Source organism: Phaethon aethereus (genome assembly GCF_964289735.1).
Source record: "Phaethon aethereus genome assembly, chromosome: 2".
NCBI lineage: Eukaryota > Metazoa > Chordata > Aves > Phaethontiformes > Phaethontidae > Phaethon > Phaethon aethereus.
The window spans coordinates 92,679,789-92,801,684 of record NC_138582.1 but is presented as its reverse complement, the minus strand read 5'-3'; the positions used below and the strand labels follow the sequence as shown (position 1 = coordinate 92,801,684).

General features: G+C 41.3%; 1 protein-coding gene across 1 annotated transcript; it reads left to right on the top strand.

Moving 5' to 3' along the window:
* Positions 1-2,809: 2,809 nt before the first annotated feature.
* PIGN (phosphatidylinositol glycan anchor biosynthesis class N) lies at positions 2,810-90,616 on the top strand (the record flags this gene model as incomplete). The annotated part of the gene is made up of 29 exons (XM_081996650.1): positions 2,810-3,036; positions 7,242-7,363; positions 8,478-8,576; positions 11,751-11,857; positions 18,097-18,221; positions 19,465-19,595; positions 21,227-21,343; positions 26,861-26,901; positions 28,839-28,898; positions 29,965-30,057; positions 31,906-31,961; positions 44,297-44,329; positions 46,479-46,557; positions 47,638-47,820; positions 51,100-51,236; positions 52,256-52,355; positions 52,480-52,572; positions 53,987-54,078; positions 58,902-59,013; positions 64,802-64,910; positions 68,612-68,714; positions 71,189-71,291; positions 73,449-73,535; positions 76,214-76,269; positions 76,756-76,831; positions 78,186-78,259; positions 81,119-81,161; positions 82,895-82,947; positions 90,493-90,616. 29 exons carry the CDS (start codon positions 2,810-2,812, stop codon positions 90,614-90,616), a joined length of 2,835 nt encoding a protein of 944 aa, XP_081852776.1.
* Between the last annotated feature and the right edge of the window lie 31,280 nt (positions 90,617-121,896).

The following is a 121,896-nucleotide window of genomic DNA, read 5'->3' as shown; positions in this document are numbered from 1 at the left end:
TGCTTTGATGGTTTGGAAGTCCTAGAGATACCCAGGCAGTGACAGAGGACTTCCCTTTTCCATTGAAAACCTGTTAATGGAAATGTTGGTTGTTCTTCCATGATACTTCAGATGTTTGAAGAGGATATATTTCAGAAATCAGCTGTCTAAGGCACTTTGGGCTGGCGATGACCAAGTTTGGTTGTAACTTAATCAAGATGAAAAGGTGTAGGAGGTCACTGGTGCCTCTCTAGAATTGCTGTTGACTGTATTTAAACTTTGTTCTTTGAGCTGGAGCCTTCTCTAACCACAGCCAAGTGCTTGTTTGCAACACTTCACCCAATGGCTTAGTAGTTAAAAAGTAAGACTGCCTGGAAAGGGCACCAGGTGCCATTTTGGTATTCATCTGAGATGCAGTTAGGTATTTGCTTAGGAACTTTCCAAACACTTTATACCTGTGGGAAAGTATTTGTAAGCCTGAGGATAGGATGCTTTTCACTATGTTGTGTCACAGTGATGGCACACAGGGTCGTGCCTTAAAGGAGCCAGGTAAGCTAAGCTAGAGACAGAAGGAGAGGCTATGACACAGCAGAAACAGGTGGATTGGGAGTTGCCTGTACTGAAATCATCTGATGGTGATGAGCTGTTGAATACATTGTGCCCAGAAGAATAGCCTAGTGTAACGTAGTCAAACTGTGGTTGCAAAAGAAAGTTTCCTTTATTTTTAATTATTAATTCTGTAGATCGCTATAGCCTTAAAACAACATTAAATTTGAATTGTGTTGATTGCACTTTCTTGCTGCAAGCAAGAGCTCAGGCCTGAGGAGAGTTAAAGCAAAGAGAAATAGCTAGTGCTAAAACCAGATTAGGTTACTAATACTTTAATTAGAAAAATTTAGAATATGTTAAGCTATAGAATTGTAGCACTTGGAGTATAGTATACAACAGCAAGTATCTGATTGCAGTAACTGCTTTTTTAGTAGGGTGTTTAGTCTCATCAGTTTAAGGCATGAATAGTTTGGATTCTCTTATCAAACACAGCTGTATCAAAAGAAAAAGCCCTATGGAAAATAAAACTGATTGAATAAAATTAGGTCCAGCGTTCAACTTAGTGGTGTTTCTGTGACTGTGATTTGATGTATTCAAATTCATACAGGAACCCTGAGTACTTAAAATAAAAAAATAAACAAACTGGTATTTACAAATATTCCAAGTCTCTCTTGGAATCTCACTTGTAAAGATAGAAGTGTGTAAGTACCTGAATAATGAAAAGTTTTTGTTTGATCACTTAAGCATGACTACTACGTGTGTCTTTGAAATGTTGTATTTAGTTATCTTGATCTTGTTACTTGGTTTTCTCTCCAAATCTCTAAAATGAGAAATTAACTATGTTAATGTTTCTAATTAGGATTGAAGTTGTTGCATCTGTTTCAGTAGGGAAAATGAGTGGAATTAGAAGTTATGGTTAAGTTGCATACAGATATGAATTTTCTTTGAATTAGTAAGTAATAATATATATTAACTTTCAAATCTTTTTTTCTTAATGTGTGTGTTTTTTTCCTCTGGTTTTCCTGACCCTTTGTATTTTATTTTTTTTTCTTATAACCATCTTTCAGAGTTTTGATCAGTTAAGGTTCTGTGGTAGTGAGGCCTTTTTTCTTTATTTGATAAGAATAATAGTCTTACCCTGTGATGGCTGTCTGTGTCTGTCCAGCTACTGGAATTCTGTAAGTAACAAGATAAACTTACATATTGTCATTTAGAAGCACTATCTAGATTCTGAAACAAAGAGTTTCTTTTAGAGAAGTCTGTATTTGCATAGGTAACTGAATATCTGAACCTTCCAGGCTGCTGGGAAGATCTATTTCTAAATTGGTGAGTGGAGGTGTTGTTTTGTTAGGGTTGATAATTAGCTAACACTTAAATACGTAAGTTAGCAGCGTGGACAGCACTAATGGTACTTTGTCAGAACTGAGCCTCATTCAGGCTCAGATCCCACACCTACTTGAGTCAATATACATATTTGCGTGGCCTTCAGTAGGCATCATGTGAACCCCTCAGTACATGGGCGGCCACGTACATTTCCAGTGTACCTGTTGTTAAGCATATTTGTATCCCTCACTTGACTTCAGAGGATGACAGGGTAGGGAAAACTTCAAAAAGGGAATATTGTTATCCATGCACATAATCCTTCAGCTGTTGTGCTTTTGTTACCTGTTTTAGAAGAGGAATAGTGTTCTGCACTCAGCAGATTGTCTTTGTTCCTTTAAAAGAAGTTTTCTGTTTTTAGGCGGAATATGATGAGCCCAGAATTGATAGTAAACTTAAAAAAAAAAAAAAAAAAGCAACTTTGGATGGATGTTTGTAACAGAATGGCTTTTCCCAGCTGTCTTTGGCTTGCGTTTGCCTGAACAGACCTCAACGCTGTCATGCAGTCAGCCGGCAGAGGGTAGTGTGCTCATGGAGACGTTGCATTGTTGGCGTCTCCTGTCACTGATGTAGGTAACAAAAAAACGGCTGGGTATCAGACAAACTGTCTTGATTCAATGGTCTTTTGAAGCCATCTGATACCCTATTAAACACTAGAGATGAGTTGCTGAGACGTAATGCCTATCTGAAAGTCTGAATTAGCCATGTGGTGACTTTTGACCAAAACTTCTGGGGAAAAAGGTTGTTGGAAGCAGAGACTGATTATGGATGACTGTGATTATGGTACTCCCATTCTATAACAGATGAAATATATACTGATTCTGATAAGTCTCATCTACCTAACTTTATTTTTCTCCTTCTCCCTCAGTGTTGGACTTTGCCTTGCCAGTCTGCTGTTGCCATGGGTATACCAGTCTTCATACTCGCTGGTCTCCTTGTGCACTGTGTGTTCTTGGTCTCCATTTTTGACATCTACTTCAGCTCTCCCCTTGTTCACGGGATGACTCCTCAGCAGACTCCACTGCCACCTCCAGCAAAACGTCTTGTACTCTTTGTTGCTGATGGTCTGCGGGCCGATTCACTGTATGAATTGAACAGCAACGGCACATCCCAAGCACCTTACCTGCGGTAAGTCCATCTGAAAACACTACTGATCCAGAAGACTTTACTTCTGGAGGCAGCTCTGTGTAACGGTTAAAAAAGAGCAAGCGGAACAACGGCAACTGTGGTGGCTCAGGTACTGCCTTCCCTCTGCTTTTGAAGTGGCAAACTTTGCAGAGCTACACTCTGCAAAACTGCATGATTTTCAGTTGGTGTCCCCTGTTGTCAGTAAAGCTGATAAACCATGAACAGAATAAGTTGAGTCAATATTGTCCTCCAAACAAAAACCGCAGCTAGCCAGTAACTGAGAGGAGTGTGAACTTTCTCCGTTCCCATCAGTATGGTATCAATTCTGAAGCCTAACAGAGTCGTTAATTTAAACTGCTTCCTGGATGTTCAGTTCAGGAGTAGCAGTTCATTACCATGCTTGTCTTCTAATTCTAAGGTAGTGATGAAGCTTTTTAAGCAGTCATTAAAAAAGATGGCCTGAATGGATCTAACAGCAGGCTGCCACTTCCTATTTGTTCTGCCCTTCCTGCTTGTGTGACCCAGCTGCCTCCCTTGTGCTCTCCAGTGTGTGTCTGATTGCTTAATGGCATGATTTGGTTTAAGATTGTGAAAAACTAATACTGCCAAAAAAGAGTGTTAAAAGTGAGTGTTAAAGAGTGTTAAATCCTTGAGTTCTTAAAACTAATTTTCACCAATCTTCGTTTCTTAGAATCATTTAGGTGGGAAAAACACTTTAAGATCATAGAGTCCAACCGTTAGCCTAGCACTGCCAAGTGCACCACTAAACCATGTCCCTAAGTGCCACATATAAATTTCCTTATCAAGATAATTATTTATTCATAAGGCAAATAGTTTCTTAGACTAAAAAAAGTAGACAGTATTAAATAAGACTACTTTTGTGTAATAGCACTGATTTGGCTTGAGTATCAGAGCAAACCTGAATAATCAATGATCTGTAGCTGTTAAGGTGTTTGCAGTCTGCTGCAGAAATCTGAGGAACCCTTGCTATAGCACTTGCCAGTTTATATGGGATTACTTGCACCTGCTTCTCCTGTTGTTAGTGTTTTTGAAAGGTGCTGTCTGCCAGTGGCAGATGTCTGCCACATCAGTGTGAGTTTTCCATGTTGTCTTGTGGACTTCACACTTCCTCCAGAGCAGTCTCTCTTCTCTTAGCAGTAGAACTGTTGGTCTTTTGCACCATTAACAAGGTGTGAATGCCATAATGGCCCCATCACTAGAAGCAGTTGTGGGTAGTAGCTAGGAAAGGATACTTCTGCCATTAAGTGGTTTGAGGTTTTTCTGTTTCAGCCATTCAGAATTATCACACCTATCTAGAAATAAAAAGTTAAACTGTGTCCAGTTTGGTAAACTAGCTTGTCCAGTGTGGCGAAGTTGCACTTTTTCCATCTCTGCTTTACCTTGTTTGTGGAGTTATGGACCTTCTATTTAAAAATCTGTAGAAGTAAAACACTGTCACCTGTGCTGAAAGTACATGCATGAATGGAGGGGAAGAGCTGCCTTGTAACAAGCAAAGATCACTGTAGGTCACTGAGTGGAATAAAATGCCAGTAGAGATTTGAAGTGTTACCTGTATTTGTCTCATTGTCTCTCATTCTGCATATAAATACATATGTGTGTGAGCATGTGTATGTGAGAGACGATGAAAAGAAAAAAGCATGTGGCATGTTGTGCCTTCTGAAAGGTAGAGGGTCAGGCAATCCAGGGTGTAACTGGCTCTATGACATATACTGCTACAATTTTGAAGCAGGAGGCTCAGTGTTTTGTACGAAACATTTGAGCTACACGATTTCCATAAGTTAACTTTGTTAACAGGTTGACCAGATCAGACGTTGGTTGCTGGAAGTGTTTCCTTTTTTATTCTGCCAAGTTATTTCTGTCTGAGTTTTCCTTTTTCAATAATATTAACCCAAAATATACGCAATTTAATATAAAGTTCACTTTTTTGCACATTCATTCCTAGGTGCCAAGGGTTCAGTCCCTTATCCATGCTTTGTAGTAGGGGGCAATGTAACAGCCAGATTACTTGTCTCATCCAGGTGGAGCACTTTGGGAACTACTGTGCTGTTCATGAGGAAAGATTATCTTTAAATGAGCAAGTACCTTTCTTGTAGCAGTGTGCTATAAATAGAAACAAAGTTTTAGTAGGTACATAAAACTAATAATAAATATCCATTAGGCTTGGAGCAGATTGCTGGCTGATATATGCCAAGTACCTAGTCTTTTCTCTCACAAATATTCTTGAAAGATATGTTTTTCAGCAGTGTTGTGATAGCTGTGAGGGACGGTAGGTGGTCTCTGAATTGCTGTGGTGGTGGGGGGGATTTCGGGGAAGTTGTTTTCATCCTGTCATGTTTCAGCCATGTTACTATACTTATTCGTATTCATCATTGTTATTATGGGTAGCTAATGCTTATACTGTCAAGGAAATTAATTGTTTTTAAATGGTTCTTCTGAGTAAAAGGCTTTGAAATAATTTGAAGTAGCTAAATGAATTTTGGACAGGTAAATGACAATATCTGGCTGTATTTTCTTTCTGCCTGGTATGTGTTATTGTTGACTTCAGATCCTGTGATACAACCCCACAAAAGCAAAGGTAAAGGATTACTTTCCAAATCAGTAGAAATCATATCATAATTAAAACAATTTCCTACCTGTTGTGAAAACAAAGTGTGAGGAGAGCCAAAAGTGTTTCTGTTTTTGTCTTTGTCTTAATCTTCAGCTGATGCTAGTGCAATGCATTTTGATCAGACTCACCAGTGAGAATAAATTAGAAACCACTTTAATACTTAAATCCTTCTTCAAATTAGTACCTTATTTCAATACAACTTGTCTTAAAACCTAGCTGAGATGAGAGCCAGGAATAACATGTCAGAGTGTTATATCATCTTCTACATTTTTAACTGTAATATTTGGGCTATTCCAAACAGTCCTGTGAACTTTCAAGTAGGCTGGAGAATGTGAGGTGTAAGATGAGTTAAAAAAACAAACAAGCAAACTGTGAATCCCGCAAGCTTAGAGTGGAGCCTGGAATTTTAGGTTGTGGTTTGATTCTTACTTCATCAGTGAGAAATATATTTAGAGCTGAGTGTACAGATCTTGTAATTAGCAGTTGTGTAAAATCTCTGTTAAAAATGAAGTTACAAGCATGAACTTAGAATCTACTTTTGCTAAAACACATCCAATAAAAGTATATCATATTTTGTAGCTCATATCGTGAACAACAAAAACAGTTTCCCAGTACATTTGACTCTTAAAAACTACTTCGAATTCGTTCAGAAGATTCTGCTGCTTTTTTCCTAAACATTAGTATAAGGTCTGTCCTGGTATGTTTTGTTTTCTTTCTTTCTGCCCTTGCTCTGACAGTGGGCAGTGAATCTTTCTCTTCTTCCAGAAGATGGAGACAAGAAAACAGCATATGGTAATAATGCCTACTGCTTGCTCTAGGACAGGCTCCAGCTGTTCATATCTTCAGCAGACAAGAGTAATTTATGAGGCTCTTTCTTACCCTTGGGCTTTGCCCTCCATTTTCTTTGCCTTTTATCTGTTATAACTCTTGTATGTGCATAATCCCTAGACAATTTATGTATTTCTGTATATGTGATGAGAAGGTATTCTCCTTCACTTCAGTGTAATTGCAAAATATACAAGGTTTACTTACATTTTCTCCACGTTGCTGAAATGATTTGCATCTTAGGTTTACGTGTTTTTTTAATTTTGTTGATGCTGGCTTTCAGTATTCAGCACAGATAAAGGCAGATGTGGTCACAAAAACTAATTATATTTGAGCATATTTAATGAGTAAGAAAAGATGGAACTAGACACTTTCAAGCTAGATGGAAAGAACAAAGAGAACTAACACTAGGCAGGAACAATTTGTTTTGGGAGGAAAAAAAGTAAGCTATAGCAGAAAGCAGCAGAAAAAAATGTTAATTCTAAGTGTATTAGAACACCAGCTAAACTCATCTGTTTGCAATGCTGATGGGCCACAATAGTAATGTTCTCTGTGGGGTGCTATAATATAGAACTACTTGCAGGTTAATGTTCTGCTTGTTTTGCTGCACAGCAGGCAGTAGTGAAAATCTGGTTTAGTCTGGGTTGTTTTTGCATTTCCTGCCTCACATCTACCTGTCACTCTTTTTATCTGCACTTCATTGTACTTTCAAGAAGTCATAAGCATTAACTGCCTTGTATCCTGTTTTCAGGGGTATTCTAGAGAATAATGGCAGCTGGGGAGTCTCTCACACCCGAGTCCCAACAGAATCCAGGCCAGGGCATGTTGCACTTATAGCTGGATTTTATGAAGATGTCAGTGCAGTTGCTAAAGGTATGCCAATCCTAAAGCTTTGAACACTGTCCTCTAAAATAAGGTGTTTCATTGATGTGCTGGGCGTCTAGATGACTACTGATAAATACCTGCATAGTGGTTTGTATGCCAAGATTATATGGAAAAGAATCCTTTTGGATGGATTTCCCACTCAATATTGATAGCTATGAAAACAGCTTACATAATAGTTTGTAACACGATAAAATTTAGCACCCTGAGTCTAAAAGCAGAAGTATCTTATGGAGTGACCTGTTCATGTAACAGTGTTTTTAATTATCATTTGGGATGTAATGGGAGATGGCTAAGTAGATCTCGCAAACAAGAAGTGAACTGGAGCATCTTAGCTGAACCATTGCTAGGCTGAGTTGGAGAATCAGTAGCAAAATAAAGCGGAAAACCCCAACTATGCGTTTTGTCCAGAGCTAGCTGTTACTGCATGCTTAGTGGTTAATAATGTTGAACAAGCCTTCACATTACTGACTTGGTCTTTTGTGTGGTCCTCTGCCTTGCCCCAGGCTTCCAGGCCTGAAACACTTGTAATGTTGTGTGTTGTTTTAGGAAAGGGGAGGTAAAAGGAATTACTTGGTCTTGTCCATGTTCCTAATAAAAAAGTTCTTCCTTCTGACATCTGCTACAAATGCAGGATTGGCAGGAATTGCTGTTAAGAGCATCCCTTTATATTTTTGTCAGCTGCCTTGTCGTGGAAACAGATCTTGAAGGTTTTATTGTGATGAGTTGGAACGTGACTGCTGCAAATACAATATATGAGTGTGTAATTTATTGCCTAAAATGTCAAAAGCTGAGTTCACAGGGGATTTAGAATTCAGGAGAATTTTAGCTGTTTAGAAGGTAAACCAGCTGTGTTTTTGTCTCTTTGAATACCTGCATAATGAGATTGGCTTAGGTTTTCAGATCACTTCTTAATGAATGAGGGACTAATTGCAAATATAAGTTGAAATGGAGGTAAAAGCAAGACTTGCAAAGTGGAGTTCATTGTGAAATAATATAAGGGAAACTTTTTAAAAAAACCAACATTTTTCATGGACTATCAGTCTTAGCAGTCAATGACATCTTCTGACAACCCCATCTAAATCCAGGTACGTTTGTTTAACAGGATGGAAGGAGAATCCAGTGGAATTTGACTCTGTTTTCAATGAAAGTAAATATACTTGGAGCTGGGGAAGCCCAGATATTTTGCCCATGTTTGCAAAAGGTAAGGTTAAATTTTGTGAATCTTTAACACATAGTTACCAGGCAGTAAAATAGAGACGCTTGCAATTTTTGAGTTAAAGAATTTGGATGAAGTATTTCCAGTTTGTATATTTGTGTATACCTGATTTCTAGTTTGTGATTTCAAGACTGGGTGAAGAAAAAGAAGCAAGCTTTTAAAGAGGATATCCCTATTGACTCCTCATCCTTTTAAATAGGCCTTGCCTAATTGTATCAGCATACTAAAGGAAACACACCCTTAGTTAAAAGGACCTAATATTTTTTTTCTTTGATTGCGATTTAAAACTCTTGTTTGCAAGCCTGCAGCTGGAGTTTTTCTTCCTCTGCATGCAACTCCCAGTGAGTCGGGTGATAGAACTGCAGCCATGCTTTTTGAGTGTCTGAGCTAGAGAAGTAGCTTATTGTGGGTTACCCTGCTTCTACTCCAGAACAATAATGTGTAAAGGGAAGAACTACATGCAAGTGGGAACTGCCTGGTACTGTTCCTGAAGCTGAGGTCTTTTCCCCATGATGTACAGTGTGTTAAAGTCTTGTCAGCCCAGTGCAATTGGTCTTTGAGCATGCAGAGATTGCTGAGCAACACTGCAAGCATTTGAAGGATCTCCAAGTTTAGTTTCAGTTTGTTCTTGGAAGAATGAGGGCAGATACACCCTTTCCCATAGTCTGAGAATAAAGCAGACTGACTAGGGGCATATGCTGCTGTTTTGTTCTAAGTATTGGCATTGACAATCCACAGGATTAAATGCCACGCTGAAAAAGGAGCTGAGGATGTTGCTTCTAAGGGAAGTAGATATTAGTCCTTTGCACCCAGGTTGCCATTCGTTCCACAGGTTCCCTTTCTCTTGGAAACTAGCAGCAAGGCTAGGGTCATTTTTTTTACCTTGAGTATGAAGAAGGGTATAATCAAGACCATGGGGACAACGAGGACAAACCTTTATCAAGGTTATTCTGGACAGACAGACCGCTCTGTCTCCTCTTCTAGTTCTTTGTTCCTACAGTGCACCAAGAAAAATCCAGAATTTCTCACATTCCTCACCTGGCTGTGTTTGACAGCTCTCTGATGCCCACACTCTGTCAGCTCAGTGTCTGACTGTCCTTGTGCCTTCATTGTTTCTTCCCCTCTTTTGTGCCTGCAAAATTTGCTAGCAAAAGTCTCCTGCTGGTCTGGGCTCTGACCCATGAAAGGCTTGGCAGACACAGGACCTTCCCCACTAGTGAAGCGAGAGCTTTGCTTTCCACAGGATGTAAAAGTTACTGTAAGATGGTGATAACTTGATCCCTGATCCTCATATTTGAATATTGATGCTGAGGGCGAGATGATGTGCCAGACAAGTCTGCAATAGGAATAGGTGGTATCTGGGGTGGGAGTTAATGGCACCTCCAGTTAGTTCTATTAGTGTAATGGCAGCACCAGACTCAGTAGAGCTCTATGCTTACTTCTAAAGAATGTTTTCATCCCCAGCTTCCTTCTATTTCTCTATCCCATCTTTGCTTCCTCATCCCCAGATTTAAAGAAAGTATTGGGCACACTATTGCCTGCCACCTCTCAAACAACAGAAATAAAATAACATTTTGTAACATTTTGCATAGTAGGGTTCTTATTTAAAAAAGAAATCAATTATTTTATAAGCTATGCAGGCACTCCAAAACTTTCCTAGTATGGCTTAATTTTGTCACTGTTTCTCTTTATAGCAATGCAGGGTTGGGTGGGTTGTGGGGGTTTTTTCCCCTCTGGTAGAAATTAAAAATGGGTAAGTAGTAGATGTGTTCCTTTGCCTGGTCTGCAAACTGCATGCTTTCATTTGGCTTCTTTGGTGTGGCAATTCTCAAAGACAGGTCTTCTCAGGTTTGCTGTGATGCTGTGGAAAAACAGTACAGCACTCTACCCTCTTAGACCATCAGTCATCCTGACAGTGATGGCCAGGGTTTATTTCTTCTTTTGAACTCCTTTATCCACCAGCTGGAACTCCTTAAATCACTTTTTAAATGCCTGGGAGTGTTTTCTTCCTTTTCCTTCAGACTGTGAGAACTGCAGTGGGTGTTCTGGGTTATAAATAGTAGTAATGTTTCCTGGGGGGCAGGGGGGAGCTGCACCAGAAAATCTGTGCCAGCTTTCATCTTCCTGGCCTGAAATACCTGCATCCTTTGTGTGGGTTTGGACATAATCTTGGTTAAACAGCTCCCTTATACGGGGATATTAGTTCATCCACAAGCCCGGAAGCTTACAAAACTGCATTATATAATTGTGACATCCAGCAAATCGGTTATATTCTCTCTGGCCATCAACTGATAGAAGAACATTTTCTATCTGGGAGTTTATGTAGTCACAGTAGAAATAGCATCCCTGAGCTGTAACAACTCGGCCATTGACTGAATTATTTCATTAAACCCCACCTAACTTCAGATCTTTCTAGGACTTCAAAAGTTTACTTTCTTCTGGTTTTCATCTTCTTCTATCTGGCCTTTCTCTGCTTTGCTCTCTTGACAGTGAGTACAGAACGAAATTGCCTTGTCCAGATGCTGTGTTTTCGCATCAGTGGCCCTCGTGTTGTACTTTATGCCTGAATGTAGTCCAGTAGTTCTCCCTTTTATATTTTGAATCCATGTTTTAAAGACGCAGACTTTGAATATTGTATTTCTGAAGTTGTCCACTTGGTTTTCAATACTGTGTTGCCTCCTAGAATTGATGTACAGTAACTAAGTTACATCCCTTTTGTTGCCTTACTTACATGTGATATATGATGTTTTCCTGTGTAAAAGGCCTCATTGATAAGGCATTGCCTTGTATGGTTTAGTTTCACAACCAAAAGCGAAGTACATTTTCTTAAACAAACCCCCGCAAAACATGTGTGTTCAAACAAGGCTCTTAATGTGTAGCTTTCTCTGTTAGAAGTTTCTCAGTGAAATTCCTTGAACTAAATTCTGTTTAATTTGCTTTAACTGGGATTTGTTCTACTCCTGTCTGGTTTTCCATACTTTACTTCCTCACCTGGAATACTGGGTAGCATTGCTCCTCATTCCTCTGAGGTGCTAATAAGCTAATGTGCTAAAATGGTATCTAGGCTTTAAAAAAACGTAAATGATGGGAAAGTTTAAACTATGAGAAAAGGAAGAAAACTTTTCTCTGTCTCCTATTCCATCTATATTGTTTTTTCAGGTGCTACTGGAGATCACGTTTATACGTTTTGTTACACAGCAGAAAGTGAAGACTTTGGAGCACAAGATGCAGCCAATCTTGACATGTGGGTTTTTGATCATGTTAAGGTGAGCAGAGAATCTTTTTATGCTACCGGTGTATAAAAAGCACAGCTGGATGTTAACTTTATCATAGAAGCAGTAAGAAAGAAATTTTTGAAAGACCTATCAGTTGGGATGTCCTGGTTTCAGCCAGGATAGAGTTGGTTTTCTTCACAAAAGCCAGTGTGAGGCTGTGTTATGGACTTGGGATGAGAAAATGTTGATAACGTGCTGATGTTTTGAGCTGTTGCTAAGCAGTCAAGGACAGTCCAGCTTCTTGTGCTGGCCTGCCAGCGAGCAGGCTGGGGGTGCCCAGGGACCTGGGAGGGGACACAGCCAGGACAGCTGACCCAGGCTGGCCAAAGGGATATTCCCTATCATACGATATCATGCCCAGTACATAAACTGGAGTTGGCTGGGGGGCAGAAATCACTGCTCAGAGATGGGCTGTTGATTGCCGGGTGGTGAGCAATTGCTATATTGGGCATCACTTGTTCTTGTACATTCCTTTGTCGGTAGTATTATTGTTGTTTCCTTCTCTCTTGCTGTCCTATTAAACTGTTTTTATCTCAACTCACAAGTTTTTTTTTTCCCCAATTCTCTCCCCATCCCGCTGGGGGAGGGGGGAGTGAGTGAACGGCTGTGTGGTGCTTAGTTGCCAGCTGGGGCTAAACCACAACATGGAGTCATAAGTAAAAATTGCTTGAATCAATTATCATGACTAGTGTAATGGAAGCTTAGAGCAAGTATTTGTCATTCAATGCTAATAAAAAACCTAACACTAATAAAAGTACCCTTTAAAAACATTCTTGGCTTTTCTTTGTCTTAAATTTGCATGTAATCTGAAACCCAGTACTACAGACCCTTTTAAATCTTGAACATGATTAGTTAAGGATTTTATAACAAGTATTATAGCATGGCAGAAACGGTAAAGTCTTCATTATAAGGAAGAAATGGGGAATATTATTGACTTAATTTTTGTCAGGCTTGTACCGACTGTAATTGCAGAGTGTGGCTTCTGATGCACATAACTGGCTCCTGATTATCTACTGAGGTTCATGCTATGCTGTGGCTGCTAGGGGAGTCATGGTTAGTTTTGGGGGGAAAAGAGGGTGGAGGCAGATTAGGCCCTGAGGCAGCTTGTTCGCATGGTGCTCTGCTCAGCTGACTTGCGTCAGTGCTTGTTCATGACTCTTGTTTTCTGTGATGCTGTCATTATAAATATTAATAGTCCAAGGCACATAGGAATTAATGAATAGCCAGAAACTATATTCAGGTTATGCCATGCTACCTCACTTGTCCTGGCTTAAGAAATGCTGATAGTGCGTATTGGTGTATAAGTATCTGTATAAGTGGAGCAACTAGGTGAGCTACTTTCTGGATCTCATAACAATGTTAATCGAGTTTAAGACTTAATAAAACTACTTCCACGAGATCTCTGGGCTCTGTGCCTTAACGTTAGCTAACCAGCATAAACCAAACCAAAAATAAAACCAAATAGATCAATAAACTAAATCTGCATCTATATTAGGAAGCCAAGGGTGGGTGTGCTTTAAACAGTGATGTAGGGTGGAAAAGTTCATTATAGTTTGCTAATTTTCAAAGGAAGTGACTTTTTGAGTTTGCAGGTGAAAAGATGTTTTATCTAGCTGCCATCCTCTCCCTGAATGTGCACTTGTGCCAGGTTGCGTGTTGTAATGTGGATGAATAATACAAATCAAATTAGGCTGTCAATTATGCTTGAATAGCTGTTGTCTTAATGTTGCACCCTGCTGGCAATTGGAGCTGCACAGGTATGTGAGGGTGGTACTACCTTTCTTTTGGTTCAAAACACCTAATGGCATTTCTTCTTTCAAACTATAATGATACGTCTAAATGATACTATATGTCATTACTGATGACTTTTTCCTTGGAATCAGCACCATTATTTTAAAGGCTTATTTTGCCCATCTAAATTACATACTGTGAATGGATAGGACTTGATTGACTGGTGTGAAACACTCCTTCCATTGATCATCTCTTCAATTACACATCAGTGATTGTGTCAGAAGCATGAAACTTGAGGCTTTCTGAAACTGAGGTCACTGCTATTATAACTTGAACAACTCTCAGCTATGCTGGTAAGATTATATATAAGTAACAGTGACAATTTGCTGAAATCTAAATTCTGCTTTGCCTACTTTTTTTTTTCCTCCTTTGAGTTTTATCTCAACTATTAAATGACATGTTGTTAAACTCTATGTTGGGCAAGGTGGTCCCTGGATTTCTGCCTCTTCAGGAAGTGAAAGACGCTAATGTGTACTCCCTCTCTTCTGTGTAGTCAGCAGGTTCCAAGCCTGCCACAAGGGCCACTTGTGGCTTCCTCTGTCCCAAAAAAGATGGGATAAGATGGAGAATGGCTAACTAATGTTTGGGCTACTAGTGCTGGCACCCTGAAATTGTTTGTGCTCTTAAAAAGTGCTAACTAATGATAACTCAGTCGGTCAGGAGATGTGAAACTCTGACTAGCTTTTATTTGTATGGATCAGAAGCAGATTGCTTAAATCATGAGTGGGGGAAAAAAAATGTGTGATACTTGGTAGTCATGTCTGGCAGTCTGTCATGTCTGTTCGTGGTACAAGGTGATCCTAGCCCTTTGTTGGGACACAGGAAATTGAGTATAGACTAGACTGGGTGGGTTTTTTATCTATAACTGGGTTAAAACTCAGTAATTTTAATGTGTGATAATAGTTTGGGAGTGGCTTGGAGCTCCATATGGGTATGGAGTTTATTGACTGGGTTTTTTTTGTGGGTTTTCTTTTTTTTTTTAGAAGCCTTCAAAATAATCAAAGGACTGAGTGTAATTTAGTGTGATGTGACCCAATGATTCTCAGATAACTAACCTTTGCCTAAATCATATTTTGAGTCCGTGCTTAAGAAAAATTAGGGAGCAAAATACTGGAAGTCTAGGTTAACTAACAGGGAAAAAAATGTTCTTTTTAACACATTTCTGTTTGGTTTTTAAAGTATTTTGTGAAAAACAGTTTTGTAGGATTGAACTCTTTTGTTTTAGGATAAAATGATTAAAATTCCAGGAACTCAAACAGTCTTGGAGATGAGTCCCAATAATGGTCTAACCATAATTTATTACGACCACAGGGTGGGATATGCTCAAGGTATTCAGTTGATGTCTTCTGACTTAAATGTAGGTGCAGATGGCAAACATATCTTTTTTTTTTTTTTCCTTTTCTCATTTTGAACAAAGTACTTCATTCTTCCATTGGCCCCCTTCTGATGGAAGAAGGTGAGACCAAACCTTCAGACTGTCACTTGGTCTCTTTTTCTCCCTGTACCTCCATCCAGTCAGCAACAGTTTATCAGCTCTATTAAAGGATCGTGCTTCCATGAAGAGCTCTGTTTGGGTTCCCAAACAATTTATATTAAACATCTATCGAGTCCATATTGTGTTCAGATATCAGTAAATCATGTATTTGCTAGACCTTCCAGGTAGTCTTTTTTTTTTCGTTTTTCCTTTCTCCCATCCAAGCAGGGAGATGACTTCACATAGTTGTAACCAAACTTCTCTTGTAACATTTTAATTAGTATTACATTATAATTAACTTTACAGTTTACTGTGAATATTTTAATGGAAAACTTATCGCTGATACTACTAAATTGCGTATCAGTTGTAGCCAGGGCATTATTTGTTGTTAGTTGCCAGAAAATCTTAGAAAAGTTGTCAGAATGATAGAAAAAGAAGGTTAGAAGAAAGCTGTAGTGGTCATCGAGTCCAACTCCCTGCATGAAGGAGGTCCAGTTAGAGCAGGCTACTCAGACCTTGCCCAGTCAAGTTTTGAGCATCTTCAAGGGCAGAAATTCAACAACCTCTTGAGCACCTGTTCCAATATCTGGCTACAGTTATGGTTTAAAAAAATAATTTTTAAAAGTCTTTTTATCATAATTCAATTTCCCATATTTCAAATTGTGAGTTTCCCCTTGTCCTATCACCAAGGCCCTCTGAACAGTCTGGCTGAATCTTCTCTTCACCCTCCAAATAGATGGGTGTAGACACCAGTGAGATCTCTCCTTAGCTGCCTTTTCTTGAGACTGGAGAACCTGAGTTCTCTCAGCCTCTTTGTTGTTTGCTCCCAAAGAAGCTCCTTGGTGGTATTTGGCTTAAGTATACAACGGAGGTAATATCACTGAATAGAGGAGATAAAAGGGAAACAAAAAAAAAATTGAGACAGAAAGATATAATTGACATATAATGGTGGCTTGGAAACTAGTGTTGAGTGGTAGTAGGTGTCTCAAGTTTTGTGAATACCGAGTACCAAAAAGAAGAGGCCTTTAGTAGGCTACAAAGAGATACAAGGATAGTGCTGGGCAAACAGTTCAGCAACCTCCAGAGCAAGGTGAAGTGGTTTTTGCCCCTACTGTTTTGTGTTCTGCTTACTAACTCACCACCTTTATCAGCTGAAGATAACTCCGTGTGGTGAACTTCCTATTTGCGTGTTTGTTTTTTTTTTTTCAGGTGGACAGACTCCTGTGGGAAATGGAAATCTCCACAGAAATAATTATATTGCTATTGGATGTGATGGGATCCTTTTCTTGTATCTTTATTTAAAATCTCTCTGGACTTTGGTCATGATTTTGTTTGGACAAGAGCTGAAGTTGAGAGCGTGCAAAAATTAGTCCATGCAGTTTGTGTTTATTTAGGGGGGAAAAAAAGTTGGAATTGTGTACTGCCATGGTTTCCTGACACGGCTTACTATGATGCTCTTGCTGCCAGTTTGGTCTTCCTCTGGGTACAATGACTTCTGTTTACGCAGGGTGTGAGCTTTAGTTTTTAAGAGCTCCACCACTACCACAGGTGTGTGGTGGACTGCTCTGCCCTTTGGTGGCAGAAATGGTTCACTGGCTCTACCAGCATTTTCCCTGGGCTCATGTGAAATTCAAAGACGCTTTTCTTTATATTAGTGTACTGAAAAGTTCTCTGGATGCTCTTTGAACTAAAACCCTACCCAACTTTGTTTCCTTGGGCACTGCTGGTTATTAAGATCATCGTGCTGGAATAGCTGTCTGCCTGTATCTTTCATTGGTGTAATATGGCTGGTCTAACACAGAATAGCCATGTAAAGACTCATGCAATCTGAGGGGAAATCTCCCTGGCACCTGCCTCAGGGATGCCTAAGTAGGACATGAGCAAGGCAGATGTATGTTCTCTAGTTTATGTATTTGCCAAGTGTGTCTTGTTTTGTTCTGTTTTAATTTGGTTTCTGTAAATGAGTTGTGGCTTGGTGTCTCAGTCCTGCAGAACCTGCTTCCAAAGCAAGAGTATTTGAGACCTTTGCTTCTAGCTTGAAATCGATACACAATTCAACAATGTCCTGGCCTGTATCAGAAATAGTGTGGCCAGCAGGAGCAGGGAAGTGGTCATGCCCCTGTACTCAGCACTGGTGAGGCTGCGCCTTGAATACTGTGTTCAGTTTTGGGCGCTTCACTGCAAGAAGGATGTTGAGGTGCTGGAGCGTGTCCAAAGAAGGGCAACAAAGCTGGTGAGGGGTCTGGAGCACAAGTTTTATGAGGAGCGGCTGAGGGAACTGGGGTTGTTTAGTCTGGAGAAGAGGAGGCTGAGGGGAGACCTTATCGCTCTCTACAACTACCTGAAAGGGGGTTGTGGCGACGTGGGTGTTGGTCTCTTCTCCCAAGTAACTAATGAGAGGACGAGAGGAAATGGCCTCAAGTTGCGCCAGGGGAGGTTTAGATTGGATATTAGGAAAAATTTCTTCATCGAAGTTGGTCAAGCATTGGAACAGGCTGCCCAGGGAGATGATGGAGTCGCCATCCCTGGAAGTGTTCAAAAAACGTGTGGATGTGGTGCTTCAGGACATGGTTTAGGGGACATGGTGGTGCTGGATTAATGGTTGGACTTGATGATCTTGAAGGTCCTTTCCAACCTTAGTGATTCTGTGAATGGAAATGTGAAGCCATAAGTGGATCTCAGGAATGGTGCATAGTTGTGATTACATAGGAGGCAAAAAAGGGGTGATACACAGTTATCTGGTATTTCTGCCTAAAAAACTCAAATAATATTAAAAGAAAAACCCAAAAACTCTCAACTTGGGGAGGGTTGCCTGTCTTAGGCTGAAACTGTGGACTGACTATATTGATGGAATTAATTTTTCTCTTTCATAACTATAAAACAGCTGCAATTTAGTTTTAATAGGCTGCCTATGATCTTTTTCCATTGTCCTCAGATTAATATCTTGATGGCTTATTCTATACAGCACTTCTTTAATTCTTCCAGAAGTAATCAAACGTTGTTCTCTGCACTGAATGAAGAGAAAGTGGTTCTGTTCCTGCATTTGCTAGGCATAGACACAAATGGGCATGCTCATCGGCCAAACTCAAGGTAACTGAGAGATTAAGCATATCTTATTAGTTTTAAATGCATACAATGACTTTTTTACCAGTGCTATTTTTCAAGCCTGAAACAAGGCTTGTAGTCTTGAGGGTTTCTACAATAGGACATGTATGTCACCATGATTACATATGTTCTGAATTTTCTGGGTTTTTTTTGTTTTTAAGGACTCTGTAGAAGTGACAGATTTTTGCTATATATAGTATGCCTGGTTATACTCTTCTACTCAAGTCTGATTTTTAGCAGATCGTCTTATTTATAGTCAACGCATAATCTAGAGCATATGTAGGAAACTGCATTTTTAAATACAAAATGGAAACAGTTCTTGGATTCCTTGTGGCTGAAAATAGTATGGTTGAATTTATATAGACAACAGTAAGCTTAGGAATAATGGCTGCAAATTACAGCAGTATGTTTTGGCTTTTCCTTAGGACACTTGAACAAAGAGTTTAGATTAACAGTACTAATCACCAATTCATCTTGAAGTGCATTGTTTGAGAACGTTCTTTTCTTTTCCTCACATGCTTTGAATGTAGGACATAGTCTTTTTCTTGATCCTTGCATATTTTCAAAATCCTTGTTCTGATTTCCTACATCATTCCAAAATTTATACTTGCTGTATGTCTCTTTTTTTTTATGATTTTTTTGAATCCAGTGTTAAAACTGACTTTAGCAACAAATAGAAAATTAGTTGGCTGAAATGTAATCATGGTCACTTTTTCCAAAAATATACAGATTTTTGGTTTAGCTTCTATTCCACAAAACTCTGGGATCTGTGCTGATCATCTCAAATCATCTCAAAACAGTCCCTGCATGGTGAGATCATTCTTTGTGATTTAGTTACAGGCTTAAAGTAATTTTTGAAACTTACAGTTTAAGGTATTTGAATTTTCCAGAATTCCTTAGTTTTGGAATTGTGCTTAACTTGCCTGATAACTGTGAGTGATTAAATTACAGTCTTCAATCAAGGACAGGTCAGATTTGAAATGAAAACAAACATCCATTTGAGACTGTAGTTTCAGGAACCTTCAGACTGTGCCATGACAATTTAGTATCTCATATAAGATTTAGAGGAGGAGAGATTTTTACATCTAGGATGCCTTTTGTTAGGTTGAGGTTCAGTGGAAGATAAAGCCGTCTATAATCAAAGGAGTGGGCATTATGACCATGGATAACTTTATACCAAGTGTGAAAGCCACCTTGAATCTAACAACTTTTTTTCTTATTTGTCTAGGGAATACAGGGAGAATATTAAAAAAGTTGATGAGGGTGTAAAAGAAATTGCTTCGATGATTGACAATTTCTATGGAAACGATGGAAAAACTGCATTTATTTTAACTTCTGACCATGGAATGACAGATTGGGGTGAGTGTCTTTAACTGTTGAGTCAGCTGAATTTATGGGTGCATATCTAGAGTGCAATTAGAGCTTTGTCCCCTTAGAAGCTTTGGAGCTCCTGCTTTGATTTGATATCCTAAGCGTTGCTTGTATATAAAACCCATGAAAATTAGGAGATGGTTAATTGGCTGCAGGGACCCTTGTCAGCCCTGTAACAGCATATCTGGACAGAAGAAAAAAATCAGTAGGGTAAAGCTTAACTCCCTTAGTGGCTGCTAATAGGGATAAAAAGACCTGAATACTACCTCTGTCAGAGCCTTCCTGCAGAAAAACTAGCCCAAGCAAGAGGAGATTGTGTTATATAGCTGCCAACAGCAAAATTGGTCTTGTTCCAGCCCACGTACGAGATAGTTATCACTCTGGTGCTCCAAAGCACCTGGAAAAGGTGGCAAATCTGTCCAGGAGCTGGTGAAAAACTCTGGCAGGGAAGATGGGATCTTTTTGAAGAAGAGCAGTTGTTGCCTTTGAGCCCAGAGAGTGTCTTCCAAGGGATTTCTGAAATTGGAAATCTTATTCCCAGTCCTGTGTGTTCTTAAGCTTAGGGCTGTTTAAAGAAAGCTGAGGTGGCTCTTCAGCTCTGCCATAGTGATTGTTGTACAGCCTCAATGCTATTCCCAATCTCATACCCAATTCCAGTTTCTTGTTTTGTTTTGTTGTTTTTTTTTTTAAAATATGTCCTTAAAACAGTGTGTTATTCTCGGTCCTTTGTAATTATTAAAATATATATATACACACACACAGAAGGAAGAGTGTGTATCTGTGCAAATACAAGGAAAATGTATAATCTTGTAGACCATGCAGTGACTGGCATAGAGTTCGTATCACAATGTCATTCCCTTTGAGGCTGGGTTGTCTCACTGCTGTGGTACCTCACCCGCTGAGTTCAGTGACCAGTGTTTCTTTCAAGCTTGTATGGCTTCTGCTTCAATGCAGCTGCTGTTGAGATGTCATAGTTTTAAAGCTTCCTCCTTTTGGCGGCTGATGCGTTAATCTGGAGAGAATTCATTTCCCTGGGGAAGGAAGTCATGTTTTATCAAATTTTAAGGAGTGTGCTACCAGGCTTTAAAACTGTAAAAATGACCTTCTATCACTGAGGAAGGGATGACAATTGCAATGCATATTGTCTCCCATTTTTAAAATGGAGGTTTAATCCTTATTTGGGGACCAGAGATTAGTTCTATATGATTTTTGGGCATACGCCTAATTTTACTCAAATCAACCATCCCTGGTTTCCATGGGCTGCTCAGGATAGGCACATGCATGTGTTTTGAGCAGGTAACTCCTCTAAACCTTAAGACTTTCAAATACTTTGGCTTTAATTTCTGTATGTTAACAGTTTGGGGCTTTTAATATACAAAGTTGTATCTGTTGTGACTTGACTTAAGTGGTACCAATTTCCCAACTTGCAACTTGAATTTAGCCTTTATTGTTAGTGGCATAAAAATAAGCTCTGAAGCTGGAATAGGATTTTAGTATGTATACTGTAACAAGAACTTAGTACATGTGTGCATATATATAGAGAGAGAGAGGGTTTTTTTGGTTTTATACCATGTGTCTTAAAGTTCACACTCTTTTTTTGTTTGTTTGGTGTATCTTAGGATCCCATGGAGCTGGTCATCCCTCAGAAACTTTAACACCACTGATTGTTTGGGGTGCTGGGGTGAATTATCCTCAGAAAGTCACATCCCAGTTCTTTGAAGACAATTTTCTGAAAGGTAGGTGAAATATAAAACTTAAGTGCAAGGATTTGGTGGAAAGGGAAGTGTTAAACCATTATACCTGTTGTCAACTGTATGAGGCTTAATAAGGGTCCTGCACTTCAGCCACAACAACCCCATGCAACGCTACAGGCTTGAGGAGGAGTGGCTGGAGAGCTGCCTGGCAGAAAGGGACCTGGGGGTGCTGGTTGACAGCCGGCTGAACATGAGCCGGCAGTGTGCCCAGGTGGCCAAGGCGGCCAACAGCGTCCTGGCCTGTATCAGAAATAGTGTGGCCAGCAGGAGTAGGGAAGTGATTGTGCCCCTGTACTCGGCACTGGTGAGGCCGCACCTTGAATACTGTGTTCACTTTTAGGCCCCTCACTACAAGAAGGATGCTGAGGTGCTGGAGCGTGTCCAAAGAAGGACAACAAAGCTGGTGAGGGGTCTGGAGCACAAGTCTTATGGGGAGCGGCTGAGGGAACTGGGGTTGTTTAGTCTGGAGAAGAGGAGGCTGAGGGGAGACCTTATCGCTCTCTACAACTACCTGAAAGGGGATTGTGGCGACATGGGTGTTGGTCTCTTCTCCCAAGTAACCAGCGAAATGGCCTCAAGTTGCACCAGGGGAGGTTTAGATTGGATATGAGGAAAAATTTCTTCACCAAGAGGGTGGTCAAGCATTGGAACAGGCTGCCCAGGGAGGTGGTGGAGTCACCATCTCTGGAAGTGTTCAAAAAATGTGTGGACGTGGCACTTCAAGACATGGTTTAGGGGACATGGTGGTGCTGGATTAATGGTTGGACTTGATGATCTTGAAGGTCCTTTCCAACCTTAGTGATTCTGTGATCTTTACTGACTTCTGTTCCATCATAGTAAATATGACTTGCTTTGTGTGGTGTGGAAAGAAAAGTTAACAGGGCATGCCTATCGAGGATATTGCAAAATTGGGTAGATAATATCAGAGTCTGTTTTCTTTTCTAATCATGAAATTGAAGACTTTCTCTCTTTGGGTACAGGCGGCTATTCATACTCCTAAAACTTACTTCCAGAGGAGCCTTAATTCTTAGGAAGACTCACAGAGGTTAAAAGCTATTTGTACAGAAACATGATAAGTTGACATGTCCTAAGATTCATTTCTAGCTTCACAGTACAACCCTGGGGACTTTCCAAGGGCTGTCTTGTCTCACTTGCATCCTTGTGGCTGTTGTGGAAATGTAAACAGTCTTTCTCAATGAAAAACTGTGACTCTTTACTGTTATTTTTCCCCTTTGTAATTTATTTAAGACGAGTAAACTTTTTTAAATAAAACATGTTTAGTATTTCACATAGATAATCTAATAAATACTGGTGTACTGAAATATCAATGGATTTCTAGAACCATGTGTGAATAAACTGTCCAAGCTCTTCCTCTTTCATGTGTCCCATTCTTATAGCCTGCTGTGTTTCTTAAGATGCCTTGAATCCCTCAGATTGTTACTTGGGATCAATGAGGTAATAACTTTCTATTTTATTGGGTTGTGTGTCAAGCTATGTTAGAGAAGAGAAAACAGGCAAAAATTACTTCAGCCCTGAGGTTTTAACCCCGCCCTGCTCTTGAGAATGTATTTAGTAACAGGTTAAACAAACAGCGCTTCCCAGATATAGACCATTCTAACATTTCACTCTGTGATTAACTGCTGCTATAAAACTATGACATCTCTGATAAAATTGAAAATGAGTTGTAGAATTAAAAAATAGAAAACAGAGTAAACCCAAGTGATTTTGGTGTCTGTGAGGGCTGATCTGCTAGACTTCTAAGGACACTTGATGTCTCTAAGGGCTGATCTGTAGTAGTTTGATTTTTACAGCTGTCAGTTTCCATGATTCTCAGCAGTTTTAGTACAAACCTCAGTACTTTGAGTACATTTGACTTCAAGTAATGATAAAAAAGATGAGTATTGAGCTGACTTCCAGGTACACAATATAGAAAGCTTTTTGGCTGTCATCTATTAGGAAATGTGTATTTTCTTTGAGGGAAAGTGTCTGCACCCTGCTGTGCCTGCTTCATATTGTCCTGATGGTTTAAAAAGAAAAACAAATGAACAACCAGACAAAAATGCAAACACCCCAAAGCAAACATCATAAACTCCTCCCTTCATTCTGGATTTGCTCTGCAGCCTTCCAGCTGTCCAGCATGTTCTTGGTCTTTTTAGACATTATCTTTACAGGTTCTTAATTGCCAGGGATATTCTGTATTGGAGATTTGAGTCTTATCTTGGCAGTCTGAATCTCTATCTGAGTAGTATGTATCTTCTTAAAAAGTGACTGTTTTCTCTATGGTAGTACATTATAGCTTCTAGTAGGCTATGTAGCTTAAAAGTAAAGAAAAAATTGTTGTTGAAATGGAATTTGGCACTTTCACAGATCAAAACAGTTCAGCTACTCCATTAAGTAACAATTCCAGATATCACAGAGCTAACATATGAAAGAAAAGGTGCTTAAAAGAGGTCTCTTGAAAAGTTCTTTGAATTTGCCTTTCCTGCTCCATACAAATGCATCTGTGACTGCAGGAGAGGAGAGCATTTTCAAGACTGCTGTGTCACTGATGTATGCTGGTGTCCGACATATATTTGTGATTGTGTGCACCAGTGTTCAAGTTCTTGTGTCTATTGACAGTCCTTCCTTATTTCTCTGAGAGTTCATGGAAACAGCAGAATATTTCTAATGCTACAAACTTCTTATGATCTGTTCAATGCAAGCAGGCTGTAGGCAGCTCAGTGACTTGTCTGTCTTCTCATCATTGCCGTCGAGGATTGATAACCCCAAAGGCTGTGCCGACTGGCAGGACTTAGTCTGTCCAATTTGTCGTGGAAGGATTAATGTGCTCCTTGGTTGGCCGGAAGGGCACAGTGTCTGGTCTGGGATGACAACCTTCTCATCAGTCCCTTCACCTGTGTTCGGCCTTCCCTTAGGCCTGGCCATGCAATTGTCTTAGAACGGTTTGTGATGGCAGCTCTGCATCCTGTGGGCAATGTGTCTTATTACCCATTTGGCCATTGACTTGATCCTTCTTCAGAAAGAAAGAGAATACAGAGCTACTTTCTGGCTCCTCAGCGCAGGCCCTCCTGGGTGGCCTTGGGGTCCAAGTACAGGGAAGCTTGGAAGTGAAGCCACATCCTTCTGCAGCAGAAGGTCATGGTGTGGTTGTTTTCACCTATACACATCCCTGTTTTAGAGGGGACTCGGCCTGCTTCGCCGCAGCTGAGGGAGCTCAGTGTACCCCTTCACTGTTTTTGCTTCTGTGAGGTTTTATGTGAGATTTTCTTTGGTTCATGTAGCCTCAGCTTCTTCTTGAACCAGCATTTCTCTGCTGTTTCCCCTGGACTGCTTGCATCCGACTGCCCAGCAGGCTGCAGTAAAAGCAGGGCAGGATAAAGAAAAAAATTACACTATTAAGTGGGTGGAAAACTGTGCTGAGCACTGTACAGGAAGCCTAGAGAGTGAGCTGGAATCGTAAACCAGTGTGGGCAGCACATACACCCAAGGCGTCCCGCTCCCGGGAGTACAGCCCAAACTGGCCAGTCTGTAGATGTGTCCCGGTCCTCGGGAGCCTGAGCTCTCAGTGCCTTACGGCTCCTGGTCCAAGGCAGATGTCGTCAATCTGTGCCTTTTGGGAATAGCTGAGTAGGGGAAGCGGAGACGTAAAAGCTTCTGACAAAGCTAGATGTTTCTCTAGCAGAGCTACAGTTTCTTCCTACCTTAAGCACATTGTGTGTGTGTGTAGGCAGTTTTCCAACATTTTTCACTGGAAAATGTTATTTAAAGGAAAACAAACAATGCATTTATATAATAGAAATATGGGTGAGAGTCTATATGTCTAGAAATGTGAACTTATTCCCTTTTCTGGGGAGCAGAAGGAAGCAAACTTGTTCATTTTGGTGTGAGTATAACACAATTCATGATTAATGCTGATAATACTTTCCCTGCATTGCCATGGGAACTTGCTGTAACTGTATATCTTGCTGCTGTTGAGGTTACATGGCTGCTCTTCAGGGTGCTTTTGGGACCAAATAACAGTGGACCTGTACTCAGACCCCTGAAGCTGGTAGTGGTGTGAACTAATTGCTGAAAATACGTTTGGTTCAAAATATGTTTTGCAATACTGCAAATGTGGATGTTTCCTGTCTTGTCTTCAGCTGAAACAAGTATGGATCTGGCACAGATGGGGTGCATTGAAAGATGGAGAAAAGGTGGTAGGGTCTAGGACTTGAACGTCTGTTTGGAGAAAATAAATGAAGTTCAGTCAGACCTTTGAGCGATGGTTTACCAGTATTTTTCATGAAACCTGTTTCTGGTGCATTTGAGCTTCTACTTCACATAAACCCAAAGGATAATTTTGGGCAACGTGGCTACACCATCAATGGTCTGAGGTGCCAGGCGGACTCCTGCTTCCATCTGTGCTGTTTCTGTGGTGTCATTTCAGCAAGTGGCATTAGCAGGGCGGTGACTGGCCTGTTTAGCTTTCTGTGTGTATCCCTGGTTGCTAACATTAAGTTTGGTTCCCAATGGTGCTCCCAATGTCTTTACTGCTGTACTTCAGATCTGCTATAAGGTAGGTCATTGACAAGACTTTAAGTACTGTATCAGTAAGTCTGTTTCAGCCCCTATCATGTTTTCCTGTGTATCTGATTTTTTTTTTTAGCTTGAATACAAAAAAAAAAAGCTGTGTGTTGTCTTTTTTGGTGTTTTGGGGTTTCTTTGGTTGTTTTTCTCCTGCTCATATTATTGCTGTGCATAGCGAGGCAGTGAATTTAAACATTAGGAAAATAAGAAATGGAAAAAACCCCCCACAACTCAAACCCTGCTAAACTCTGTTTCTAAATAACTCTCCACCCCCAAAGAAAACAGGCAATTTCCTCTTTATTTCCTTAGACGCTAATGGAAAGCAGGAAAATACAGTTTTGAACCAGCTTTTTGTATGATGCACCACAGCTTTAGGGGCTTTTACATTTGGCTTTGTCTCTGCCTTCATTGTAGCTGTTTTGATTGCTAAACTGTTGAACTTTTCCCTTGAGCTTGCTCTTGGCGGGTACTGCTTATGGCAGGCATGAAGCGTGTTTGTACCACTCTGTACCAGTATATTTGGGACCTTAAGTTAACCTTTTTTAAAAACTATTGAAGGGATTTAAAGAGCCCATCTCCTAAATGTGAGTTTGAATCTTTTAGTTGGCACAGGAGGTGATACATCACTTTCTATACTGTGCTGAAAAAAATAAAAACCTTCAACTTTCTTCAACTGATCTGGGTCATAATTGCAGGCAGCAATTTATCCTGGTGGGTAAAAGAAAATGTGGACTGAAATGAATGCATTTTATTGTTTCTGCTTGTTGAGTTCCATCTGTAACAGCTCTTGAACTAGCATCCTAGAGCCAAATTATAATTTTCTTTAGTAACAACTCTTTACAGAAAATGGCAACAAAATGTTAAATGTCAACTGAATTATCCTTTTCAAACCTGTGTAGATTAGCTGTTCATGTGCTCTGTTACTTTTTTCAGAATGGAAACTGGAGGACTTGAAGAGACTGGATGTCAACCAGGTATCAAACACACCAAATTTAATAGCTCGTAAATTTTCACCTTAAATTACAAGTTTTGTGTGGTTTAAACTGATTGATGGAATTTGAATGAATGATCACGCTGATGTAGCATTTCCCTGGAATGTGTTACTTAAATGTTAGAGTTGCAGGAACTGCAGCCATACTGTACATAATATGAAAAAATTTAAATTGCTTGTTAACACATGTGGCAGCTACATACAACTTCTTTTCCTGAAGATGCATTATCACACCATTTTTAGTTATGTGATCATATGCCGTTGTAGAAAGAGTGCAGTACAATATGCCAGGTACTCCTTGAAAACTCAGTGTGTTATCTGAAAGTAACTTGAATAGCATCTAACGTGTTTTCGGAGTGGGATTTGTTTTTGCAAACCTTTAGGAGTAACTGGTGATGCTTTCCCTCTATTTTCTACTTTGAAAACATTCTGGAGCTGAGCTTACACCTCCTCGGTGTCTCCTATGAAGGTGGCTAGCTAAACACAAAAGCAGCATGGTCTGATGACCCTGTTTCCCAAGTTTGTGAGCATCTGCTGTATGCTTTTTGCTATGCTTAAGTTAGCCATGTGTATGTTCGGTTTAGTTTTTCAGAGCTATCTATTTCAATGTCTGTATTTTGTAACTTTTTTGTTGCTATCATTATTGAATCAAAACCAATTCTTGCTATACTGCTAAACTGTGGTGTTTTTTTCAACAGGGTCTGTGATTATGGCCCAGCCACTTAGCAACTTAGACAATTTGTACTGTAAAGGAAGAAAAAAAGGTTGATTACTTAACTCTTGCTACTAAATCAGCCGAGCTTTTTTAAATCATGATGATAATGCATGTACATGTGTGCACCTGGAGCTCGTTTGCTTTTTACCTCCTATCATCCTATGAAATCCAATATATAAATAACAGATTCCAAACCTGCTTAAACAAGGGAAATGAATTTATGGTAGAAGGTTAACATTGGGAATGTTCTGGATCAGCTGCTTTCAGCAAAGTCCTGGTACAAAATTAGAGATTAATTTTCCTCTCAAGTTTGGTATGAGTTATGGAAATGTTATTTTGAGACCATATAGAAGTCTTGAGTGTCATTTTGTTCTGGGTAATGGAGTCCCCAAAGACAGCTTTTGTCCTGCAGTATGTGTGGGACTCTGGGTAAAAACAGCAAACTAGACTTCTGCCTACTATTACACTACATGTATATTGTCCTCTACAAAAAAAGGTTTGGAGTCTCCTTCTGCACGGTAGATCTGAGGCTGTAGCAGTGCCTGTGGTTTCAGTATAGTTTCTTCAGATTTATGCTGGAAAACCAAAGAATTTTGGTGCATAGTTTTGTATTAAAGGAAAAGAAAAACCTGGTGAGAGCCAGTGTTTATCATCACAAGTGGAAGGTAATAGTAACATTTTATGAGAAGCCTTGGTGTAGATTGAGGGGCCTTGCTGAGGGCTGTCTGGGACATGAGTAAAAGTGCAGAATCCCCCTCTGAAGGGGAGAAGGTGGGTAAATGACACTGTGGAAACACAGGATAAGGAGAGCTGTGAAAAGCAGTGCATTCAGTGTACTGCTTAAAACTGTAAATATGAAATTAGTTTTTCCTGTGATATAAATTGTCATAAAAAGCGGTATGCCTCTGAGTGCAGTGAAGGAGGTACTGAATTCCTGTGAATAAATACTGCGTGTTTTTATATTTGCTTTTTAAACTAAATGCATTTTTGAAGCTTTATCAATAGTGGAGCCTCACGTTTTTGAATCAATTCATGCTATGACGACTACTGGAAACTAAAATATTATGAAGGAGTTTTGTGTGTGTCATAACTTCACAGTATCATGCCATTTACTCTTGAAAATGCAGATATGTTAAAATTAAACTGAATTTATTAGCTCTAGAAGCTGGAACTATCTTAAAAAGGGGATGCTTCTGTTTGCACAGGCTGATATTGCACCGCTGATGGCTTCCCTTATTGGTGTGCCTTTCCCCCTGAATTCTGTGGTAAGAAGTACAAACATTTTTCCATATTATAGAAATCTGCTCCCAAAGAGGTGTTGGGGACAAGACTTGAAGCATGTGAGGGGAAAAGTTTTAAATTTGGAAAACTGCTATAGGTTATGGAGACCGCTTGTAGTTTTAGCTTTATATGTAAGTCTTCAGTTTGGAGCATAAACTCAATCCTTTTATATATTGTATAGTGCTTTCAATTGGAAAGGCAGCTGATCCTTTTATAATCTGCAACTTCATACTCTTGAGCAACATAAAAGCTTTTTGTTACTTTCGTTTTTAGGGATGGTTAAAATGCATTATGGTTTGAATAACACTTGATTTTGATCATGAAAGCTGAGCCTGTAAACAAGCTGGTTCCTGCAATTTAATGTTTAATTATTTCTTGTTTAAACTAGTGTACTTTCCTTAGATGGTATCTTGTGCCTGTAGTGAACAGTGAGTGCCCTCACTGTGAGATGGCTTTTTCTTTGAATGTCCTTTGTATATTTTTACATAGTCCAGAGGTTGTCTCATAAATATCTAATTGACAATTAGCATTACATTAGTGTGCTTTCATGCTGCTGCTTTAATTTTTAAAACACCTATTTACAGCACGGTTTTTGAAATATTTCTTTTGGAGAGTCTGCTCCAAATTCTGTCCTGCACTCACTGCTGGACATGCAAAGCAAGCTGCCCAACATAGGGTGGCATGGGAACCACTCGCTTTTCCATCACAAGTACTGGGTGAGTCAGGCCCAGGCAAGTCTTTTGATGGAAGACTTTTAGGTATTTCAAAAATGGTTTCTGATTAAAAGCTGAGGTTGTATTACTCTATAGTATATACTTTAATAATAACTTCCATTATTTACCTTTTTTGTGTTTCTGTAGGAGCTGGGATATTACAAACAATCCCTGTAATGTTGAGAAATTACGCGAGAAGAATATTTTCAAAGGAGTTACACTAGTTATTTCACCCGTAATTTGAACTATTCTTACTGCTCATTTGGCCTGCCACTCAGAGAAATTCCTGTTTCTTCATTTAAATTTTTTTATGTATATATGTATTTTTCTTCCCCAGGGAACTCTGCCTCTTGAATATCTGAACAATAGTGCTCATTTCAAAGCGGAGAGCTTATTTACCAATGCTGTTCAGATTCTCGAGCAATTTAAGGTAAATAATATGGTAAAGAAAAATATTTCTTTGAGTAATAGTTGTTGCTGTGCGTAAAATAATTGTACGAGGACAAACGCTGTATACAGCATGCTGTAATTCAAAAGACTAAAATTGAATGCGCATACTGAGTGATGTTGATTGACTAGCTGTGAGCTAGAGCCGAAGAAGTTTGAAAGACTTTAATAAACACCTTTTTTGTAAAGTAAAAGTAATTTTTTCTTGAGTCTTAACATAAATGCTGATATTTATTAATGTTAGTGTAAACCTACTTGCAGTAAGTAGGTAGAATCTGAGTGCTGATACCTGAAAAGGGAAATACTGCCTTTGCAACAGGGGCTGGGAGACAAGGCTCTAAGTCAGGATCAGTATGCAAACAGATCAAAAAGGTAACAGGCACCTGTCCATTAAAGAAATGAAATTAGTGGCCTAATTCACTTTTAGCTAATGCTGTTGTATCTGTTGTTTTGCTTTGCAAGTGTTCGTCTCCACCTTCTCTGTCATGATTAATCTATTATCATATTATGAGAACACATATGTGGTCCAAACAATAAAAGGTTCTATGTCACTAGATGGTGGAATAAGAAACAGTCCCAAATCCCAAAATCATAGTTTTGGCAAGACATAGAAATGCTCTGAGGGAAAACCAATCTCTCCACAGGCAGGAAGCTGAGCCACACAAGAACTGTTGCCCTGTCAGGAAATCTGTGTGATGATGGTGGGACGAGGAACTAGCATGAGATCACCTCCAAGAGATTAGCACCATCAGCACCTTCTGTCCCTTGAACGCCAGGTTCCCAAGTGTAGTTTTTGTGGATACAAGCTTGGCAGTGTCAACAGCAGAGTCTGTTCCAATGATGTGGTGAAAAGCTGGCCTGTAGCAGGGGAAGTGACTGATGGGCTGCACATGAAGCTGCTGATAGACCTCTGTTCTAAGAATTAAGGATGTGACTCAGGTCTTTTTCTTTTTTTAAATAACCCCTGGGACACCAATTTAACTGAAAAAGTTCTGCTCCTCCTTTTGTTTATTTTTGTTCTGTCATTTTGTAGTGCTAAATCATCTATTGTTGGCTGCCTTGTTTCTAGCATTGCTTTGGAAGGATCGTGTGTGAATTTCCTTTGTGTTTCTCTGCTGAAGCAGATGTAGCGCACTGGCTTAGACATGCCAAGTGGCTTTGTACTTTTCCTGTGATGGACTGACCTGACCACAGTTTGTACTCCCTGGAGAGGATGTTGCCTTGGATGGATGGGATGAGATGTACAGGTTACTACTTCAAGCTGTCAGGTTTTGGGAGCACTGCTCTTAGAAAGTTCTTGTTTGTGCCTTATGCCAGCAGTCAGACTCGAGTCAAGCTGCTGCAGGAGGCTATAAAGATGTTTTGAAGGGCCCTAGGGGAAGTGGCTCCGACGGCATCAAAACCTTCTATTTTTATCCTTGTGCAGGTTAATCGATCTAAAAGCACTGCCGAAGCAGTGCTGCTACAGTGTACAAGTTCCCATCTGGCATAAATAATACCCGTTTCATAGAGGAAGGTTGTCACTGAAGTCTGGTAGCACTTCTAGTCATATCTTCCCTTTATCCTACAAATTGTAGAAGTCCTGTGAAAATCACTGGCTGCGGGGTGGTTTATTTTACCTTCTTTAGAGCAGGTCTGGGTTTCCAGGTATGCTAATTCCACACTTGGAGGAGTTGAGTATAACACCCAGTTTCCTAGACAATATATCAACAGTATGATCTAATTCTTTTTCCAAAGTTGTAGAACTCTTCTGTGATTTTTAGTTTAATTCCTGATACAATTTTTAGTCTTGTTGCAACTTGCATATAATGATTTAATGCTTTTTATGCAGGTTAAGATGAGTCAGAAAAAAGAAACTACATTGTCGTTTCTGTTCACACCATTCAAGTAAGTGTCTGTAAATACTGAATATATTTTACCCAATTGTTTGTCTTATCACTGTGGCATTCCAATGAGATGCAACAACAGTGTAATTTGGTCTCTTCAGTCTTTTTTTTTTTAAATGGTAGTGTTTATCTGACTCTGAAACTTTGCATTAGAATGAAGTCTCTGCAGTTAATTTCTATGTTAGAATCCTGGTTAGAATTAGATTTTTTTTAAAAAAATCCATTCCTTACATTTAGTCTTCCATTAAGGGTTATTTGCCTCACCTTTTTGACGATATAGCTATATATAGACTGCATGGTAGTTTTCACTGACTTTTGGGGTTTTTGTTGTCTTTTAGCATTCCTTGGGAGGTATAAGTCCCTATAGGGTCAGGAAATACCATCCATTCTTGTTTCTGTGTATATAGAAATTGAACTAACAATTGTTTCTTCTGTGATTTAAATTCTAATGAAAAACAAACAAAATGCCTTGCATCCAGAAAAGCAGCTCAAAATCTTTGTAATTTGTGCTGCCTAGTGTTAGTGTTTCCAGGGCTGTGAAGGAGTCTCTGCAATGACTTGTGTGTATGTGTGTGTACCTGTGAGCTCTGTGTTCTAGTGTATGGAGCAATTACTGACCCACTCACCCTTCAGTTTTATCCAATTAAAGCTGCTTTTTCCTTTTTCTTTCCCCACTGAAAGGGTTTTGAAAGCTTTGCTATGGGTGCACGTGATACTGTTCAGTTCTGCTTTCATTTGTGGAGTGCTCCAAAAACACTTTGTCACCAAGAGCAGCTGTTTTCCTTTGGGAAATAAAACTGATGTTAATTAAGATCTTTAAATCATAGGTTCGGTAAAAAGTACTTGAATCTTTTCCTGTGAAGTATGTTTAACTGCTAAATAAGATTGCTGTCTTTCTGAACAGAGACTCACTGTTATTTTATACCACTAGCTTCTTGAAAGGGAAGGTTTAAGACAGTCTCTGAGATACAAGTCAAGTCAATCTTGGGCACATAATGAATGCTTTAGACCAAATTTTTATTAAGAATTATAGGTGCATTATCAAAGTATTTGCTGATGGAACAAAAATGCCATAAAGGATGGTCAGTCATCTTCAATTCTGTGGAGAAGACTAATAGTTTAATTTCACAGCTCTTGTTTAAATTTTACCTTTCCCCAAGAAATAAGACTGATTCTGTAAAATAGGATCTGTTTTTCTTAATGCTAAATTTATCTTTAAAGGAACTAAATGTTGTTGATTGCCTTATGGACTGGTGACTTTTTTTTATGGTATGTTGGATTGTTTTAAGTGGAAATTCTGGAGACACTTATCACTTGGAAAATATCACTAAAACTTGGTATGAACGTGTTGTTATTTTGGTGTGGCCCATTGCAAAAAGAAATTTATTTTACTTTCTTTAGGTATTCTTAAAACTTTTCTGAATCAGAATGTGGGTTAATGGTCCTTCCAGGAAAGGTTTTTTATGAGACCAAAATAATTCCTTGGATGTGTGAATTACCTTACAAAATGTGCCTAAGCTTGCATGTTGTATGGATAATTACTTTCTTTGGTTCCCCAAGATATTGTTTATCTTCACTCTAGGAAAACAGAACAAGATTCATACCACAGATGGTCACACAATGCAAATACTCATCCACAGTGTTCTGGGGGGCGAGTTTGGCCAGGTTCTAATTAGTCTTCATGACTCCACTTGCTTGTCAAAACTTGGCCTGTGTCTGGGAAGCTACCAAGGGGCCTTGTCCAACCAGTTACTAATAGGTAGGATGAAACAGTTGAATGTCAACTTATTTTTAAGCATACAAATAACTTCCTACTGCTTCAGCTTGCAGGAGCTGAAGGAAAAACTGAAGCCATTTTAGACACAATCTGTTCCCTCCTTCACATGGGGGCAACTGAGCAGTGAACATGAGCCTGAGCTTCAGCTGCAGGTTGTCATCTGATGCATTAGTGTAAGGCAACCCTCATCAGTTCTTCAAACAAATTTTTCTTGAACCAGAGTGAGATACTGAGGGAAAGGCATGTACCCCTTTCTGCTGGCTTTACTGTAACAGTTTTTGGTGGTAGATAAGAGGTATAGAAGGGTACAGTTACTCTAACTTTTTCAGGAGAAGTTAAGAAGGCAAAGTTGGGGATAGCTTACTCCTGTAACTGGAGCAAGAGATCGCTTGATATATTGTGCTACGTTTTAGTGGTTGGTAATGGTACGGAATTGCATTTCTGCACAGTTATACACTATTTGGACTTGTCAGCCCAAGTTTAATGTCAGGTTTGTCCACTGATTTGTGTTAAACTATGGTTGGCCTTGTCTGCTGCTCCAGCTGAGCACAGTTCTTTGCTGTGTTTCTGCTAGGCACTACTGTCCTTTAATTAAGACAAGAATAGCTCTTCCACCACTGTTCATTGATTTGAGCTGCTGTACAAAGGAGTTATATCCTTTTTTAATCCTTTGTGGTGCCTTTGTGGTGAAATTTGTAACTTGAAGCTCAGAAAATGTGTGCACCAGCATAATGCCTTACTCCTTCCTAGTTTATTGGAGGTTAGTGAAGTTTATTGGAGATTAATGAAGTATTCCTGTCTGAAGTCCTTTGGGTCCATCAAGTTATGTAGAAATTGAAAATGTAAACATTGTATTTTGGGATATAGATTTTATGTATATTTCAGCATCTTGATAACATGAAAATGAACAAAGATACCTCTAAGAACTGCCTTTCTTAAATTATTTGAATTAAATTATGTAATTGAATAAAGTCTGTATAACAGAAATGTAGATACGAATTCCAGAAGAAACCTGAATCTAAAATTTCAGATTGAGACATTCTTGTTTCTGAGAAGTTGATATTGCTATTGAAGATATATTTATCTGGGAGGTGAGAGTATGTTCACAGATAACGTGTTTTGTAGAAACTACAACATAACAAAATCCTCAACTTAATTTATCAGCCAGAAATAGCGTGAAAAACTTTCCTTTAATATCTGTGGGGAAAATCCTGTTTCTGAGCTTGAAATCCATCTGTCAGGTGTATAATGAGGAGGAGGATGGAGCTGATCATCGTGTTGTGTGATAGAAACTTCAGTAGTGTCTACTTGACCAGGTTTGAGGCAGATTAGAATTTGGATAGCTGTATCTATTAATAAGGATGTGTCTGGCTGCCAGTAATGCCACTTTGATTTTGTCGAAGTGCCTTCATCAAGGAACAAATCTGTGTAAAAGTGTATCTTGAGGCTACCTGTGTTGAGAATACGTTTGAGAAAGAGCCTGGCTGCAAGTGTCTGCTGATTCTGCAAGGCAAGGTGCACAACCTGCTCCCATGGATACACAACAGCAGAACAGTGTCCCTTGCTGATACTGAATACTTGTTTAGAATCCTTATCTGCAGTTCCATTTGGATACCTGAGGGGATTTGCTGCCTGAAATCAGTTTCCTTCCCACTTCCTTCCACTCCCTACCCTTTTTTCCACATGTTTTCAAAAATTATTTGCTTAGCGAAATCAGAGGCTTCTCTTATCAGGATTCTGAGACATAGACGCAATGCTTTGACCTTTGTGTGTAAGAAAAGCAGGTAGCAAATGCCAGATGCTTTGAAGGAAGAGTGAGGACAAATCTGAAGATTGCTGACAGAGGAAAACTGATGTCCAGGATAGTGAACTAGCTTCTCAGCTTTCTGACCATTTGATGTATCTTAAGGCAACTGCTGAGCTGGCACAGTTTCAAAGAGGAGTGTGCCGAGGGGCCAGATACTACTGTTGCAAAAGCCTTCCCAAAGCTGGTATCTCTGGGCTGTGAAAGTAATCCTACAAGGAGTAGGAGGACAGTGTAGTGAGGTGAGTAGATGGGACATCAGTGTTGCACTAAAATCCTCTTAACCAGTTAATGCAATTTGATTATCCCAACAGGTACAAGAGATTTAAGATACTAAATTACACAAAAGCACAGGAGTCCTTTTGTGTGTGCCTGATGTATACAGTGCTTTCAGGGAAGACTCTGCTTCCAGCTGTTCAGGTTCCGGTGCCTCACAGTAAGATGGCAGGAGCACCATGTACAAAAAAAAACCAGGAGATGAGCAGCTGAATTATAATCAGTGCTTGCTTTCCACTTGCTGTGTTTTTTTGTTGAAAGTCTTGAAGTTTATGTCAATACGGGCTTTTTTAAGCAGGAAACAGCTTAAGTATCTTACTTAAAGTCAAGCTTGTCCATACCATCTTGATGCTGCATTTTTAAAGTAACTTAATTGTTTGAATCCTACATTTTAATCATCCTAAATACTTATTTGTGTGTTTAATCAAGTTATAACTTGCACAGTTATATGCAAAGTCACTACATTTTTAATATGCAGTGTACAACATACAGCTATTAAATAAAAATGTGCCTCTCCCTTACCATACAAAAATGTAACTCTTTTCCTTTCCTCTATGCTCCAATACGAACTGAGATAAAACTCCCTTAAACATTTGCACAGATTTGATGCAAGGAAGTATCAATCATGTAGACTGAGTCTTTCCACATAGTTACAATTATGTATTTGTCACGGTGATAGAAAATAAAATAGCTTTTTTCTAATTTAGAGTGTCTTTGAAGATGTACAGCAACTTCAAAGAAATGCCACATGTACAAATACCTCTCTTTTCCTTCCTTTCTCTGACTGAAGATACAGCACTGCATTGTTCCCTTGGTCTGATGGCCTTTCAAAACAAATAATAGATATTTCCACAAAATTGACATTTGGAGCAAAGTGAAACAAGTCATTTCTCCTCCACCATTAAGTGGGGCAGGGTTCCTTAAGGTGTCAGTAAACATAGCACATCCTTTGAAGTATCCTATTCTTGTTTTGTTTAAATAAATTACATTTATTTAAATAAATGGTAGTATGCTAGATATTTGTGATACATGTGGTAATGCATTGCAAGAGCAACCATTAAGGATTGAATGTCAGGAGGAAAAGGTGAAGCTATTGCACTAGGGAAGGGTATTTCTAACAGTGATCACAGAATCACTAAGGTTGGACAGGACCTTCAAGATCATCAAGTCCAACCATTAATACGGTGCCACCGTGTCTCCTAAACCATGTCCTGAAGCGCCACATCCACACATTTTTTGAACACTTCCAGAGATGGTGACTCCACCACCTCCCTGGGAAGCCTGTTCTAATGCTTGACCACCCTCTCGGTGAAGAAATTTTTCCTAATATCCAATCTAAACCTCCCCTGGTGCAACTTGATTACTCTTCCTGTCCATTTGTCTGAATACTTTGTGTTTCCAGAGGAACCTTGATTTAGCAGAGGCACTGATTTATCTGGGAAGACATTTCATCCCCTTTATTCTGTGGTCAAGCATGAGGGACAGCAGCTTCTTTCAACTTCTAGTGAACCCTGGAAACGCAGCCAGCTTTTTTCATTATCCACTTTGTCCCCATTGTGTTACCAGGTGGGAATCTAGGCATCAGCCTGCTTCTGGGGCAGCTGGTACAAGCAGGCCAATATTGGCACCTTTAGTGTGTTGGGGAGGCAGACTGGCAGCCCTCTCCTCTCCACCCTTGGCTTTAGGAACCTGTGTATATACATGTGAACAAAAAACTAGAAATGCAGTGCCGTAGAGACAAAACTGCTCAAATGGAAATAATGGCTTCGTATGATTAAAAAAAATGATTGAATAGTAGATGTATTATCTCTTTAGGGAGAAATCAATGCCTGTGCTATAAAATACATGATCTTTGGCAAAAATGTCAGCTTCTCTTTCACTGAATGGGCTGTGTCTGAAGCACTCTGTTAAATGCTGCTCAGGGAGGATGCAATCCTCTTAGCAGGCATCTTGGTGGTCTCCAGTTTCAGCAGCGTACTCAGGAGCTTTTAGTTTGTACATGCAAAGCTTATGGGCAGCGGCTTCTGCGTAGGAGGACCAGGCATAGTTGGATTTACTATCAAGTCAGATGTAGGTAAAGTCTTTAGAAGGAGCTAAGAGCCTAATGTGTGACATAAAATACCACAAGATTTATGTGTATTTCTCTATTTCCTTGTATAAATCCCTTTGGCCTTTTCTTGGAACTTGTGAGGCTTCATGCAGTGAGGGTGAGGGAAGGGCATACAGGCAGGTGGTGGGATGGGCAGAGGATGTTCTGCACCAGAGCATGAGGTGAGAGAGACAGTGTGGCGCTCTTTCTGGATCTTAGTAAAAAAGGCCCGATAACAAATCGTTTAATAAAATAGCTGGTTTTGTAAGATAAAATAAAAAGAAGACTATAGATAGCAAGTAAATCGTACATCCCTTCGGATGCTGGGTACCCTGCGTTTGTGCAGCATCAAGTGGAGCCCGGGTAGGTTTTCCCACGGTGCTGCACAGATCCTGTCTGTGGAGAGGTTCTCTCTTTTTGATCTTTCAAGCTATTACATGATTTTTCTTGCAAGAAATCAACTCTAGTAATCACTTCTATTGTCAAACAGAATGGAGGTTCACAGGAGAACGTCTTTCTGTGCCTCTATATAAACATGAGGAGAGGCAGGCAGTGTAGTTCCCGGTATGGAGTGGGAGCTGCCTGCAGGCTCCTTGGTTGCTACGAGCTGGCTGAGTTTGTCCTGTGGCCAAGGTATTTGTGCACAGGCCTGGGCCTACTCAGGCTAACCGTCACGTGGGACGCTGACTCCTCGATGTTCGATGGTCTCCTGGTCGCAATCAGTAGGGCGTGCCTGCCCAAACCTGTGCTTCAGTGGCCACGGGGCCCTGCTATCACGTAGCTGCCCAAACAGAGCACAAGCTGCCTGCTCCAGATGCAGCTGGTTGGAAAATGGTCACTATGGTTTAAGTTTGGCATGTAGGATTTGTGGAGCAGAAGAGGCCCTGTGGCATGACACTACATAGCCACAACACTGCAGATATCTAGATCAGCTCGATGCATGACATAAATCATCATACATTTTGCAGCGATGAGGGCTGACTTACCGCATAGGTAAGGCGTTGTTATTTAGGGTCAGCACATGTCCCCTGCAGTACTAAAATAGAAGAGACTTTTAAAAATGGTGCATTTCCCTTCCTCCGAGGATCTTCACTTTCCCTATTCAGCAGTTTCTCTTTCCAAGGCTGCAGCGTTGTGTCCCGCTGGCTTTTCAGGTAAAACCCCTACCCCTGCTAGATCCCTGCATCCAGCTCCTCCGTTCTGCTCGGAGCTGGCCGGAGGGACTGCTTCAGAGCGTGCCCTCCTCCCTCCCGGCCTCTGGTTGTCCACAGCTCTTGCCATAGTTGTTTGCATGCGAAATCTGCCTGTGTGCAGCCCAGTTATCTTAATTGTTTCTCTGTTCAGTGAATTGGCAGCTGGCAGTTAGCTTGCCTGCTCCTTTTTCTCTCATTTCTGCTATCTGAAGGATTTACATAAATATCCTGAGGCACTTCGCTGTTGAATATGTGAATATGCTGCATCAAGGACACTGATTTGTGGAAATTAAAAGGCTATTTTAATTCGTAGGACTTGACAGTCCAGGATTAGACCATTAGCAATCAGACCACCTCCCGCAGTTTCACTAATGTCCTGCTGTTTCCTCCTTTGCCTGTTTGTAAATCTGAATACAAAAGCATACGTGTACCGGTAGGTTTTTGCAATGTGTCAGTAAAGAGGCTTTTTACTATCTTTAGCCTGTGGAAGTGTGTGTCCTTTCCTTTCATTATGCTTTAAAGAACAAAAACCTCAGAACTTAAACCAGAAGCCTCTTACTGACTTTCTTACTCCTTTTTCTTTTGGAGTGCCTGATGCATGCAGTGGTGCTTTTTAATGCTGCTTAAAAGAAAAAAGGTTGCAAAGATAATTGAGTACAGCCCTACAGTTAGACTGGCTGATTTACAATCTAACACGGTAGTCATAAAATCCAGAAATCCATGAAAAACCTACTTGAAATTTAGACACTCCAAGACTGAAACTCGTGGCAGTGGAACAACAGGAGGAAAGAGTAGATCAAGTCAGGAGAGGGAATGTTGAGGGTCCTGGGCTTTAAGACGCCGTAATAAACACTTCAGTGTAGGTTTATGTGGACGACCTTTTCTTTAAAAAAACCACAGCTTTAGAACACTAAAAGCATCACTGTAATTTTTTTATCTGTAAAGTACATGCATCTTGCTTCTGAATTACGAAAATCAAGTTTCATAGGACTTGCCTGTTTTACTAGCTTACCTGAAAATATTTTAGTAAACAAGTAAAGTTCAGGCCATCTAAACAGATTAAGGATCACTGAGTTACCCACCAAATCATCTAATCTTTGAAACTTAACTCTTTGATCAAAACTAAAACATATGCAAAGGACTGTCTCTATATTGTAATATGTGCTTTCAGTCTGTCTTTGGCAGACCCAGTAAAATAATTCTTTTTTTTCAGTAGGCACATCTATAAAGAACTGGAATTGAACACATTTTGAAAATGGGAAAAATCAACTTCTGGCTATTAAAATTTATGTAAATATGTAATTTGGTAAAGTCTGTAGAACTGTAACACATTTTTTTCCTGATCATTGGCCCCAGCAGCATGGTGTACTCTGTACTGCATAGCAAGTTCAACAGAAAGTAAACATCACGGTTCCAGATTTTGATTTTTGAAATACTTATTTGGTTGATTTTTCCACATTTTGCTGAATTAACTCATGGCTTTGCATCACTTGCCATTCAGTTTCTTTCTGATGGTTCTCTGCTGTTGATGGAGAAGTGGGAATGTTTTATATTGTGCATTTCATTCTAGAAGGCTGTGTGCCATACCTTTAAAAGAAATGATAGAACGATAAAGTTAGGCTAGTTTGTGATTGAACTATCATTAATATCAAGTCTCTGCATTCATGGGTTGCTAACTGGGTGAATTTGATGTGGAGCAGGAATAAGCATGCAATTGTGTTTCTGCTAAATTAATGGTGTTCAATGCAAGATCATCATAGAATCAGAGAATGGTTTGGGTTGGAACGGACCTTAAAGATCATCTAGTTCCAACACCCCTTCCGTGGGCAGAGACACCTTCCACTGGACCAGGTAGCTCAAAGCCCCGTCCAGCCTGGTCTTGAAGACCTTCCAGGGATGGGGCATCCACAACCTCTCTGGGCAACCTGCTGCTGTGCCTCACCACTGTCGTAGTGAAGAATTTCTTCCTTATATCTAATCTAAATCTACCCTCTTTCAGTTTAAAGCCATCACCCCTTGTCCTATCTGTGTCTCTCCTTTTTCCATTATCCACCTGATGCTTTCCGAGGTGCCATCTCTGTTGTACGGTTGGAATGTCTGAAGGCAGCTCTCATGGGAGTCTGACTTTGTTTTTGAAGCCTGTTCCTTTGAAAAAGTATTGTTCGATTACTTGTATAATTTCTGAATAGCAGCACTGCAAAAACACCAGGCCAGTCTTAAATCTGAACTTTGAAGATGCCATTTTGCCAGCAGTGGTGGTGTGGATCAAAGCAGTAATAGCGGGTCCTCTAAGTAGTACTTCAGCTGCTTGCAGAATTGCTGGTCTGGAAGCCATCTTTCCTCCTTAGTATGGCCCTCTGACAGGGGCATGGGTGGCAACGGAGTTTGAACGTATTCAGCTGCCTCTGTTGCTGGCAGTTTTCTCCATGGTGAGAGCAGAGAGGCACTGGTGCCTGCCCCGCCCAGTGGCCAAGCGGCAGGAGAACAGAGGTGGGTGGCAGAGGCCTGGGCTGCTCTGCAGGATGGTGCCAGTGGAAGAGCTTCATGGTGAGAGGGGCAACGTTAACCTGTGTGATTTTTTGAAGGTTGCAAGTTACTAAAATGCCAGGGATCTGCTTTCTGGAGAAGTGGACAAGAACCTGTGAGTGCTCAGCCTTTTGGCAGAAGAGGCTGCTGGAGTTGTTTGGGCAGTGGCAGTCTGATGCCTCTTTTACTGCTAACAATTTTGGATTTAGAAATTTCACAGCAAAGCAAGTGAGAAGGTCTGCCTTACGTGGTGTTCAGGAGAAGGTGGCCCGTACGAAGTCCTAGCAGGCTGTATTCAGATGGCCTTGCTCCATCTTGGGGCTGTCATGAGGTTCAAGGAATGTATATCCTTATCCTCTATCTTTTTTAGTTTTGCATCAACAGGAGGAGTTGGTCCTTTTCTCCGCATCCCCTAAACAGCCAGTATGAAAAGTTAGACTGAAGTCTGCTGAGTAGCCACTTCTGAGTTGCTGCTGGATGTGGGTGATAGAAATGTGATCATTATGTTTTCTGCAAATCTTGCCACTTTCAAAAGGTTGTAGGATGCACGTTTTTTTGGTTTTTTGGTTTTTTTTTTTTTCTGATGGGGAGAACGGAAAGGCAGTGATAGAAGGGTGTAGATGTGCATGAGCTGACGGTAGTCAGGTACATGGAGTTTGTGTGTGTATGTGTGGAGTGAAACAGCTGAAATAAATTTGTTTTCATCTGACAGTGAGCTAGGCAAAGATCTCAGCCTTTCTCTTTGTATGTTGCATCTGCAGGGCTGTGATGCTTCCTTGACCTTCATTATTAAATCTGCAGCTTTTTAAGTGTTAAACTACTACAGATCCTAAGGGATTACTTTTTATGGTAGAATTCTGGAAAATTTACTGCACAGTAAAATTACTCTAAATCATTATGTAAATAATCAGGCATAATAAAATTAAACTATCAGTAGTGCATACAGATGTATTTGCAAGACATGTCCTTCTGTACCAAGATTTTTATTTCAAGGTTCAACTGCAACATGCTACCTATGCCGTTGGGGTTGGTAATTTCTGTAGTGTGATGATAAACTAGACTCATTGGCCAAAAAAAGGTCCCCTTGACATTGCTATGGTGAAAGTACTTCATCACAGTCTTGTTAGTGCTGTCAAATATATGAAGCATGAATGATACGTTGGAAAGGTGAATTTTGTCAGATATACTTATGACAAGGGTGGCTAACATCTCAGAAGGGATAGTTTATAAGCACTTGCACAATTAGCCCAATTGTTTTTTTCATAATTAATTATGTTTATCTGTGGATGAAGCTGTGATTTCTGTCTGGAACTGGAAAGTTAATCTCTGATAGCCATCATGAAAAACAAAATTAGTCTTGTAGAACCACCATTGTTTTCTGTGAAGAATGTAATCTTAAGTCTTTAGAACCTTTATGATATTGCAAATGCATGCATTTTTATAATATATGTGACCATAGAGGAGTTGGGTTTTCTTGCAAGTTAAACCTCAGAGTACTACACTTTACAGTGCGTATGTTTTCCAACACTTTCAAGAAAAGGAGGACACAGCTGAATACACACTGACTAAATTCTTTTTGTGCGTGTTTGTTGATAGGACGGGTATTTTTGTGTTATGGAAAAAGATTTCTGATTTTACTAGTCAAGACTATTAATCTTGAATTTGGTAGACTTGGATTTTGGTGATGAGTAGCTGAGAAGAACATATACATATATACCTTAGTTTTCTTTCTAGAGTTCAGAATCTTTCTAAACAGTAAATTTACTTCATTACTATTAATATTAACTGCATGTATGTGTGCATTAAGTGACCTTTAGAATCCATTGACATACTAGTAGTGCCTCTGGCACATTGTCTGCTAAAACACAGGGAAATAACTCTGATCTGTTTTTTCTTTTCTGACACTCTCTGTCTCATATTCGAAACCTTTCAAATAGTTTAAGTTAAAATTAAGCGGTCCTAATAATAGTTCAGGCTTTAACTTCTCAGATTTAAATCCTCCTTGTGGTTTTGTTGTTTGGCGAGTCCTGTAAGTTTTATAGAACCACCATTTCTGAAGTTCCTGGCTTCTTTCTATATGCAATTTTCCACTTCTGTTCATGGCTCAACTTTTGTCTCTTTATGCTTTCTGCTACATCTAGCAACGGGCTCCTTTTAAATCTCCCATCCATTTTGTCAGCTTTAGGAAGTGAATCAGGGTCCTCAATGAATGACAAACTGCTTATGTTGAACTATACACGTTTCTTAATCGAGAGATAATCAGTGTATTTGGTAACTCTTCTTTCTAGTCTGGTATGAGATGCAAAAATTCTCTAATCAAGTCTTTGAGCTTTTGCTTAATATAGAAGCAAAAAATATGTTAAGATGACAATCAGCCCTTGCATTCAGGATGAAATGTGCCTTTTGATGCAGTTATATGAACAGTTCTTAGTTTCTGGTGGAATTCATAACCTTTACAAAAACAATCTGTAGACCATTGTAAATTCAGCATCTTGAAAAGCATGTATATGGAAGAAAGATAAAATGTGCAGTATGATGTTAGCTATTGAAAATTAACAACACATCTGCTAATGGTAACCCCATTTGACAAAATAATTGCCTTCTGCATTTGACTTACTGAAGCTTTACTGTTTAAAAACCCCATTTATTCTGTTACACCATGCATGTACAGAGATCCCAGGTGCTGTCATCTAAGAAGAAATAGGTAGAGACTATTGTTCATTAATAATAAAATGATTCATTGAGAGTAAAAAGATAATTAAGGGGTTTATAGCTAAATGACTAAAGATATAAAGTAAAAGATAATTTTAGCATATTAAAAGTTTGCATTGAATATGACAAGGATAAAATCCACAGAAAATAGTATGTGTAAAACAATAAAAATGAGACAGTGAACATAGGAACATCTTGGATGTATTTAAGTCCTAGATAAAGCTGCTTCATATTTATTCCAGATTTTTAAAAATCCTTACCTAAAAGCTAAAATAACTTCTTTCCTTCTATTAATCTCCACACATGGTGAAATCTCCCACCCTGTTTTGCTCCCTTTCCCCTGCCAAAAAACTTAGCAAAACTTGAGGGTTACAGTTTTCCTTGAGGCAGTACTTGGTTCGCCTACTTGAAGAACTGATTCTAACGAGTTATCATCAGCCTCGGTGCACAGTTGCTGGCTGCATGCTGGTAGCCCTTGGCCTGTGGAGCTGTAAGGTTGGCTTTCATACGGATGTGTCATGAAGATGCAGGAACAACCAACATTCACTGTACTGTTTCTCAACTCTGTTTTCTAAAATCCTTTGTTCTTCTACCAAAGTTAAGGTGATCAAACACCATCACCGTGTCATCATCATTTCCTACCTTCTTTCTTTTCCACATATATTCTCTCTTCCTGCCTGTTTAGATACCATCCTTTGATTCTTTTCTAGATGGAAGAGAGTAAAACATTTTTCTTTAATACAGTTATTTCGTTTACTTTTCTCAGAAGTAAGATACGTGCTGCTTCTATTATCCAATGTTTTAGAAGACTCCTGCACAATACTGCTGTGCTCTGAACTCAAGGAAACGGTATCAAAATATACCAAGATGTTATTAGCAATAAAAATTTGGATTGTTCAGGCACAGAATCCTGTTAATATATTTCAGGGCTCAAAAGATGATATGTATGTATTGTTGATGATGTATCAACTGCTTCTGGGTTGTAGGCAGAAGTGGTTCCCAAGTGTTTGGGAGCTGCAGAAATGAGCATTTCCATGCAGTAGTTGCATCAGATCAAGACCTGCCCCTGTGGTTCAGCTGAGTGACCACACAGGCGATTGCTGCTGACTTAAATAGCAGGGGTGAGACCCCAGGACTGGTTCTGATTTGGCGCAGCCTGCAACATGAAGTTGGTTGGTTGTGTATGAGGCATGTGAAGGAGCACATGTGAGGGAAGCAGGCATGCAAGTGGGCCATCGTGTGCTGGGGTTGCTGAGGAGATGCTGCTGTGCCACAGCGGTGTTGTGGAAGGCATGAAGGAAAACTGCTGTATGTGTTCGTCAGCTATCAGAAAGTTGTGACCCATGATAGTTTGCCTGTGGTGCCTAGAGTGACAGTGACTGTGTTGTGGCTTATAATTTGCCCAGGGTAAGCCTGGGTTCCTCAGGCCTGCTGCCATCCTTAACTTGGAAAAAAAAGTGGTTCAGGAAAAATGGCTCTGTCGCCCTTTGCTTGGTGGAGGTTTGTTGACTGGCTTGTTTCTCCATGTTGCTACTTTCCATAAGGGAAGACTGTAGCAATTATTTAGGTTGATAAAATTCATTAAAATGAAAGAGATTTTTATCACTGACCTCAGTGTAGCCAGGTAACTGTGTTATCCCCTGCTCTGGGGACTCTGCTAATAGCTCCCCATGCAATAGGAGGCAAGCTCTCATTTTTTCAAAGAGAGGATTATTAGGTATCATCTACTGTTAGTGTGGAACCTGAACAATTCTTCCTACACTGACAGGCTTACGAACTGCTTACAACCATCTATCCTATCAGTTAAATTGCTTAATTCTTGTATGTGCAGTCCTTCTTGTCCAGAGCAATGGTCAATAATAATGCACAAGGGAGATAATTTTCAGCAGCATTACGTGGAAACACCTACATAAAAGAAATGTCTCTTAATGCAAAGATCTTGGGATGAGTTAGACAGCAGCAGCGTTGACACAAGTGTGAAGATGAATGCAGAGGAATGGATTGGTTCCAATTACCTTGTTCAGAGTATTTTGGTATGTTTCATTCCAGAGTAGTTTTTTTATTAAAAAGTTAATTTTTTCTGCCTCTTCCTCTGCTTGTGAAAAGAAAAAACATTAATATCTTTTCATATTGTTGTACAGACCACTTTCTGATGCTGAACAGATCAACTTTTTAAAGAAAACGAGACTATATATTCAGCAGCAGAAGTATGATGAAGCGGTAAGTTTATTTTTGCTATGTGCCTTCTAGAAACTTTTTACAGGAACTTCTATTATATGTAAATATTTAGATTTAAATTGAAATAAAACTTTTTTCCTTTCTTATGATGCACATCTCATTAACACAAATAAAATCGCACTGTAAGTTTCCAAAATTTTGCATTTTGACGTCAGTTCTAATGATGTCGAGTCAGTTAAGTCCCAACTGGATACCTAGATGTATAAAGAAGCATCATAATGTATGCTCAACTTCTTATTATATTCTTCCTTACAGATCTTTTAATCACCAGAGAATCCTCTGTGGCCACGAATTACACAGCTGAGCTCCCCATCTTTGGGTAAATCACAGGGGTCAGCACAGCTCTGTGTAAGGAATGACACAGTGGGAAAAAACACTGCCTTTATCATAGCATCTCCTCAGTGGAGGTACTGAGTAAGGGGACATGTGACTAGACTGGGTACAACCCTTCTTATGTGCAAATGATTTGCATCCTGAGAGCCCCAAGCAGCTGCTTTGTGAATGAAACTGGGGCTCCAGTTCAGTTTCTAAATTCACCTCTGGTGCTTAGGCAAAGAGCTGGGGGCATCAGATACTACTGAAGTAAAGGACATCAAACCCCAGGAAAGGGGGTATTTCAGGCTGTGGAGAGTGACCATGTTTCAGCTGCATCCATAGTCCTCCTATGGAAATGTTGTGCCTTTGGAAGCACATGACTTTTTTGGGGGTGTCACATATACTGGAATATATATATATGTTCAAATGCTCATGGGAAAAACAAGTGGCATGCTTGGTAGTAGGTGGTGTTCAAGGTGTGCTATCTGTGTAGCTTTCACCATCTGACCACTGTCATGGCCAGAGGGGATGGCAAAGGAGCCAAATGATGATTGACTTTGTCCAACAGGAGTCCAAAGCCATGTGTACTCAAGCAGTTGGTGCTGGCCAAAACACTACCTAAACACAGAGAGGACACATGTGCCACCAGTGGCACAGCTGCTTGAGCTCCAACTGCTGTCAGGTCAATTTGTGGAACGGAGCTTACACCATTCTAAACAGTTGCTAACATGTTTTGTCTGCCTCTAGGTATCTCTGTGCAAAACCCTGATTAACCTTGCTTTGGAAGGCTTGTCTTATTACCATACTTATGATAGATTATTCCTGGGTCTAAGTATTGCAATGAGTTTTGTGGGCTGGACGACTTACGTGATTTTGGTGATTATCAAGACCCATACCGATTTGACCAAGACTGTCCAGATGAATAACAAGGTAGGTCAGAAACATGCAATTATTTTTACAATTAGTTTTCAGCACTATGCGTACACTCAGTCTCTCTCTGCAGGACAAATTGCACACCTGCCACTTTATTTGCATGTGGAAACTGGCAACTTGCAGAGTTTCCTACCTACTGTAATCCTGCGTAGCGTTCCTGTTTATTAGGATCAGTATTCTTAAGCCATGTAAGTCTGAGTGTGCAATACTGTGCTTTCTCAGTTTGTTCCTTCCTGCAGCTGTGCATTTTAGTAAATGCTAATGCAAGTGTGAACAAACATAGTGATTTGAAACTGTCTTTAACCAGAAGTCAATTTTCAGCATTAATGGTAGTAAAGTCAGCACTCTGTTGTAACAATATTTTTTTGGAAGAATACAGACTTCAGGCTTCCATTTTGATTTTTGTTCTTTACTGAAAGGCCAAAAAAAAGCATGCAAATTATTTTATTCCTGTCCTCTTTGGCAATGTGAAATCAGTTTTCAGAAGCTGTGCGTTCCAATCATGGTGTTTTTAAAATGTATAGCCTGTTTTAATAGAAAGGTGAACTGTGGTTTCAGGAATTGGCTTGCTCTCTTGCTCTTTGTGATTTGCAAGGGTGCAGCAGAAGAGATCAAAGATGAAGGAAGCTCTTTTTGATAAGACTATTATGGTTTGGTTTTTCACGAAGTACAAAACCCTAGGAAATTCATTTACTTTCAGTCATTCATCAGAAAAACAGATCTCAGGAAGGTGAAAGGCAAAAAGCTAGCATTTCACTAGAGAAGGATTAAAGCCTTAGGGGGGGGGGGAATCTCCCAAACTTCAAGAATTTGTTTCAGAATAAAAGGAATTGTTTCATTTGATAATGTAAATGAGAATGTGCACTCACTTAGCGTCTTTACTGCCTTCAATATATTACTCAGAAAATTCCTATCATGCTATCTTGAGGTTTTTACTGCTGGCCGAAATGAGATAGTCTTGGCCTTTAATGAAAATGATCAAACAAAATTGAAATGGAAAATATTCATAAGTGCTGTAATGCATGATTTAGGTTTTCTTTCATCAAGAAACTGAGAAGAAATAATCCAAGATGCATGTTATGTTAGATATGAACAAAATAATTACAATAAATAGACTGAGTATAGGGCATATTAATAACTACATTAAGCAAAAACTTCACATTTTTAGTTGACATGAGTTTTCATTTGGTATATTGATTTTACTTGTTGAAGACAAATTTTATGCTAGTAACACTGGTAGAAAAAAAAAGGTTTCTTAGTTCTTTGTCTATAGAATTTTTCTTTCCTCAGTTTTAGTAAGAGGCCTTTTTCTGTAGAAACCTTTTTTAGTGTTCCTAAATACTTAGAGAATCACAGTGTGAGGCTAATCCTTCATATATGGAAGCTATTTGGTTTATAGCTAATATTGGAGCTACTTAAAGAATTTTGCTGAGAAACTAATTTACCATTGACAAATAGTTTTCTGCAAAGCACAGCCTTATAAAATCTGAAAGGAGCCTCTGAATAATGAAACTGCATAACCTGTATATATCATCTTTAAAAGTTTTTGGCTTCTTATGCGGCATGTGAAAAAACTTTTTTGTTTGGAGTAGTGTCTTGTTTCGCTTAGCAAGAATCCTAACCTTTTAATCTATTTTTAAACATCCACAGAAAATGCAAAACTGGTTTTCATTTTCAATGCATGACCAACTATATTGGACTCTACAATATTTATGTCTGTATATGGAATAAAATGTTGATTGTATGTGTTTACTCATTCAGTGATAAATTACATTGTGTGCATATCATATCTATATATATTTATTCTGTCTATATGTCAGCAAATGTGAAATTAAAAACTCATAAAACAAAGTTGCATTAGGTCAACTTTCTATATGACATATTTTTTCATACTTTAATGGCATACCTCAGCAGAAATTCTATCTTAAAAATCATTTAGAACTTGCACTTGCTGTCATTTTAGATCAAGGCAGTTGTATGTCAGTTACAGTGGGGACCAGAAAAATTGTTAACCTGTCTATGTGAACTGCTAATTGAATATCTTTTCAGCATATTTAACATAGTCGCGTATCTGTCTACATAACTTATTCAAAGAAATTGGCATTCGTGTAGAAGAAAACAGTGTCTTCAGTCATTACCTACACAATACACTAAAGACTGCTCAGCCACTAAAGCTGCCTTTGCTATGTCAAGGTGCAATACATAAAATTGTTTATTTAAAACTGGTACATAATCTTCCCTTACCAGTAATTCTTCTGATACCTGAACGTCCCTAAATACGGAAGAGTAGTTCAATGACCAGGTAAAAGGCAGATGCAGAGTGATTGTTTAAATGCTTCTCTTTGTACAAACAAGAGATTGCTGCTAGCTGATGATTAAGGACAAGCATACCTGTCTGAGAATACCTGTTTTAAAGATTTTGTTTCTGTCTTTGATGTTCCTCCTTACAGCTCTCTCAAGTCCAAGAATGTGTTTCTTTGAGTATGTGGTAGGGAGAATGTTCTAATCTCCTATCTTTATGTTTTTTTTTTAAGAAAAGCCCAAAGCTGGTGTTGAAGGTTAGGATTAAATATAATAACAGTTCTAGCTATGCTAGGAACCTTTTAGTGCCATGCCCCTCTAGTCCTCTGTTGTATTTTGAAATTGTAGGTTCTTTGAGTAAGTCCATCTCTCCTGTGGAAGGTTGGTCTCAAACCTCCTTCAGTAGTTGTCCCTAGATCCTGAAGAGTTGGGTTTTTTCCAGTCAGAGTTGACACTTTATATTTTAATTTAATTAGTTCTCTTACGAGTGTCTCAAGCAGGAGGAAGAAATGTGCTAATGGAATTTTCATTAAATCTTTTGACTGTAATGCTATGAACTTGAACTCAAAAGGTTATGCTCCAAGTCTGTTTTTAGAATCTGAATGTAAGAGACTTCTTTTTTCCAAGACCTTTAACATTTCTGACTTCCAGTGGATTTCAAGAATCCATTGAACATAAATAATACTGCGTACATTGGGCTTCCAGATTGTACAAGTGTGCCTTGCCTGTGGAGATTTGACTGCAGGACCTTATGTAGAGACATATTTAGAATTAGATCTTCAAATCCTACTGTTGTTTTTTTTTTATCTGGCTGGAAACAGTGTCCAGACTTGTGTACATAGACACAAGGCAGCTTGAGTGGCTGTCTTAAAATGACATTTGCTTTACTGTGTAACTAACAAATAGAAAATAGTGTGTAGGTTAAAACATTTTGTTGCTGTTTCAGGAATGTTTGTCCGACCATTTGTTTTTCAGGAATCTACTGTTCTTTTCTACAGTTTTGCCTTTCTCGGATTGATAGTAGCTTTTTTCCTGTTAATTCAAGCATGTCCTTGGACATACTACGTATACTGTCTCTTGCCAGTACCAATATGGTATGCAGTTGTCAGAGAGTAAGTAAAGAATACATTTTATAAAGAATGTTTTATAAAACCAAGTCTGTGCTTCCTTTTTGTTGACAAATTTTACTGTAAGTTTGGGAGAAAAATTTAGATATAATTTTATTAAACTTCCTGAAATTCTTCCTGAGACATTCCACAGGACTCGGGTTTATATTTCACTTGACATATAGAGTAGTTTCCAAACTGCCTGATACAGCTACCAATTCTAGAAGATATCTTTTCTATTAGCAAAAATAAATTAATGTCTTTCCAAGACGGAATGTTTTTAGTACTCTTGTAACTGTAGCAAAAGGGTGCTAAAATCTTGGGTAAATACCTGTAGTAGCTGATTTTTGTCAAATGGGACAGGTTGTTCCTTTTCTTCATTAACTTTGAAATAGTCTGATACTGCAAAGTGTCAGGTATGCTGAACTCCAGCTGCTTTTGGAGAATGTGTGCTAGTCATGTTGCAGATTGTGCTCTGATATTGAAACAAACTTGTCTTGTTTGGATCTCCTTTTACTGCAAATCCAAAAATACTTTTTACCTTCTGATTGCCATTACTTACCTAATCTAGTGGCAATTCTGTAGATAGCAACTTGGTATTATTCAGACAAAATGAGACCAACTGCAGTTAGATAATGAGCTGCCTCATAAAACAGTGGAAAAACTAACTGGGGATTTCTTTCTCTCTGTCTAAATCTTCTGAATGTTTCATCAGTTATGACGGACATTAAGCACAGCATCACCAAAAATGCTCATAAACTCAGAGTAGATTCTGTCCAAATACTGGTGGAGATATGCCAGAAATGGGAGGGGAAAAGCTTGAGGGTTTTATTGTAGATTTGATATCAAGTAAAACTGGGATGAAGGAGCCTCAGGCCATCACCCACCATCACCCATATTGCAGGATCAGCAATACCTGAAACATTTCTTGTGCTCTGTCCCCCTCCCCGCCCTTCAAAGGTAAAATCCTGTATTATTTCTGTTTTTAAAAATTAATTACTATCTTGTTCCATCACTTTGAACAGAATTCCTGTTTTTCAAGACCTTGCTGCAAATCTCTTATCACTTCATATCAGTCAGTCTATAGGATTCCTCTTGGTTTGTACACTGGGAATTGAAATACTAGTAAGTATTTTATCCGTATGTATCAACAGGGTATCTCATTGCTAGCATTCTACCTCTTTAAGGAATTGTAAGTTTTATTAATGTGCTTGTTTTTCAGTCTTCTGTTGGAATTTTTTTTAATTAGGTCTTCAGCTTTTTCTACCGCTCTACACTTACTATTGGTCTTCTGGTCTTTGCTGGCTGGCCAGTCATCACACAGCTGTGGGTTCAAGCAAAGGTACTGTATTGCTTTGCTTAAAAAGAGCTTTTTAAATGGCTAACGTCTGATTGCATCTTAAGATGTTGGGACTGCTCTTTGGAATGCTGCTTTAGATTCTTGTTAAGTTATGCTCTTATTCTGATCTCTGTCATGAGCAGCATTTAGCAAGGCAAGGGAGTTTAATGTGATCTGGATAGATCTCTTATACAAGATAACTAACAAGACTGTTTAAGAATTTCAGGATAGCCATGAGTTAGCTATCAGTCTTCTGTTATTAATGATAACTAAAAAATACTTGACTTAAAATCATATGAAATACAGATACTTTATCAAATTGTCACAGTGACAAAAACATTGACATACATTATTTGTGAAAGTGCCACCATTTAAGTAATATGATCATTTATTGAAAAAAAAATAACTGAAAAACACTTGTCAATTCATTATTGTCTGCAATCAGTTGGCATGCATCGTTCCTCTGAGGCAGCTTTCTGTGCTGTTTTTCCCAGGAAAAAACTTCACTTTTGTAGTTATGGGTGTGAAGTGGCACAACCTTTAATGTAAGAGACTTTTCTTCCATTATTTTGTTCAAACATCTCTTATTTCACAGAACAGCTAAAACCTAGAGTTCTGGGGTAACATTAACATTTTAATTAAAACAACAAAAAAAATTGAGTCAAATTGCCAAGTCTTGCCCTGCAAGAACTGTCAAGATGGAGGCTGGTGTTTGTTTCTTTACAATTTTTTTAATTGTATTTGAGTAATCAAGTAAGTTGTCTAAAAGCTGGGTATACACAGAAGGTGTTTTGTAGCACTGAAAACTTCCTTTCAGGAACTTGAATCTGACTTGAGTTTGAAAACTTGAAGTGATATAGCTCTTAATGTCTTTATTTAGAGTAAAATACCTGGAATAGTTTGGGGTTTTTTTCCCCCTAGCAAAGAATTTAGAGAACTACTTAGACGATTATGGTGGTTAAATAAAATGGCATTCAGATTCAAAGACTGGAAAATGTTACTATATTGATAGGGAACAGGTGATTAGGTAGCTGCTGGGAACTACTGATGAGGTTAGTTTTACTCCTTTCTTCCAGAGGGTTACTCATCAGCTTTCTGGTGACTGCAATGTATGTGAAGGCCACACTTTGAGAAAGTGCTTTTAAGTATAAGCTCAGCTTTAATTCACATTGTCTTTGATAGGATTTTGACAGCTGTGTAAATGAGATTCTTTTCCATATTAAATTGAAGTGCTGTAATACCAATGATCCTGTGCCCTTTTTTCAGTTGATTTTACTCTTGATAGATGCAGGGTTTTTTTTGCCTGTGGGAGATGCTAGTAGTCATTAGTAGTTTGCTGAAATATTTTTTTTCTGATTAGACAATTGTCTGTACAGACGACCTCCAAAAAATTCCATTTTTTTTTTCCTTCTTTTAGACAACAGCATTGATCTGGAGTCTTCTGTGTGTGCTCCTGGCAGTATTTCCATTAATGCCTGTTGTAGGAAGAGAACCAAACATTCCTCTGGTGTAAGAATCTCATGGTGTTCTTTAAACTTTTTATTTCCCTCTTTGATATTCAAAATTTAGGCTGACTTTTGATATATGTGAGGAATTGCATTATTGAAAGCTGGCTGAGACAGGTATTGAAATTCAGAATTTAAATAACGTTATTATAGAGACCTCAGTTATTCACTAATGTGAATGGGAATAGACTTTTTAATTCTTTTGCCACATCCATTTGTTCTTTGTGTTATTCTGTTATTTCTTGTTGAGGGAAACATTTCTCACAATACAAAAATTTGCAAATTTTACATGAAAATAAGGGTCATCATTAAAGGAGGTGCTTCACTGGGGTGCAAACATGGTAAATAGCAGTGACATATATGAATAGGAACATTTACTCAAAAGCAATTTACTTTGACAGCATCTTTCTGATTTCCTCCATCTAATTTTGAATAATCTGTCTTTGAATAGCAGTCTGTACCTAATGAGATATTCAGGGAAATAGAACAAATAGGATAGGCAGAGCTCTCTTCTTCCTTGGTGTCTCCCTTGTCTTGTCTTTTTCCACTTCTGCTTCTGTTCTGTGTTTTCCTTTCTGGTGTTGCTTGTCTGATTTTCTACAGTTGTTGATTTGCATTTTTTTCTAGTACATCTTTGTTGCCTGTCTTTCTCCTCCTGTGAGATACTCTTTCATCAGAGAAGCATACTCTCATATCTGGATGCAATCCAGGTGCTTGGCCTGAAGTCGTTCAACTTGTAGTATCATTGTAGTTACTGCAGAGCAAGGCTTGAATTGACCTAGACTGCAATGGCTTCTTCTGCTGTCTGGCAGAAGATACTGTACCCCACCAGAGCCAGGGTGCTTAATCCTCAGTAACGTACAGGATTTGAGCAGTAATATGTGATTGCAGATAGAATTATGAGCCCCGATATTTCCAAAATTATTGACATTCTGTCTTGATATTTTTTCAATGCGATTTAAATCTATCTATTGAAAACCCTTCTTAGTCTTGATGCTTGGGCACATTAGAAATGTTCAGGACAGATTTGGTCTGGCTGTATTACGACCTCTCAGCTGTATATACACATGTATGTATTTCTGCTGGTCCAAACTGAGGGGTTTTTTTATGCTTTAGAACATTTGAGCACAGCTTAGAAATCAAAATGGGATTAAATTACCTTCAGATCTTCCTCCCTGACACTTCTTTACATTCACTTTACTCAGGCTGTACATCTCCCTATTTATTCTTCTAATGAAACATTGTACCTCTGAAACAGTTTGTGCCTGTCTGAATCTTGTCAAGGGAGTTTTGAAGCTGAAAAGCCTTGAAGCAACAATTAAAAATATATGTATGTGTGACACTTCAGGATATTGAAGATAAGCAGATGCTAGGAGAGAAGGTACAGGAGGGAGAAATTAGAGTGCCAGTGAGAAATAAGTGCATATATTAAATCTGTTCGTGAGCGGTGGCCACTGTGTGTCAGGTCAGGGCCTCTTCAGTACATTAATAAAACTCGTATGGTATGAACAGGGAGCTCCTGACTCAATTCAGTCATAAAAAGCATACAGGAGGTGAAAGCAGGGTCAGATGACCCAGGAGGGACATAGAGTTGCTATCTGAATATGCAGGATAGGTTAGGAAAGCCAAAGCTCTCCTGGAGTTGAATCTAGTGTGGGATGTAACATGCAACAAGACAGCGTACACAGCAGCAAAAGGAAGACAAGGGCAAATGTGGCCCTGCTGCTGACTGGGACAGGTGATAAAGGACATGGAAAAGCTGAGGCCTTCTTTAGCCTCCATCTTTATTGGTAAGACTGGCCATCAGGAACCCCAGCCTTCAGACTACTGAGACCTGTGGGAAAGTCTGGAGCAAGGAAGACATAACGTTAATGGAAGAGATTCAGGTTAGGGAACACTTAAACAAGTTGGACATGCATGAGTCTGTGTACTCTGATGGGATACACCCAAGAGAGCTGAGGGAGCTGGTCAATGTCACTGTGATAATCTGAAGAGTTGTGGCAATGGCTGGTGGGAGAGGTTCCTGAGGACCGGAAGAAAACACACCACTGCTGTTTTCAGGAAGGGCAAGACAGAGGATTCAGGGAACTACAGGCCAGTCAGCCTCACCTCAATCCTTGGAAAGGTACTCGAGCAAATAATCCTGGAAGCAAACCATTTCTAAACATATGAAGGATAAGAAGATGATTGGGAGTAGTGAGCATGAATTTATGAAGGGGAAATTATGCTTGACCAATCTGGTAGCTTTCTAAGATTAGAAGACTGGCTCAGTGGGCCAGGCAAGAGCAGTGAATGTTGTTTATTTTTACTTCAGCAAGGATTTTGATATGTCTCCCATAACATCCTCATACACAAACTGATGATATACAGGCTAGATCAGTGGACAGTGAGGTGGACTGGAAACAGGCTTACCTGTCAAGTTCAGAGGATTGTAAACAGCGGCACAAAGCCAGCTGGAGGCTGGTCACTAGTGGTGTACAGCAGGGGTTGGTACTGGGGTAAATACTGTTTTAACATCTTCATTACTGACCTAGATGATAGGACAGAATGCACCCTCAACAAGTTTGTAGGTGATGCAAACCTGGGAGAAGTGGTTGATGCAGCGGATGGACATGCTGCCCTTCACATGGACCCCAACAAGCTGGAGAAATGGGCAGACAGGAAGCTCGTGAAGTTCAAAAAAGGGAAGTGCAGAGTCCTGCATGAGCAGAAATAATTTCCATGCACCAGCACAGGCTGGGACCAACTGGTTTGACCACGAGCCAGCAATGTGCCTCTTGCAGGAAAGGCTAGTGGAATCCTTGGCATCACCAGAGTGATGATGAGGAAGGTGATTATTCCTCTCTGCTCAGTCCTGATGACATTCATCTGAAAGTGCTGTGTCTGGTTCTGGGCTCTCCGGAAAGAGCTGTGGACGTACTGGACTAGGTCCAGAGAATGGCCGTTAAGATGAGTAAGGGATTAGAGTATCTGTCACAGGAGAGCGAGCGAGAGCTGTGACTGCTTATCCTGCAGGAGAGATTGAGAGTGCTGGAACTGGTTATTCTGGAGAAGACCCAGGAGGATCATATCAATGTATATAAATACCTGTCTGTGGGAGAAGAGTAAAGATGACAGATACTTCTTAGTGTCCAGTGAAGAGACAAGAAATGGGGAAAAATTCAGATACCGGTATTTCCATTTAAACATAAGAAAAAAGCTTTTTTAAGCTGAGGGATGCCAAGCATTGGAGCAGGTTACCCAGCGAGGTTGTGGAGTCTCCATCAGTGGAGGTATTCAACACCCAGCTAGACGTGGCCCTCAGCAGCCGCCTGTAGTTGGCACTGCTTTGAGTAGGGAGTTGAATTAGGCTGATCTCCAGAGATACTTTCCAACCTCTGTTCTGTGAGTGACTAGCCTGCAACTGTGTTCCTGTATTAGTTAGATCATTACTTGAAAATTGCTATATACACCTATGTAGCTTGCTTTTATGGAATATGAGGTATTTGTACATTTTTTTGTTATGCCTGAGAAACCCACAATGAGTAGAGCAGTCACAAATGGACACTTTTGTCGGTAGTGTCTCAGTGGAAATGCCAAGTGTCATGGTTTAGCCCCAGCCAGCAATGAAGCGCCATGCAGCCACTCACTCGCGCCCCCCTCCCACAGGTGGGAGTGGGGAGAGAATTGGAAAAAAAACCTTGTGGGTTGAGATAAAAAACATTTTAATAGGACAGGAAAGAAAGAGGAAATGATAACAAGAATAATAATGATAAAGGAATATACAAAAACAAGTGATGCCCAATGCAACCACCCAGTGATCAATAGCCTGTCCCCAAGCAGCAATTCCTTCTCCCAGCCAACTCCAGTTTAGGTACTGGGCATGCCGTTATATGGTAGGGAATCTCTCTTTGGCCAGCTGTCCTGGCTGTGTCCCATCCCAGCTCCTTGTGCACCTCCCCACTGGCAGAGTGTGGGAAGCTGGAAAGTCCTTGGCTAAGTATAAGCACTACAACTACATCACAACAACTAAAAACATCACTGTGTTATCAACATTATTCTCATACTAAATCCAAAACACAGCATTATACCAGCTATTAGGAAGAAAATTAACTCTATCGCAGCCAAAACCAGGACACCAAGGGACAAGTGAAAGCAAGGACTGAATGGTTTGACTACTTCCATATCAAGGTTGTAGCATGACAGAGAAACATGCCAAAACTTCTGCTGCCTTTACAGTTCCTCTGCTTGCTTGATGACTGAAGGGATCATGTTTACATGATGAGTGATAATCTTCCTGTTAGTCTTGCTGTTGCATTTAAACAAAGCTATTGTATTTGATAGTAATGGTGGTGAAATTACCCTTTTAGATGACAGACCTGTCAAACCTTGAAACCACTAAGTTTACATCACTGATTACTGTTACTACTTTGTTCAAAATATTATTTGGAGGTAATCCAAGTATCTAAAAGTAATGGGTAACAGATCAGACATGTGTCCAAAATGGAGAAATTTTTTTGCCATTGTCATTAAAAGAGTGTAACTGTATTTGTGGATGGCAAGCTTGTATTAAAAACAACAAAAACAAACCAACCCACAAACACCCCACCCCCCAAAAAAAAACACCCAAACAACTGACCAGTACAAAAAAAAAACACCAAACCAAAACCCACACTTGATTCTGAATTGGATTTTGTTTTTTTAAAGCTGGATGTTAAAGTTCCTTAACATATTAAGTCTTGATACTGTAATGAATTATTTCATCTTGGTGAAGAACATTTCCATGAAAATTTCCTGAACCTTTTGATATTTCCTGGGATCTTATTGTTCTTTTGTTTGTTTTTACAGAATAGCAACTGGTTTGCTGACTCTCTTGATCTCTTGCTTCTCATTGCCATCTCTTTGTAAAAGAGAAAATAAGTACAGAAATAATGAAGATCTGAAAGTACATTTTTATCAGGTCAGTTGCTACTTTTCAGTAATTCTGAATGTTAGAGGGTGTTTACATGCAAATTTTTACATACTTCCTAAGAACGTGTTCCTACCAAGGCCACAATTTTAGAGAAGAAAATGATTGTTCCTAACAGTTTTTCCCTTGACTATTTCAAGAGGACCAGGTGCTCATGGTAATACACATTTTTAAATATAACAATGCTTTGTTCCCAAAAACTCATCCTGTGCATATTTATGTGTGTTGATACATAGATGTGCATACACATTTTGATGCTCTACTCAGAGAGTTTGAGAGTTTGTCCTGCCTTCAGTCTGTTTGTAACTTCCAGTGACCTTTGCAGGAATTGCACATGCATACTTAAGGACAGGCTTCCTGGTTCATGAAGTTCTTTCCAGTTTCTGGCTGTTGAATAACAATGTAAGACTGATACTGAGCTGGTTTTCTGTTGGTTAAGTCTTCTTTCAGATGAAAGATGAGACTTTTTTTTCTTTATAGCTTCATGAAATAGGTAGGTCTTTTCGTGGTAGGTGCTAATTAAGTTCTAGAGAGCCTCTAATAATACCTTGCGTGTCTGCTGTCCTTTTTTTTAAAAAAAAACAAAACAAAAAAAACCCTTATTACAGGATAACGGTTTTATTTCAGGACCGGCTTTATTGGTTATGGCTGATGTGCTGGAGTTTCTTATTGAGCTAAGCAAAGGATTGATTATATCAATGATTTAGATATGAAGCTCAAATTGGTTAAAAGGAGGAGGGGAAAGAAGGAATGCTTAAAATGCCTTTACCTGAGCACACACATGTATAATGTGCTGGTGGTTTCTCTGAACTTTCATCTTAACTATGGAAAAGAAGTATCAGTTCCTTTCCTAAGCATTTAAGACAGATATTTTCGGTACTTATTCAGTGGTGGATTTCTCACTGGAATGCCTGAAAACAAATTGGGAGTGAGAGAGCAGCTGGGTGGGCATCTGGCAGCTGGCCAGTGTCAACTCACCACACAACTGCTGCAGCATCTCATGCAGTGTAACTTTGTGGAGGAGCTCACAAATGATGATGAAATAGATCTGTAGTCAAAAAGTAATGCCAGACTCTTCTCAAGCCAACTTCAGAGAATCAGGAAATTCACTCACAGATCCCCGAGATACTTAATTAGATAAAAATGGTCTGCCTGTTTGTTCAAGGAGTAACATCTTAATTTTTCTCCCAACCTTTAAGAAGATCATAAAGCTCTTCAAATTGCTTCTTAATCAGAGGATATTTTACAATAGTGACATCTAATTACTAGTCTCTATTAGATTTTTATTTCAAAAGCTTACTTGGGAATGGAAGATGTGGGATCCACCATTCACACTCTGGGTAAGGAAAGGATTGGAACTTGAGATTATTCAGACTTAGAGGGGGAAAAAGAACATTACAGAGGCATTATCCATTTCTAAGTAAATAACTTGTTTTGATGTTAGGTTGCATTTAGTTGCTTTGAAACGTACAGGAATGCAAAAGGAAAATGTCAGAAGACTAGTATTTCTGGGCAATGGAATTCCCTTTGTTCTCCTTTTTCTTTTGAGTTGGTGTTTTCAGTGGGGACAGGGAAGGAGTTAATCTTCAAAAAAGCTGGTTTGGAACATTTTGAACACATGAGTTTTGATTCACAGCTCACAGGCAATTTTACGGGTGAGATGAATCTTCTAGTCAGATGAAATATACTTATTTTGCAATGACAGACAGTGATCAGGGCACTGACATTCATATACATAAGCACACATGTTCCTGCTTTTTGTCTGACAAGGGATTTCTTAAAAGTAGTTTTTGCAGCTCCCCCATATGTGGTGTTTGGAGGCAGTCACTGAAGGTTATGTTTTCCTCTGATAATGTTGTTCCTTCCTAGACAGGAAACTAAGATTGGTTATTTGATGTTTCTTCATTTTGAGGAATGAGAAGATAGATTAATTATGAATTTGCTATGGTCTTTCTTCGTGTGCCACTTTCCTTCAAGTATTGGCTGAAGTGGAAGGGAGAATATGGTGTCCCATCCGCAAACTCTTGGTGGTTTGTCTTGGGAATTTCCTTAGCCACTCTGCTAACATGTTTTATAGGTTCAGCTCTGACTAAAAGCCTTTGAATTACACAATGGAGGAGGAATAGCTGGTGTTGCTAGGTTTTTCCTTTTAGCGTGAAGGCCAACTGATCTGGCCAAACTTCTCTGATCAGGATCCCCTGACTTTTTTTTTTTTTTAGTTTATCCTTTTCCTCTTTGTTTTGGTAGTGTCTGTGTGCAAGAACCCTCATTTAAATCTTTCATTTCACCTCACCTCAAATTTTTGCATCTGCTCATTTGGGATGAGATGCATTTTCATACAAGAGATAATATTTCTTAAAGGCTCAAGCAGCTCTTATTTGCCTGAGTTACTCTTCACAAATTATTTTGGAATTGCATCTGAACAAAGACTCTTCCCTTTTCAGTTCTTTTCCTATTTCAGTCAGAGAAAGAGAGGGATTCAGTGTAGCCTAGGCTTTTTCTTGTGCTTATGAATTTTTCTTTCTCTTCTGAAGACAACTTTCTTCTTTCTTGTCCAAGTGACCTTCCTTTTCCATCTGGGAATTAGCCTGTAGTGAAGATATCACGCCTGGTAAGAAACAGAGCTTGTCCCATTACATTAATTGCTCTCTTTTTGGTCAAAAAGAAACCTGAGTTGGCAGAGACCCTCAGAGTAGGCAAAACACCCACCAGTCTGCATGTAGCCCTCCACAGAAAAGATAGTTCCCTCTGATTTGATCCTGAACTATGGATTTTTGAGTTGGTTTCTCCATGGATGGGACAGAGTGTACACCTTAGAAAATGAGTATGAATTACATACCTGTATGGATCTGAGAGGTCATTTACAGACTACTCGTTTATTCACTGGTTTTTGTACCTATACACCATAGATTTCCAACATGGGTATTAGCCTTAAAAAAACCCAAAAAAGTCCCAGACAACCAAACAGCATGACCAAAAAGATTTTTCAGCAAAAGTGTATAAATAAATTTTTTAAAGTAAAAATGCAAGCTTGAGTAACTTCATATGATTACATTTACATTTCTGTTACAGAAACTTCAGTTATGTTTAGACCTAATTTTGAAGTTTTGATACATGTCACTCTCTGCTTGAGGCAGAAGATACTAATTACACCCTCACAAGTTCTGAAAATTGCTAAGAGTTTCTCAGGTTTTCTTTTGATATCATTAAAGCAGAAATAACTTTTTTTTTTCTGAATTTTGTTTGCTATGGTAAGGAGAGAATTGTCTTTTGGTTAATGCTACTTCTGTCTTCTAGCAAGGTGGGTGTCAGTCAGTTTTCCCAAGTAGCAAGTGATAGGATGAGAGGAAACAGCCGCAAGTTGTGCCAGGGGAGGTTTAGATTGGATATTAGGAAAAATTTCTTCACTGAAAGTGTTGTCAAGCATTGGAACAGCCTGCCCAGGGAGGGAGGTGGTTGAGTCACCATCCTTGGAGGTATTTGAAAGACGTGTAAATGTGGTGCTTAAGGACATGGTTTAGTGGTAGACTTGGCAGTGTTAAGTTGAGGAATCTAAAAGGTCTTTTCCAACCTAAATGATTCTGTGACCCTTGAAGTCTTTAAGGCTTCAGGATTGGTGGAAACAGGAGTTATTTATAATCCATCAGCTAGACTGCTGATGTATTATAAATACATCAGTGTTTACTGTACGACTTAATTTTTTTGCTGGAGAGAACACCAGTTTCTCCTTGGCAGCAGTTTCATAGGTGAAGTCCAGTTTTTGCTGCGCTACCAGAAACACTGCTGTTCCCATTAGTTGATAATGTTGGGCCAACTTATTATTGCTAGGAGTGTTGTGCTTCATGTGGATCCAAGGTGGCCAGTTTTTTATTTTTCTCCTCTAAATTAGGAGAAATAAACAGTAGGAATCCATGTTGTATCAGTGGAACTGGGGGGACAGGAGGAGTGTTTTCAACCAGCTTTGTATAGTGTCCAGCTGATGATACTGGTTCTATTACCATTCTCTCTATGGGTTGTTATCATATGAGATGCTTAGGAGAGCTCCCAGCCAGAGCTGCTGGCAAAGATGTGTTGGGACTGCAGATGTCACCCCTGATTTCCTCTTTCTAGCTGTGACCTACAGATGAGTGTTTCTCAGAGGCCAGCTCATAAGCTGTTCAAGAATAATCTCTGAACTTCAAAGAAGGTTGTGAAGGGGGAAAGAAGACAGATTCTTAGCTGCAGACTTCAGTTTGCATCTCCAGGTTGCTTCTGCACTATTCCACGGTCCTGGAGATGTTGGTGAAAGCTGAGAGCAGTTTGAACTTTACTTAAACTGTGAACACAGGAGTCTCAAAAGCAGATGCTGAGCCCTTCCCTGGACACTGGCATAGATCTAGCAGCAGTAAATTGGGTTTACTAACGTGCCCAGGTCATCACAGGTCTTCCGAGGCACAAGATATATTATGAGAGATGACACAAAGTGAGTGCAAAGTGACTTCACCAGTGGCTAGGGGGATAGCAGAGGGATTACCAGAGCTCATGACACTAAAAGAAGTTGAAAAGACATATCAAAGGGTAGAGATCTGGGCTGAATACAGCAAAAGCATCCCAAATAAACATCGGAGGTCTAAAGGGGCCAGTTCCCTGAGCTTTTGGAGGCCTAATGCTTTGACCTAGTTTATTGATGTCACAGAGAAATACAAGCTCCATGTTCTTGTGGCCTGAGATAAAATAGAAGCAGCAGATACCGAGCACCAGTGAAACTGGGCCAAAAAAGGATGCTGACTGCTAAGTGTATCCCCGGGGCAGGTACCACCAGGTATCACTGCATCTGCAGGGGAATGGAAGCTATTCATATGGTAAAAAATGTTGGATGTGAACACTGTGCAGTTGGTTTGCACTAAAAAAGCCACAACAGCAATTATATCTTATAATGCAGTTTTAAAGCACATGTTTGCAAAGTAATGCTTGCATGCTTGATTTGCCTTTTAGTGGAACAGCAGAGTTGTGAATAAATAGCAGTAATTGAAAACTTGGCTCAAGCATTTTCTTGGATAACTGTCATCTTTCAAAAATAACCAACTCATGGGGTAATTTTCCTAAGGTTTTTTGCACCTGCTTGATGACTGAATGCTGTCTCTTGAATTAGTCAAAGGGGGAAAAAAAAAAGCCCTCTTCAGCTTCACTGCTTCTCCAAGGCAGAGGGCTCTGCTTGAGGTGGTTCAGCCAGTATCATTAGAACAGTCTCCTAAGATTGCAGCTTCTTTCCATCCCTTGAAATCCACCTCCAATCTGCTCTGCTGCTGCTGTCTCTCCTTACAGAAGCTGTGCTGCCCATGCAAAGCTCTTGCCTTAATTAGGCTTTCCCTTCACCCTGTACCTTAACCTGCAGCAAAGCCAGAGGTTCTGCTAGTTCTTTGTGGTTGCTGTTTGAGGAAAAGTGCTCCTTGAAAAACTGGGGGCATATATTTTCTGTGGTTTACATGAGTGTTTAAGGAATTGTCTTGACAAAGAGCATATCTTGTCAAATCAGTGATCCAGGACACTTGTTTAAACTATTTAAAAATAGCGCAAATAAATAACAATCAGAAGAATAAAAAAACCCCTAGAAGAAAGTTTTTAAAAACGTGAATTGTAAAAAGCTAGAAATACTCGACATTACATATCAGACTTCCTGTTCTTATGTTGATTCAGATGAGGTGTTTATGCAACTCTAAAAGCATATTTACATATTTGGTATGTGATGACAGAGATCCAAAAATTAATTGTGTGTCATTGTCTGATTACTTCTTTCTAGATGTTGAGTATTGCACTTTCAACATATGTTGTGAGCAGTACCCATGACAGTCTTAAGAACAAACAGGGATTGCCTGTATTGAATCAAATTATTAGCTGGATGACTCTAGGTAAGAACATTTTCTGTCCCAAACTTGGATGCTGATAGTTTGTGGGGTTTGGGGTTGGGTGGGGGTGGTGATACTTTTTTATTAACACCTTACTTTTGCACATATTCCTTTATTTGACTCCTAATAGTTCTCACACAGAATCACACAGAATCACTAGGTTGGAAAGGACCTTTAAGATCATCAAGTCCAACCATTAATCCAGAACCACCATGTCCCCTAAACCATGTCCTGAAAAATAGTGTTCACTATTTTTCCATAAATGAGGTATTTTTGAGGAATGTGTTAGAAAGTCTTCTAAAATATTACTCCATTGTAGATTTATAATAAAATGCAAACAACTTTGATTTACGAGTAGCTTTATCTTTTGTTTTGAATATTCTGAATATCTTGAAGACCCCTTTTAGGGTTATAATGGTATAAATTCCCTTTTTGTTTCACTTGGAGCCAGATAAGGGTGATCTGAGATGTTCTGCAAGCAATCCAGTATAAGCATAGGGAAGTGAGGAAAGATTGGTGCTGTATTTCAATAGAAACTTGAAGTTGCAGTTGGTGGTGGAGACCCTTGGGGTATGGAAGTGCTTTTCAGAGCCGCCTTGTAAAATACCTGTGAACTAATGATACTAATGTATGTTTGATATCTGTTAGAACCTAATTATTAAAGAAAAAATCAATTGACAAGTCTATGGACTTTTCAACACTCTAAAATTAAAATCTTAAGTTGGTTGCATGGAGCAAATATAATTCTTACTGAGGTTATGGAATAAAGTAAAGCAATACCTTTTATATTTCAGCTATAAAATAATTTCTGTAGGGCTCTATTAGAAAATGTTAAGCATTGTTTATCCCTCAGTCATCTGGAATGTGGGATTTGTTTTAGATTTAGAGCTAAACGTATCCTGTGCAAAGTTTGATAGCAGCTCTTTGCTAAAAGTCAAGACCAGGTATTTAAACATAGTGTAGCAGAAGTCGCTGGATGTCTTGTACGTTCCTGTATTTGTGACATTGTTTTAATTTAAGCAGATCTTGTCAGGTTTAGCAATCCTGCTTCTGTTTGAGCAAATGGATTCAAGATTAATACAACTGATTGATCAGTGTGTGTGTGAGCAATGCTCTCTTTGTAATGTAGTTTTCTTTGGAGCATTTTCCTTTCCATCATGCTTTCCTAACTCTTTGTAGACTGCTAAGGTAAGTGGGGATCCCTGTGTGGATTAATTCCTTGCAGTTGTAAAGTTGATGAAATCAATGGTGTTCTGCTTGGTTTACTGGAGCAGGAGGTGAGGGTAAAAATTATCTCTCTCTCCTGTGTAAGGGTGAGACAACATTTTTCCTGTTAGATGATTTAGGCAGAGAGGTCTAGAGTTATGAGGAAAAAGTAGATTAGAAATTCTCTTTGCTGTGGGTGATGTTTCTATGATAAAAATAAAGCAAACACTGACGTAAACTGTATGTACCCAAAAAGTCTACTTGCTCCCACAATAGTATTGAATATTTTAGCAAAGTCTTTCGCTGTGGAAGTAATTATTTTAAGTGAATATGGTATACAAAGCGGGAGCTTTATGTACTTGCTGAAGTTGCTCTACATAATTAAACACAGAACTAAGCAGGTAAAAAGCTAAGGCATCTGACAACATGTCCTCAGTACTCCTTTGGAGAGAAATGCCTTGCCACCTACCATAACCACAGCTAGCATCTGCCTTGTCACTAGCGTGTACCACAAATGGGGCACCATAATAATTAAGGTACCAAGGTTTACTGTAGCTTTTTCAAGGTTGGTGGCATTACACGTGGTCAAACTCCTCTTCATCTTTTTGCTTAGTTGTGGAAGAATGGCACTGTTACTGAACTTCATTTTGCACCTCGGTGTGTGTTTATATAACCAGAAACATACAGTTATCAGTAGGCAAATGAATTAGTGATGGGTGGGTTCCTGCAGGCTTGTGCCCAGCTGGCTTTAGCTGTTACACCATATGGTTCATGCAGTGCACGTTAACCACAAACATAGAGGTAAAACCAGGAGGCATAAACTTAATCCAGCTGCTTCCCATGTTCTTCAGAACCATCTTTATGTTAGCAGACATTTCTAAATGAATGTATATTATGTTTTAAGCTTTTCGTCAGTGGAGATCTATCACAGCAACTTGCCAAATTTTGAGGAATTTGGTGTCACAACTGTGTGCAGGGGACACATACAGAGATTTGTATAGGTCAGCCAGAAACCTACAGGTCTTCTGATGGTTAATATCTGATGTGTCACATCAGAGTTGGAAGGGAAAGGTTAATTATCGCCTGCCAGCCACTCATCTGTTCTCATCTATGATTGCACTCAGAGGGTGATACATACCTGATGTGTTGTGTCGTTCACAGAGGCTGGTTGCCACACTGAATTTCTTTCCAGCCATTCTGACTTGTGGTGAGGTCCCTGGAGTTTCTCCTTGAGTCAGGCCTTCTGTAAGTGTAGAAAGCTACAAGTGATGCTGAAAGGCTGGAGCACCCTTGAAATTAAGTCACTTATTCTGTAATTGTAGCAGTGGCCAGGGCTGAAAATCAGGAGGTAAAGCATACTGACCGACAGGTTTTAGAAACAGCCTCATCTGTCTTTTGTTGATATGTTTACTATAAATACTAATATATACTATGACAATAAGCACAAGCGAGCACTTTCTATATATTATAGACTTATTTCTGTTCCTTAATAGATTTATTAATTATGACTTACTGTTGATGCAGTCCTTGAGTGATTCAGTAATGTGAGCACACAATACCACAGTGAAGAATCACACCAATGTTATTTGTCAGCATGCTTCTTTATAAACATATAAAATTTTCATATTAAAAAAAATCAGGTTTAAAGATTAAATCACATGTTTTTCCTTCTTCCTTTCCTTGCTTCAAGCACTGGCCACTTTCCGTCTGCTTTTCTTCTTCTTTTACTCACTCTTCCAGTAGCCCATTTCCTCTCTTCCCAATTTTCCTCACCTCCTGCAAACTGTTGGGCCCTGTCCTCACCTGCAGTAGTCTCCCAGCTAGAGGAGTCTCATGGACTCTGCTGGGGAGCTGAGCAATGGACCATGCTAAGGAGTGACATGCAACTCTTAAGATCCCACACTTGCATTAGAGAAATGCGTTACAAGTTGAAGGCAAGAGGCATGAATCATGACAGATAGGTCCCCTGTAATTCCTTAAATATTCCTGTTTTAAAACTTTCAAGTAGAGAAGCTAATAAATTGACAGTTTCTGTATTTCTACTAGCAGTATTTTCAGTTGCACCTCAAAATGTGGCAGGTTTTCTAATCTAATCCGGTGGAGCAGTGGTTCTGTAACAGCAGCCTTTGAGTTGCCAGAGATCCTCAGGGCCATGGTAGGTGGCTCTGCATAGTATTAAACAGTCATGTTTGTTTTTTGGGGTAGTGCTTCTGCATCTTCTTAAGGATTCACTAACATCAGTTCATGAGAAATTATAAAGGCTATGAGGTAGACAGTCAGGGAATGAAAATCACAGAGAACCAAAATTACTTTTGATAAATATTAAGCATTCCAAACCTTTCGTTTTCTTTAGCAAAATTAACTTCTGAAAATAGGAAGGCATATATGACTAGTATTGAAGTTCTGTACATGAAGTATCAAGATTTGAAGAATGTTATCTTGTTACAGAAGATGATATCTTTTGCATGTAGTGACTGACAGATCTCTTTTTATTGCAGCTTCTTCCTCAATGTTGCCGTTACTGAGCCCCACGTTTCTCTTTCAGCGACTATTCAGCATATTGCTCTCCCTGATGTCTACCTACCTGCTCCTCAGCTCAGGGTACTTCTTTCTTAATATGTTTGGATTGGTCTTGCATATGAAAATCAAGGGCTAAATGTGAAACTGCTGAAGCTCATGAACACTTCTGTTAAAGGTGTAACCTGTGCTTCCAGCTGTAGTCTCCTTGGTTAGTTTCCTAAATAAAATTTCAGGGGAACTTCCATATTCCTCCTTGTATTATAAACACTGTTTTGTTGACATTCTTTTCAGCTAGACCAAGCAATGGCTGGAAAGGCATGTATTCAAACAATTGTGCACCAAAATAAGGAGGTCTGGTTTAGTTTATGTCTTTTGTTGTTTTGGCATGTGCTTTTATGCTCACAAACAAAAGGAAATAACTTCTCCTAGCTGCTCAGCACTGGTGTCTAGTTATGGCTTAAATGATGTGTGACAGGAAACAGGTAGCCCTAAAAAGAGGGAAAATTTTATTAAGAGAGATTTTCATGGAAGTAATTTTTTTCAAAGGCATGCTAGTCCATATAACAAGTAGGGCTTGGTTCTTTTTGGATAAAAGACAACTCCTCAGACCTTGTAAATGAAGAAAACACTGTGTCAGCCAACCCTTTTTTTTCCAGACTCTGTAGCTCTTAAGAACATCATTAATGGGGAATATAGGAACCATTCTTTCCACCTCCCCTCCCACTTATCCTCTGGATTTAATTACACTGGAAAATTAAGTGGAATAAAATATCTTGCAGCAGACATTTTGCAATAGCTGCCTCTTGTGGATACTCTCATTTTAGATGAAGCATCCTATCTTTTTTTTTTTTAATTTCCTGCCTCCCCTTCCTCTCACTTCCCCATTAAGATTTTGATCCTAATCTTATTCCTGTCTGCACACACACTCTTACACTCAACCTTCTTAGCCTGTCCTGGGTACTGGATAAACCATGAATGCCTCTCTGAGGCTGGTAACCTCCCTCTTTGCAGGCCCTTTTTCCCCCCAGACATTACTGGCCCTGCACCAGACCGCTTAAATGCTGATAGCTCTCTACTGTCTTTGTACAATGTTCAAATAGACCAACAAATTTTGGAAGAATTCTTTAAAAAACAAGCAAAAAAAACAAAACCAAAAAAACCCAACCAACCAAAAAAAACCACAAAACCCCAAAACAACCGATCATCGCAAAAACAAGGCACTCTGTGCCAAAAGTATGTTTCTCTCCTCAGTGCTCTGTTATACCATGTAATGATAACCCAGTGCATTGCTCAGGTACTTACAGCACCTCTCTAGGTGCAGTTTATTGGAAGTGCTGAAGCCAGCTGAAGAGCATGGTTGCATACAACCAGTTGTCACTGACTCAGTTGAAGACATTCAGTTTGTAGGCAAGTCTAGACCACTGTGAGGATTGTAGGTTACTGACAACCCAGCTGTTGTTGTCTTCATGTTTAACTGCTTGTCATTGTGATAATTGAAGTGGAAATGTCTATCAAAAATTTTTTGTTCTGGTTTGAAATTGCTTTGTAGCTACACTAGTGGGGAGGCACAACAGAAACAATACTAAGATGAACTGCAATGATTTTCTTATTTTTAGACAAATTAGTGTGTGTCCCAGGCACAAAAAAGTAAAAAGGAAAAGATTTACAATCTTGTCAGTGTTAGTGTCACAGGCAGTGTCAGTATTATAATTTTATCTCCTGAAAGAAAAAAAAACCTGAGGCACCATGAAGTGCAGCTGAGATGTAGAGGGTGAGGAGAAACTAATATTATCCAATGACAACCTGCACCCCTAAGTTATCTGGGGGTTTTATTCTCTCACATAAGTATACTTATAGTTTGCTATGTTTGAGTGTTGTAGGAGCCAGAAGTACTCCTCTGAGATTGAGGGTGTAGCCAGAACAGCATAGTGGCCTTGGTTAGAGCATAACTTGATGCTGCTACTGCAATGCGGTGGTATATAGTAAAGGACAGGACATTTCACTTCAGTGAAATGCAATGCTCTTTTTGTTACAGAGATGCCTCTCTCCTTGGAACTAGACTGAGATCACCAGAATGAGTTTGTGTGATTAGGCCCTAAAGCGCCACAATCTCTAGTTGCTGTCTAGGTTGGACTGTAACCCCTCAGTTCTAAATAGCTCTCATTACAAACTTTTCAGTTTTGCAGAAAATGGGTGCCAAATGTGATTTTTTTTTTTCCCCCTGCTTCTTTTTAATTTTATTCCAGTTTTGTTAAAATTAATCATGACACAAAGGGCACTCATCCAATGTTGTATCACCCATCAAATGAGAAAAATGGGTGCAAAACGTGACAAGGCTGAAGCAGCCTCTGTTTCTCCTACTTTTCTTTACTTTAGTATGGCTTTAAACTTTAACCAGCCAACTGTGGTGGTACTCAGAAATGGGGAGAGAAGTGGGCGAATGCCACTAGGTCTTTGGTATGTCATTTGTGTGAAGAAAAAAGAAAATAAACATGTCAGTATTTGATGTTAAATAGTTGTTTGACACTTACCATGATTATTATGCTACTTTTCAGGTATGAAGCTCTGTTTCCACTGGTGCTGTCTGGTTTGATGTTTGTGTGGATAAATATGGAGCAAGAAGCACTGCAGCACTATGGTCTTTCACTCAAACCAAAGGTAACAGCTCCAAATAGCTATATCAGGTTAATTATCAGCTTTATCTTTTTTTTTTTCCCTTGAGGAGATAATAAATATTCTGAGTGGTTTCCACAGAGCAACACTTTGCATTTCTTTAAGGTTTGGGAAGCTACTATCAGCTGTTTTATAAAATCGGAATGTGACCTTGTAAGAGAGATTTATAACTGATGTTGCTGAAGATATTCCACATCAGAGCCATTTCTAGGAATGCAGGAGATCAGTTTCACTTAGTGGTACGTTCTGTAGGCTACAAATCTCTGTTCATCAAGTGTAGTGCTAGTTCAGCATAAGGTACAGTAACTCTTTAGAGTAAGTACAATGTCACTGTACTTTTTTATTTTGATGGCAGTGTCCTGAGTGAGAGACTGAAAAGAAATAATTTGATTTCTGAAATGACCCATAGGAAATACCAGAAATCTTAGTTTGACTTTGTCCTTCCACCCTTTCTTCCAGGACAGAGTTTTATTTCTGATTAGACAGACAAGGAACTAGCACCTTCTTGGATTTGCCTGGAGGGGGAGTTTTGTAATCAATGCACTTTCTTCACCTTAAAATTTTGTATACTGTCAGCAATTTTTCAAAGCCCGTGCTGCTCCCGCTGCTACTTACTTTTTAGATTAGGTCAAGGGTTTAACAAACTGTGGCTATGCCATTGATTTGGTTAGATCCAAAGTGCTGGTTGCAGAGTCATCTGGGTGCTTGGACCCAGGCAGGTTGGCAGCACAGCTCTCCCCTACTTCTCCAAAATGTGCCGTCCTTGGCGCAGGTCACAGACAACCTGGATACAGATGCATGGGAGTGGCCAGAGTCACTTGTAAGAAAAGCAGAGGTACACATCTTTCCTTCCTTTTGCAGCTCGTAATAACTAGGGAGAAGTGCCGGGAGGTGAAATCTGAGCCAAGGTAGTCACCAGAGCGGACCTGACACGAACTGTGCTTTTGTGGTTCGCCTGCAAGGGAAACAGTTTTAAAACTTGAGAGAGAACAGGCTTTACCAATTCAAGGCTGAATATCAGAAATGAAAACAGGAATTGCTTTTTATTTATGCTACGCTTAGTTATGACATTTTGTGTGAGCATGTTTTGTAGCATCTTAAGTGATAGAGATGGAATCTCAATGTAAAAATGTACACTTAGCTTGAAGCCATGATTGCAGCTGGAGGTTTCTAGCACGGCAGAGTCATCTGTGGGATGTACTTTCTCTTCCACTCTAGAACCCACCCTACCCACCCTACCTTTCACATCTTGTAACCAGGCATCTGTGGTGCTTGCCTGTCTGATGGTGGTCTGATGTTCTGTTTGTTTTAAAATAAAATTCTATTAAAGCAGTATTAAACAGTGATGAACACTTTATTAATCAAAGGCAAATGGAAAGAACATAGGTAAGCTGTAATTAAGTTTTCTGTTGTCAGTCCCTGTATGTCATTTGACTTTTGGCTTCAAGTGAAAGGAACAAAAGTGCTTGCCCCGCTTCAGGTTTTTAGGTTAGAAAAATCATCTCTAGAATGCCTGCTAATATATGCCACAAAGTAAATCTTGTATTAGAGAATCCAACTCAGTTCTCTGATGTGAGATTATTTTTAATTAAACTGTTGTCAGTGTTGAATGTCTATTACTTTGCGCAGTGAAAAGGAGTTCGTTGACCCCTTAATCTCCATGAAGACAATTTCTCTTCAGTTCAAGTGATACTGTGCTGAGAACTGAGTGAAGGAGATGGAGAATATTTTAGTATTCTCACTCACTACATAAGTCAACTGAGGATAATTGCAGTCCTTTATTTCTGTGGGTCTTTATTCACATGCTTATGTGAGCAGTGGAAGTGTGTGTGTGTGTGTGTAGGAGGCATATTTATGATGAAGAAAGATGATGATAAGTCTAAGGCATAGAAGTTCATTTTTAGTGTAGGTAACAGCAGAACCTCCACTGTTCATTTGATCATCTCACTTGTACAATCCTTTTGGCAGATTCATCAAAGTATAATGAAAATATGGGAAAGGTTTGCAGTCATCATAATACTACTCTAATAACAGCTGATAGGGAAGTACGTTTATTTCACATTCATTTAAGTAAAAATATGGTGGTTTTGTCAAAGTACATTAGTTGATACTCAGTATTGATTTCTTCTGTTGTCTTTCCAGCTTGCAGTTTTCAACTTCACCTATGCTATTGATATAACTCAGTTTCGACAGCTCCACCTAGATGATGTCCGCAGGTCTTTCTTCTTTGTATCCTTTTGCCAGTTGCAGCGTTCCAGGGGAAAGATGGGATTGTTTCAAAAGGCCCCGCAGTCAAAATTTGTAGCCTGGTAACCACTGGAAACAGAAGATGGTGAAGGTGATTTGACTCATGTTGCTCAAAAGACAGTGGTCTTGTACATTATGTTTTTTTGATGAAGTAATAAAAAATTCAGTATGAACTGCACTGTTTTGGAATCTGGCTCCTTGGCCACTTTGAAAAGTTTCATCTCTTATGGCCATTACAGTTGAGGTAAACTTTCTTCTAAGGAGTCCTGTTTTCAGTTTGGTTTTGTTTTATTGTATTTTGGCTGGAGAGAACTCATTCAACCTTCACAAATGAGTTGGAAAAGGTGATATTGAAGTTATTCTCATTTTCACATTTTTAGAGTATTGCACTGTGTTAGGAAGAAAATGTTAGGGGGCAGGCATTGGCCATGGCCAGGCAGATGAGAGGAGAAGGAAAGTTCCTGTAGACTCTTAGTCAAACATGTTCCCAGAATCTGGCCTAGAATTACTTTTGTCACACATGGTTTCTGCTGTTAGAAATGGGCTTGGGAGGGAAGAGCTGCTTGTTCACTAACATAGCAGTTATTTTGCATTACTGTAACTGCAACTACAGCTGAGGGTTTTTTTTTTTTAATACTGTACAGACTTGATAACATTGTCATTTTTCTCTTCTTTTGTGGGACTGCAGTTAAGTGAAAGGTATTTGGCAGCAAGGGCGGTGGGTGTGCAAATGGGAGAAAAATTATGAGCCAGTCTAGAACATCGGGGTTTCTAGTGCAGGTGGGTTATCATAGCTGGGTCTGGGGAGGGAGTTGTCTCAATACTCGTTCCTGCAAAACCAGGCTTTATAGTTCATAGAATAACCAAATCTGAGAGGGTGGATCACAGTTGCAGAGTCCATGCTGTTGGAATTTGGGACCATGCTGTTGGACATTGGGAACCTATAGCAGAGGAAGTGTGACAGATACCTCATTAAGAAGGCAGTTTGGCGCTATGGAAGAAGGAAAAACAATTTGCTGTGTTGAATTTCTGTTTGCTTTAGGGTATACCTGACAAGCAGCTGAGACACCTTGCAGTAAGCTTATCTATTTCATTTGCTAGTTTGCTATTTTAACAAAAAATAAGCTACTGTCAGACGCTAAAAATTAGTCAAACCAAAATCAAACAATCCAATTGTATTTTTTTTTTAAAGCTCCAGCATAGTACTACTTTAATCTAACACTTGCATGTAGGACTACTTTAATCTCATCTTAATCTAAAACACTTGAATGTATTTTGTTCAGCTCCTAAAAAAATACACAATTTGCAGGTCTCCTTTACAGATAGCAGGTATGATACACACCTGCTCAAAAGATGTGGCTTTTTTAATTTAGATGCTGTTTAATGTTTGGAAATAGCAGTATTAGAAGAGAAACCTTTTCTACTAGAGCAGTTACATTGCAGCTACGACCCTATGAGCTGTATATCTTAAGATTTTCTCAAGGTTCCTATATAGGGCCCAAAAGTCAGCATGTGCTGAGGGAGCTTATCACCTGATCTTCTGGAAGAAAATTCAGATTGTTTATGCTTAGCAGTTGGATTAGGCCTGCTACTAGCAATTTTTTGTTTTATTGCAGAACTGTTTTCTTTATAAATCTTAACTGGCAGAACTGTGCTATGTGGTTAGACCACTGTGTTGCTAAACTTGAAATGATGTGATACTCTTGGGAAGCATAATTTCTTTAGTTATGCTGACCTAATCCTTCCAAAATATTGCATGCACAATCCCAACGATTCTGCTGAACAGTTGGTAGCACATTGTTTATGCAGAGACTTATATGATCCAGTGCAGGAGCTAGAACAGGAGTGGAAGGACCAGAGGGAGCTCCAGCAACAGTAGCCATCGTCACTGACTAACCCTCTGTCTGATGAAAAAAAGAAGCTTAAAAACCATTCTTTGACTAAAGAAATGTGAGCTATAATGGGCCCCAATGAGCTCAGGAGGTACAAAAATATCTTTCATCGGCTCATATAGCAGCAAGTGTTGTACCTAGATGAAAAGGGTAGGGTTTATTAAAAAAAAACATTCCAACTATATAGACACTGCCAGAGTTACCCTCCCTCTCTCAAGTAAAGAAAAAACTGTGACTCCCATGTTGCAATGGATAGACTCAGCATAACCTTTGGACAACAAACCTATGGGAGGGATAGCAATAGGAGCCTTTAGTCTTGTTTCATAGCCAACTACCTTTTCCACTGCCAATTCCTTAATAAAGCCATCTCTTTGGGTGTGCGGTACGCATGCATATGTCATTACTTTCTGCAAAAGCCTGTGTGTTTGAATGCACAGCTGGGACTGTGGTCCTGGGGTGTTCCTATCTTGCTAGGTAGGGGCCCAGGAAAAACAAGCTGCAGCTTTCTGGCAGGGGCCTCAAGACAGGCTCTAAAACCTTACCCAGGCAGTCCCTGTCTTTCAAAATTGACATAGTCATGTGTGAAATCTTGGGTAGAGCTAGACAATACTTTGGATTTCTTAATACAGTGTAAAGCTGTAATAGTGCGTCAGCTTTTTGTATTTTCATGATGGGATTTTGAAAGCAAATTGGAATGAAGGGGGGGAAATGCTGGTTTTTGTTTTACTGCAGCCATTTCTGTGGTGTATTTTCCTTAAATACATCTAGGTTTTCTTCATAGTGACAGCCTTTTTTGGCACTGGAAACATAGCTTCTGTTAACAGGTAAATTTTATTAATTGGTTTGAGACACAGGGTATAAAAAGTTTTTCCTGCAGTTGACATACTAAATATAAATTTGGTTAGCAAAATCAGGGCAGCAGAATTAGAGCAATAGCCAGTGGACAACAATGATAATTTATTTTGTTTCTGCTCTCTGTAACATGTTCCCTAAGAACCTGAGCTTGTTGCTTACAAAGTCGTCTCAATTTATGTTAGAAGTTATTGGCAGCATGAGCAGAGAGAGTTCGGCTGCTCACCAACAGCATGGCACTTCGAAAGACATGAGCAGAGAAAAATTGTAGAGAAAGAAAAGTGAGGTAGGCTGTCCTTGCTAAACTTAATATTTGAGCAAGAGAAGAGAAGGTTGTAAGCCTTGTTTAAAAATGTATATACGCACAGTATGTTACAGGAGTAACTAAACGCTCTGTTTTTTTAATGGAAAATGCCATTTCAAGAATATGTTTTAATGTCTTTTTCGTGTTTCTCTAGTTTTGATCCTGCTTCTGTCTATTGTTTCTTGACTGTGTTCAGTCCCTTCATGATGGGAGGCTTGCTTGTGCTAAAGGTTAGTAATCTTACCTTTAGTGAAATTTTCTCAAAGAACTGTTTAATAAATAACATATCATGTACATGGTTCTTACTTTGCAATTTACAAAAAAGAAAAAAAAAATATATATATATATATATGTATTTGAGCTTCATTAGCCATCTTAACCATGTGTGAAGCTTTCAGCCTTTGTAGGGCTTCTGGAGGCGGATCCATCTGTTCCCAAAAAGAGAGAAGCTGAAGTGCATGGAAGTATAATTTAACTGCATTAGATCAGTTTATTGTATTAAAATGGAAATTTTAAATGTTGAAAAGACTTAAATTATTTTTAAAATTTTAAGCTTTCCCTATAGTATAATATCTACAGAAACATTGAGGAGATATATATATTTTATTAGCTCTATCTACATTACATTAAGTACAGGCTTTGAATGCTCTACTGATTAGGTTATCATTTTACAATTAATTTTTTTTTTCTATTTTTTAATAGTCTATCAAAGATTGGATTGCACTTCTTGTTTGCAGGCAAGGTGTGGGAGCTCTTTGCTAATATTTGAGTAAAGGATCTGTCAGACAAGCAAAGAGGCAAACAGGATGGGAGACATGGAATTTGTTATTGCTGAAATAAGCATTATTTCCTGCCTCTGCCTTTCTGCTGCCTCTGTCCCAGAGAAAGCAGACTTAAGTTACAGCTATACTGCATGTTATACTGCAGGACATTAAGGCAATAATGCAAACCTTCTGGATGTGAGAGAAGAGGTTTTAGCAATGCATTTACACTACAAACTTGAGGATTACAAGTCAACTTTTAAAAGAGCAAAAGGCAACATTCATGTTTTTAACTTGTTTGATTGTTTTGTTCTTAATTTACTCAACTGTTTCTATTTGCTTGACTTGGCTTTGGAGTGGCAGTGTGATCCTTGCCTTGCCTTGCCTTGTATAGAATACATTCTATATTCAGATTTTTTTTGTGGTTGAGGTGAGGTTGTCCTATTACGCTTGGAACTCTGCAAGCCTCTCACATGAGATGCTGGATCTGAATAGTTCTGTCTTCTAGCCTTCTTGAGGTATTTATCATTAGTGCTAAAATGGATACATGAAGTGAGGATCATTAAGGTATTTTAATTATGTATTTCCATACTGCCTCATGGCTTATTTCACTGCAGTTCAGCTGTGAGCATGGAAGGGACTTTTTAGTGATTTACTAAATGTGCTGCTTGCAAAATGAGTTTCTACCCTTTCTTGTCAATATCTTATTTTTGTAACATACACATTCTGTGATAGTTTCAAAAGCAGGAAAATGTTTCCACAATGTGCCAGGTTGTTTTGTAAATATGGCTATAAACCACAATGTAGCTTATGTTTTAAACAGGTTGTAATCCCATTTGTTCTGGTATCATGTGCTTTTGAAGCTGTTCAAGTCACAACACAACTGTCTTCTAAGAGGTACAGTAAGTGCTGTATTTCTGCATTAGTAAGGGTTTCAAACCTATTTTGCAAGAATTCAGAATTGTCAAATCTCAAACTAAATTTAAGAAAAACAGTAGGTCACATTGTTACTTTTATTATGGTTTGGGTTTTTGTTCAGTGATTTTGCAAGCTCAGGAGTTCTTAGTGATAATGAGTATAAATGGAAGTGTTGGCCCTGTCTGAAACAATCAGATATTTAATATTCTTTGTTTACAATACACAGAAGTAGCACTTTCCCCCCTAATGTAGAAAAACGAGCATCATTTAAACTATGAATTTTGGGTTTATATTACATCTCTGGCTATAGTACAATATTTTAAAAATAACTCATTTATAATGTAACCAATTTACAGCTTTGTAGCACTGACCTCATCGCAAATAGCATTTAAAAAAAAAAAAGGCTCTATGCCCTTCCATTGCAGTTCAGTGCTTCCCAGGTGTGTTCAGTAGTACGTATTTTTTGCAGTAGGACTCGGTGACTGCCAGTCCTTTCTCCATCTCTAAAGACTTCTCACAGAGAATGTGGGACGGGTGCCCAGCCTTGCAGAGTGCTGTGCCCAGACTCTACCCTTACTCTTTTCACAGTCTCAAGATTCTTATTTTTTTAACTGTTAGCCTTCCCTACCCCTTCAGCACATGACTGAATCCTCTGCTCATCGTGTGGGGTTATGAATGGTGCTGAAATGGAGGAGGTCCCTGTCAGCCATGTAGTTTTGAGTTTGTTCACCGTGGGATGTTGCATGGGGTCAACTGAAAGTCTTGCTAGATAGTGGCAGAGGGACTGCAGAGACCCTGTCCCGCGTATCAGTCAGCGGAGCGGGAGGAAGCTGCTTTTGCTCAGCGTGATGCCTTCTGCCTTTCTGTTTGTTTTCATCCTGCCTGTGCCCTGCCTGTTTTCCCCTTATACAATGCCACTAACGAGGGACATCGCAGCCCGACATCTGGTTTCTTGGAGAGGAAGCACAAGGCTCACCACCCCTTCTACCTTCTCTGCCTTAGCTGTGCGTGCAACATACTTGGTCTGTCCCTGGACCCCCAAGGAAGGATTTTCGTCCTCCTCACTAAAGCTTATACAGAAGCAGGGCTGCATTGAGGAATTGGGGTTGCTCAGCAGACTAGCAATTTACACTTCTAGGGCTCAGGCACCATAAAGGTCAGCATTTCCTCACTTGTGATCCCTTGCCTTGGTAGCACCAGTGATATTGCAAGCTTTTACGGAGTGTGCATCTGAGTATGTGAGAGGGGAAGCAGTATCAGCTCCTTAAACCAGGGGACATGAGTACATCTGTGCTGCTTTATGAGGCTATGCTTGTAAGTCCGGACAGTATTTGCGCCGGCTTCATTTAGCCGTGCCCAGGTAACAGTAGCAGTGGTACTGCCACAGCGTCAGCCTGGGAACAAGGCAGAAACCACAAGATGTGCCCAGGATCCCTGGAGAGGTGGTGCTCTGATTGTCAGCCCATCCTGAAGTCTGTGCTGCACTCTTTATTGCTCTTGCTGTCCCTGCTAGAGAAATTAAGCCATCACAGGGGACAATCTTGTCTTTTTAGTGTATAAACTTGTCCTGAAATTAGCATTGTCCTTCTGTTGTGAAAGGCTTCCTGCAGTTCAGAAGGGTAAAAAGTAGATTTTTGTGACTTGGACAAATTGCTCCTAAACTCCCTCCTGACAGATTAAAGATTTTTTTTTTTCTTTGCTGTTCATGGGGAATATTCTGTCAGAATATGTTCTTGGAGCTTGCCTGTGAAAACAGCCCTCTAGCTGAGTGCCTCCGAGGCACTATGGGATCGCAACACCCCATCTGAGCCATATGCAAGAGGAGAGAAGCCTTTCAGTGCATCCGAGGTTGAGTGAGTTTGTTGCATCCTCATTTGCTAATGAAGCATAGGTGACATAGGCAGTACCAGCAGCTTCCTCATCAGGAGGCATTGGTATGGGTGCCCCCCCAGTACATGCTTGTGCAATGCTGCAGAATTTCCCAAAAAAGCTTCATGAATTTATGATGATAGTACTGATAAATTAACTGTATTCTAGTTAAAGACTTCTCTGTTAATGGGTCGGCTGTTTGCAACATTGCTTCAGTGTCATTAACTTAGAAACTAGTTTTAACCAGTTATAGCAATTGCTTTCATGTAATTTAGGATTTACATAGTTTAATGAAAAGAAGATTAGGTTAATGGGGGGAAAAAGTAGCTGTGCATGCTCCCTTCTGGTTCCTTTTACTGGCTACAGCCAACTTTCCAGAAGTAACCTTCTACCTGACAGAGGCCCATGGGTTTGGGAGCACACCACCAAAATGCTGCATGTTCCCAGCGCAGGTTACAGGCCCCCAGAGATCTGGAAGTGGGGCGAGCAGCTCTATTTAGCAGACACCTACCCACCAGGGTGGCTGTCAGGATAGGACTGGTCGGCTCAGGTATCTGTCTGCCTATGCCAAACAGCTTTGCTTACTCTTGAGTCCGTCTTGAAATGTCTAAATATGCTTTATTTGGCCTAACCAGCACATGAGCGCCCTGCATCAGGAAGAGGCAGGCACTGTTCATAAGATGCTCTTGTTGTCCAGTAAATGATTCCTGTTAGGTTTCTCTGCTGCAAAATTGAAACTCTGTTAATGGGAAATGTCTTTTTAAAGCAGGATGGCATTACAAATGCCAGATGTTCTAGCCATATGTTTTAACTGTTCTATAATAAATTGAAATGTGTCTGAGTGATCGAAAGGCAAGTACAAGAAATCATATTTTATTTTAATTTCTTTATGGGGTGTAACATAAGCTTTGTAACACCTGTGGCCATGAATAAAGGTTGATGGTCTCGTTCTTTTTTTTGTCTTTGCAGCCTTTTCCTCATTGTTCTTGTGATTTCAGACATTATGGCTTTGGTAAGTTGTTGTTGCACATTCTCTTCAAATAAGATCAATAAGCAGAGGGCTCTTCTAACTCTGTCTAGAAAGATTGGAATTTGTTTCAGACTTCAAAGTTTTTGTAACTAGGGCAGTGAATTGGATTGAAATCCTAGCATAATTTTAGAGATAAAACTCCTCCAGTCAGTGCTCTTTGAATTTCATGTAATTAATGCTTCTGAAGAAGCAATGTTCTTATAATAATAATAGACAAAAATGAAGTAATAAGTTATCATTCTGAGTTTTTCATGTGCATTCCAATCAAATTCTTAGGAAGAATTTAAATAAGAATATCTGCGTTAGCTGTGTGCAGGGTTTAGTTAATTTTTCAGGAATTTTGAACCTTTGACTCACCCCACCTTCCCTTGAAAAAGAGAGGAAAAGGAGCGAGTGCATTACCCACCAGCTCTGCTAGAGTTGTCAGAATCCAGGAGGTGAGCAACATCCGAAAAAACACTTCATGCCCTTTGTAATAAACTGTTAGGAAATGCTATCTCCAGAAAGCTTGCGTCCACAAACCAAGCTAGCTAAAACAACCCAAAGCTGAAGAGTATCCCAATGTAAATTTTACAGATTAAAACATTACAGATTACATTGCCCCCTCAAACTGTCTTCAACCCAGCAAGCAGTGCCCCTGGGTATCACAAGGTAAAGGGAAACCTTTCCAAAGCAGCAGGTAGAGCTGGTGTTCTCACTTCATACATGCTGTTTTAGTTTTGTCCCTTTGGAGTATGTGTTCCTGATGAGATTTCCTCATACAGTGTGATCTGTGGATCTCATGTGATAGGAAAATACAGTGAGTAAAAAACCAAATAATTACTAATTTGTCTGTATAGTGAGAAATAGAGAAGGCTTAGGTTTTTTGTAGTTTCAAATAAATCTGTGTGACTAATCTGATTTTTTTATAACTTCCCCAGGAAAAGGATTAAAATACCGGTAAACCACACTCATGGCATTTCACTAATAAAAATCAATCTACCTAGACCAAAAAAAGAGTGCAGGCATATACTGGTGTGCACCAAGCCCCAGTATACCCAGGTCTTACATCTCACCTATTATCCTATTTTGGCTTAACCATTTTAAAACAATTCGCAAATATGTAGTTGGTGTACAAAACAAAATATTGTCCAAGTGGTTTGTTATGCGGGAGCTGTGTGTATATCAAGAAATGAGAAAGTTGGCAGAAAAAAAAAAAAAAACTGGTTTGTGGTCTTGAATCAATGTGGCCACTAGCTGGAATTTGGCGGATTCACTAATAGACAAGCGTTGTCTTCCCCCAACATTATTCCCATTTTACAGGTCACGAACTGCCAGAGTTGCCCAAAGGAATTTGTGGCAGAATTCCATAAAAAAAATATGCAGCCTTCTCTTTGACACTAGGTGTTATTTGGGATCCTGTAATTTCAAGCAATAAGGTAGCTGGGATTTTCTTAGTGAAAAAATTCTCTGATGGCAATCTTGTTTCGTACAAGCCCAGCTTGACAGAACTTAGTCCATCTTTAGCTGTTTGTGTTTGATACCATGATAAATCTATTTCTGGCTGCTAGACTATTCCTTAGTTTGGTCCAAATGAGCATTCCTGGAAAAGTCTCGCCATTGTTTTACTTGAATAGTTAGAAACTTGGAGTAAACAGCCTGAAAACATGAGTTTTAATTTTCTGTTTGAAATTATGCAATGTTGATGTATTAATCAAAGTTATTTTATTTCCTAGCATTTTTTCTTTTTGGTTAAAGATTATGGAAGCTGGCTGGATATTGGAACAAGGTACAGTTGTTTGGGGTTTTTTTGTCTCTTGCATTTTTAAAAGGTACATAGGTTAATATTGTTGTTTATCTTCTCAGAATTCTTGTAATTTTTCCAATTACTCTCCTTCATCAAATGTTTCAGTGATGTTCCCCATACCTACAACACATGTGCACACATATGTACATATACATATATCCCAGGCTAAAACTTGTGTCTTGAAATCTGTTCCAGAGCAACATGGAGTAAGTAGTGAATCTAGCATGGCAAGAAATACAGGAAGTAGGACTTGTTTGATTTCTAAAGAACAGAAGTTACACAAAAAATATTTTAATTACTGTTCTGCATTTTAATTAGTTGTAATCACCTTTGAAATAACAATTTATCAAGATTGTTAATTGTCTTGAATCTAGTTAAGCCTCCATTAATTCCCCTGTGAATTAATGAACCTTGTGCGAATGTGTTGATGGCTACCAGGACCCCTTGTTGGGGGGTTTTTTTTTTTACTCTTCCCCTAGTTGGGGAAGAGTAAATCTTGTAGCATTTAAACATAGAAATCACAGGTAAAATGAGAGAATTTGTTTTGTATTATGAGCTGTACTAGCCTCCACAGCATATATCATGGGGTGGGTTTTCGACTCTGCAAGTCTTATTTGTGAATAGTCTAGGAATAAAAAATACAAGGAATACATATTTCAGGTTTACCTTCCATGAGTTGTGGAAATAGATAATATGCTGTAATATGCTTTGTAGGGAAGGCGTTGTTAATAATCCAGACAATCTGGTCACTTGATGCTGTTGTTTAAACAGAAGTTGAATAGTGACCCATTGTTAATATTGTTTAGTCTACATTTACTCTGTGCTTTGCTGAGCCCCAATGTTCCCTCCAGCTCATGTATGCATGTACACACGCGCGCACACGTATTCTGCATGTTTTCTCTGGAGGCTCAAATTTCTGCTTGTAGCTACCTTTTGAAGGTTCCTGATGGGAGGAGATACAGTTAGATCAAATAGAGGAAATGACGCTTTAACATCACACTTCCTTGCTATGGTCAGCTTATGGTAAATCAGATGGCCTCATCCTTTGGATTGAATTCCTATGCAGATTAATAAGGATATTAAAGACCTGAGAAAAGCTCTGTTCTGCTGAGCAAGAAGCTTTTTAATTGGGAGTTAGCAAGCAAAAATATAAATTGTTACAAGTACCCAAAAACTTCCTCTCCGATTTACAGTCTTCATAGCATAGATTTACAATGGTGATAGATTGTTGGATCCATTTCAGCTGGAAGTTTGCCTTATCCCAAAGAGTTTAGGGGAGCTCATTATGCACATCTGTAATTCTGCCTCTCTGTGTGTGTATTTTAAGCACTGAAGAAAGCACTGAACAAGTCCTTTCAAAAGAGTAATTTGTGATTAATTTGTAACATGGTAATGCATAATTCCCAGGCAGCCTTAAATTTGTCGTTAATTCACTTTCTAGTGCTTGACTTTGCCACCTACATTATTTTATTGTAGTGTCTTTATATGTGCTTTTTATGTATGTGTGTATATGTGCATAAGATAAAAAATTAACAGGTAGCATAAGGAAACAGGTAAAGCCGTAGGTGTAGAACTGAAGTAGTCCTTCTTTTACCTAGCATGAGCAATATTTTGGCACCTGAACCTTCTGTGTGAATCCTCAAGCGTGGTAAAATTAGCAGGCAACAGCAGAAGGTTTTTTTTGTTTATTCCTGAAAGGGAAGATGAGCTTCATGGGGTTTTGGACAATTCCCAAAAGCAGTGGGAGAGAGATACTAACATGGCTCTTTCCTGTCCTCCTGTTACGACTGCAGTGACAGCTCTGTGGCATTCCCATTGCAGTGTTGTCTCTTGTTGCTTTGACAGCAAGGTCTGAAAATACCCCATCTCAGTTGACATTTTAGGTGTTGCCAAAATTTTCCCGAGAAGGCTGAGTCAGTTAAGGAAATGACAGTTCTTTTTTTCCAATTGTATCTCTACAAAACCTATGTAGGATTTCATGGAACAAAGAGGAGCACCCTTAGGGTGCTCTCACCTTTTTTTTTTGTGTGTGTGTGTGTCATTGATGGGAAGTGTGTGTGTGCACAATTATCAGGGCTCATTTTATGTTACTAGTTACTACATCACTGCAATTACAGGTGGAAAAGCAGCAATTTAATTGCCCAGTGAAGATTCATTCCTCTGAAACCTGTCAGAGTGCAGTGGTGTATGTGCTGCATTTGCAAAGCTTCTGATGTATATTTCTGTACCCATTCTTTTTTGTGGTGATAGCTTTCTATGGATTTTATAATTACCATGCTTCAGAACTTTTGTATGTCCTCTCTCTAAGAATGTGCAAGTTCAGTAGGAAGCCCTCATCAGGCAATACTTGGGTTTTCAAATACCAGTGCTCAGAAGTTCCATGTGTAAAAGCTGGTTTTAAATCGCTTGTAATAAAAAGACAGCTGCTTTTTTATGGTGGTGGTTTTTTTTCCTAGCGGACCTCTCTCGCTGTTTGCAAGTAGGGTTGGTTTACTGAACTGACATATTTCCTTTTTTTTTTTAATTTCACCCCTAACTCCTGGCTTTTACATCTCATTCTACCATGCCTTAACCACATTACATGTCTCTTTATCATGCTTCATATCTGCCCTAACAATGTGATGAATTTGTTCTCCCCGTTGAATTCACCATGCCACTTACATATTGTCTTTGAATGCAAAGAGATTTCTGCTTTTCCCACTCTTCCAGATCATTCATGAAATACTGAGCAACAACAGGTCCAACATACAGTCCTGTGTTACCACATTCAGCAAATTATCAATGCACCATTGAGTCCCTCCTCTCAGTAAATTATCAATTACCATAAATATTTATGGCTTCTTAGAAAGTCTTAAAGCCCCTTTGCTTAATGGTCATGCCAAAATCAATGTGAACTTGTTTTTCAGAGAGTGCTTTTCATTGTTTTGATATAAGAGGATAATAATTTTGCTGTGAATGCAGAACTCATAGCAGTGGCTTATGTGAGCTTCTGAGGTCTGCTAACCTTACCCTCTACGTATATATCTTGAGGTCACCCTAAATTGCATCATATGCGCTGGAAGAATACACCATTACGTCTCATAAAAATAATAATGCTAGTATTTTTGATGTATCAGTGCAGTGTGTAGTACGTGATAAAGATGTTTGTTCTGACAGATTCTTTTATTTTTGCATAACAGACAAATGGAATAGCTAGTTTCTCAGCTGCTTTGTCACTAAAATAATTTCTCTCTGGCTTAAATGGTATGTTTATCTCTATCTGTAGATATCTATAGATAGAGAGATACAGCCTTTAAAGCCTACGATATCTATACAGTATATGCATTTTGTAAATAGCTGGATATTCAGGTAGTCAAGATAAACCCTAAAGCTTCTTTATAGTCATATAAAGTATTATATAGTTTTATACAGACACATACTGTGCTACTCCCTCTTTTTATAACAGTTGCTGGAAGATAAAGAGAAAGATACAATCTTAACTGTTCTCCTGCAGTTTCAAAGTTCAGGGGACACTGACATAGATAAAGCACAGGAGACTGTTTTTTAGGTTTTAGGATAACAGAGTCTGTTTCGAGTTTGGGATGCTGGGGCTTCTAGGTCTGACTACTGAAACAAAGGTCATGTAACCAGGAGAAAAACAGTGTCTACCAACACTTTCTGTAACAAGAGCAAGCAGTGATGTGCTTTGTGATTTGTTTTGTGTGAAACAGAGGAGAGTGGGGGATCCCAGCTGGAAATGCAGCAGACTTAAAATTCAGAATCTAAATCTGGGGTCTCAGTGTGTGCTTGGGAACAATCCCACAGTTGAAAGTAGCATGTCATGTAGAAACAAGATCCTCGGACTTTTCTCGAGAGTGCTCTCCCAAGTCCTTGCACAAGTTATTTTTATTTTACGTGTTTTATTCTTATTTTTTTAATTGCTATGGTAACTTACTCCATCTTCCTGTCTTCCTAGCCTCTAATCAGATCTACCATCTTAGGAATTAGCCTGTATTGGGAGAAAGCCATGTTTTTGGAGAAAGATTGATTTCTGCCCCCTCTTCCCCCCCCCTTTTTTTTTAACTGATCTTTGATTCTTCTTGTCTTCGATTAGTACTTCTCACTGATGTACATTGTCACAAAGAAAGCCAGGAGATGATAGTACCTCATGTTCTCTTGATTCCTTGCCACCAAAACAGGTGTCTTCCTCCCTGATCCAAAGTTTTCCTAGCACCAGCTTTGCCTGTTGACCTTGATCCATACATAGGGCACTCACCTTTCCATGGAACAGCGCTGCCTTACCTTAGATCATCCACAATCCCTTACACCAGCTACCTCTTCTCTACCGTTACCTGTCCCTGCCCATCTCATCCTTTATAAGCATTGCCCCACTATGCTATTCTCTTGTACAGATTTAATGTCTCTTCTTCCTCCACATGAATCTGACTTGCCTGGAGCCTAGAATCTTGCTCTTTTTTCTTATTAGCTCAGGTGTGATTTCTGGTGGAGGAAGCTTGTTTTGAGATGTTTCACTTTAACTACAGATCCAGACAAGGGTACAGTTCTAGGCTGTATAGGGGTCAAGATTTTGCCAGTGCTGTTGTGGCATATACCTGTAGGAGTCTCGCTTTGTTTGTTTGTTTGTTTAATTACAGCATTACCCCAGCCTAAGAACTGATTTACCAGAGCTGCCTGCAGGCACTGCAGTATCAGTTGCTGATAGCCCCAAATATGCTGGCTGTTTGCATTTGTCACAAGTACAGTGAAATTGTTTTAAATTGTCCTCTATGGCATAATATATGTATATATTTCTTTACTCTGAACATCTGATATTTTCATAAGGGAGCATAACTATTCAGCCTTTCACAGTATAGCAAGGGAAAAGTGTGTGCAGCACTCTCCTCTTTACAAAACTATGGAGGACCCAGTCCCTTGACTGACGGGTAGCTAAGTAGAGTTTGTGGAGGCTTTTCTTCCTTAGAGAAAGCCCCTCTCTATGCCCCTCAAAATAACTGATTAGCATCCACATCTGGAAAAGCTCCTTTTTAGGGTGGACAGGAACTCAGATGCCTGTGTAAGAACCATGCTGATGGCAGCAAGTCGCTGATCTTCTGGTGACTGTTTCAGGGTATCTGTAGGAGTGAAGGCAAGGTCTTCATTTGGCTTCTGATTTTCAGATTTCTCATTCAAGCTTTCTTTGAAAGCTAGAAGGAAAGTGGTGTTGCTACTTACATGAAAAACTACAATTCTGGTTCCAGGTGAGAAGGAAAGTTGAGGTGTTACCAGTAATGCATGAGACGTTAAGCCATCCAGCTGTTTACCAGGGTGGCCGTGCCCTTAAGAGCCACGCAAACTTCTGTACTTATGGTGCTTGTATGGTCCCCAAGGGCATGTTATGCCATGAAGATAACTGCAAGGAGGGTTTGACTTTCAGTTGTCAACATGTCCTTTCCCATGGAGAACTGAAACTGAGCCTGTAACACACCCAGGTGGACTTCCAAGGGCAGCTTTTGAAGGAGTTGTATTATCTTTGGTGTTGCAAATGTGCTGTGAATTACAAAGTCTGAAGTGCGCTGACCAGCTGAAAGTATGCTTTGTGCCTGACTTCATGCTTGCGCTGTGTCATTTTACACATTCCCCACAGAAACAGAGGAGCAGTATGGCTCTTTTAGGTGTGCTTGATCTGCTTAGCTAAAGCTGGCGGGGGGCAGATGCTTATAGGAAAGGCACAGAGGAGAGATGGCTCCTGTCTGATATTTTTATCTTTGAGTTGTTCACAGCAGTGAATATTTTCAGTTGTGCTGTGTACAGATGGGAGTTTACAGAGATGCGGGCTGTTAGGGTGAATTATGCTTGTTGAGGTCTGAGCCCATTTGTGCTGGTGGATTTCTGCAACTGATTTCTTAAAACTGTATTTTGAGCAAAGTATTTGTGAGAAGATGTAGTCAGACTCAACAGAAACAGAAAAATCTTGTAGCATGAGTCAAGTCCCTTTCATGTTTTCCATCCACTTTGGTCAGACCCTGGCTCCTTGGTTGCTGGTATCAAGGTCAGCAGGCAAAGCTGGTGCTAGGAAAACTTTGGATCAGGGAGGAAGACACTTGTTTTGGTGGCAAGGAATCAGGAGAACATGAGGTACTATCATCTCCTGGCTTTCTTTGTGACAATGTACATCCGTGAGAAGTACTATCCATGTACTATCCATGTGTTTGTCTCACACATGTGGAAGAGCTCCTGCTCATTAGTGAACTTCTTGGATTACTTTTATTCTCTCGCACTGGTTAGCAGCCCAGCTTTGTTAAGAGCTGGTGCTTCTCCACTTCACAGAGCTAAATTGCACTAGGCTAGCGCGAGGGTTGTCACGGTCTTGGGGTCGTGAGGATTGATAGCATCGGCATTATGAGCTTTATTGCTCTTCCGTGGCTAAACTCTTAAACTGAATGAGTCCTCTGGCAGAAATTCCAGGTCATTAAACCAGGAAATGCTCCTTGCAATCTCTTTTTGTGACTAAGCTCAGACCTCACTGAGTCTGAAGTTACCCTGCTCATCCTAGAGACCCATCTGCTTTGAAATAGTGGAGATGGGTGCATCTAGAGGTATAGGCATCCCTCATGTCAGAACCCCAGTATCTTCAGTACTCCAAGTAAAAAAACAAACAGCCGCACTGGATGCATGATGGACATGGGTGCAGCAGTGTTTCATGTGCAACTCTAGCCTGAAATGTCACTGGATTTGGAAAAATTCTAATTTCTTAATCGCTAGTGATTTACATTAACAGCAGCTTCATTCAGACATTGAACACAGGATGCTGAATATCTGGGGTCGAATCTTAGTGTGACACTAAATAGCCCATCTGTCTGAGCAAGTGGAGAACAAGCTCTCTGCTTGTTATCCTTTTAATCATTAGTGACTTAAGGACTTCCTAACCCAGAAGCTGCATCTTCATACTATGTTTATTAACCACTCAAACTCATTTGTTTAATCTCTTCGAAACCATGTGTTACTGCAGCGGAGAATTCCACAATTTTTAGAAATGTTGAGTGAAAAATTTGTGTGTGGTTGGGTTTTTTTTTCTTAAAGCTCCTTATCACTGGAACAGCGTATTCTCTAGAAAATTGCACTTGAGCTGACACAAATATCTGGCTTGTCTTACTACCAAGGAATGTCTACCTGACGGCAAATTGTCCCTAGATTCTGCGTTAACGTTTCACAGCAAACGGACGTTTTGCAATGGTTTCAGTCACATACGTTCAATTACCCACTAGAATGAAAAATACACCCAGTGCCTCTTATTCACTTGGTACATGCTCAGTTGTGTTTTCTATTGTCCCCACCATTTTATTTTGTCACAGACTTTGGTTTTTACACAATAGTGCTGCTATAATAGTTGTCGACCAGGAGCAGCATATATAAAATGACATACAAGGCCAATAATTAAGCCTGGTTAAAAAGAAAAAAAAAAAATTCAGAGGGTTGTTTGTCAGGGGATTTTTTTACTCTGCAAATTGGATTTTTCTCTCACTTCTTTTATCTGTCTTCTCCTTGCAGCATTAGCCACTATGTGCTGGTGATGTCATTGACCATATTTATGATGCTGATGAATGGACTGGCCCAGCTGCTAACTACAAAGAGACTTGAACTTCTCAGAAGGACTAAGCACCATTCCACGTGATAAAGCGATAAATCTTCCTGTCTTGTTCCCATCCTCATGCTTCCTCTGAACCAACTTCCACCTCTGGAATGTAAATATAAGTTAATGGACTAGAGTGCCAAAATCCCATGCAGGGATCAGAGCGCTCTGCTGGTACAGGTTAAATGCTGTCCCATGACTGAAACTTGCATTTGGACATTGCCACTTAGACATCAACAGGGCTAAAAAAGCCTCTGCTTTATTCTCCAACTGTACGTATTTCTTGAAAATAAAAACAGCAACAAAGTCCTTTTTAAAAGAAATAGGCAACCATCTTTTGCAGTTTTTGGGGGTTGTTACAACTTGTCTGCCAGCTGTTTGTCTCACACATGCTAACTCTCATTAGGAGTCTGCAAAGTCCTAGCTTCATTTCATGTCTGACATAAGCGTCTCACAGACTAAAGCATAAATGAAATCAGTCTGGGCAGATGACTGCTTTGTATGTTGCCGCTGTGGCATATGCATTTGAATATCTCTGAAACTGGCTACGCTTTTTGCAAGCTGTGTCAATGTGCATGTAAGAATATGTTGAGGCAGGTTAAGACTGGTATGCTGTGAGGCTGTTGGGTGTAAGACAACATATTTTAGGTAACCTCCATGTGAACTGCTGCTGCTGACCGTGCTCTCCTGCTGCCTCCTGTGCTTGAGTGAGCTGAGCAGTGTGCCAGCTCAGTTAATTGATCCAAATGAAAATGAACCCAATTAAAGAATTGTAAAACAGCATTCGGACAGATTCCCTGGTCCAGCTTGTGACGGGGTGGGCAGAAAGGTTAGGGCTGGTTCTTTCAGTAGCAGCTCAGAGTTAGATCAGCATAAAGAGGTCATGAAGCTGCAGTGATGCCAAATGGAGGCTTTTTTCCTTTGTTTCCTTTTCACTTGTGTTCTGTTCCTGATTACAGGCGTCAGCCTGGGTAATGGCTGCACCGTGAATCAAATGCAGACACAACTCCCCTAGTTGTATGCTGATTACAAGTGAGAGCAAAGAGCCAGGGTGCTTAGAGGCTCTGCTGTTGTGAGTGCTCCTGGGGGCCCAGTAATGGTAAATACGTTGCATGAGGCTTTGAGATAGATTTGTAACTTCATAGCCCTTTCAACAGCAAGCATCAGCTTCCCTAACACTAGCCCACAGCTGATTAAGTAGCACAAACTACAGTACCCACCTACACTTCAATGCTTCATCACTCCCTGAAGTCATCTGTTGTGAGAATTAAACAAATATTGTATCTCCTGAAGCAAAAATTGTATCTCCTGCTCAAGCAGGAGGCCTGCACAGGGCTAGACATCCTGCCTTTGAAACAGGTTTTTCCATCCACACAATCAGTAAAAGGGCTTTTGAAGCAGAACCCTTTGCACAGTGAAGGAAGTGAGTGAATGGAAAAACTTTCTGCGCTGTTTTATGATGGCATCACTAAAAATTGTGCTATGTAATATCCCTGTGTCACACTCCCGACTTGCAGCCAGGCCTTCCTCTCTGGGAGCTGATACACACGGTACGTGATGCTGGCAGCCAAGGCTAGACATTCGTCATGAGGGCTCCTCCAATACTCTTTCCAGCCATCTGCCATTTGGCTGTGGTCACATGTCTGTTTAACGCTCTGGAAACTAGTCATCCCTCTGCAGGAAGTTTGGCTGGAAGAAACGTGTTACAAACCTCCATCTGCTTGTTGAGTGCTAGAAAAATACTGTATCATGGGCCCACAGTCATCCATGTGGCTTTGGAGTGCCTCTTGAGAGCATCTGAGCACTGGAGAGGGAGTCATTTTTCCACTAGGTAGTGGCCCGGTGGTCCTACTGGGCATGTTGCTAGCACAGCTGGCCTCAGTCACAGATGATATTTCACATTGGTTACAGACTATACCTGCAGACTGGCGTGCCGGAAGGTGGGTGTGTGCCCGCTTCTGGTAGCCGTACCATACAGCAAAGGCAAGGAGCAACCATGAGCAGGTGGAAAGTTGCTGCCACAGCAAAAACTATGTGTAGGCATGGGGATCTGCCACACCTGTCACCTTAGATCCAGTGAGTCTCTGCTATGGAGAGCTATCCCCACCTCAGCTGTAGTCTACAAGGTGCACTGTATCATTGTAGGGTACTGAACACCAGCTTTGTGTGACCTGATGTCTTGAGACCTCTGGCTACAGCACTGCCATTTCAGTACATGCAGTTATAGGTAGCTGTACCATTGAGCATCCCAGCCTCCATGGCCAGCAGGTCGAGGGAGGTGATTCTGCCCCTCTACTCTGCTCCGGTGAGACCCCACCTGCAGTGCTGCATCCAGCTCTGGAGCCCTCAGCACAAGAAAGACAAGGACCTGCTGGAGCGGGTCCAGAGGAGAGCTACAAAAATGGTCAAAGCGATGGAGCGCCTCTCCTCTGAGGACAGGCTGAGAGAGTTGGAGTTGTTCAGCCTGGAGAAGAGAAGGCTCCAGGGAGACCTTATTTCAGCCTTAAAGGGGACCTATAAAAAAGACGGGGACAGACTTTTTAGCAGGGCCTGTAGTGACAGGACAAGGGCTAATGGTTTTAAACTAAAAGAAGGTAGATTGAGGCTGGATCTAAGGAAGAAATTTTTCACAATGAGGGTGGTGACACACTAGCCCAGGTTGCCCAGAGAGGTGGTAGATGCCCCATCCCTGGAAACATTCAAGGCCAGGTTGGACAGGGCTCTGAGCAACCTGACCTAATTGAAGATGTCCCTGCTCATGGCAGGGGGGCTGGACTAGATGACCTTTGAAGGTCCCTTCCAACCCCAACTATTCTGCGATTCTATGATTTTATTGCAAAAACTGCTGTTTGTAGAGTGAATTCACTGATGGGAGCAGCTGAACAGCTGGTGTTGGTGTGATGTGAAGGAATTGACTGAAAAAGTAGGAAGGCGGGACCCACGGGGCTGCCACCCTGAAGGCACATCTTCTGCAAGCATGTCAAAACTGCTTGTTATTGATGAAAAGACCAGGTGGATGTCCTACCTACCAAGCAAAAACAGTGGAGGTACATACTGTCTGGTGCTGCAGGGTCCCTGGGAGAATGCACAGGAGCTCAGGCCTGATGTCTTTTCTTACCACAGGGGCCTGGTAATCAAACAGCATCTCGCCCCACTGCATCTGGTGCTTCTTGTCTGTGGTAGTAGGAATAATCCATATACTCCATATACTCCCGCATTTCCACATGCAGGCAAGTGGAAATGGCTGTCCAAAGTATGACCTACATCAATTACTTTTTCTGCTTATGGTTTCCATAGTGTCTCTTTCCACAAAGTAGGTGGGGTTTTTTTTCCATCCATTCCTGTAAGAGCAGAAAGGGGATGATGCGCGCAGGGGAACATTTGCAACACACGCATTGGTTTTTCCCTGGTGCTGCTCTGCAGGGGTCTGTTCCCGTTCGCCATTTGCTCTGGTTGGGCCATAGTGGTAGCAACCTTAGCTGACCTCTCCCGATCCCCCGCTGGTCTCTTGCGTCTCTGTGCCATGTGTGAATTCAGCTTCTAGCTGAGGCCGCGGGAGTGCTGGAGAGCAGCTCTCGTGGAGAGGCAGGGTTGGCTGTGCTATTCCTGCGTCTCCCCGGGGGAGGCTCTTGCTGGAGTCTTGGCCCACACTTTTGGGTTTACTCCAGCACAGGGAGGTGTCAAAAATTCTCCCACTCAGCTACTTTACACAGCCCCATGGGGTGTGTGACAAAGTCGACTCTTGCCTCCCACGGATGCATATTCCTTTCCTTTCCAGAAACAAATGTCATCAGCAATAAAAAGTCCTCCACAACCTCAGGAGCTAAGGTAGAGAATAAAATTTTGTACTTGGCTGAGTTTAAGCTTTCTTTTCCTCTACTTGTGGGTCTTCAAGCATCATCTCTTTTCATGGGGCCCAGGCAGGACTCGGGACCCAGAAAGGAGGGCTCTGGGCCAGCAGAGCCTTGCAGGCCCGTGCAGGTATCGCCCAGCCCTTGTGTGTTCTGATAAAGGCACGAAGGCAGAATTACCCCGAGCCCTCCTGCCTGCTGCCTTTCACCTGCAGCAGAGTTGCAGACTCTGTGACTCCTAGAGCAGGTGAGGCTCCAGACAGTGGAAACCTCAGACTGCACAATTTTTTTTTTTTCAACTATACTCGTAGCGTAAAAACCTCTGCAAAGCTTGTATCTTCTTGATCTCAGAGCCATGGACCCCCGAAGAGCTGCCCATAAGCCTGGAGTGCCCATCAGGTGGTGTAATGTGAGAGAAGCTGTACTGAAGAGCAGCTGATACAAAGATCTTGTAATCTTCACCACTAGGAATTGTTCTCTGCTGTTGTGTTATCAAGGCTGTACACAGCAGCCTTTTGATATCTGTCCAGGGATTGAGCTATTTCTTCAGCTTAGATTGTATCAAGACCTCTTACGACTCAAACTAAATGACTTCCCCTTCCCCCTCACAGAGTAAATCAGATTTTACAAGCTTTAACAACTTCAATGCATGCCGTGGCTGTTGGTTGTGAAGGCTGCTACAGCCTTCACATTCTTGCATGAGAACAAAGATATGACTGAACATTCATGGTCTTACTCAAACCTTGCTCTGCAGCACCGCCCTTGAACTGCGGTGTCTGGTTTGGCCAAGTCATGATACAAATGCCATTTCAGCTCCTACCGCCCCAGCTAACCTGTAAGGGCGTGATGCTCATGGCTTTTCAAAATTGTCCATGTGAATCCTGAAGTCCCTTTTCCTGTGTCTTTGGGGTGGTGAGGGTACTTCTCTCAGTTGCCTTTGGCAAAGAGGATGAGAGCATGGAGGGTGCCAGGCTTGCTGCTGCATCCTGATAGATGTGGGGTGCTGTGAGCAGGAGCCAGCTGGAGAGAATATTTTGGGGAGCTACAGTTGTGGTGGGGAAAGGAGAACGTCTTTGTCTTGCACCTGGTCTGGGGTGTCCTCTGTGTCATAGTGGTGGGGCAGCTCCAGGTGCCCCCTTCTCTATCATCACATGGCTTCATCCAGCCTGAAGGCAAGAAACTTTGACTTTCTTCTCCTGTATGTTGTCTTTGGGCAGCTGCTTTGTGAGCTGCCATGGCTGGGGAAGGTTTGGGAACCTATCCTGCACTGCTGCCACGTGTGTGGGACAGCCCCAGATCAATGGCTGGTGGTCACCAAATTATTTACAACTCTCTCCTCAACCAGTCTCACCTGGACTGGTTACGTTACCGAGGACGTGCAGGGTTGAATCCCGTTCATCGGCTTAAAGAGACTCTGAATTCATCTGCTTCCTGCAAGGGCTCCCTCCCTGCCCCGGAGCAGGGCACAGCGATTTAGCGTTTGAGGAGGACTGAAAAGGGGAAGGAGAAGGCTGAGAGCATGGCACTCGCCCCCTTCCTGTGACTTTTGAAATCAAGCTTGTAGATATTTTCTTTATTCGTTTCTTTTTTGAATTATGCTTGGCAGCAAGCTTCATAACTTTGTAACTTTGAAGGAGGATAACATCAAGTGGAAACAGAGGAAAACACACCTTATTTTGTTAGTGGTTTATTTTCCCTGCGAGTGGTAAGAGCAAATGCCCCCCCCCTTTTTTTCTTTTTTTTTTCTTTTTTTTTTTCTTTTTTTTTCCTTTAACGTTACATAAGGTGAAGCTGACATACAGGTTTACCTTCCACTGGGGTTAGTAGCGCTGACAAACCTGTTAATGGCTGGATATCATCCAGTGCGTTCTCCCAGAGGGGGAAAGGAAAAGCTCTGCACCAAGATCCCCGGCCGAACGTGCTTGCAGTGGGAAACGACCAGCGGTGGAGCCCACTTCTACTGTGAACTTCTCGACACCTGCAGCCCGGCTTCTCGGGGTGCCACCTCCACTGCAGGGAGGTCCTTCCTGACCTGGATTGTCCTGTGGTCCAGTGCACAGGCTGCCAAGTCCCGCACGCCCTGTGCTTGGGCCAGTGGCTGAGCAAGGGACAGGAGAGCCCGGAGTCGGGCCTGGGGAATTTAAATTTACATCACTGCAAGTGCAGTCACACCCAGGTCTGACATTTTTGCCTCGCAGCAAGATGGGAGGAGAAACACGAGAAAGCCGTGTGTCGCTAGCACGGCCCTTCGCTGTTCTCGCTGCCTCCTCTTCCTCCTCGGGGGGTTTGTAGCGTGGGGCTTCGGCAACCGCAAGCTGATCCAAAGGGCATGTGCCCAGTAACAAACGTTGCAAAATTGAACCGCTGGCATTTAGGGTTGGGGAAATCTCTGACCAAGACCTAAACTCCTTTAATTAACCTTAGCTTATCGCTCTTGCAGAAATGCTAAAGGACGAGGGTTTCCGAGCGCAGTTCTGGTATTGACTTGCTGTGGAGTAACCTTTACGTATCTCGATAGACATGGCCTTTTGCGCTGGACGTCGTTATTCTGCCTTCTTGGCACGTGAGACAGTGCAAGACAAAAACTGCAGGGTAATTTCAGCAGGGGCTGAAATTTGGTGGTGTGAGTCCTGGTGAGCACACAAGCAGAGGCAGGCTTTAAAAATACTGTTATTTTATTTTTGTATCAATTTCCATATTAAGTTAAGAGACACTAGAACTTACTGTACAAAGCGCTGCTATCCAGAGCTATATTTAGCTGCTCAGATGTTTGTGTCTCCATCTCACCAGATCTCCAGAAACGAGTGGATATTTTCCATCAGAGGCTTTGAGTAGGAAGCTTGCTATATCTGACCTACTGTGAAAGGAAAATAATCTGCTTCACTGCCATGCTTTTTTCATACAAGCAGTATCTTTCTCCGTTTCTTCTAACCTACACTGAACACATTATACTTCTTTTAAAATGCTACAGATTTACTCGCTTTAGTGTAACTTGGCAATTGACTGGTATTTACGGCCAAAAGTAGAAAGGAAACATGCATGTAATTTTTAAAGAATTACATAGTGAAGGAAAACCTCCTTCACCTGATGGCCAAACCTTCTCCCGGGACCTGAATCAAACACGAGCCTTCTGAAACGTTGTCCCAGGCTCCTCCATCTCCTGGGGCTTTATTTCCCTGCCATTCCCAAAACAGTCATGCAGTGAACCCTGCCTAAGATTTTTTTCCCCAAGTGTAGCTTTCGGCGGTTCCCCTCGAGGGTCCCTCCGACCCTTGTCCCCTGCCTGTGTCCGGGGTGGCCTGGGACCCAACCTGCCAGCCTGGCTCTGCGGCAGAAGCTCGGGAGCGTTTGCAGAGTCGGCGCTGGAGCCCTGGATAGTTGCGAGGACGAGTTTTTTCCTGTTCAGTAGGTCCTGATGGCAGCTGGACTATCATGGGGGAGCCTGTTTGCTTGGTTTGCTGCTTTTGTTTGTTTAGGTTTGTTTTTTAAATGATACATAAAGCTTGGGGTTTGGGTTTGGTGTTTTCTTCAATTAATTATTGGAGACCAACTGGCGGCATTAATTCATTTTAATATGACTCAACCTGAGAAGTGCTCAAGCTTCCTCTTAGAAAAAGTGGCTGACTGCATTTTTTTTTTTTTCAGGCAGTTTGCTTGACAGAGAATGAATTTTTATAAAAATTGCTCTACACAGCTAGGGAACAGACTCTGTCATTCTCTCTTCCCGGTACTCATTTCTTGCAAAAGTACCTGACGTTTGGGGACAAGCAGCCTTTTCATTAGTGGATGCATGGAAAGTCCCAGGGGCAGGAGCGCAGAATAACTGGCTCTGCAATCTACGGAACTGCAACTAATTGTATTTTAAGGCTCTATTTCAGCGAGGCACCGTTGCCGCCTATCATTCCAATGCAATATATTGGAACTGAACGGCAGTGAGTATATTTTCCCTCCTCGTGGCGATTTTAATTCTGTGTGAAAAATCACAGGAGCTGTGAGCTTTCTGAATACGAAGCAACGGGGCTCAGGTAGGCGGAGGTGACGTTCCCCTGTGGTTCACAGCAATTAACCTCAGCGAGGGAAGGAAAAATTAAAATGGTCACAAGTGTGTTTGGGAGAATTACCTTGTGATACATTGCAAATACCCTCAGCATAGGCAGTTATTTAACTTAACCTGTGCCACAGTTAAGCAAATACGCTTATCCTGCCTTTGGCAGCTTGCTTCCATTCTCACTCTAGGAGCGGTGCTGTGTGTGAGATGGGTCCGATGTACACGCTCCTCAAGGCAAAAACGTGTGATGCTTGTCAGGTGAGAGCTACATGGCGTTATTTATTTGTTTGTTTTGCAAGTCTGTGAATGCGCCTCACTATTAAGGAGAGGAACTCAGTAATGATTCCGTTTAATTAACGGAGAAGTAACTTTCTTGCCAGTTCTAAGTGTCGCTTGATCTATCTGAGATGTCACGGGACTGGAGGACTCCTGTAAAGGGCTGAGAAAGCATTATTTGTGCTTGGTGCGCGGAGCTTTATGAAAGCAATTTGCATATTTGCACATTGAAGCACAACTACCAGCACATAAGCAGAGTGGTAAATGATTAACTCTCAAAGATTGACAGTTTGGGCAAAAATCCAGCAGAGCACTTAAGCGTGTGCTTAACTTCAAACAACCTGGCTCTGCTGACGGTGGTGGGGCAGCGTCAGGTCCTCTCTTAAGTTCAAGGAACTGCTCGTGCACTTCAATTAAACATGTGCTTAAGTGACCTGGAGGACCAGAGTCTGGCTAAGAGAGCTTATAAAAGGGAAAAACTTTCTCACATAACACTTAAAACCGGGTGGCAGCAGTAAGTAGGGCTGTAAACAGATCGGAGCTCATCCTGCACGGAGCATTCCCAGCTCCTGTTGATGAAGTGGGAGTTGTCCGTTGCCTAGCGTTCCTCAGACTTAGGACAAAAACAGAGGTATTCCAGCAAAAGACTAATCTAGTCTGCCCACTTCAGAACAGTGTTTTGTTCTGTGCGTTTTGTTCTGGTTTGTTTTTAATTTTGGGGAACATAAACATATTAAATATTTTATTGTTGTTCCGTGAAAATCACATTCTGCTTTGGCCAAATATTGCTTTCACTAAATGGCTTAATTGGAAATGGAATTAGGCCAAAAAAAGCTAAAACTCCGAACAAACAGTGTTTTTGTTTTCCAGTAACTTGAGACTCTTCCCCAGCATTCATCCTGCACTGGCCTCACACTACCCACCAGGAATCCTGTTAGTAACTTCGCTTTATCACAAGGCCCTTTCTTGCAGTCTATCTGGAAGTTCCTGAAGCTGAAGGTGGAAAAGGCTGCTCTGAACCACAAGTGTTAAGCAAAAGTTGAAGGCCCAAATCAAGGTCATTCTGACGAAATTGGGTTTGGACTCCACATAACAAACTTTCTTCAAACTCCGTGGGAATGATTTCATGTGCCGAGTGAAATTTAGCAAATTAGAATGACATGTAAAGTCCACTTCTTTCTTCTTGTAACCCTGCTAAAGGAGAATATTTGGGCTTATATCACTGTCAGAAACATGCTCCTCAGGTTACCACTTCCATCGCTTGCAGAAAAGCAAAGCCACCCGAAAGCAGTGGCTACTCTACATTCATCAGGCATTCACTCCAGCGTGAAACCTCCGCAATGATCCCTGTGTGCTTTTACATCAGCACAGAGCAGGACACGCTTGCATGTTCTGTGCTTTTTGGGAAGCTTTTTGACTCTGTAATTTTAATTGTTGGGGTTTTTTTTCTTTATTTTACCTCTCCTGATATCATCTCTCTTAAAATATGTCTGACGTTCATAGTGGTTGGGTGAAGCTTAATTAAAGCATGTCGGTGTGATGGTTTCTTTCGTTCAGGATACATGCAGGAAGATGATAACCCCCCTTTTTGGAATAAAAATGAATGGATTTGGTGCCCAAAACAGAGTCCCTGGGTAGTTAACACAAAAAAAATGAAAAGGATGGTGAAAGGATTTTTCTAGGGCCCGAATTCAGATCTAAGCAATAAGATACTGTTACTGGAATGTGTATTTTCCAGAATAGCCAGGAAACAGAAAAAGGGAGCTAGAAAGTCCCAGAGACAGAAAAAAGTTGGAAATATGATCCCGAGAGAATGGCTTACAGGTTTGAGTGCAGGCTAGAAAATGATAAATTATCTCTGATTTGATTCAGACCTTCTTCAAGGCTTCTGTATTTCTTTTTCATTTTTTTTGTTGCTGCAAAATCAACAGGATTGCGTAAAAATACCTGAATGCTTCAGTCATTTCTCCTCCTAATGGAAGTAACCTGAAAGACACTGAACAACGGTCAAACAGCATGACATACAACTATGATGAAAGTAACCATATTTTTGTAGTCAGAGAGGAGCGGGGCATAAAGCTTTCTCTGTATCTCTTTAAAGCATCAAAATAGATTTTATGCTCATGTAATACATGGACCTTGGATATAAGCCAACAACCGCCAAAATCAGCAGGAATTTCCCAAAGCCCAGGGAAGCCAATGGATGAAAGGTTGATCATAGATCAACAGTCAAAGAGCTCTCTCAAGAATGTAACTTAAAGGCTGGTTGTTCCAGAATTCAAGTGCTGAATTCAATTAAGAAGTGTATTATTGTTCCTTTTTTAAAACCGGGTTTGATACACTGGACCTATATGGAGGTTGTGACTTTGTGTGTATGAGCAACATGCACGTGCTACTACAGGTGCCGCGTTGCTGCAGCTTTTCCAAGTAATGGTTCCCGCTGAAGTGAGGAGCTGACGATCTTCTCCTGTGCAACCCATCCCACTCCCTCCTGCCGAATCCTCCAGCTCCTGTGGTCTCAAATTTGAAACCCCAACCTTCACTCGAAACCCTTCATATATTGGTCAACTCACATGAGCACAGGCAGGAGCAATGCCTGACCATCTGTGAAGAGGGAAAAACCGCTAGCATTTGTTTTCATAATCGATCCCTATTCCCCAGGGAGAAGGTACATTGGAGTGGATTTTGTCACCAGCGAGTTAACTGGAGAATGGGTGAGGGATGTGGAGGAGGACCTCACAACTCTGCCATTAGCACTGTTGAATGGTTTGGGTTTGCTTCTGTTACTAAAGGAAACCATATATATAGTCTTTTGTTGTTGTTTTTCCTCTGGACTCAGACAATTCAGAAATCAGTAAATCACATAAGTTTGGATCAGGAGAGGCAAGTATATTGTTTTCTGTTTGAAACCAGTTCTTCTATGTTTTGTCTCGCCTGTAAAATCCTTCCTGCTTCTCAAACGCAAGATAATGCAGGCAGGCAGCACTTCTAATATAAGCTAGAAAAGAGGTAATGATAAATGTTTAACTGCAGTTTTTCGTTTCATATGCTGAAAGCAATAAAAGGGAGGAAAAAAATAGACATGTTAATGATGTCCTATCATCATCATCATATTCTCTTCAGCTAACATGGGAGAAGGATGCATAATTAGCTGGACAGAGACTAAGTATATTGACTTCTGTTATTCCTCAACTGGAGCTGTTTTTCAGTGTGTGAGCACAAAAAGCTGTGAGGACTAATGCATAAAAACGCTATTATCTTTGGAAAAAGCAGTATTCAGCTGGCTTGGCCATTATGTAGGTGAAAGCACGATGGGTACCAAGACTGCCGGGTGCATTTGCATGAGATTAGTTAAATCATCTAAGCTGAATGTCCCCCCTCTGTTTCACCCTATGCTCAGATGCTGAGGAACTTGGAAGCAAAAGCAGCAATGAAGATGCAACACTGCATGAGCAATTCCTTTAGTTTTTGTGATAAGGTAAGAGGCACAAAAAGCTGGGAAGAGTCATGGGAAATGCTGGTGGGGAAATCGGCGGCTCTGGGCTCTTCCGCAGCGTGTGACCTCGGGCAACTTGGTGAAGTGTCTGGGATGGCTTTTTTGGACTTGATTTCATTTTGAACAAAACTTCATGACACTGAAAGTCCCACTGAGATCCACAGCATTTGGTGGGAGGTACAGCCCACATCAGTCCTTCTCCAGTGAGATAGGACTGGTTTGACAGGGTCACCCACACTTTACCCTTTCTCTGAAAGGTTAATAGCTTACCTGGACACGAGGGGCAATTTCCTATCGCTACCTTTGTACTGCATGCAGTGGGAATCCGATCTCGGCTGGGGTCTCTGGGAAACGCAGTAATGCAAATAATAACCCCAGCCCAGCCGGGTTTTGATCACCTGGTGCCAATACGGTCCAGCGATACTTGCTGGAGCCGAGACAGACGCTAGCCTTTCCAGCATAGCGCTAGTATATGCTTGCCAGGGTGGATGGGGTCTTTTTGCGGGCTGGTTTTGTGTTGTTCCGAAGCTTTTGTAGGCAATTTAGAGAATCTGTCCCTAGGACATTGTGCTTTGGAAAACAGGCATAGGGATTGGGGCACGTTAGCTCAGCTGCGGTTTTATTGGCAATGTGGGACATGAAATCACACAAAGTTTTCATCTGGCCGTAGAAATGACTAAATAGAAGTATTTTACCACTTTGGGAGTGTTAATTCTTGTCATGTTTCAGCATTTGCAGATCGAACAGATGAAGCAAATTAAATTATGCATGCACTAAAGGAATGCGTTGTTATCCACAGTCTTTGTTAATTTGCCTGCAAATAAATAAACACAAACAACTAGAAGATGTATCTCGAAGATCTGCTAGGGTGGGGTGTTGTCTTATGCTTAGGCATGTAATACATATGCGTGTGTGTGTATCTGTAGGTGACTCGTCAGCCATACCTGCTGCACTTGTTACCTGGTGGGTCTCACAGTGTAGGAGAAGCCACACGGCTGCACATCCCTCATTTGCATTCCACTTGTATACTGCTTTGGCAATTTGTTTATGCAACTGAATGTATGCAATCATCAATAACACAGTCCGCAATAAGTCCCGATTAACGTTGCCGCAGGAATCTTCCTTCATGTTTGTGCTGGCTTCTGTAGATTTAAAGGCTCAACCTTAATGATGCATTAACGGTGTTTTCTTTTTTTTTTTCCAAATGCTGTGTTTGCAGTACAAAGTCCACAATTTATTTTGTTCTCTGCCTAGCAGGGACACTTTTTCCACTGCCTCTAATAAGAAGCCTTCATGAGTATGAAAGCCATTTATCTTTATTAGTTGTATATTTTGCTCATCACCTCTCTTACATTTAAGAATTAAATATTTATTGATTTTTTCACAAAGAAGAATGCCCCACTGCTCAGTAAGAACAATTACCACCAACTATGCACAGAGAACTGTAAGCAAAACAAACTTGCATTACTTCTGCAAGTCATGTCAGAATTGACAGGAACTGAATCTGTCTTTTAACGGAGATCCTTGTGGGGTTGGGGTTTTTTTGAAGAAATCTGTAAAATGGGCTGTGAAAGAAGGGCTTACATCTGTTTGTTTGCTTTGTTTCATTTTCTTTTTTTGCTCTGTGATACACAAGCAAAGGTGAAGGAATTTTTGTTCTCTTCTCCACTTTTAGCTTGTAGTCTCATTGATAGACTAAGAGAACTGATGAGTATTTGTTCTGTCTGATATTGTGTAAAACCTACTTGATTATAACTGAAAGTGATTAGCTTACTCTCATTTGTTGATGAATTAATTTGAAGGCTCAAAGGACCAATGTGGTCAGCCACCAGATACTACCACATCAAGCCTACAGCTCGAACTGGAAGTCGCTGAAGAAAGGCATTAACCAACCCTGAGCAGAAAACTTTGTGTTCATGTAGCACACCAGCACCCACTGACAAACCCCCATCACCTCCGCAAATGCGGAGCTTGTTTTCAGTGGGATTTGATGCTGAGTCTGTACCTACACCATGGAGAGCCCCCATCAAGGAAAATAACTAAAAATTGTTTCCCCTCCCTAGCAATGTCCTGTATTGTTGGAGATTACATCCCATCAGCAGAAGACCTTGGCAGAGCCTGGGCAGGGGACAGCCAGATGAATGGCATTTGCCGACCCGCTGGCCCATTGTGCCCAGTTTTGGATGCGTGCTTTTCCCTGGGATCACTTATTCTCCCAGGCTGCTGTGTCTCATCAGCCTTGTAGAAATACAATTGGTTTTGAGACTTACACCTCTGAGACTTCTCTGAATTTAGCTGAAATTGGCTTTGAGAGAGAAGGCAGAGCGGGATGGAGGAAGACTTCTCTCCTGAGGACACGGGCTAACTCCTCTGGTCTCTCTCTGCCCATCCTTCCCCTCCCTTATCGCAGCCCTTGGCAGTTGGAGATTAAAAGCAAATTGTGCCCCTGGTAGAAATCATCTAGGTAGATCATCCTTTTTGGGGCAAATACGCCTCTGGGGAGGCAGCCCTCTGCACCTCGTGATCCAAATGGGCCAAAACTGAGCCCGTCCCACTGTTCACTGCTAACTCCCTTGAAGTCGGCAGGGTGCCCTGAAGACCTGAGCTTTGATTTTTCTTTTTCGGGATTGAGGGATTTCGGGAAAGAAACGGAGCTTCTGTCCCCCCGGCCTTGACATCCTGGGCTGCTGGGTGGCAGCAGGCCTTCAACAAGGGATGCCTCGGGTTTAACGCTAGCGGAGCCAGCGAGCTCACGTGGCTTCACACTGGATGCATGTTTCAGTGGGCTCCTATAAAAACCACTTTTTGCCAGCGCTTTTGGGTTTGCCTTTCTTTTTAAGGGAATAGAAACATAGGGAGGAAGAAGACTTTCTCCAGCAGCACTGTTGACACAGTCGCAATTTTCATTATCTGCACTTTTCTTCTGCCGCAGCAATGATCCCACCTCTGTCTCACTCCTCTGGGTGCTTCTGACACGTCAGTCATATACCAACAGCAAGGTTGTCACAAAATGTCTTTTGACAGGAATGGCAGCTCATGGCCCACAGCTACAAAGGCTTGTTATGACGATTGGTGTGAGGACAGCGCATGGGGCAAACGCCGAGGTAGCATCAGGCATCGAGACTTGCGCCGTGTTCTTCAAAACACCCTTTAATGCGCTCTTCTGGCAGGACTTCTCCCACTTCGCTTCTGATGGATTAATTTCTCCCTGGGGCTGCAGCCGTGTGTCTGCCTCTGTAACCTCTGTAACCACCAGCTGAAAGGCAGCAAAACTTGAAAGAGATTTTCAGTGGTGTGTCCTGTCAGAGAAGGTTTGGGTTAACGCTTTCTTGCCAGGCACAGGCCATCCAAAGCTATGCTCTAATTAGTCATCCTCCTATGTTTAAGCTCTATTGATATTTTTTCTTCATGTTATTGTTTCTATGACAGGTAAATCCTTTCTTTGCAAGCTGCTCTCCTCTAGCTGAAGGGTATGTAGCCCTCCGTGGAGGCGTCCGTGCCCTCCGAGGGCCAGGAGCTGCAGTGCCAGGAGGTCCAACTGGAAGTGCTGCTGCCCTTTGGTGTCAACAATGCCAGCTCGTGTGGTAAGGTGAGCAACCCGCATTCCAACCTGCGCGTCCCGTCTCTCCGCCCGCTCGTGCTGGCGTTTCTAGCATGCGGCGTTGCAATGGGAAGACCCCGTCCCTTGGCTGCCGGGGTGCTGGGATGCCCTCAGGTGTGCAGAGGGAGGGGGTCAGCTCCATATCCTTTGCTGCTACATTCCCCACCGGGGTGAAAAGAGGGTGCCCTGTGGGCAGTTCAGTCCCAAGGGGCCTGTGCCCACCGAGGAGAGCCCAGGGCTCTGCAGCAGGTTCATCGCTGCCTGTCAGAAATGGCCCGGCTCTGCCCGACAGTGAGTGATATATTCTCGGGGGGCTGGCGTCAGTCCAGCCGCCGCTTCACCCATGTCAGGTTTGTGATGAAAGATCCTCTCCTTTGCCACCCCCTCCTCTTCCTCAGGACTGACTCTTTGAAAACCGAGCTGGCTTTCAAAAGCTGGCTGTTAAAAGAGATAACAACGTGCCTGCCCATGAAAACTAACCATCCTGCATGAGCTCATGAGAAAATCTGATCTAACCTGCCTGTCTGAACAGTGTTTATAAACACTGCTACCCAAGGATTAGGCAGCCTGGCCCGGCTGCACTGATGTAGTCAGTAAAAGCAGCTGTTTATATTTCAAACTTTCTGATGTAGCAGGGTTTTATAAAAAAGTCACAAGGTCACATCTTTTTTACCTTTTTTTTTTTTTTTTTTGGCAAAGTCTTTAGAGGAACAAGCAGTGCTTCAAAACACACTGCTGCCTCCATTTATTTAAACATTTCAGGATGTTGATGTCATGTCCCCACCCCCCATCCCAAACCTCAGCAAATACCAAGATTTGTCTTCAGAGCTGTAAAGGAAACCAGGATTCGTTCTACAGACCAGAGCCTCGCTGGATGTAAATTCCTACAGCTGTACCTATGGCAGGCATGCTGAGCTGATTTACCCCAGCTGATGAGCTTAAACTGGGAGGGGAAGTCGCTGCTTTGGGGCAACTCTTGGGGATGGGGGATGCGCGGTGCCCGCTGCCAGTGCTCTGCCGCGTGTAGGACTGGGGGTTTTCAGTCAGGTCTGGCCAAAATACAGCTGTCGTACCCCTCCTGGGTTGTGAGCCACTCAAATTGGGGTGCCCCCCGGCTGTGGGTTTCAGGTGGCCTGGTTAGACAGAGGGGTTGGAGGATGATGGGAAGCAGCTGGGGGATGAGGGTCTGCCTGCTGAGCCCAAAAGGTGGGATTGCTGGGGGCTCTCCTAGTTATTCTCTTCCTGATGGCTCTACTGTTCCTCCTCCTCCTGTCCTGGGCTCCTTCAGGTACATGTCCTGGGCTCTTGCTGTATGGGGGATTTGGTGTGTGGCTTTTATCACGAGGCGGAAAGGCTCTCGGAGCTGCTCCTGTAGCTGTGCTGGATGCCCTTTGGGTCAGGGTCCTTCTCGCTTGTTTGATGCACATCAGAGGGGTCCTGTGCCCAGATGCTGTTGGAGATTTCCTCCTCTCTGCCCCAGCAGCTAAGCGGAGGTCTGTGCTGCTGCTTTTGTAATACTTCATGAATCTTTTTTTCAGCTGTTTTTTGTTGTAAAAGCACACTAATCCTTTGATTCCACCCCGGTAGGAATGGAACCCCTGGTTGTTTTATGTTACTCGACAGTCAGCGGTTTTACTAGACGAGATCGAAGGATAATGGATGTTTACTTAGGACTGTGGGCGTGTGATACTAGGATAAAGTCAATAAAAGAAAATAATTTTTAATATTGTACTTAGCTTTAAGTATTGTTTTTGCTATTTCTGCAACCCAGTTAGCTTTTTGGGGTGGTTCATTAGCTGCTGCCCCTGGGGCTGGCATGTTCTGCTACCTCTTCCTCTGATTTTACTCTAGAGAAACTATTCTGGTTGCTGTGTTCCTTCATAGAAAAACTTTTTCTTCTCCCTGGCTGATTGCATCTTGGTGCCTGTGACTTATCCCAGGGATTGTCCCTCTGTAGGGACTTGCATCACTTCTGTCTTCCCCACCCCCCTTTCAGGTTCCTGAATTTACATTTCTATTGTACAAGTAATTACCTCATTCCTGGCTTCAGGCTGCATGCTTTTGCTTAGGAAAACGCTGTGGTGTGACTCTGTAAGTGATACATTATGAGAAATGTTAACAGTACTAATTCATTTTATGATTTATAATTGATAGCTTGCCACAAACTTTGCGTACAGCCTAAATGCGTAAACACGACCAAAGGGTGACCTGAGGATGTAGTTCCTAACACTGTATGATGCTTGGTTCCCGTTTGATTAGATTTTTGGGACTCCACCTCAGCTAGCTACAGAAGAGACGCTGGGATTCCCACAGCCGACTAAGGGCAAATCCCATCCCCATTGCCATGCCCCTTTTGGCAGCATATTTCTGCTTTCGCAGGGAATTTTCTACATCGGTATCTTTGGCAGTTGCAAGCCCACAGAAGCGAGGGACCTCCAGCACCTGCCTGGTGGCCTACGATGGCATTTTGCTGCTGCGAAAGAGAGGGCATGGGCTAAGGGGCTCTCTCGAGGAGCAAGGAGCTTGCGCTGTTTGCCAAGCCTGTTTCTCCTTGGGCTTTACACGGAGAGGGGTGCGAGTGTGCACACAGGGTCTCTACCTCCCCGTCACTCACACTCCCAAAGGTGTCCGCAGGACCTCGTGGCCCTATGGCTGTGACCCTATGGCTGGCTGCCCTCCACTGAGGCTGCAGAGAGCTAAAGCTGCTGACTTTGTTGCTTCGATGAACCCCTTGCATTAGATGGGAAATGCCTGAAGTACATCTCCCTTATTCCCAGTCCTGCTCCCAGTGAAACCAAGTGACAAAAATACTGCTTAACAGCAGCAGATCCAGAAAGCCTCAGAAATCCCACTGAAACAACTGAGGTTGGATCTGGGCCCCAAATAGCTGAATAAAAGTAGCGGTTTGGGCTAATTTGAAGAATCTCTTTTTTTCAAGAATACTTTTAAGTAGTCTGAAGGGTGTGGAGACTACTTTGAATTATAAAGAGATGGCAGTGAAGCTGGTAAAAAGTGTAAAGAATTTTTCTCTGAGAAATTATCTTATTGACTTTTGTTCTTTTTATATATGAAGTCTTTTTTAACTTATAAAAAAAGACAACTAATTAAAAGCCTTGCCCTTCCCTAAAAGCCCAACCTTTTCAGAGTTCACATTATGATCTTTAAAAAGGTATTTTGGAAAAACACTTTTAACTTAAAGGCAAGGCTAAAGAGGGAATGTTTTGCTGAAAAGTTATTTCTAGCTGAAAATGTAGCTCTCCTTTGCCTAGTTTCTATATTTAAATTTTTATCAGAGAAAAAACTATTTTTGCAGGAAAGTTTCTGTGCAGAAATGGTGATTGGTTCAGTGCAGGGGTCAGAGTCTCAACAGAGGGGAACTTTTCACTGAGCCATATTCCTAAAAAAAAAAAAAAGCCTCCAATTAATTTTCTTCTTACTGCAAAATACTCTCTGTCACTTGCTGAGCGTGTCTGGCAAATTTCAGGATAACAGTTCTGTACAGCAAAGCTGTGCTGGAACTAAAATAGGGCTATACAATGGAAAGCAACTTGTGACCTTTTGTCATTTTTCTCCTGCATCTTTATAATGGATGTAAATCCATGAGATTAATTGTCAAGATGGGTCCGAAGGACTGGTCTGTCATATCCCTATATATACGTATGTTTGCTCTTCCCAAGAAGGGATGATGTTAATAATTTGCAGCCCAGACTTGATTCATAGATGATAAAGCAGCTCTGAAATGTGTATGTTTGCTTGATGTAACCCTTCTAAAAATAATTCACAGGATTAAAACTCTATGTCAGAAAGCCAACTAAATGGTAGAGCTAATCGTCTCTGCTGGGGCCCCAGACAGAGGCTGTCGGCAAACTAGCCGTCCTGCTGGGGAACAGTGAGCCAGTGGCTGCGTGGTGCTTAGTTGCCGGCTGGGGTTAAACCACGACACCACCTATTTGAGTTTTAAAATATTTTTTAAATCAAAAAAGCCTGGACAAACCAGCTCTAAGTTCAGAATAAAAATGAAAATGGGAAAATGTATCCAAAACTTCCATAATTCAACATTTCTTGATCCCTGGTATTAAGAAAAGAAATGGAACTTGGAGTTTTTAGTACTGCTATCTGGGGGGGCACCATCTCTCGGAGAAGCTGGGAGGAGGGATCTGAAAGAACGTTTTGCTTTTCGTTGTTCAACCGTTGCTCATCTTAGTATGAGGTCTGCAGTTGGGGAAGCTATGCAGTTTGTAATCTTCTGGTCTGTTGGTTTTTTTTCTGGGAAAATAGCTTTAATAAAGGGCTGTCATGGTTTAATGTCTGTTGGAAACTAGGCACCACACAGCCAGTCACTCACTCCCCCCATGGTGGAATGGGGGAGTTGGAAGAGTGTAAGTGAGAAAACTCATGGGTTGAGATAAAGACAGTTTAATAGGAGAAGCAAAACAAAACAAAGAATTCGCTCACCACTTTTGGCAGGCAGGTGTTCAGCCATCTCCAGAAAAGCAGGGCTCCATCATGTATAATGGTTACTTGGGAAGCCAAATGCCACCCCATTCCTCCTTCTTCCCTCAGCTTTATGTGCTGAGCATGTTGTCATATGGTATGGAGTATCCCTTTGGTCAGTTGGGGTCAGCTGTCCCAGCTGTGTCCCCTCCCCACAGCTTGTGCACCCCCAGCCTGCTCACTGGTGGGGTGGGGTGAGAAGCAGAAAAGGCCTTGACTCTGTGTGAGCACTGCTCAGCAATAACGAAAACATTCCTGTATTATCAACACTGTTTCCAGCACAAATCCAAAACACAGCCCCATGCTAGCTACCATGAAGAAAATTAACTCTATCCCAGCCAAAACCAGCGCAAGGGCCAAATTTATTAAGACACTTGAATGCTCCAAATCATCAGTGTCTTGTAATGCTCCATCTGGATACAAACATGAAAACACGAAAGGCTTTCTGGGGCTAGACTTGACGGCTCTGCAGTACTTTCTCTCTCCTCCTCTCCCCCTCTTCCCTTCCAGAATCACTGATGCATGTCTAATAGGAAAAATGCAATGTGTGCAAGTTGTCTTGGCACTGTGGCTCAACGTCATGTTGCACTTATTATGTTGACTCTTCTACCCAGGGAGGGCACATGGAAAATATTCCAGAAGCACTGTTCTGGTTCAGGCAACCACAAAAGCAATTCCCCTGTTTTGTTGGCTGTGGAAAAAGAGATTCCAGAGAGATGGGCATCTTGGAGCTCATCAGCTGGTTTGACTTCAAGGGAGCTGTATGGAGGAAAGCCAGTGGCATATTGCAGACCTAACTGTGCTCAGACTTTGTTATTGTTTCTCTCGCCGGCTTTTTGGATGTGGAAAGAAAAGAGGCGCTGCAGAATTCTGCTTCCAAAAATGGGGTGTATTGATTAGTCATGATTAAAATGGGAGGGGATGAAATAAGGAAACTGGACCCAATTGTTTTCAAGGCTTCTGAGGGACGAGTTTCATTATTTCGTTATTTTGTGGTTATGCCCACTGAAGTATGAAGTCCTTCAGTTACATGTGACTGTCCGTGTGTTTTTATTTTAAGATATTTATGGAGCTCCACTATTGTGGTGGCTGTGCCTTTCACAATCCATAGTTCAGCACACCACTCTGAGCTAATATTGGTGACAACCCCCATCTTTGCAGAAAGGGAACAGACACACATATGCATTTGTTGAACTCGGAGTGGTTTTCTTCCTCGTTTCAAGCAGCATATTCGTTTCAATCTATGTTTTATTATCATGTTTAGTCTACTTGCCCAAGTCTTGAAGAACGTTGGCAGGGTGGTTCTGAAACATTAGACCCTCTCCCAGATGATGCAGCTGATGGTCTAGTTAGTGCTTATAGCTCCCACCTGCCTCATACATGCATACCTCTGATAACGTAACCTTAGCACGGTCTGCCAGGGGTAAGAAATAGGACTCAGTCCCTTCCAGAACCAAGGAGTCCTCAACAAAAGTAGATAAAGAGGCTCAGCAAGGAAGCGAAGACCTTCATCGTCCCCCCCGCCTTTTTTTTCACTTGATTACAGAAGAGTTCATAGCAGACCTAAGGCTAAATTCTTTGATCAGAGCAAAAGCTTCCTAACTTTCTCTCGTTGGCTGTGGTTTTTGTAGCAGTGCTGTATGAAAACAAGGGTGCCCGCTCTGTGCTGCTTAACAAAAGCAGCAGCAAATCACTAGCCTGTTAAATTGTTGGTTTGCTTACATGGTGTGTGCCCACTGAAGGTGCTACCTTGGGTCAAAATAAAACTGAGTAGTAAAGCCACGCGACTGCTCGTGGAGAGAAAGAGCAATGCGGTAACATATTAGAAAACACTTGTTTATAGGCTTGATTGGGAAAGTGTTGAAGTTGACGGCAGTATCTTCTTCAGCAGGTTTGCATCAGGCTTTTTCAGAAAAGTGTCGGGGGTCATTCTGTGGTTGCTTTATACAAAGAGGTCTGTGGTTCGATGGCTGTGGCGGAGGGATGCCTCAAGGGGCCTTACGCGCTGGCTGGTCACGCCCTGTCGGAGCAGGGCCTGGGGCGATGCTCTCGGGGGTCCTTCCCTGCTCCCTGCTTTCAAACCTTGCTTCAGCACTTCCGACACCGCAGGGATTAGGTTCCCTTAGAAATTTGCATGGCTACAGTTGTTCCAAGCCTCGATGCTGACACGCTTGTTTCACTGTTGAAGTTTCTACAGGAGCTGTCAGCCCTCCTTGATCCAAAAGCTATGCCGGACAGCCCAGGCTCTGGGTCAGCATCAATAGTTGACCAGCTATGTGAGGGTTTCCACCAGTGGGCCAGACACCATTACATCTTCAGTCTGACCCATCCTACTGTTCCTGTTCCATGGGGCCAAGGGAATGGCAAGAGATCTGTTAAAAAAATCCCTTTACTTAGCATGTGCCAGTCATAGAGCAGAGAAGTCCTTGGTGACTCTTTTAGATGTGGTCAGTGTTCTCTCAGCTGGAGCTTCCTTAGCAGTCTAGTCCCATCTGCAACTCTTGACATCCCAGTTGCTTGTTTTTGTCTAGCTTAGTCTCTGCCAGCTGGGATACAGCCCTTCTGAAAGAAATCAAACCAGATGGAAGTTGGAGAGAAAAGAAGGTACATACAGGTGATGCTGGAATTCATAGGAGTGATGCAGGGTACAGGGCGAGCTTGGTTGAAAAGCTTATGCCATTGTTGCATCAAGAGCCACCGTAAAGGAGATATGCCTCTCTTCTTTGGCTACTTGTTCCTGCCTTCTTCTTTGTTTTGGCACAAAAGATGATGTAGCTGGAGATTAGAGTGCTGATCTGGATGAAAATAAATACAGCAAACCAAAAATTTTTAGCCTTATTGGGAGAGTGGGTATGGGGGGAGGTGAACTTGGACTACTACACGTTTGAGAGATGTACTGGTGTGAGAACCAACAGTCTGCTGTGTTGCTGGTTGCAAGTTGTGAGCAGTCTGTATAGAGCTTGCTAAAAAGGTGCAAAACCCAGTGCCCAATCTGGCCATGAAAAGCAGTTGTTATTTATCCCCCAGCCACATTTCTTTCCCTAGTGACTGCACGCAGGAAAGCAAGCTGAGGTACTGAGTCTGTAAATATTTTGATAAACCAGGCAGATCCCTTGCCAAGCCATCTGATTTTATTTAGTTTTATCTCCTCCTTTCTTTAACAGCCAATTTCTATTGTACGTCTAATGAAACCGTAGTGCTACTATCTGCTTTGGTAATTGTCTTTCCTCTGCATTGACTGGCATGTTGGCAGATGATTGATGGCCTCGGGCTGCTGTGTAAAAGACCCAACAGTGGCAATGCTTGCAGTAGCGGATGCCTTGGTGTTGCTGGCATGGGGTGCTGGGTTAACATTAGAATCTAACGCGCATAAACTTAAGTGCCATTGATTTCACCGAGATGACTGGCCTGTAGTCATCACTTGATCTGAATGCTTTGTAATATTACGTTAGGCATTTCCCTTATCCCACTTGCAACAATTTCTTTGCGATGCAGAGGCTTATGTAGCACTTGCGGAAGGGTGTTTTATGTGGATATTTGTTTTCTTTAAGTATATAAAGAGATATCCATCTAGATGTATAATAAACACCCTATAAAGCAGCTTGACTCTGCATGAAGATTTGCAGCTGTGTTTACGTAGCCTGACACTGCAATATCCATACATCATCTCTTCCTCAAGGAAGTCTTGCTTCTCTTTTATCTCTTCTTGCCTTTTAAAGGCTCTGAGATAGAATTTACTTTGCTCCCACCTGACCAAAACTTACCATCACCCCATTGAATCTGCTTCTTAGCAGATGTTGTGGAAACATGACGGCATAATAAAGTGTTATGCTAACTTGATCCAAGTGCTGTTGGAAGAGGTACACTTGAACTTCAGCACCACTGGTGGGAATGTGATTTGAATTAGTGAACACCTAGGTCAGGTTTGGACCTCGTTTTCCTCACGCCAACAGGCTGCGAGTCTCTCAGTCTCCTTGGCTGGAACTGCGCTTATATGAGATCATTAACATGCTCCCCCCGCAAACCTCTCCAAAAATGCTAATAAATTAGCAGAAATGCTGGTCCTGCTGGTATCCCTTGTCATCAAGGAATGGGTTCTGCAAAACCCACCAGTGGAAAGCAATTCCTCATCTCTGTGAGTGGCTCGGCGCTGCAGGCAGAGAGCTCAAACCTTTCAAAGGAACTCCCGCCTTCTGGTTTGGTTAGCAAGCCTTTGACTTGCTGGGGTTTTCCGACATTGCTCCAGGAGCTGGGCTTGGCAGAGCTGCCTTGCTACGCAGTCCCGCTCTCTTGTGTGAGGTCTAAGTGGGGATCAATTTGTTCCTTTGCTAGAAATCACGCAGGGCCAACGGAGCCCGTCACTGTACACTTCCCTGGGAACACCTAAATAACACAGTAGGCTACATACGCACGTGCGTGTATGCACACGCGTACTCACACGGAAACATATGCTTCTCTAATGCTAGAAGTTTCCTGTAGGTGGTAGGAAACTCCACAGTTTACCGCTTGTTGTCACAATTGGCGTTGCACTGGCAGTAGGTGCGAAGCTCCCATCTCCTTCTGCTGGGCATCTTCTGCAAAGCGCTGCTAAAACTGTTCCTCTCCAAAGAGCTGGTAGGGAGTTTCCTCCATGGGGTGTTTGTGGGAGGTCGTCCCTCCTCCGCTTTGCTGCTGCCCGCTTCCCTGGCTGTGTCGAGGCAGAGGAGGTGCGAGGACGGCGGGCAGGAGCCCCGGCGGAGGCTGCCGTGCTGCAGCCTCAGGGGTCCCTTCTGGCAGCTGGTCTCCGGCGTGATGCCAGTCGTCTGGAGGTCTATCTGGGTGGGTCCTGGGGAGGGCAACATCAGCCATAGATGAGGCTGAAGCTCTGCCTGGTTTAGGCAGCGGTGATTTCCAGCAGGTCTAAGTGGAGCGTGAGAGCAGGCTCCGTACTCTTCTTCCCAGCCGCCACCCCGTGAGCTGTAAAACCCTGGGTCACGCGTGCCCTGGGGCTCCTTGCGCTGAAGGATAAAGAAGCAATTGAGCTTGGTGTGCCTGATTTTGCTACCTTTTGTATTGCACATGCAAACTTGATACACGGGCCTGAGGCTTTGAGTCGGATAGAAAAGCCATCTTTGCTAGCAGTTCTCCGGTGCAGTTACACTGGGTGCTTCCTTTAGAGATTACAGAATATTTTACACGTCTTATTAGCCTCATTTTCAGAGGTAGAGATGCTGCGGTGATGGCAGGGGCTGCTTCCCCTGCAGGTGGATAAGACAATGTTGGAGGCTGCCCCTCTGCGGGGGGCTGTTCACTGAGATTTAAGTCCACAGCAATGTTATACAGATTGAAAGCATAAACTTCCCACTAGCCTAATGTAAATAGCTCTTCCATACATTTGGTCTACTCATCCAGCATGTTTTAAGTTACACCCATCATGCTGCTAATGCTCAGCAATGGTTGTGGAAGAAACTCAGAAGGAAAACAGTGTTTCCCTCCTCACCCAGGCCTGGGATGTTTCTTTTCTGTTCCTCAGAACTGCTCATCGATCTCTAGGAATTAGCTTTGATTGTCTGTCCTGTTCAGGAAACGCTTTGTTGAAAAGGCTTGTCTGGCAAAGGGGTTTATGTCTTACAGTATGATTTGCAGGGGTCCGCTCTCAAATTGCTTTATTCCAGGTACTCAGGCTTGACGTCCATATTTCTAGAATCGATAAACTTGCATTTCATAAGAGTTCCCAGTGTGTCCTGCAGGCAAAGGTGAGGATTTCTGGGTGAACCCCAAAGCAGCGTTATGAAAAGGGAGCACATTGGAAAAGCGGCTTCCACCACAGCCCCTGTAGGCTGTCCTTGCTGGCGGCGTGGGGTTGCCTCCACAGTGGTAAAGCTCTTAACGGTGATATTCTGCAGTGTGGGCAGGATGCCTCAGTAGTTGTTCAGGGTAATGAATTTATGGCTTCTCTCAAATTTCTGTATGACTGTGTGTCCCACAGTATGCATACTGCTCGGGTTTCACGGCCTTTCTTCATCCTCGCTGAGGCATTATAGGATGGTTGCCCCCACCTCCCCCACAAAGCATCCTTCAAAGGACGATTCAGAACATGCAAGTCATGAGAATCATTGCAGAAAATTTCCACTGAGGATTTCCAGCAAAGTCTTCTTCTGTGCTCCCTCTCTCACTATAGAGCCAATTGCCAGCATAGGATAAATTTTAAAGGTGGTGGTGGTGGTTGTTGTTGTTGTTTTAATGGTTTTCCAGCCCTTGTTTTAAGCCAGATGCTGCTGTGACCGTTTACACACATGCATGTCAGAGAGGACCATGTAGCTGAGTACTGGCGTACGCCTTCGTGCCGCTTTCTGTAACAGCAAGGTGATTTTTCTGTGCACGGACCGGCTGGAGAGTCTCTCTTCACCTCTCTTCGGTGTGCTCTTCCTTCCTGCCCTTCTGCCGCCTACTCGGCCGAGCTGGGTGACTCTCCCTTCCCGCCCCGGTGCGTGCTGCAGCGACCCGCCAGCTAATCGCCCCGCACTTGCTCGCGCCGCTGGGACCTGACTTGCAGATTCCAGACGTCTTTACGTGAGGAACAGCAGCCTGGCAGCCCTCCAGTCTGCCTAATGGATCTGGGCCAGCTATTTCTTGTGAAACTTCTGCTCCTCTTGGACTTTGCAGCAATTTTCATCCCCCTGGGTGATTTGGCTAGTACCAGGTAGAGAAATGCAATAAAAAGCCCTGGGAATTTGCTCTGTGCTCAGCAACACATAGTTGCTACTGACTGGAATCCTGTTTCTTTTACAGCAATATACAAGGGACTGTAAAACCAATAACATATACTTTAACCTGTGACTGCAACTATTTTGGTGGGACTGTGTGGCAGGAAGAAAGCTACACACACTGGGAATCGAGCCAGGGTCCAGAGCTGAGGATCGGTAAGAATCATTAGAAGACATGTAGAAGAGCATGAATTTTACTGTCTGCTTCACTCTTGGACCAGGACCGAACTTTTCTTTCCTGCACATTGCTAAGGCTCCTTTCCCTTACATGCATTTATGAAAATGAGCCGAACCAGCTGAGTGTCTCTGTTGTTCACGCCAGCCTCTGCTGCTGCACCCTGTGCAAACGCTGTCCCCACAAAATGGGGCCCCGCTGCATGCCCTTCGTGACAGTGCAAACGGCTTGCGAGGGGCTCCTCACCGAGTAACGCCCGAGGCAGTGGGAACCAGCACTTCCCACGCGTGTCAGTTTGCTAATGGCTGTACACCAGGTTGCAGAAGCATCGCTTGCTTCGCACAGGAGAGAAACATCCATCTTAATGCAGCTCCTCTGACAGAAGGCGCGAGCGTGCGTAGGAGCTGTGCCTCGGTGTGGAAGCTGCCGCCGATCTATGTCACCCCTTGTACGAGCCACCGCTTGCTCATATATATTTTAATGTGGAATGTGGGAAATCGGTCAGGGACAGGGGTAAAATGCAAACCTCTGCAGGCAGTGGGTCAGCTGGAAAAAAACCCATTCTCCTACACTCCCCAGTGGCCACTTAAAGAGGTGACCCACAGCTAGGAAGGCAAATGGCCGGACAACTTCACGGCACTAAGCTTTCGCCTTTGCAAACATGCATTAGGTTGGAGGTGAAGGTTCACTCCACTCCCACAGCTTCCTGCGTGCAGCTCCTGTGGCCGAGCAGCCTGGCAGTTCGGGGGGCTGGAGTTCGGGGGGCTGGGGAGGGCCGTGTGGTCTCCTGCTCCACATAGACCGAAGATGGGCACTAAGGGCTGATGTCAGCCGCAGAGCTGCCATGTCCCCCTCCTGAGCCAGTGGCTTGCTGAGGTCCTGCAGCCCCCAGGGTCGGGTCTGCAGAAAGCTTCGGTGCTTGCCGTGGTGCCTGCAAAGCACCATTATTTTTTTTTTTTTGGGCATCCTCAGGCACCTCAGTCCCACTGGGGTTCGTGGTACTTAAGGAGTAGAAAAGTTGCTGCTGCTTCTTACTGCAGCTGTGTTCCCGGTCTGGCCCTGAAAGCTGCTTGCAGGGAAGAGGGTTCAGGCACCTCTGTGGTTTCTCTTCCTGAGCTGTAGTTGTGGGGTCTCCGAAGGGGCACCGTCACACCAGGAGGGGAGCAGGGAGTCGTTGCAGCGCTGTCCTTGATTGTGGCTTGCACCATCTTGCACCATGATCTTGGACCATCTTAAATGAAAGGTAGCAATTACCTGTTCCATTACCCTTGATAATGTTTCATTAGTAATTGCTGTGATTAGCTATAATTGCCTGTGTTAATAGTGTGCCGTGATCGACAGGGTTCAGCTTAAGGTTGGTTTCTGCTTTGGGGGGATGGAAATGGCTGTTTAGTTTGTCACTGCTGTCTTCCGTAATAATGCATTTCAAGTCAACTAAAGCTGCAGCTTAGGACAAGGTAGTTGTATTTAGGATGGTGGACTAAATTTGGCTTTCCAAATTAAGTCCAATGTCTCTCTTAAGCCAATTCCAGGCTACAGAGGACTTTCAGAAGTATCTGGGACCCCCAGGGAGTACATGCTACATTATTCAACCATGCTTTGAAGAAGTGAATTGTGTTCAAGAACGTGCCAGTCACTAACTGTGAACTGAACTAAGTAACATCCAAGTACCAGAAAACTTGCCTTACCTGTGTGGGGAGCTCCAGTTCCTTGGTTTGACATTTTTATAGAATCAGTCCCCATGTCGTCCTAAACCTAAGAATTTCTATTTCAGAAGGCCTAGGCAGAGAAAGAGGTAGGACAGCTGTACAAGAGAAAGGACTGGCTATTTATCGACATGCAAGACAGAAGAAATCTCATCCCAAAAGAGAGCTCCATAGATTGGTTTCCTGACAGAAAACGGTGTCTCTCTTTGGCCCTTAAACAATATTGGAGTTGAAAGAATTGCTGCTCAGATATTTGCCAGAAGTGTTTCTGGATTAAAGCCCTGCTACAGCCTGAGCTCAGGGAGTTTCAGGTTCAGATCTTGATTCTCACCCTCACATTCCTCTGCTGGGCCGAACCTGCTTCTTCAAAACTGCTGGAGTTTCAGGTGTGTTAGAAGGAGGGTTTTTTTGGAGGAGGGATGAATGTCAAGGCTGTGCAGGAAGGAGCATGAAAAATTGCATGGATGCAGATGCCCTTTATCGCATGCCCCTGCAGTTCATCTCTTCAGTTTGCATTAGTTCTCTTGTGTAGATACAAGTTTAGGACTTAAACCTGCAATAATTTAGCAATATATGTTGCATGCGTACGTAATATTTGCTACCTCAAAATGTCTTTTCACAGAGCCTGATGGGCCCTTTTGCTGTATGCAAACCCATATGCCTTTCAGAGCTCTGCTGTCCAGATTTCCCTCCCAGGTTATTGGAAGAAGGTGACCCTCTGTGATAAAAACGGGAGATGGGCAACCTGCTTGCTTATGGGATTGAGGTGGACCCAGCAGACAGATGACTACCAGAGTGCGACCTGCTAGTTTAAAGCCACTTGAAACTAGCTTTTGTTTTCTGCCTGAGCTGACCCAGAAATTTGGGAAGAGTCTCGACCAGCTCTGCGTAGCCTGGTGCATCCTGACAGTAATACACCATATCCTGTCCTGCTGGGGACGGGAGGCAACTCAAAGCTGTTCTCTCAGGAAGCAGCCTTGTGCAGCCGCAATGTAAACACTGCGATACACATTATTTTTGAGCAGGCACCACTAGCTGAAAACATTTTTTTAAAACTCTTTTTCCGGTGTTTATAGTAACAATGTGACTTACTGCGAATGAAGAAAATGTAAGAGAGTTGAATTTGACACGTATGTATTTGCCGATCTTTTTGCATGTTTGCTTTTGATGTGTTTGGGGGTTATTAAATTTGGGGGTAATTAAATTTGGCTTCCTTTTCTACCCACTGGTTTTACTTTCAGGCCCTAGGACAAAAAGGAAAATTTTAAAATATTTTCCTTTGTAGTGTTTCTTGGGTTTGAGAAAAGAACCACAAGCATTAGGGGTATTTTTATGTTTATGTATATTTGTGTACACATTTGTTGTTTGTATAGAATTTGTATTCTCAACCAAGTTTGTCCCTCTGGTGTCTCTTTCATCCTATTCAGTCAAACCTGTTTTTTTCTGGCTGCTTCTTGTGGTCATACAAGTGTGTGTGGTCTGATAATTGAAAAAAATTAGTCCTTTAGCTGGATGCGTATACTGCGATTTCACATGCCTGTGGGTAGTTGTGCATTAACGGGCTCAGTTTAAGCCACTGTAAAGGAGACTTGAGCAGTTTTTGGAATTGGAGGTCCTCCCTTTGAAAAGCCAGTCTTTTTATTTAAAGACTGGTAAGATCAGACACTTGGGAACTAATGAATCCCTCACGCTGTGCATCTCAAACTCCCTGGCTTTCCATCCATGACGTGGTCGTCCCCAAAAACAGGCAGATAAAACCCAGGTTAATGGTGTAAGAGCCAATTCAGCTTACAGAGTTGTGCATTTTATTTAGATAATTGTAGGAGATGCAATATGCTCACTAAGAAATGTGAAGACAGCTTAGATTTACAGGCATGCCTTTTGTTTGTGTAAAGGAAAATTTGGGGGTATGGTATTTATTTTCCCGAGAATGAGCACGTATTTGTTGGAAGCTGAATGTCACAGTAACCCATGAAGGATCTCAAAAGGGAAAACAAATGCCCTGAGGAAAAAATTTTCTGTATATATGTTCTTTTTCTTTTTCTTTTCTTTTTTCTTTCCGTGGAGCTTTTATTTAAGCCTCTGTTTGGATCCTAGCTTTTCCACTAAACAACTCTGAAGTGGATTTTAAATTGATATTCTTTTGTGAAAATGTCTAATTTAATTTTACTCAGAGCAATTTAAGAAAAAAATCCCCTGATGCCCTTTGATGTATAAAATGCCAGACCTTTAGGTAATGCTTCTCCCTTAGGGCAACAGAAGAGTGCAAGAGCCTTTAACCAAATCCACTATGGGAACCCCTGTGTCACCAGGGCGTTTTGCTGGCATGCAGTGGCTCCTGAGAGCACCTTACCCCAGCCTCCCCGGAGAAGAAGGGTTTCTCGGGATCACTAGGCAAAGGAAGCCCTTGTCCCGCTGTCCCACCCAGGGGATTTTTTTTTTTTTCCCATGCGCCAGCTTCCCGGAAGGCAACACGGTTGGGATGCTGGTTCTCTCCGGAGTGGTGCCAGTGCCGGCAGCCCGCTGGCTCGGCGTGCTGAGCGTGGCCAGGCGCTGCCTCGCATGGGTACCACCCTGCGACAGCTCCTCTCCCCAAACATCCCTCCCCGCTCTTCTCGCCGCGACCTCGCCGCTGCTCGCCTCCTCTCCTGCGAGGCACCGCTGCCCTTAGCGAGGCACGTTAGGTGATGGCGACCTTACTCGTGACTTTCATGCTCTTGGATCTCGGGTTAGAGGTGAATTACTGCTATCATCCCGATCGCCAGGGTGGGAAGGGGGCATTGGGGGCAGCCCCGCTGGCACAGCCCAGCGGGCTCCCTTCCCGGAGGACTGACCCTGCCGCAGCAGAAAGGCACATTTCTTCTCGAGTGATGCAGGTGACCCCTGGAAAGCCATAATATTGGTATCGGAGATACCATTTATCACCACA